This window comes from Pinus tabuliformis, chromosome 2_2 (assembly GCF_031772625.1).
Source record: "Pinus tabuliformis cultivar Carrire ecotype Pingquan chromosome 2_2, CPIR1, whole genome shotgun sequence".
NCBI lineage: Eukaryota > Viridiplantae > Streptophyta > Pinopsida > Pinales > Pinaceae > Pinus > Pinus tabuliformis.
Genome location: NC_142300.1, coordinates 442,880,763 through 443,024,941, shown reverse-complemented (window position 1 = coordinate 443,024,941; position 144,179 = coordinate 442,880,763).

Here is a 144,179-nt window from a genome sequence, read left to right as displayed (position 1 = left end):
TATATATATATATATATATATATATATATATATATATATATATATATATATATATATATATATATATATATATATATATATATGAGAGGTGCCCAAAACACAATTGTGCAACACAATGAGTTGAAAAGTCTAAAGCAATAATCACAGTGTGGGGACAAACAAGTTGCGAAACCTACCATGCAAGTTGGCAGGTGGGAATTCATGGAGGCCTACGAATCAAATCATTAATTCTATCTATATTTTAGTTAATGGAGCACCCCATGTGAACAACACATGGAAATGGAGCACCTAGAGAAAGTAGATTGGTTGCAGTGTCAGGCATACTACCTACCTCACACACCATTATCACGGGAAAGATAATAGCCATGGTAAACATTAGAATATGAATTAATATGATTGTGGGGTGATGTAATACATATATATATATATATATATATATATAGATATAGATATATAGATATATATATCACAAACCAGAAACATCAAAAATGTGGATTTGGGTATAGAGGTTTAGCTCATGAGATGGGTTGTTTCCAAGCCCGTGTGGGGGTTTAAGGGGAATATAATCCATTATATGTAGTGATCAAAACATTACAGTATTCAACCAAATCGAAAGGAACTAATGGGATTACCCATAATTGCATTAAAAACTAAGGAACCCATATTCTTCAGACTAGGTAGACTACCAGTTCCTAAGTAGAAATTCATTTACCGATTTATGGTTTAAGAGAAACTATATAAAGGAGCAAAGCACATGAATGAAAGGAGAATGGAAATAGAGAACGTTTTAATAGAATTATAGAGACAAACACATTTAGTTACAAATTTTGTATCAAATAGCGACGGTGAATTCTACTTTAATTGATATACTAAGAGTGGATTCAGTAGACCAAGTGTTTCTGTTATACTGGCTATAGGTTAACATTAGAAATAAAAAAAATCTATGTTTAGCTAAACGTAGAAGAAAAATAGAGTTGCCATTTCGGGTAACATATGAGAATAAATTTCGAGTTTATAGTAAACATGATAAATACGCAACAAGAATCGAAGGGGCATATGAGGCACACAACATGCACAAAAATGATGAGGTTAATGCATTAAAAATAATATTGATGATTGTACATTACACATAAATAAATATTACATTATTATTATAATTCAGAATACCAGGAGCAACAAAATCGTGGTAGGGGATGCATGCATTCCAGAGTAATAATAACTAACAACCTGTTCTTTAATTCAATTTGTGAATAGGGGCTAAATAAAATCAAATCAAAGAGGTATTGAAATGATCATCACTAACTTTGAAAATATCATGGCGCAGTGAAACATATCAGCTTAATAAAATTACCACACACACACACACAAATATATTGTACATTGAGATGAGCCTCATAAACCTTAAAACTGATTTTATTTACTTCCAAATGGAAATAAAGCAGATAAAGAACACTGATAGAAGTATAATTTGACAAACTAGAGTTTGGGGTAGGCCATGAAGTCTTCATCATCCCTGGGATTAACAGAAAAAGATGACATAAACACTGAAGAGTTCTTAAGTACAACAAAACGCAGAGGTAATTAAGTTAACTGCTTGTAAAGGGGTATTACACCCTTGGAATAAAAGAAAATACACTATAATTATGATGACAAATATTGCATTTCCAATATAATGCAACCACCCTTACAATTGAAAAAGTGTTCTAAAATCCATCGCCAGAACAAAGGAATTGAATTGACCTAGAATAGGTTGAGGAATAGCTAGAAAAAGATCTAGAAGATCATACTAGCCATGCTTGTATGCTCCACAGAATGGAGAAATCGAATTAGTATTGTAATCGAGGGAAACAATTAAATAAGCTACGCATAAGGTACGAGTTTGGAGAAACTCAGGTGGTTACCTTTAAAAATTTAGTTTGAGGAGTTTTCTTTGTGAAGGAACTGGAAGAAATAGAAATAACTCAACGTTATATTACATATATCAAAACGAAAAACCTGTCAGGAAATTATTTTTGTAGATAAGTGAAGGAGAAGAGTATGTCATGGTGAGATGAGATAATATCTGGTAGGGGGCACATGAGAATAAATTGATTTTATCCTTAGCCTTATGGAACTCAAGATGGGAATTGTCAGGTTGAGAATTTTCCCTACACTCACAACATTGGGGAATAAAAGAAAACTTAAAACTTTGTTGGCTTGGTCATCCATATTATCACAATAAATTGACCAGATAAATAGAACTAAGACTTTACCAGTTAAGATCGTTGTGTAGTGTCGCTAGATTAATGGATCCCGTGAAATCCCAAGCAACATTTTGGAGCTAGGACCAAGATAGCTCCTGGGCTGCCAACAAGGTTCAATAAAGCATACTCAAAGGATTTTACCTGGTAGAAATTCAAGGAAGAACCTGCTCATAGAAAAATAGGAAACCTTTGAGTTTGGAGGGTAGCAATTCAACTACCATAAATTGTTGGAATGTTATAGAAGTAACCAGACACATAATGAATAACATAAATAGATGGCTAGAGTTAACAATTTACCATCGAGAAGTCATGGGGAGTCTGTGAAATGCCTACAAGAGAGAAGAGGGTTAGACACTAGGAGCCTTATGTTCATTCCTATCAAGACTCCATTCCTAATTTTGACACCAAGAACATAGAGCATCACCAGTTGCAGGAATTTGATGAAAGGAATTTGACAAATTTCGTATGCGGAAACTCAGTTATTGTCTAAAGCAACCTCCTTCCAAGAAATGATAGGTAGAGTAAAAAGAACACCACCTCTCCATGACCGGGAGAAATGATAATAAGGGTTAGGGATTTTTAGGCAAATATCAACTTTTGGATTGCCCCAGACCCGCTGAACTGTCCACCAGAAATTGAGGCGAGTAGTTCATTAAAAACCCCATGTGAACAATGCATGGAAAAGGAGCACCTAGAGAAAGTAGATTGGTTGCAGTGTCAAGCATACTGCCTACCTCACACACCACAGTGGATACAATAGGCCATGAGGATCATACCAAGGAGTAAGTAAATTAAGAGAAACCTTAGAGTTGTAGTTAAGTCAATCAAGGAAATCAATTAATGGTCATACCCATGGACCATGAAGGTATTTAATGCAAAACAAGGGTTTAATTAGTAGGGGGTATGCCATAGATGGGGATATGGAAAAGAAACAATGAAATACATGAAAGGCATATGATGTCATAGGACCAACGAGACCCTTTTTATAATAGAGGAATGTGTAACCCTATGCATATTATCCAATTGAAACAGATAACAAAGTAAAATTTATATTTGAAAGTATACACACATATCAAATGTATGCGAAATATGAAATTGGTACAACCCTCGGTACCATCAACAAAAATGGTATAAATGGACAATATAAGTCATTAAATTGAGGACACTCACACCAAGTCATCACACCTTCTGTAAATACAAATGTGAAGGTATCATGACTAAAATTGAAATCATAAGTGGGGTTAAGAATAAATGTACAAAGACATAATGTATAAGAGTTAATCCAAAGTGAACCCATTGTTACAGCATCAAGAGGTGTAAACAAACACATACGCACACACACACACATATATATAAGGGACTTAATGTAGTCACAACCAACTAGTAGCATATATTCTAGTGAGACTACCTTACTTGACGTTCATAGGGAGTTGAGAGTTAGTATAAGCTCTCTATAGGTAATCAAGGAGAAGATGACTTTCTCTAAATGAATAAATTCAGTTGTAAGGCTATGTCATACAAAGCTAAGATGATATGTTGATAATTATAAAAGAGAAAGTAGAGTAATGGAAGAAAAGAAATATGGGTGCATTATATAACATTTGGTGTTGGGTAATTAAAAAAAATGGTGTTAAAATAGGTACATGACAAGTGGTATCAGAGCGTAGGTTTAATATTGGAGCCTATGGTGAACTCGTGACCATTCATATGGGTTCTTAGATGCATTCCTATGATGCCTGTTAGAATGATGAGAAGAAGAAGAAGAAGAATTGTCACTGGAAGATGGATAGGGAGGGGGCTCTTCTCCTCCACCTCCATGGTTTACTGAGGCATGATCATTTAGCTCTTTCTTCTCAAGCTTGATTGTCTTCTCATATTCTACAAACAATTTTGTCAACTTTCTTTGCCATGGTGAAGAAAATATTGCGATAATTTCGCTCTTCCTTTATTCAAGATTCCTCATCTGCCATTTTCCATCTTCATGTTGCACACCCCACTTCGGGATCAAAGGATTTGAGTTTTCCTTCACCTTTTTGGAGTTTGTTCCTGGTTAGCATTCACTCATGTAACTCACATCAAGAAGACCTACTCTGATACCAAACTTGATTCACATATTTTACTTCAAATATGCATACAGAATTGAATTTTAAAAGAGAATTTAACCCAGTGACATAAACACATAAAATAAGTGGAAATAAAATGAAACCACAAGATCAAAGGCACACAAACAACTTGATAACAAAGTTTACCCAATGTGGGCTACATCTCAAGGCCCTGCTCAATGTGGGTAGGCCCCTTTCCTTAATTGGCAGTGAAATAAAATTACAAGCAATTAAAAAATGGCATCTTATACCTCCACTTCGAGATGGCATAAAAATGTAGACCTCTACTGAAGAAATAGATTACACGGTTGGATTCCTAGTGAAAAATAGTTAAAAATGACTATAAGGATGACCTTGTTCTGTGTTGGTGGCCTCTAGAAGTCTAGGTAATCTTTTAGATTCCCTGCAAGATTCCCTGAAGAAATATTCCTCAAGATTCTCTAAGAATCTATCTCGAAAAACATGCCTAGGAGGGGAACCAATTCGGCTCTAGTTTGCACACTTCTAAAATCAAGCTTCACGTTCCACAAGTCCGCTCTCCCTTTGGTGTTGAGTTGAAGTGGTTTAAGTAATGCCTGGTTAGCATTTTAATTAACATTGGTCCATTTGGCTCAATGGTGATCGACCCTTGATAAGTCTTCTGGGAGACAGGAGGTCAAGGTTCAAACCCCACGACCTACCCACTATTGTCTTATTATATGAAATAATGTTAACATTATGATGGACCGGGACCACCACTAACCGTTGACATATATATATATATATATATATATATATATATATATATATATATATATATATACTGGCCCGATTGGTCGAGTTTGACTGCTAGCCAACTGGCTGGTAATATTTTTTTTATATTTGAATTTAGCCCATAACAGGCATTTTTCCTACCGATGGATTTGGAGGCCAGTGGAAATATTAAGTAGGCAACAAATCCACCGCCATTGACCACCGAACCAATCTAAATTATCACCTCCTTAGTAAAATTTGGTGATTTTGACTGGGTTTCCATGTGTCGTGTCTTGATTGGTCCATATAGATGACTACCCGAATGACCAGGCTTCTAACAACATGCTGACATCAGCTGCCACATGTCGCATTTTGGTTGGCTCTCCCTTGTCCATACTAGCACATCACCTACTGTCATCAGCATCCATACAACTCACGTTCACATATGTACTGCTAATGTCAGCATCCCCAGTGTCCCTGTGGGTCGTGCCTACAAAATTTTTAGTTGTTTCAAAAAAACTTCAACGGGAAATAAATTCTTCATACGATGTCATATTGAAGTGTCGTTCATGTCATTGGATTTAGAATGATGATCTCTTTGATTTGAGACTAGTTTCACTGCATTTTGAAGATTTTGAAAATTTGGCCTTTTGGGATCCTTCTAGATCACTAGGGGATTAATTCTAAACCACAAGGTATTATAAACCCAAGGGAATAATATTAAACCCTAGCAATTAATATTATAAACCCAAGGTATATAAACCCTAAGGTAAAGATTATAAACCTAAAATAAACATGGTTGACATTGGCTGACCATGGTTCATTTTCTTATTGAGCCAATATTTGTCACAATGCGATGTTGGACCATGGTTGAGAATGATTGATTTTTATATTGAGATAAACCCAAGGGATTAATAAAAAAACACCAAGGGTTTATAAACCCAAGGGAGTAATATTAAACCGAAGGGATTATTATTATAAACCCTAGGTATATAAACCCCAAGATAAATACTATAAACCCTAAAATAAACATGGCTGGCAGTGGTTGACCATGTTTCATTTTCATATTGAAACAATATTTGTTACAAAGCGATGTTGGACCATGGTTGATCATGGTTGATCATGATTTATTTTCATATCAAGACAATCTTTGTCACATTGTGACGTTGGAACATGGTTGAATTTCATATTGAGAAAATCTTTTTCATAATGTGATGTTGGGCCATGGTTGATGATGATTATAAACATTAGTGATTTATATTAAACTCAAGGATTTATATTATAAACCCTATGAATAATATTACACCCTAGGAATATGAACCCATGGATTAATAAATCCAAAGAATTAATATTATAAACTGAATGGAATAATACACCCAAGGGATTAATACTAATAATCGAAGGGATTATAAACCCAAGGGAGTAATATTAAAACCAAAGGATTAATATTATAAGTCCTAGGTATATAAACCCTAAGATAAATACTATAAACCCCAAAATAAATATGGTTGACCATGTTTTGCCATGGTTGATTTTCATATTGAGACAATCTTTGTCATAATGAGATGTTTGACCATAGTTGACCGTGGTTGATTTTCATATTGAGATAATATTTTTCATAATGTGCAATTGGACCATGGTTGCACATGGATGACCATGATTATAAACCATAGGGATTTATATTAAACCCTAGGATTAATGTTATAAACATTATGAATAATATTATACCTTAGGAATATGAACTCTTAGATTGATAAAACCAAGGGCACTAAAATCCCAAGGTATTATAAACCCAAGGGAATAATATTAAACCCAAGGCATTAATATTATAAACCCAAGGTATATAAACCCTAAGATAAATATTAGAAACCCTAAAATAAACATGGTTGACCTTGGTTGACCATGACCCACTTTCATATTGAGACAATATTTATCACAATGTGATGTTGGACCATGGTTGATCATGGTTGAGCATGATAGATTTTCATATTGAGACAATCTTTGTCACATTGTGACATTGGACCATGATTAATTTGGATATTGAGAAAATCTTTTTCACAATGTGACATTGGACCATGGTCGACCATGAATATAAACCTAAGGGATTTATATTACACCTAAGGATTTATATTATAAACACTATGAATAATATTACACCCTAGGAATATGATCCCTTAGATAAATAAACCCAACATATTAATATTATAAACCCAAGGGAATAAAGTACCCAAGGGATTAATATTATAAACCCTAGGTATGTAAACCCTAAGATAAATACTATAAACCTTAAAATAAACATGGTTGACCATGTTTTACCATGGCTAATTTTCATATTGAGACAATCTTTGTCATAATGCAGCGTTTGGGAATGGTTGACCATGGTAGATTTTCATATTAAGGTAGTCCTTGCCATAATGTGACATTAGACCATGGTTGCACTTGGTTGACCATGATTATAAACCCAAGGGATTTATTTTAAACCCTTGGATTAATATTATAAACCATAAGAATAATATTATACCCTATGAATATGAACCCTTAGATTGATAAACCCAAATGATTGATATTATAAACACAAAGGATTAATTATAAAACCCCAAGGTATTATAAACCCAAGAGAATAATATTAAACCCATGGGGTTAGTATTATAAACCCTAAAATAAACATGGTTGACTTTGGTTGACCATGGTTCATTTTCATATTGAGACAATATTTGTCACAATACGACGTTGGACAATGGTTAACCATTGTTGAGCATGCTTGATTCATATTAAGACAATATTTGACACAATGTGATGTTGAACTATGGTTGATTTTCATATTGAAAAAATCTTTGGCAGCACAAATATATAAAATAAATGGATGGTAAACGTCGACATCTATCCATATTAAGAATTAAGAAACTTACTTTATAATACATCTCACATTTATAAAATTAAAAAAATCATAAAAACTAACTAAATCACAACTTAATTTTAAATATCATTAGCAATAAAATATTAAATCAAAACCTTTACATTCTACGTTTTAATGCCCAAATTTATCCTATATGAAAATATAAAAAATCTAGCCCACAAGGAACACCTCGATTGGCCTTTTCCATGAATTAAGACATTATGTAAGCATTGATATTAAATATTTAAATCCCCATAACTCCATTGAACCCAAAAAAATAAGGAAAATAAAAAGAATTATATGAGTATTTTCTAAGAGAAAAGGATTTCTTTTAACGTGTGCCTTAAACTATTTGCATATGGATAAACTTTTTTCCAAATACTTCCAACGCCTTTATGTGCCCTTTCTCTTTACATTCTGGATTTAATATTACGTGGCATGTCAATAGGATTGACGTAGAATCATGTTCTATGAGGTTGATATTCTTGCATTCCCTAATCACTCGAGGCTTATATCTCGATTTATGGGAAATATCATTGGACGTCGTAAGTAGTTATGACAATTTCTTGAATTTTCTACACCATCATTCCTTTCCCCACCTCCAATGACCTACACTACACTTCTTTTGGTTTCTTTCTCTCACATTCAAAGTTGCATGTGCTTTCTTGTAGGGAGAAATATGTTAACAAATCCCATTACAAATCGATATAATTGACTGGAAAAAAAATGTATATCCAAAATGATTATTATATCTAAATACCCTTTCTATTCAATTGAGATTTAAAAATTTTATTGCCATTAAAACTCAAACTTCTCACCTTAAACATGGAATGTAAATGCTAGAATGTAACCTGTATGCAAGAGCCATTTGTTGGAACTTCGTGTTGGAACTTTACACTAATGTTCTGAATTCCCTCTTCATAATTGTTGGTAAATGTTTTTTGATAAGTAATATTTAATGTAAGTTTGTGGAAATATCTAAGCACATAATCCTTATTTTCTCTAAATGGTAAATGGTTCGTTAAGAAAAAACATGATTATTATTTCACCAAAACTAATTTAAATCAAAGAGCTTGCCCTTTAGGATATGTTTTCTTCCACTTTTTAAGTAAGTTCTATAAGATACATCTGTGTTGATAAAGTTTGTAATGTTGTTAGCACTTCATAATTCATCTAGGCTAAGGAGAGGAACCCAAAGGTAACCACAAACCATTTTAAAACTAGAATCTAGCCCTTCCAGTTTCATAGAGGGCTCTCTCTATATGAATCTTCAGTATTAGATCTTAGACTAGGTATTAAGATTAGAGAGGAATAGATTTAACTGTTTGATGACAAGGAAGAAGGGAAAACCATTTGCACGAAGTGATATTAAGCTAATGATTTTAGTGAGAGGATGAAAAATGAGGAATATTTACGCAGGGGCAAGGTAGGAAATCCTTCTGGTGTTTATTATCAAATTTCGTTGTAGAAGGGTGAGAAGAGCAATAGTGGAATTGGTAATATATAAAGCATCTAACCGAGGATGAATTCTATATATCTCAATGGAAGAAAAACACTAAAATATTCAATAAACGATAACATAGCACTTAAAAAATGAATTTTGAAACAACTTATGGTTAATTAAACATGACATAAAATTTCAAGCACGATTGTAATAAGAGAAAAACTCACATACAAAGGAGAAAATATCACGATTAGAAATTAACACATGAATCCCTAAAAAAACACACCTTGACCTTCATCATTCAATAAAAACTTTTTAAAATAGAAAAGTACAATACAAAGTGTTTTCTTTTTCTAACCCTGATCAACCAACCTTTTGCACACTAAAATTCATGAAATATATACAATAGAAATATATATTTTGGGGTTTAATGGCGTAGTATTTATACCTCATCCAATATATCTCAATTTACTTCTCATATTCGTTAATCACGATAGCCCCATCTGAATTGTAGAGTTATTGTTTCAACTGTTAAAGTGCTATTTGTACTTTTCGCATGTACTTGACCTATATTTTTCTCCACTCATTAATGACTAGAATCAATAGTACTAGTTACACGTGAAAGGCAATATAGTTTTTTTGGTTTATTAGAAGTTGGAATTAACACATCAATAAATGCCTTAACTTCCATTAGCGATTATGAGTATTATAAGTCAAAGATGCTGTGAGTTTTAGTCAAGACGCTGTTTATTGGGTCGTTTTGGACTATGTTGTTCAATGGGAAGTTTTGGACAAATATATGTGGAACTTTTTCGTGTATTACTCCTGGCATGTGTCCGGGGTAAAAAATCTTATAGATTTCTTCCCTCCATAATCATGAGGAGTTGATATTTTATCAATGTTGAAATTGATATTTTGTCAATATTTATATCAAAAAATTTACTATTTTCGGTCTAAAATAGTCAAAAGACACGAATAAAAAAATATACGCTTTGCAATCCATTAACTATAATTTCAAATCGGGTTCTCCCTCTTTTGTTACAAAACTGAAATTAATCAATACATTATGGTACTCCTTTAGCAACTAAGAGTATTATAACTCAAAGGACCGACATGTTATCATAATGTATAGAAAGACCCGCGTTTCGTGCACCTAAATTTCAATTTCAATTTTGTTCAGAAATATATTTGCCAAGGAATGTTTCCACGTGAGATATTCAACATCTTAATTGAACCATTCATAAAAGAGCATGACATATTTCTCTAGCATTTATACACTCTGTGACATAGTAGTTTCGTGCACCTAAATTTCAATTTCAATTTTGTTCAGAAATATATTTGCCCAGGAATGTTTCGACGTGAGATATTCAACGTCTTAATTGAAGCATTCATAAAAGAGCACGTGAGATATTCAACATCTTAATTGAAGCATTCATAAAAGAGCATAACATATAAATTAGTTAAATTTAAATGTTCAAGAGTGATCTATTTTTTTTAATATTGGTCGTACTCTAAGGTAAGGTGGACGTTATATTATGATTCACTTTGGATATTGGTATTCGACCAACCCAATTTCTGGTTACAATGAAGAGTGATTACATTGATAAGGCACTTTTATTAAATTATCACTGATTGGTACCGCTGCATATAGAAGAGAGTTCCTCTACAATGTTTGTGAATTATTAATTCGTCACTATATTGGTTAGCTCAGTGACTGGAGTTACCCAAAGCGTCTGCGATTGCTAATAATCTATTTCTAAATTAAAGGTAATTATGTGGGAACTGAATGAGTATTGATACTTGTATCCGGGATCTTGGAAGAATAACAGGGAAAGATTAAGCATTCTACATATAATATTAATGTTTTATTTGCAAAGAATGCCCCTAAGAATTTTTCAGTCTTTACGCCAACATGCCAACTGTTCTCCTTGCAGCAGCTTGTAGATGGCCATCACTGCCAAAATAGCGTTCCGCCTAATGTAAGGATGGTGATGCTCCAAATTAGCCAAAACAGAGGGTATTAGGGGTTCAATGGAAGTCATGGAAAATGAAACCACAGAGACATGGAAGTCAAAACCACGGACATTGTCCTGGCACATAACACAAATCTTAGTGGTAAATAATGCTTCAAATGAAGCATATTAGCAACACATTAAATCTTGCATTGATTAAAAAAGTCAAACATGACTTATCCACTGGAAGTTTCTATATAGGCCTTTTGTGAATTATCCATTGGATTTTGTATTAGATAAATAATATTCTCACATTATCAAATTTGGTAAGATTAGAGATTCCCACAACTTCAATTTTGCTTCCTACAACCTCTGCCTTTCTCTCTTCCTCCACTCTATTATCTGTATCCTTTGCTTCCTCTTTGCTTCTGCTTGCAAAGCTTCTTTCACGATAATAATACAACCTTGTTCTCCCTCTTGGATGTCAGCGATATTCCTCTTCCCCTTATCCTGCACGAGATTTCTACCTTTTGTTGTTGTTTCTTCTAGGATTGCTACCATTTGTGGACAAACTTGTGAAGTCGCTACTAAGCTGACCAGCTCACAGAGTCTAGAGGCATTGTATTAGTACCTTTATCGATCATCCTCTCGCCAATGGAATGCCCTGTTGATCCATACAAATACCATGGGGATGATACAGATTAAATTCCCTAGTACCAAATTCAAACCTCACTATCTCCTTTTGTTGGCTTGATGGGGCTTGACCCAGATTCAACTTTCACTATGCCAAGCAACAAAACCCTAATTACTAGCCATTTCGACAATAGCCTACATAGCGCAGGCTGCAATCTCACCCGAAGTAGTATTGGGGGATGCTAGAACCAGGTTTCTACATCCAAAGGCCTGTGTGATGGTTTCTTGAGGTTCTTAGGGCTTAGATCTACCTTCACGCAACCTTATCCCTTCTGAACAGATAACTACTGCAACTCTATGTAGACGGACTTTAGATCTTCGCAAAGGTACTTAATTGTACTTATTATGCATAAAGATTACAAATCTACTAGTTTCGTGCAGTAACACACATTGATTCATATAAAACGTATCACAAAGTGAGGATACATAAACTTTAGTAGAAGTAAATAACAAGGCACAGATGCATCATAATTGTCCCAAAACAATCTTTATTAAGTATAAACGTTCAATTACAGACTTCTTATCCCTGCGCACTCAGCTACAGGGGCCTGCACACTCAGCCTACAAACTTACCAAGGTCTCCGCGCACTCAGCTACAGGAGCCTTCCCCTTTCGCCTAAGTATAGGAAACAAACCTTTCCTACCTTAGCACATTTCCCTTACAATGACTCTTCACTAAAAGTTAACTTCTAAGACTCACTATGACTCAACTTTATATAACATTTTTTTTACAATACCATGGTCTGTGCACCATGGGCGGGTCTCAAAACAACTCTATCACCTACCCAACTAAGGGTTTAAAGCCCCTTTGACTTCTACTAGCTTCGTGCTCTGCTTTCCACATTTCGCGAAGACTTTACATTCGTTACAAAAAGAAACTACAAAATTTATCCAAAATTGACTCAATTTACCCCAGGGACCCCTTCTCAACACCTTTCCCTCAACATCCACAAATTTTAAGTTCTTTATCTTGTAAAATCCAATTTCCAAAGGAAGAGTGGGCCATGGTCCTTTCTTCTTATTATGCAATGCTACTGACAACCTTGTGGCGAGATGGTATGATACTTCTTGCATGACAAGCTTGTCAGTGGCATAACTTGGTAAAACATGCAAAGGCTTCTTTCCACCAAACAATCTAAGGAAGGTGGCACCTGGTAAGACCTACCAATCTACAATGTTTGTTATTGGCTCCATTACTTCTCGTGACATGCAAGGTGGATCTTATTCAAAGATGAGATTGCACAGTGGGATGATGAAGTGGTTAGTTAGCTATGCCATTACTCCTCGATAACTGAAATCTGAAAGAAACTTGCAATAGATATGTATAGAAGGATCACGTGTTGTCCATGTCCAGTTCATGCCAACGGACTATTTTTGTCCACAGATTGCATCCAGTAAATATGAAAACATATCAAATCTTGTTCGCTCACCCTTGGGAGAACTTCGAGCCTGTACGACATGGGCCTTCAACTATCGAGCCAACGTATCTGAATATTTGAACAACTTCCTATCATTCACCACCTAGTCCAATAAGACTTCCCACCCTTCAGGAAAGTTTTCCATGCTATACTAACCATGGATCCTGCAAGCTAAGATAACCAAGAGCTAGTAGGCCTTCCTGAGGGACTTGGTCTTGTACACATGGTTAGGTGTCTGCCAAAACTTCGATGGCACTTTCACCCAACCTTTAACAATGTCTAATGTGTTCACATAGTTGTGTGTGGCATAGACAAGTGATTCCATGCACTTTACTAGCTTGGGCAAGTGATACATGCACTGGTAGTCTTCTGCCTAGAAGGTGGCAAGCTTCTGTCCAATGGAACTTCTCAATGCCATCATCTTCTTATCAATGTGTGAGACAACCCAACTGATGACATTTTCATGTGGGAATGCTACATACCTGCATGAAACCTTGTATTGTCCTTACTACTGGATGCTTGGATACACTTGTTGGTCCTCTACGTCTGCCTCAAAGTTTGTTAAACATATACATGGCAGCAACAGAGTATGAATGCTAAACATGAGAGTACTTCTATTATTGACATGATATACATTTAAAATACATATGAGTGACCCTTGGTTTCATATTTCAGGTGGTCCCTTGGACTCCCTTTAGCTGATGAGCTTCCACACCAACCCTTAAAGGATTAGGTGTCCAACATTCCCCCCCTTAATCTGAAGGGTTATGTATGAGTCCAAGAAGAGAGTTGTAATACAAAATGTGCAAAAATGCATGGCAGAAATAGGCTCAATGTGCTCTATGAAATGTTGGTATCAAGGGAGGTGGTTTAAGGATGACCACCAACACTGGAATGCTTAGTGCAATTCCTAAAACTCTTCCAAGTCTAGCAAGATGTTGAGGTCTTCTGCTAGAGGAAGTGCACGTGATGTCTTGAAGTGGGAAACCTTCAACCTTGAAAGGGAGGTCTCACCCTGCATAAAAATGGAGAACCTCAACATGAAAAGGAAGGTCTAAACCTGTGATGGTTTAAGGATTACCACCAACTCTAGAATGCTTAATTCACTTCCTAGAACTCTTCCAAAACTGGAAAGAGGTTGAAGTCTTCTACTAGAGGAAGTGTCACCAATTCTTTGAGGATGCATCACCAACTGAAGGCATGCTCAAGGGTATCTTTGTCTCTGGCTATAACTCTAACTCTTAATCTGGTATGGTAGGTTGTGTCTCAGGATCTCTTGATGTGGCTTTGAAGCTTGTAGATGACCATCATTTCCCCCCCTGTTAGATACAATGTGAGATGATAGAGAAAACTCAATTGCGAGATTGTTCAATACTCTAGAACAAGTTCGGACATATGACTAAAATGTCTTCTTGTCTGTTGATGCCTATTGCCAAGAAGCGATCCATCCAAGACGAATCTTTGTTCTTGTAGGAGGCTTGTTTTTGAAGCACTTGTTTGAACAATGACAGGATTTATGACAATGCTTACATGGATGAAGACCAAAACAGTAATCTTTCATATGGCCAACTCAGTCACAGTGTTGGCATTTCACAATCTATTGTTGTTGCTGTGGAAGAAGAGCAGAATATGGAACAGCTGAAGGTGAACTGTCATGAAGGAATCCAACACTCTGAAACTAGATGGGCTTTGAGTAGTCTCGAATATGAAAGGACACACCCTTTTCATATCTAAGACTAGTTCTGTCCTTGTTGTGGACAAGCTCTTCCCAAGGTCTGATGACTGTCTTGGGAAGTGCAGATTATACTTTTGTATCTACTTGCAAATCTGATTTTGAAATGAGCACTTGATTTGAATCAACATTATTGACTTGATGACTTGCTGGCTACTGGTAGGATCCTGTTTCAAAGTCAGATAGGGGATTTTTCTAAACAAAAACAAGTTCAGAATGATGCCTTTTCTGTTGTAACTCATCTTGCTGAAGTTGAGATTCAAGCTGCAAAAATTCCATGTTTTCTTGTGCATTATGCAGACATGTCTGAATGTCAAAGAGAGTTCTCTTGTTGATGTTTACCTTCTCATCTACTGTGGAATGTATTAAAGTATTCAATAATTTTGATATATTATCCATTCGATCCATTTCACAGCAAATGCAACAACATCATCCAATGTGCAATAATTCTTAAAGGAATTCAATACAAAATTCTTCTCATAAAGGTCTTCTTTTATATAAAGTGTAGAGAATTCTGGTGATATTGAGTCTCTAGCTAGAAGTTTTGTGGCATCCTCTGTATTTTATCGATCCTGAAAGCCTGCACTATGTCCATAAATAAGAATTTTACCACACAAAATATTGGCTGCACCAATCCTTTCCTCATCTAGCCCAATTTGTCATAGTTATGTTGAGCAACAATCACAGGATTTTAAGAGACAAATTTCTTAATATATAAAACCTGATAAAAATAGAAAAGGAACAATGGTTTGAACTTTGGATTCAAAACCTCTATCGATTCCATTCCTTCATCGGGAAGGGATGCATTGAAAACTAGTTTTCGTGGCCCACATGGAATGAAAAGTTGTTGTCACATTACTTGCAGTCGTGGAATATAGTTAATACCAAAGTAATGGAAATGGGCAAAGCGACATTTGTGATTTCTTTGATCTCTATTCGAATCATCACCATATTCACACCATACACTGTCATACCATAAGCAACCTCCTTGAATGCATCATACGCAGTGCATACACCAAATGTAGTTACACCAAACATACCAAGAGTTTGGACCAGCATACATTGATACCACACGATCTTCAAAATAACTTAATGCACAAGATGCATACAATACTAGCGGGTGAGCAAGCTAATACGATGGATACATGAGGATAGAATGACCCTTTCAATGTAGCAACCAACCGGTTCTGAGCCACGACACCATTACACTGTGCAACGCACTACAACTATATTGTTCACGACCAACAACAGCCTTCGACAGGTTCAACAAAAACTTGAAGTTTGATACCTTGGATAGCCTCCCATTGTATACTGAAATAATCCCCCTATCTCAAGACATGGTTATGTTTTCATTGAGAAGTCTGTATGCAAGACTCTCCATTTGCTATCAGAGTCTAGATATATCTCTATAGGTGCCAGAATATGTTTTATGAATTTTTGTGATTCCGGGTGGAGATGAAAGTGGTGAGAGCGAAAGTCGAGCCACCATCCATGACGAGCTGTATTACATGGTTGTTCAAAAGGCAGAGGGTGGATTATACCTAAGAAAGATATATTTCTATAATGAGAGGACGAGAATGGTGGAAGTCGGGGAATGGGTTGATTTTGCAGAGAATTGGCATGATGAACTGCAGAACCATAAACAACTTAGCGCGACAACCATCAAAATTTTCTAGGGGTGGTATCCATATAAAAATACTAAATATGCTAAACTTACAGTGGGCCATCGAGCGATTAAACCAAAAACTCGATCCTCTTCCTCTCCGAACGACACAGAAATTTATCATGAATTTATTCACACGGGTATATTCACGATAAGATTATGTGGCTAGTTGTGTTGAAGGACTAGTGGTTTGCTTCTTGTCTCTAAAAGAGAGGGCGAAAACTATTGCATGGTTGACATTTAACTCAATGGGGAGAACTGATTGTGGAAAATATACAAATACAAGATGTCAGAATGAGGAGCTTGCATTGCATATGAAGATGATTGCAATTTTTCTAATTCTGTTAACAAGTGCTTGTGGAGTAGAATTGAAAACTCGAAAAAAAAGCGATTAAGGCTGATTTTAAATACGAGAAGGGAAAACTGTAATGCAAGTTGTCTCCAGTCAAGGGTCGAATCTCATAGAGGTGAATGTGGAATAGAATTTAACAAAATCACATATATCACACAGAGCCATATACTGGAGTGGACTGAGTATTAACCAGTGAGCCGACTATGGAGGAGAAAACTAGTCACTCCAATAGAGAACGAAGATAATTCAATACACAGTCAATTTAAAACTTCAACGCACATGATTTTTAGTTATTTTAACACAAAAATGTCATACCATTCGACAGAGCCATCATCCAACGATGTACCATAGTTCATTCTTGCGTGGAGGCACCAACTCATAATCATAAATCGACAAAATTGAGGAGAGCGCTTAACCCAGAGAATCTGCAATGTTGGTGGACACAAAAACGTTAAATTAAGTAGATTTCAGAATACAAAGAAATGTTGAAAATTGTTCAGTGTTGCAGAACTACAGAAGGACAGTTCTGATGGATTGGAAATGGCAGACAACAGATATGTAAAATTAGGCTAACAATAATTATGCGGGGCAGGAATATGTTTGCAGCTCTGAGACCATGTTAACATATACATGGCAGCAATAGAGTATGAATGATAAACATGAGAGTACTTCTATTATTGACATGATATAAATTTATAATATGTAGGAGTGACCCTTTGTTTCATATTCCAAGTGGTCTCTTGGACCACCTTTGGCTATTCATCTTCCACACCAACCCTCAAAGGATAAGGTGTCCAACAAAGTCCTTTTAAAAAGAATCTTTAACCAGTTTGCATGGAAGTGATGATCCCTTTTCTATAAACAGTTGAGTGTCTGCATACACTAGAAAGTCTACTTGTGCTTGCTCAACTGCCTCCCTAGTACTCATTTTAGTGGTTTCTTTTGAAGCAACTCTCTTAGATGCCATGGTAACATTGACTATTGGAGAGGTGCTCAACAACTATTGTACATGTGGGATAAAAAAGACACTCATGGAAAGCAAATATCAGTCTTAAGAAAATCTACTTACAAGGCATGATCAATAAAAAATGTGGGCATCTAATGGGGAGGATTGTGCAATTCTCATTGATAAGAGGGACTATATTCCCATGGGAACTATGCACTGCACAGTCTCAACAACAATGGTTGAAGCTTGTGGCTTGAAACTGAGCAATGCGCAATTTAACCTCGACAATGGTCTAGGAGAGACTGTGCATTGCATAGTCTTAGTGGCCAAGATGAAAAGATGGCTCCTGGAACTACACAATGCATAGTTGGATCCACCTTACTATGGACTACACAATTCCAAAGGCCAATATTATGGCTTGAGCCTTACAATTGCATAGGGCCTAGCTGGGTAAAGTGAAAATCGACCAAGGAAAGTGGAGATTTTCCCAAGGGAAGTGTAAAAAATGAGAATATCTAAGAGATAGTGTGAAATTGAGTGAAGATATGAGTAAGTATGAGTAAATCAATGCATATCAAGTGCAAAAATTACTCAAATAACAAAAAATCAAGTATGTGAGGTGAGTTGCAGCAACGATGACCAATGGTGCAAAAATAGGAAAATTAATGCGACACCTGCGAAAGGAATCTAAAACAAAAAAAAAACTTATACAAGTTAAAATAAGTTGAAATTCCATCAACCATGAAGATAATTAAGTGAAATAGCACTCAGACAAGCAAGATGACAAAAAAAAGTGGTAAAATAGGACAAAATCAAAACTCACCCGGAAAAGAGACGACGATCACACAGAAGGTTCCTTGATCTCCTCAGAAATGCTAGATCTCCAAGATCAAATGTGCAAGTGAGATATAGAAGCATCGATTAAATAGATTTGAGCGAATTAGGGGTTATGTTGTGCATGCCTAAAATCAAGGAAAATTTGACACTTCATAGAAATTTTTAAAATAGCGAAAGTGCCTCCTTTGGGATACTAAAAATACATCCCTATTTTTTAGGGATGTTTTTTTGCTTTTTACCTTTTTCCTTTTCTCGAGGAAACTTGCCATGCACACTGCCAAGAAAGACTGCGTAGTTCTAGGTAACTGGGAAACTTTTCGGCTCAATGCACTGTGCATTTTCTGAGCTTAGTGAGGGATTGCATAGTTTCTAGTATTGGTGCTAGGGTTTCCTTCCATGACTGTGCAATTTCTAATCTCAAGGCCTACTGCTAGTCAGGACTGTGTAATTCCTATCATCAAGGCTACTTTCCCTCAAGGATTGCACAATTTTTGGAGGCAAGCCCATAACTGTTGTGATACCAAGTTGGGAGATTAGATTCAGACTTAGAAGAATCAACTAAGTGTGAAGAAAAGAAAGCACAAGCACAAATTAAAAACCGAAGTCTTAGTCAAAGCATGGATACCTGGATCAGTGCAAGATGAGCTCTTGTGTATAAGAAGGAAGGCTCCAAAATCGAAGCATAGGAAATTTTTTTGAGGGTGGTTGTAGCCGCTACAACACAACCATTATACCAATTGTTAGAAACCAAGATAATACTGGGAGGGGGGTGAATTTGTATTATATCCAATTTTAATAATTACAAACAATAAGTAGTATTTTAAGTAGTATTTCATGTTATTCATAATCAATCAAATAAGAAACACATATAAACTCATAAAGGCACTAGATGTACATGGAAACCAATAAATCAAGAAAACCACAAAATTTGTATCTAATATTATTGTTACACCAAATTTTCTAGCTCCAACTAGAGGGAGACACCCATCCCTTGAATTCACAATCACCTACTTGAAGGAATCATCAATTCCCTGATCTTTACATGCTCTAACCTAAATCAAGCACCAACTCCATGATCTTTACATGCTCTAAACTAAAGGAAGAACCAACTCCTTGATGTTTTATAGGCTCCAACCTATTCTACCCAACAAATCCTTATTTCATAAAATTTTCAAACCCAAATGCACAGTTGTGATTATACAACTTTGTCTTGTACAACTAGCATATTCTATGATTCAATTCTTGTTCCAAGTCCTCTGCTCATCTTCACAAAAAATATTTGAATTTTTTTTTTTTACATGTATTCAACAAAATTCATTTCACTACTTTAGTTTATTCCTTCATGCCACAAAATACTGCAGATAATTCTTTTCACAAACTTCATATATGATCTAGGATTTATTCCCCAACCTTAACTACCAATATTTGTGGTTTATTTATACTCCTCTATATTGATCAAATATAACATGGTTGATGTTCAATCGACGTTATTTTATTTTTTCTTTATTGTAAATATGATCTAGATGACTTGGAGATAACTTGATTCCTTGGATCTTTGGGGCTTAAATTGAATTGAATGAAACCATATAATGTGACCATATTCTTGAAATTTTGGATTCTCAATGACTTGTATTATACACTTTAGCCCCAAAAGACTCTTTCTTTATTACATAGGATCACAAGGTGTGACCCAAGGCTACTTCTATATTGACGTGCCACTTCACCAATCATCAACATTTTTTCATGTCCTTTATGCTCCAACTGTCAATTGATCAGAAGCTCCTTGGTGCTTCCTTATTTAGTGCCTACAAAAAAGAGTAATGGCCAAGCTTTATTTCTTGTCATTCACATCTTTCTACTTGTTACTTCTTGTTTTTAACAACACTTTACTAGTCAGGTAGTGACAGATAGAATGGTTTATCATTCAAAAGTGTTTCCATTTGATGGGAAAACCTTTTCCCAACGATTCTCCACTTGACACTTTACCATTTATCAGTGTTCACCAATTCTTATTCCGTTACCTTTGGAAAATGGTTGGTGGTTGATGGCGCAACCTTCGTAATCATATAAAAAACCTTCAACAATAAAAACCTTTGCAAAATTTGTCCATGGCACAAACTTCAAGGTTTTGCCACATCCCATGCGATGTGTTAATCCAGATCAACCAATTATATCATTCCACATCATCATTACTACCATATTTCATTACATATCACTACCACATGTAACCCTATAAAAGGTCCACTTGGCCGCCCAAAAAGGCTAAAATTACGTGCCACATGCTATGACCACATATTTCCACATGCCACTTTGTACATGTGACTACCACATATCATTTTTTTAGTTGGCCATGTCATTTACCTACCACCTATCTAGCTACATGACATCATGAAAGTTGTGCCAAGGCCTGATTCCTGTCACCTCAATGATTTGTTCATTATGTGCACTTTACATGGTACGAGTGATCCAATAATTAGCTTGGTACCAAACCCAAGTGCCCTATCACATAGACATTTCCACCCTAGATGCCCTTGCTGTTGTCTGTGCATTAACAAGACCGAGTGGTTTTAAAATCACCTAAGCACTTTATCCTAGCACCTTGTGGTCATGGGTATGGATATGTAGCCTATCACTCCTATACTTGATACCCATTTCTGAGTTTCTAAATAAATTTCCTATCACATTTTGGTGTAACAACAATCCTGCTAGAAGCATGAGGCTTTTGGAACCTTTCCTTAAACTTCCAAATTTCAATCTTATTTTCCATGATATTCCTTTGGAGTTAGATCAAGTTCCATATTCCATTGGAAAGGTCTCTAGGAGGACTATTTAGTTGCAGACAAATTTCCTTGAAAGATATAAATTTCATCCTTTTCCTTGAGTTAGGAAACAATACATTAATGATAACAGACTTACTAGGATCCCTCTGAACTTGACACTTGACATCAACTACAACAATTTTTCAACATATATGGAACTTTATTTACTAAAATTACTGAAGAAAGTAGAGAAAGTCGCATTGGCCCATCATATGAAAGAGAAACACCTACCCATGTTGAACTACTTATTAATGAAACTGATACTTTGATAGGGAAAAATAAAGAAAGAGGTATAAAGACTACAAATGCCCCTACAGCTTTGACATCACAAGATTGATATATTTCATTATTTAATCAATAAAATGTGGCTCGAGGAAAAAATAATGATAGGAAATATGGTGGAGAAGATGGATAGGAGCCACCCCTCAATGTGGTCTTCGCAAGATCACACATTATTGAATTATCCAAGATGAAAATATCTAAAAACTCTCAACCTAAATTAAATAAATTAGATGTGGAAGTGATAGCAAAACACTACCTAATTGGGTTACATCCTGCATGGGTGATACCCAATGTGTGATTCAAGAGATAACATACGAGCTTTACATCTTGGATACCATCCACAAGCCATGTAGGATGCACATTATGATTGAGGTAATAAGAAACTAAGAATTAAAAGAGTAAAAATAAAAAATAAAAAGGTCATTATGCAACCAAAATAAAAGTGGACGTTTCTAAAATAAGAGAAAATTCACTCTTGAAATTACACTAGACCACTAGTGAATCTCCAACCCAGTTTCTTACAGAATAATAACTAACAATCTAAGTCTAAAAAGGAGAATAAATGAACTTGAATAGGCTCTTACTACAGTGCCCCTATTCATGATCCCCTTAGTTATAAAAGCACCAAAATCTACAACAAAAACACCTAGAACACCCCGTTGGGTAGAGAAAATGGAACACCTGCTCACAAGAAATCTCAGAAATCTCTTTTTAGTTGTGGAATTTAATGTAGAGAATTCATTTATTTTATTATTATTTAAAAAAAGTGATTTGGAAAATGTTAAAAAATTCATTGACAATGAATTTTCAACCTTTATTAACAAGATCAACTTAGTGAATTCCAAACAATAAAGCAGAGCCTCCCAAGGCCTAAAAGACTAAAGGAGATCAAAGTTGGTTGGTCTTCTAGATTCACAATGATAGAGGGGGGTCATTATTGATTATGAAAACATTGAAACTAAAAGGAGAAATTCCCTTTTCAAGGCCATTCTGGTTGTTGATGACCAAAATGGCCCCCACATAATGAGAGACTCTATTCCCATCTCTAAAGATATTTTACATGAATAGTTAGAGATTATTAAGATTTCAATGGGTTCCAAATTCAAAAACTTAAGTGAGTTCCTGAAAGATAAGATTAAAAAGTGGTTACTTGCATTTGTAAATTATAAATAAGACTCATCAGCTAAAATTTCATAATTGCAAGAAGATGCCCGAAGTATTGAGGATGAGATATTTGACTTATTTGTCAAGAAAGACATAATAGTTCCTCCAATGAAAGAATATATTGAAGAATGGCTAAAGAAATCACTGCAAGGTATTATTAATCTCTAATAATTGTAAAATAGATAGATTAATGGCATACTTCAAGCCATATAATGGAGCATCTTTTTCAACACAAAATAAATTCCTTCCACATAATTTTTGTGAGTAGCAAAATCTTTCGAAGCATTTCCATTCTTTCTTCCCAATCATTGGTCTTCAATCTTTCTTGATTGTTTCTTCACATCATTTAAGGTGATCCTTGACTACAACTCTATATTTCTTTAAAGTATTTAAAATATTTATTGGTCCACTAGATCCCAATTCCAATCCCCTTTTGGGATGAATCCATTTACTTTTACATAATAACCCTCCAAAATTTTGTGCTTCATTTTGGAGCCTCCTCTCTAAATCACAATAGCTTATCTTGCACTGGCCCAGGTATTTGTGCTTTGATTAAGATTTATCTTTTCCATTTTGGCTTGTATTTTCTTACTTTATTTACTTACTAACCCACAAGTTGATCTCTTGACTTAGTTTCAACTCGGTTCCAGGCTTGCCTTAGTGAACTGCACAAATCTTGAGGGAAATCAGCCTTGATCTTAGGAATTATGCAGTGAAAACTGACAGGTAGCCTTCAGCTCCAAAATTTTGTAGATCTAGCTGAAACCTAGCTTTTAGCTCAAAAACTACACAGAGCATGAGAGGCAGCCCATAGCCACTCAACCCAAAAATTGCGTAGAAGTATTCTTCTCAGAAATTGCTCAGTGCATGAATCAAAGAGTTGCCTAGTTCTTTCCATAACTACACAATCTTTCTGGGCAATGACGATAATTCCCCCCTGGAAAGGAAATAAAGCTAAAGGGGAAAATCATCGCTAGGAAGTAGGGATCTATTATTAATTTCCCAAAATTGAAACATTACTATCTTTAGAAGTTTTTGCCAAGTGTTTTTGTTGTCCTTGATCTCAGATATCCAGGGCTCGAGAGCATTGGTTCCAACCAAGGCTTCCATGACTAGTAACTCAACTCACAGTTATTATCAGGCTCTAGAGAATTTGTCCAACCAAGGCTCGAGGACTAGTAAATCAGCCCACTAAGCGCACTAGAGAGTTTTTCCAGCCAAGGCTCTAGGACTAGTAACTCAACCCACCAAGCGCACTGGAGAGTTTTTCTAGCCAAGGCTCTAAGACTAGTAACTCAACCCAAGCTATTATAGGGATTTCAGAGCATTTTGCTAACCAAGGCTTCAGGAATTAATAACTCCACCCACAACCAAAGGAATATGAGAACCAACTAGAAAACAAGAGTAAAACCCACAACATTGTGGTTATCTAGGAAATGAAAGGGCTAGGAAAAACCACTGTTAATCTAGGAAATCCTCCATTTCAATGACATATCATAAGATGAAAAGACTTCTTCATCTCTGGTGAAATCCTTGGTATAATATCCCTACTAATAATACACAAGGATGTATGTAAAAATTGATCCACAAAATGGTTGAATGAATAATCTTGTGAATTCCTTCTTAACAAAGATGCTTAGTGGACTTCCCTAATCATCCATTTTTGTAACTGGAACTTGAACCTGTCTTCTTCATAAAATAAAATAAAATGAAATACACAAGGACTAACTGGTTCTTGAATGCACCTTCAACTTTAAATTTCAGAAATTGCTCATGAATAACATCTGACAAGTATTGACTATAATTGAAAATGAGTGATGGCTTATGACCAACTGAAAATACTGACAAGAAACCTAACACTACTTCAACTACCCATTGGTTTGTGGGATAACCTAATAGACAAGTAACCATGGAAATAACTTGTCTTGACATCTTAGGGAAAATAGAAATAGAATATGGGGTATTTTTTCTAGGAAATTCAAAATTTTTAGGCAGAAAAAATTCGAAAATATGGGCTCACTGGGGGAAGGTAAGCTTTTTGTATATTTTCATGAGTGCATAAGTAGAAAATGGGTGTAAAGAAGTTTGATAATTAATGTGAAGGTCTTGACAAAGAACTTTTGGGGTAATCGAGAATATGATCTCATTTTTTTGAGCAATTACCGCTTTCTGACTGTGGAGGTACCTAAGATGACACCAGGTAGAGAATTCTAGGAAAATATGAGTATGGGGAAAGGTAAATTGAGGTAGAAATGATTCCCAGATGCTTAAATAATCACTATTATCTAAATACTCCTATTTCTCTCAATTAGGAAGCTCATACAAATCAAATTTACATTGAGTTTCTACTATATTATATTGTGTGTCAACTAAAGGCATCTCTATACAATTGGGAACAGAGGGTAAGACTGGAATCTCAACCACCATTTTCACTATTACCTTATGTGGCAGAATTTTTAGATTATAGATAGGCCCAAAGGAAATTACCCAATTTGTGTTAGATTGGTACTTAAGGAAGATGTCAATTGTAGAGGGCACTGGTGCACTAAACAATCTCTGAGCCAAGGAAACTTTTAGGGGCTAATATTCACAGGTGGGCTAATATTCCATGCCTTTTCCAAAAAAAGTCGACAATTTCCATTTTTCTAAAAATGAATTCGCTCAAATCTTATAGAATAAAATTATTTTACCTTAAAAATAGCCAATATTATATATTGTCTAATATAAAATAATTAGAAATCTAAACATTTTTACAAAATCCTCATCAAACATTTTAAAATTTGGATATTGAGGACTAGTAAGATTCGCTAAGGTTTCTAAAACTTTAGGATAAATTTCCATCCTTAAAATTTTCCCTACCTTGAGCATGAACCTCCACTAATACAATGAAATGGAAAAGGAAGAAATGCTAGGAAGTTCAGGATTTTTGGAGTGGAAATGGAAAGAATTTCAACGGTAAAATTATCATTTTTGTAGCGTTGCAATTAATAGTTTTAAATGTTGGCGGGAGTTAATGACCAACATGTACATGACAGTTGGCGGGAGATTTGGCCAATGATCATGTGATGTAAGTGAGGGAGGTGACATGGAAAATGGGATGACGTGGATGGATGCAATGGGGTGGTGGATGTGTTGGCATGGTGGATTTGTTGGTGTGATATGAGTGGAGAGAGAGCCAATGGGAGAGGGCGAAAATAGAAAGAGGAAAAAGTTTTTTTGGGGGGGGGGGGTCAGACGGTAAGAGTTAAGGGAGGAGAGGCCCCTGAAATGTTTGTGGAGTCACCATGTGGTCAAAGTTGGTTTAAAAAATACCACTTTTCAGATCCCCCTCCACAATAAACTTCGGGAGGTCGGGGGGGAGGGGCAAACATCGTTCCATGTCGTTGATTTTGGTGAGGACGATTTCATTCATCCAAAAGTGCCAGAACCATATTGGTAAGCGACAAAACATCCTGTCGGTGTTTATTCATCATTTCAGAACATACTTTTGCTAATTTAATCAAGCTTTAAGGATAAACAAAACAACTTAGGCTACATTTTGGTTGGCGTGCCCTTTGGGGATTTATTTTTTATTTTTTATTTTTCTTTTTCCCATTTATTTTTATTTATTTTTCTTTCTATTTTTCTTTTCTTTTATTTTTATTTTTCTTTTCAAAGACTAGAAAATTTAAAATGAAAAATAATTTACAACATCCCACTAGGATAAATGGCTATATAATCATACCTTGATCACTATATTTATGGGACCCTAACATTGGCTCCAATGGGGATGGCATCCTCCTTGTGAGGTGCCAACAACACTGTAGACTATTAGCCTTCTCCATGGGCATTTATTTAATCCTTAAACAACTGAAATTGTCTAGATTAATTGAAAAATCATTACATCTGGTAGAAATTTCATTTGAAACTTAGGGCCTTCACTCTGGGCTTCATTTTTTTATGATAGACACCCAAACATGCAGTACTTGAAACAATAAAATGGTATATACAATGATGTTGTTTTAAACCAAATGAATTCTGGTAAAGTAATGTTTGAGTAACCTGCCATTGATAGGCCCTCCAACAAGTGATTCTCCTGTTAGATCCTTTAATAGAAATGCATTAGTCCCACGAAAAGCTTCAATTTTATAAGGCCCCTTCCACAAACTGTCAAATTTTCCATGTTTCCCTTTTTCCTCATTTCTAGCATCCCACTTTAACACAAGATCGTCAAGCTAAAAATCATTAGCTTTCACTCTCTTATCATGAATCCTTTTGATCTTTTCCTGAATTATCTGTGTGTTTTTGTAGACTTCTTCTCTGGTTTGCTGCAATTTCACCATTTTATTTATCCTTCTCTGGACATCATTTGATTCAACCTCTAATTCCTATAATATTTTCAACTCTATAATTTCAAGGGAGGTGGGGAAAACTGCATCAACTCCATAAACCAATTGGAAAGGAGATGTTCCAATTGATTTCTTAGTGCTCACCCTATAATCCCATAGAGGATTTATCAACTTTATGTGTCAAGACTTCTTATTCTCCTGTAACAACCTTTTTACTATGTTGACCAAGCTCTTATTAGAAGATTATGCTAACCCATTTCCTTGAGGATAATAGGCAGTAGAATTTCATAGAATTATATGATATTTATTGCAGAAATCTACCATATTTTTAGATTTAAAAGCAACAACATTATCAATGATGATTTTACCTTCCATGAATTGGATAATTACTAAGTTTGTGGCCTGCCTAGTGTGAACTTATTTTATCCATTTGGTGAAGTAATTTGTAGTTGTTAGAATCCATTTGTGTTGAGCTGAAGAACTTGGACGAATTTCCCCAATAATATCCAAACCCTAATGTTGGAAAGGTACTTATATTGAAATAGGCTTCAAAGGCAAAGGTAAGATTTTTTTTTTTTCCCTTCAAAAATCTTACACAAATGACAAGTAGAAACCCTTTTGTGCACATCAACAAACAATGTAGGCTAATAAAAACCATCTCTCAATATTTTTGTTGTTGTAGTTTTCTATAAAATATTCCCTCCATAGTCACCTTTATGAAAATATTCCATCATCACATCAGTTTCATCATCTAACAAACAATTCAATAAGATTCCTCCATCATCCTTCCAATATAAATCTTGATCTAGAATGCAGAATTTGACAGCCTTTAATTTCAGAAATCTTGCTGTAGACTTGGTCATACCTGTTGGAGCTTGTAATTTCTATAAAACATAAAAGAATGTTTGTATTTTAGGGGGAATTGACAAAGCTTTCTGATACCTATAGGATAATCTCCTCTTCAAAATCTAGAGTAGCAATAAAGTTGATGTCCCATGCATGCAAATTTGATTCTGCCATCAATTTGGCCAATCCATAACCCTTTATAAGATTTGTGGGCTTAATATCAATATCATATTCTAAAATAACAACTATCCACTTACCTCTCTTTCCTTCTGGATCATTTTAAGTAAGGATGTCCTTTACTACTACATTGGGAACAAAAGAAATTATATGAGAATGCAAAATATACACTCTGAAATCTTTCAAGGCTTTTACCAAGGAAAAATATTACTTTTCCATAATATTTTATTTCAAAGAATCATCTCTTCACCCCGTACTGAAAAAATCTATGGGTTGTAGATATCCCTCCTTGTTTTTCTACATTAGTACTGCTACAATAGTATGCTCTAAAGCAAAGGAAAAAATAATGAAATCTTTAGTATAATCAGGACGGGATAAAATAGGAGCATGAGTCAAGCTTGACTTTACCTCAATGAATGACTTTTTTGCTTCTACATTCAATTTTATTTCAATGTCCTTTCTCAACATGTTGGCGATAGCTCTTAAGGTTTCAGCTAAATTTTGGATAAACCTCCTCAAAAAATTAATTCTACCAATGAAAGATTGTACTTCCTTTTTGTTTCTCGGGGGATCAATTTTCATGATAGCCTCAATTCTGCTTGGGTCAATTCAGATACCATCTTTTTAAATTATATGACCCAGTAGTTTACCTTCTTCCAGACCAAAAAACGACTTTTTAGGATTCCAGGAAATATCATATTTTCTACATTTCTCAAAGACAATTTTTAAATGAAACAAATATATTCATCAGTTTTAGAAAACATAGTGATGTCATCCAAATATATTACAATAAATCTGTCCTTTTCATCTACAAAATAAATGTCCATTGCTCTCTAAAATGTTTCCCCTACATTCGTAAGCCCAAAAGGCATCTTCACATACATGAAAGTTACCCATGGTGTTTTGAAGGTAGTTTTGTCTTGATCATCTGGATGAACTAAAATCTAGTTGTAACCAGAGAAACCATCAAGCAATGAAATTCTACTAGAGCCAACCACCCTTGGAATTATATGATCCATCTTTGGAAATGGGTAATTATCTTTGATAGAAAACTTTATTAAGGTTTCAAAAATCCACACATAACCTTATTTCTCGAGTCTTTTTCCTCACTAATACTAGATTTGATAACCATTTAGAAAATCTCAAAGGCACAATAATATTAGCACCAAAAATATTCCTTATCTATTTCTCAATTAAAGTTAGCATAACATTGTTCACTCTCTTTAGCTTCTATTTGAAAGGTTTATGATCTTCTACGATAGGAATAGTATGTTGAATAATAATGGTATCATAGGCCTTCAAGTATTCATATCCCCATGCAAAAACATCAGAGTATTCTCTCAATAAATTAATGTATTTATGCTTCTATTCTAGAGCTAAGGAGTTAGAAATGTTCACAATCTTTGGGTTTTCCTTAGTCTGTATGTTACAATCCTCCACTTCCGTTCCAACAACTTGCATTTTGGGATTTTTAGCAACATCATTGAAATCAAATAATTCTTCAAGTGGTACCAACCCTCTTGGTATTACATTATCCTTTAGTTGGATGACTTCAAACTCTACATTATGTTCATCAGGGTTGTCACTAATCTGATTCAAAACAGTTTCTTGTTTATCATCATCAACACCACTTTCTATATCAATATGAAATTTTTCAAACTCCTCCTTTAACTACATAAAATTGTCTAATTGTTCATCATTTTCAAACACTTGCTAATATCTTATGTTATCCAGGACAAAAGGTCTACATTTTACCTCAATCTCATATTTCTTATTTGGGTAAAAAGGAATCTTACATGTACTTGTTGAGGTACTCAATACATCAGCAAACACATTTTGACTTCTAGGAATTAGAGACAACAGATACTCTGGAAAACACTGTAAAAAATCCAAGACAACATTTTTGTATTCCCTCAATCTAGGATTCTTAGTTGGTTACTCACCTTTGATTACATTATGATTAGTTATGAATCTCCATGGATTGAAATTATTTTGGCTCCTGATCTCTTCAGTAACTACAACCCCAAAATAAGTGCCTCATATTCAGCTACATTATTGGTGCATTGGAAAGAAAGCTTGTAGGAATATGTTTTTGATCTACCAGATTTTGTGTCTAAGATCCATAAACCAGCCCTGACTCCTTCTTACTAACTACCCTATCAAAATCCATATGCCAAAGGCCTTCATTATTATCATCTTTTTTTTTAGTATTTAAGTTCACATCTTCTATTTTTTTTAACTGGTTTTCCTTGTCTTGAATTTCTTCTTTTAAACATATATCAATATATAGAATAAAAGAATCCATGTTTGAATTTACATAATAGAGTGGGTAATTATTAGGTTTTTCTTGAATTCTTACCATATATTTCATAAGAGTCTCCCTATATAACCTTCTATGTTGCCCGAAAACTAGAATAGTTGCATATGTCATATCCATCAACAATGTGGCCTGAAACTTTTCTCCTCAAGGTCTTGACAAGAGCATTCCATATTTTGGAGGTATATCAGTAACAACAATTCCATGACTACACCTTTTGTTGGGATTTGGGCAAGGGTTACACATAAATCCTTGATAAAAACTAAGCATATTGCTCTGCTTGAATCAAAAGAGAAAAGGTATTTATATGGTTTGGTTATATCTAATCTGAGTTTCTCCATAATCACTTTGGGCATGAGATTATGTGAAGCACCTGAATCAAGCATGGCATTGTGAAAAATAAAACCATGAATGTGAAGACTAACATAAAATGGTGGCACATTACCATCTTTTGAATTTCCTTCATCTTCAGGTCTAAACAACAATTTAGGTTGGTCATCACTTAGGTTTATAGTATATGTTCCCTCTTCTATCTTTACTTATTTTATAACTCGACTTCTATATACATACTTTTTTATTAATTCAGTCAGAGGAACATAAATTTTAACTTTTGAAAACTTATTTTCAACGTTAAAAGAAGGTTGAGGCCTTTCCTCTTTCACATTTGCATCTTGTTTTGACGGGCTTCCTTTAGAGGATCAATCTTTGTTTGACGTGTAGAAGGTTTATGAATTTGGATATTTCAGTAGGATTTCCTGCAACTTTTTTATTTCTCATATTATATTGTTTGTGCACTTCCATAATGGCATTTTGATAACCCTTTTTGTAATCCTCTAATTATGTAGGTATCACAACTTGTTGTGCTAATAAGAACAAATATTGTTCCTATTTGGTTAAGAAAACATTATCTATTTCTCCTTCACCAAAGAGATTTATCTGATTCTCTTATGGCTCATCTATTGTCTCATTTTCTTCTTCTACATAATTTTCCTGAAAAGGAGGTCTAATTTGTTGTTGATCTACTGGGTTCCTTGGATCTCTTTGTTTAATTTGGGGTTGTTGCCTTCTCCAAATTTGGATTCTTGATTTGAGGATCCCTATGTGGTTCTCTTGGTGCAACCCTATTTGTCAAAGTCATTCTTTCCATCTTTAATTCTAGAGTTTTAACTAAAGTTTCCATCTTTACATCTGATGAAGAAGAATCTTCTTATTTAATTATCACTCTCTTCTCTAACCTCAACTTAGCTTTCTTGGCTAGAAAATTAGCATCTACACTAACAAAATTCATTTGCATCTCTTCTAAAGTGGTTGTATTTCTTTCTCTCAACGGATATGCCATTTTATCATCAAAACCATCCAAATATCGAAGTAAATCCAATCTTGATGAGGGATTTATTTATGTTGGAATAGAATTATAAAGATTGTTGAATCTATCTGAATAATATTGAACTGAGTCTCTTGGATCTCTTCTTAAACTTTCATATTCTACAATAATCTAAAGTGGATTCTTTTTAACCTCCCAACGCAAAAGAAAAACTTGATGAAAATGTTGTAAATTGGAAATGCTTCCCGCTGCTAATTCCCTATACCATTTTCTTGCTTCACTAGTCAAAATTTGAGAAAACAACCTTATTCGAGCATCATCATCAACAACCTATTCTAGATATGAAAAATCATTCATCTTATCAATGTGTTGTTGAACAATAGTGGGCCCAGTGCCATTGAATTGGGGTATACGTTGTGAATAATTAAGTGGCATATCATTTAATAGTCATTGTAGAATCAAAGGGGCATAATAGGCTACCATGATTGGAATTTGAGAGGAAGATGAAATCATAGTTGTACTTGATGTTAGAAGTGGAAAAGTTAATGGGACTGTGATTTGTTGAGTTGTTATATAAGGAGTATGAATGGGATATTTAATGGGCACAATAGAAAAAGAAGGAATCATAGGTGAGGTCAATGACGTAATAGAAGAAGAAATAGCAGTCTGTAGAACTATGGATGGTTCTTGAGCAATCTGATTCAACTGAGTGACTAGATCTTGAAGCTTTTCGAACTAATGTGCAACGTCTTTATCATAATTTGAAAAAATAGTCTTTTCTATTGAATTGTATGGTTTCAAAGTGGATTCATCAAATAATGTTTCTGGAACAAAACTTTATTACTTAGTTCTAAAAATATTAAGCTCAAAGGATAGATTAGAATTAATATCCTCAACTGTTTGAAATTTTTCAGGGAGTGAGTGAGACTTAAGTAGAGGGCTATTTCTTGCTTGAAGTTCTTGAAGGTTATTTTTCTTAATCAGTTTCCTAGGATCATTCTCAACTTTGGGAGGATCAAGATCTAGATTTGATCTTGTATAAATATTTTTAGGAGCCATATTTCCAAAGGAACTTATCACAGTTGGATAAAAACACAAATTATGGGTGAATATTTCTGCCTAAAAGGTTTCTAACTCACTGTCACCCACAAGAAATAGATTTTCTCTTTTGAAATTAAACTTTACCAGGTAAAGTTCCCCAATATAGTCCCCAGAATGTTAGCACTTCGTAGCTTTCCCAAGCAGAAAAGGAAACTGCAGAGCTAAACACAAAACACTTTTAAAGCTAGGATCTAACCCTTCTAGTTTGAGAGAGGGCTCTCTTTTTATGATTTTTAATCTTAGTATTTAGATTTTAGGCTAGGTATGGAAGGTCAAGATATATTTTTTAAAGTTTTGGCTGTCAAATGGAAGAAACGTCCATTGGGAATGCAAACATAAATTCTTCAATAATCAATTAAAATAAATAGAGGTGAAGAAATAAGGCGAGGTAGGAAAACTCATGGATCTTGTAGAGTTGTTGTAGTGAGAATGAGATGAACAAGAATTAGGATCAATTAAATATAGAGCATACAGAGATGAATTTTATACTTAATATCATAAAGAAAACATTAAGATTACTTAACAAGCCAGAGTAGAGTACTACAAGTAAATTAAGTTCTTAATCTTCTTGTAAACAATTTATGAGGGAACATTCATGTGAAACTTGAAAGAAAAATAGATTTAAAAAGAGGGAAACATCACCATTTTATTGACATGAGAATCCTGAAACCAAAATGCCTCTGTATTACTGAATTGATTACTTCAAAATATATTTCACTGCTTAGAATCACAAAAAAATATTTTCTTCTTGCATAATCCAACCCTTTCTAAATCTTCTTACAAAATATTTATAGAGTTTGTCTTGAATTAATTCAAACTTCAAAATAAAATTTATTACAAAATAATATCTACTGAAAACATGTAGATATTTCAAAAATAGAAATAAGTAATAGGAAATCTAGACTATCTCTAATGTTTTGTTCAAACTTTGAGGAGAATTGTTGCTGATTGTAGCTACTTTTGTGCGGATTCTTATTTCATACTCCCTAATTTGTAGGATTCTTATTTTCCCTTATTCAACGAACTCCAACAATTTATCCCACCGCTCTTCACTAGGAATGCAGAAGTTTACCATGCTCCAAAATTTCTCATTTACTTGTATATGTCTGAAAAGTTGGCTGATTGAGAAATATATGGTGTACTTCATGCTAAATGTAGAGGTCATGTTGTAGTCCTTCTAGGAAATATTCTCCAGTTATTGTTCCTCTGACCATGGTGAATTTGGAAGAATCTACAGCTATGTTGCATAACTGGTATTTATAGTTCTCTAATGGAATCAATTTTCGATTAGAGGATTTTAGAGTTAGAAGTCCCTTTTCCTACAATATATTAAAAATTATGTTAAATAGTTTCACTTGTAACTCCAACTCCTTGAATTTTTTCTTTAGCTATATCATGAGTTTCTTTGTCACAACTCTCTTCACTTCCATAATTGTGTCTGTTATGTATTGAATTTGGACTTCCTCTAACTCATCTCTAGTTTTGGAGTTCAACATCTTAATAATTTTGTGTGCTTCCCCTAGTCTGTGCTTAATGCCAGTTTTAGTTTTCTCAAATACTGCTTTGACTCTTGTACCAGCTCCTCCTACTAAAAAATAATTTGAAATGATGGTCACAATTCTGTAACATTGGCATTGATGTTATGCCATATGTTCTTCTTGGCCTCTGCCAACATTTGAGTTGTCAAAGATTGATTCTCATATTTTTCAATTTGTTGAGTCAATTTGAAATTCCTTTGTACCTATGCTAGATATGGATTATCAGCTTTGATTTTTTTTTTTCCTCCATCTATGTTATTTTTTTCATTAACCTCTCTTTCTCTGTGTTTTTTATTGATAGTTCTCCCAAAGCTTTGACTAGATTTTCATAAGAATATGCAGTGGATGTTTCTAGTGTTTGGTGTACTTCCTCCTGTGTTGATGTACCTGTGGTTGCTAATTATTCCTTCTCCTTTAACAGTGCCTCCATGTTTGCCCCCATTTTATGAATTTGAGTGTTCTATTCAACTATTAGTTTGAACAACTTTCCCTTTTCCATCTCTAGGTTAGTTACTTCTTTGGCTTGAGGATGCTCTGTGGTTGGAAGCTTGAGTTCTTTCCTTAGAGCTTGAATATTTGCATCTTTATTTTTAATTATCTCCTCAGCTGCTTTGATGTTACTAGGATCACACCCTAGTTTAATTACTAAATATTCCAAAGCTTTGGTTCTATTGTCTTCGGCCAAAGATGACATTCGCTCTATATTTAGCAACAAATGCATATTATTCAAGGAGTCCTGCAATTTTGAGGCAACCACGGATGAACTTGTCAGTTTTGAATATATCATTTCACTCCCCTGTTTATGTAAATCAATTTTATCTATTGCATGAAACTTCTTAGTAACAAAAGAAAATATTGAGTTTTTGTAGTCCTCGTCACTTTTGGGAACTGGAACTGTAGGTTTCAAAAAGGCTATTTGGAACTACCCCTTTTCTATGTCAAGTGCAGACAACAACCTATGTTGGGTAATAGCAGTTTTATTCCAAAAATCTGAATATATTGAAGCCTTCAATGCTTCATTTTTCATATTGATCTCCCTGTATCTGGAAAAAATGTTCTGTTGTGTTGGAATTTGAGATGTAGAAGATGTAGCTGACTCAGTTGTCTCCTCAACATATGGGATGGGAGTGGTGGAAATACCTGTCAAAATCATTGTATTTTTCTCCTGTGAATCCTTTTATTCTAAGGACTCTTCTTGAATATTTATTATCTGAGAATCACTTTTAATATCAGCCTTAGTGTTGGTCTTCATATCCTTATTTCTCCTCTTGAAAACACGAAATTCTATAGCTTGAGCTTCTAAATATGTAGGTGACATACTTTCTCTTGGTATCTTTATTTCTTTGTTTTTTGGAATAGGAGATTGTAGAGATGATTGACTGACATTTGTCTCTTCAACCTCCTGTAGTGTGTTCTCTATCCACTGCTCCTAATTGGCATATTGCTCTATCTATTTCCTAAGTGTATGTGCATATGGTGTGGTCTTATGCTCGACCCTTGATCTAGAAACTATCCCTAATGGATCATAAGACCTTGTAAATATCAGCTTAAATCTCATCTGCTTTAGTATTTCATCCACTTCCTTTTTTGTTGCTCTAGTATTTATAATATAAGGCCCAACATGTGCATTCAATTAAATTGTGCTTTTTTTTTACTTAATACAAAATGTAGTTAATCCATGTTTAACATCTGTCTAATTTATTCCAAAGAAAAAATCCTTACTAGTACAAATACTGGTGATCTATAGGGAGCAATCTCACACCAATAGATCAAAATATATGTATATTTTTGGTAGAGATACCAGTGTCCAGATTAACCTTGTTTTGTAAGATGCAAAACCTTCTTAATCTATAGTGAAATCCTTGGTGTAATATCACTGCTAAGAAGACACAAGGATGTATGTAAAAACTGATCAACAAAATGGATGAATGAATAATCTTCTAAATTCCTTCTCAACAAAGAAGTCTAGTGAATGACTGATAGTGGAATTTCCTAATCATCCATCTTCTGTAACTGGAACTTGAACCTATCTTCTTGATAGAATAACATTAAATACACAAGGACTAGATGGTGTTTGAATGCACCTTTAGCTTTAAATTTCAAAAATTGCTCATGAATAACATCTGACAAGTATTGACTGTAATTGAAAATGAGTGATGGCTTCTAACCAACTGAAAATAATGGTGAGATACCTAGCACTACTTCATATATACAATGGTCTATCCGATAAACTAATAGACGAGTAACCATGGAAATAACTTATATTAACATCTTAAGCAAAATAGAAGCAGAATATGGGGTATTTTTTCTAGGAAATTTGGAATTTTCAGGGAGAAAACATTCAACAATATGGGCTCGCTGGGGAAGGTAAGATTTTTGTATATTTCCATGAGTGCATCAGTGGAAAATGGGTGCAAATAAGTTTGAGAATTAATATGAAGGGCTTGACAAATATCTTCTGGGGTAATTGAGAATAGGATCTCATTCTTTTGAGCAATTACCGCTTTCTGATTGGGGAGGTACCTGAGATGACACCAGGTAGAGACTTCTAGGAAAATATGAGTCTCGGGAAAGATAAATTGAGGTAGACATGATTCCCAGATGCTTAAAGCATCACTAATATCTAAATACTTTTTATTTCACCCAATTATGAAGCTCATACAAATAAAATTGACATTGAGTTTATGCTATCTTATATTGTGTGTCAACTAAATGAATCTCATTAAAATAGGATACAGAGGGTAATACTAGACTCTTGACCACCATTTTCATGTTTTCCTTATGTGATGAAATTTTAATATTACGGAGAGGCCCAAATGAAATTACCAAATTTGTACTAGATTGGTAATGAAAGAAGATGGTGATTGTAGAGGGCACTGGTGAACTGAATGATCTCTGAGCATGAACCTACATTGATACAATGAAATGGAAAACGGATAAATGTTGGGTAATGTGGGTTTTTAAAGAGGAAAGGGAAAGAAGATCAATGGTAAAATTACCGTTATTAAAGCATCACAATTATTAGTTTTAAACGTGGGCGAGAGATAATGACGAACATCTACATGACTATTGGCGGGAGATTTGGCGAATGGTCATGTGACGTAAGGGAGGGAGGTGATTTAGAATATGGGATGATGTGTATGGATGCAGTGGGGTGGCGGATGTGTTGGCGTGTTATGAGTGGAGCGAAAACCAATAGGAGCGGGGGAAAATAGAAACAAGAAATGCTTTTTTGGGTGGGGTCGGACAGTAAGCAGTAAGGAAGGAGAGGCCCCCGAAATGTTTCTGGAGTTTCCACATGGTCAAATTTGGTCTGCAATAAACCACTTTTTGGACCCCCCCCCTCCATATTAACCTTCGGGAAGTCGGGGTGGGGGGGGGGGGGGGGACATCGTTCGCTTCCATTGATTTTGGTGGGGACAATCTCATTCATCCAAAAGCACCATAACCTTATTGGTAAATGAAAAAACATCTTGTCAGTGTTTATTCAGCATTTCAAATCATATTTTTACTAATTTAATCAAGCTTTAAGGATAAATAAAAAAACTTAGGCGACATTTTGTTTGGCGCACCCTTTGGGGATTTATTTTTTATCAATTTATTTTTATTTTCCTCCTTTATTTTTATTTATTTTTCTTTCTATTTTTCCAAATATATAAATATATATATTCTTTTTGTTTTATTTTTCTTTTCAAAGACTAGACAATTTAAAATGAAAAATAATTTACAACATCCCACTTGGATAGATGGATAAATAATCATACATTGATCTCTATATTTATAGGACCCTAACAAAGATGAAACACATGTAAATCCTAGAGGGGAAGTGATGGATGGAAATGTATATGGTTAAAGATGGAAATTTTGTAGGAAGGTGTTGAAGTAAGGGAAATTCTACCTTCTTATAATTAATAACTTTGTTCATCAGCTTGGTTTCAATTTTGGCTATATTAGGAACCCAAGTAATTTAAATATTTGAAGACTTTATTAAGGTCTATGGTATGAGGGATGGTATTGAGAATGTTCATAGTTATAATTGTATTATTCTCCATCCAAGAGGAGTTGGGGAACCTTGTGGAAATGGCATTCTTTTTACCTAATGTTTGAGTGCCACTTGTAGCATTGTAGAACATTCTGGATAGAATAAGAAAATCTCTAGACTGGGAATTTGAGGGATTGGTCCAATTTCTAGGTGTTGGGGGTGGTAGTGAACTAGATAAAGATCATAATTATGCTCGAAGAGGACCTCGAGCTATCCTAATTTTCGCATTGTTCACACTCTCAAAAGGTGAATGCATGGCATTCTTCTGCTACAATGATTATCTCTCTATTCTTGTGACTTGTCTTATCTTCCCTTGTGGCAGACAATGTAATGAAATTTGTATTTAGTTTCAAAATTTGATTATTTGACTTAGGAAACATAGAGATATTGGGTTGGTAATCAAGACAATTAATCCTAGGGGGATAGAACACCAATGTTGGGGTGAAGAAGAATTTGAAATATCTCTGTACTAAGGATCAACTCTCCTCCTCTAGTTCGAATTGATATTGAGAGATATTTAGAGTAGTAACACTAGCCCCTCTCTATTTATTGGGCCTTTAGTTGAAACACACATAGAAGATACACTATATCACAATTATTTCAATAAAGTAAAAGGTAATGTGCATAGATATTTTATGATTTTTAGAGTATTCAGTTTTCATATTTGTTGTTTCTCTGCTACCTGTAGGATTAGACAATACCTGATGGAGTCACTTCAGGATAAAAAAACATTTCTTTGTTTCTAGTGAGCCTGGACAATATCCTAGTGAAGTCCCTTGCTTCACCTTCCTATGCAGGAAGCCTTTCTCTTCTTTCACCCTTTATTTACCTATTTTAATAGAACTATGCACTGCCGCTTATTATTTTCAATAGGAAGAAGAGGGATCCCGACTTATTGAGAGCAGAGGAGGTTTCCCTTTAGAGAATTATTTTAAGACCTATGATACTTGTTTACTTGCTTCATATTTCCCCTTATCCATTCTCTACTATATTAGACAAGCATTAACACATGAGTAGACTTACACCAAGTTGAGAAGTACATATAATAGCATATGTATGGATCTTATAGGTTCCCTCAAGGTTCTCCTATTGGAATCATATTTTCCATTTGGCCTTCGCTCAACCTATGGAATTTCCAAAATGAAGAAGGAGAACAACAAAAATCTAAGTGTTGTGGTTGTCACAATTCTCTTTTATTACACTACAAAGCCTCTTTAGCCATGCATTTTACACAAGGGTATTATTAATGTACACTTACCTAATAATAAGTTGCAATAGGACATGAATACACAACAAACAAATGAAAAAATAAATAAAAGGAAGCAAAGAAACTATATAGGAAGCATAACTTGTAAACTACTATTGGAAATAATATTTTAAATCTTGACCATTTTTAGAAATGGGGTCTATTCTCCAATCTAATGATTTTAACTTAAAGGAATTATCGATGATATTTTCATCAACAACAGATGGTCCAATCCACAGAGGCTAGAACATTGCATGTTTACCTTTGTCTTCATGGGGTTTATCTCATTTCAGAACTAGGTCGCCCACATCAAAGCTCTTTTCCCCTGAATAATTTCTATGAACCCAACACTTTACATAGTTTTGATGTACAAAAAAATGTTCTTTGGCCTTGTGCCTTTCTTCCTTAAGTTTAAATGGCTTATCCATCTTGTTTTGAACCAGAAGGAAAAGTTTACCATGTGACTCTTGAGAGAGTTGCAAGGTTGAATGATATAGGTTTAGATGAAAGATAAATTGTTTACTGTAAACCAGGAATTAGGGAAATGTTTTTAGGAAGGTTATGAGGTAACACAGTCAACCCAAAGAGCATTGGTCAAAGCCTTATGCCAATTCCTTTGTTTCGATAAAATTATCTTCTTGATTATACATACAAGATTCTTATTTGTTGATTCAGCTAGACCATTTCCCTGGGGATAATAATTATATGCATGCTTTAAAAAAATCCCATTCTTGAATGAAAATTCATAAAATTTTAAGGATGAAAAATATGTTTCATTATCAAAGTCAAGTAATGTAGGAATGCTAAACCTAATTATGATGTCCTGTTGTAAATTTTGGATGACTTCCATGTCATATACTTGTCTGAGAGGAATTTCTTCTGACCACCAGGTGAAGTAATATGTTGTTGTTAGGATATATTGGTGCTGCTTCGATGAATGAGGACAAATTTTTCCGATCACATCAGAGCCCCACTATTGGAATGTTTCTTCAACTGCTACTAGTAACAATGGGGCAACTGACCTCTGATCGCAGTTGATGCATCTCTGACATGCTTGTAGACATAAGAATGAACATATTTAAATAAAGTGGTCCAATAATAACCATCCCTCATAAAATTATGCATTGTACTGTCGTTCGCATAGTGATCACCTGTCGGTCCATCATGTAAATATGTTAAGACCTTTTCTATATCCTGCAGCTCAAGGCATCTCAGCAGGACACCATTGTAGTGCTTGTGAAAAAGTACCCCATGAACCAATTGGTAAGATAATGATTTTAAACATATTTCCCTTTTTTGGTTATTCGATAAGTGTGATGGAAATGTCCCATGCTCAAAGAACTATTGTTGATATGCATATCAAAGCACTGTATATGTCGATTGAGCAGCATATTCAATGTTATACATTTCGATCTCCTGCTCCCACCCTAAAATATCTTTTTCGGGAGAATCTCTTGCTTTGGTGGCTAAATGTCATGACCGTTTATGGTATGCACAGGTTTAAATTTAGGTCATATTCTTCAATAGAGGTCATCTAGTTAGCCCTCTTCTCACTCTACTCTTCTTGCATGAACAATGTTCTTACTGCTGGATGAGGTAAAAATATGATTGTGTGAGATTTCAATATGTAGGGCCTAAAATACCTAACTTCCTTCTATATTGCATACACTTGTTTATAGAGAAGGGTAGTTCAATTTGAGCCCTTGTAGGCTAGCACTCATAAAAGAGATATGCTTCTCATTTCCTTCATTACCTTTCTGAGTAAACACAACCATAATTGAAAAATTCAAAGTAAATGTAGAGAGAAGGAAATCGTTGCCATAACCCAGACTGAAAAGCATGGGTGTATTGGAAATAACCTACTTGATCTTAGCAAAAGCATCTTTCTCCTATTTTTTGCACTTGTATATTGCATCTTTCTTAATCATATCTTGTATAGGCTTGACTATCTAAGCATAATCAGAGATGAATTCTCTTAGGAAATTGATTTTCCCTAAGAAATACTGCATGGATTTCGTAGTCACTAGAAATGGGATCTGTGTGATAGCCTTGACCATCTTGGGATAAATTTTAATTCCACTCTTTGCTATGATGTGCCCTAGTAAAATCCCTTCAGTCATAAAAAAGATGTTATTCTTGGGATTGAGAAAAATCCTATACTTTCAGCACCATTTGAATATATGCTTAAGATGACATATGTGATCTAGTCATTTCTTGGAAAACATGGTAACATCATCTAAATAAACAACAATTCTTTGACCTATAAGGCCATGAAAGTAAATGTTCATCGCTCCTTGGAAAGTTTCACTGACATTTATTAGTCCAAATTCATCTTCCTGAAAGAGAATGTTCCCCGTTTAGTCCAAAAGGTAGTCACTAATCAGTCAAGTTTTGCTACTATCACTTGATATAACTTGAAGATCGAGCTAGTTGTGAGAAAATTTCAAACCCAGATACTATCTATAGTATCTACTCCATGGATGGAACTTGATAGTTATCTTTATCATAACTTCTGTTGAGATTATGAAAATCAACACATAGATGTATTTCACCATACTTCTTTCTAACTGGGACCAAGTTGGAAACCCGTGTGGAATGTCTAACTTTCAATATGATTAAAGCATCTAGTAGCTTTCTCAATTCCTTCTGAATAATGGGTTCCAATTTTTAATGAAATTTTCATAACTTCTGCTCAAAAGGATTTACCCCTTATTTTATGGGAATGAGGTGTTGGATAATACAAGTATCATATGTCTTTAAATAATTGTATGTCCATGAAAATACATCATGGTATTGTTTGAATAAGTGGATAAATTCTTGTCATTCCTGTGGAGAACAACATGTACCAAGATTCACATATTTTGGATCTTGTGGGATTCCTAGGCTGACTTTTTCAGATGCTAAATTTGAACTCTTAGTCTTTTTATTGGTTGGTCCTCTAAAATGGTTCTCCAAAACATATAATTTCTCCAGGGACACCACACCTTTTTTCATAGTGTTTCCTTTTATTTCATTGGATACTTCTTACAAAACCTAATTGTGGTCATCCTCCTCTATGGTAGTGTCTTTGAATATATCAGCATTAGCCATAAAATGTAGTATCCATTGGTCATCATTGAAAACATGTAAATTGGTAACATTGTCTAGTATAGATGGTTTATATAAAATTTCAATAGAAAAAGCATTTTTCAATGGAAGCATCCTAGTAGCTGCATTTTCTAATGCATCTACTGCCGCATTTCTAACTCTAAGAACATAGTCGATATTGGAAGCTTTAAAATGATTTATAAAATACCATATCTCCTACTGGTAGTTTTTGAGATGCGGTGAAACATAATGTATAGTATCTCATACATGACGAGTGACCACCTCTGAGTCACCGATTACCCTTAAAAGCTCTACCTTTATGTCAATATTTTTCTTTGATCAAAGTACGGGTGCTTCATATTTTGAAGTGTTATTGGTTCACTCGAAATCTAGATGACATGCAAGGATATGCTTCTAATTGCTTGGATCTACAAGAACACAACTTGCTCTGGAACCGTCCTGTGTCATTGAACCATCCAAATATAAAGACCAAATATTATGAGCTACCAAGCTACTTCCTATAAACATATTATTACTATTAATACTAATATGTACATCTATATTACAGGTTTTATTTTCACCATCTAGAGAACAAGGAAGGACTTATAGCTATGTATCTGGTGGAATGGGTGATGGGATAATAATTATATGCATGCTTTAAAAAAATCCCATTCTTGAATGAAAACTCATAAAATTTTAAGGATGAAAAATATGTTTCATTATCAAAGTCAAGTAATGTAGGAATGCTAAACCTAATTATGATGTCCTGTTGTAAATTTTGGATGACTTCCATGTCATATACTTGTCTGAGAGGAATTTCTTCTGACCACCGGGTGAAGTAATATGTTGTTGTTAGGATATACTGGTGCTGCTTCGATGAATGAGGACAAATTTTTCCGATCACATCAGAGCCCCACTATTGGAATGTTTCTTCAACTGCTACTAGTAACAGTGGGGCAACTGACCTCTGATCGCAGTTGATGCATCTCTGACATGCTTGTAGACATAAGAATGAACATATTTAAATAAAGTGGTCCAATAATAACCATCCCTCATAAAATTATGCATTGTACTATCGTTCGCATAGTGATCACCTGTCGGTCCATCATGTAAATATGTTAAGACCTTTTCTATATCCTGCAGCTCAAGGCATCTCAGCAGGACACCATTGTAGTGCTTGTGAAAAAGTATCCCATGAACCAATTGGTAAGATAATGATTTTAAACATATTTCCCTTTTTTGGTTATTCGATAAGTGTGATGGAAATGTTCCATGCTCAAAGAACTATTGTTGATATGCATATCAAAGCACTGTATATGTCGATTGAGCAGCATATTCAATATTATACATTTCGATCTCCTGCTCCCAACCTAAAATATCTTTTTCGGGAGAATCTCTTGCTTTGGTGGCTAACTTACAAATGTCATGACCGTTTATGGTATGCATAGGTTTAAATTTAGGTCATATTCTTCAATAGAGGTCATCTAGTTAGCCCTCTTCTCACTCGACTCTTCTTGCATGAACAATGTTCTTACTGCTGGATGAGGTAAAAATATGACTGTGTGAGATTTCAATATGTAGGGCCTAAAATACCTAACTTCCTTCTATATTGCATACACTTGTTTATAGAGAAGGGTAGTTCAATTTGAGCCCTTGTAGGCTAGCACTCATAAAAGAGATAGGCTTCTCATTTCCTTCATTACCTTTCTGAGTAAACACAACCATAATTGTAAATGTAGAGAGAAGGAAATCGTTGCCATAACCCAGACTGAAAAGCATGGGTGTATTGGAAATAACCTACTTGATCTTAGCAAAAGCATCTTTCTCCTATTTTTTGCACTTGTATATTGCATCTTTCTTAATCATATCTTGTATAGTCTTGACTATCTAAGCATAATCAGAGATGAATTCTCTTAGGAAATTGATTTTCCCTAAGAAATACTGCATGGATTTCGTAGTCACTAGAAATGGGATCTGTGTGATAGCCTTGACCATCTTGGGATAAATTTTAATTCCACTCTTCGCTATGATGTGCCCTAGTAAAATCCCTTCAGTCATAAAAAAGATGTTATTCTTGGGATTGAGAAAAATCCTATACTTTCAGCACCATTTGAATATATGCTTAAGATGACATATGTGATCTAGTCATTTCTTGGAAAACATGGTAACATCATCTAAATAAACAACAATTCTTTGACCTATAAGGCCATGAAAGTAAATGTTCATCGCTCCTTGGAAAGTTTCACTGACATTTATTAGTCCAAATTCATCTTCCTGAAAGAGAATGTTCCCCGTTTAGTCCAAAAGGTAGTCACTAATCAGTCAAGTTTTGCTACTATCACTTGATATAACTTGAAGATCGAGCTAGTTGTGAGAAAATTTCAAACCCAGATACTATCTAGAGTATCTACTCCATGGATGGAACTTGATAGTTATCTTTATCATAACCTCTGTTGAGATTATGAAAATCAACACATAGATGTATTTCACCATACTTCTTTCTAACTGGGACCAAGTTGGAAACCCGTGTGGAATGTCTAACTTTCAATATGATTAAAGCATCTAGTAGCTTTCTCAATTCCTTCTGAATAATGGGTTCCAATTTTTAATGAAATTTTCATAACTTCTGCTCGAAAGGATTTACCCCTTATTTTATGGGAATGAGGTGTTGGATAATACAAGTATCATATGTCTTTAAATAATTGTATGTCCATGAAAATACATCATGGTATTGTTTGAATAAGTGGATAAATTCTTGTCATTCCTGTGGAGAACAACATGTACCAAGATTCACATATTTTGGATCTTGTGGGATTCCTAGGTTGACTTTTTCAGATGCTAAATTTGAACTCTTAGTCTTTTTATTGGTTGGTCCTCTAAAATGGTTCTCCAGAACATATAATTTCTCCAGGGACACCACACATTTTTTCATAGTGTTTCCTTTTATTTCATTGGATACTTCTTACAAAACCTAATTGTGGTCATCCTCCTCTATGGTAGTGTATTTGAATATATCAGCATTAGCCATAAAATGTAGTATCCATTGGCCATCATTGAAAACATGTAAATTGGTAACATTGTCTAGTATAGATGGTTTATATAAAATTTCAATAGAAAAAACATTTTTCAATGGAAGCATCCTAGTAGCTGCATTTTCTAATGCATCTACTGCCGCATTTCTAACTCTAAGAACATAGTCGATATTGAAAGCTTTAAAATGATTTATAAAAGACCATATCTCCTACTGGTAGTTTTTGAGATGCGGTGAAACATAATGTATAGTATCTCATACATGACGAGTGACCACCTCTGAGTCACCGATTACCCTTAAAAGCTCTACCTTTATGTCAATATTTTTCTTTGATCAAAGTACGGGTGCTTCATATTTTGAAGTGTTATTGGTTCACTCGAAATCTAGATGACATGCAAGGATATGCTTCTAATTTCTTGGGTCTACAAGAACACAACTTGCTCTGGAACCGTCCTGTGTCTTTGAACCATCCAAATATAAAGACCAAATATTATGATCTACCAAGCTACTTCCTATAAACATATTATTACTATTAATACTAATATGTACATCTATATTACAGGTTTTATTTTCACCATCTAGAGAACAAGGAAGGATTTCTAGCTATGTATCTGGTGGAATGGGTGATGGTTGCACCTAATAACACCCAAGGTCAGCTTTGAGAAAGAAATTACCAAAATTAAAATCAGAAAAAGTGAGAGCCTTGTTCTGTCCCTTGAGTGGTGTCACGATGTGTTTCATGTACAACTCAATGTTCATTTGAATATTATTATTCCAGCCCTTATATGGAAGCCACAAATGTGACCAATCTGTTGCAAAATATTACTATAATTTGTTAGGTTGATCTCTACTAAGTAATACACCATAGGAATTTAGTATGTACACAAATACAATATTTATACATTGGTGAAGTTGAGGATCTTTCAATAATTTGATAAGCACATTCTCAAGATCGCCAATAGCTTGGACAAGAGACCTGTCCAACTGGACAATTTGTGCATAGGTTTTCTCCCATTTTACATTTATTTTCATTGTTACTATATGTTTTGTATTAATCTGGAAAATAAAGATGAAATTACAATGCTTGTTCTCACTAGAACAATCCCAGCACTTAGCAAATTAAATCTCCAACTCATAAGCAAGCTCAAGGCCAAAGCTTAGTCTCTTCACAAGCTCTTGAAGTCTCTATTCCAAAGTGTAATTCCTATGGAGAATAGCTTTTATTTAAATGGAAATAAAGCCTCTAAAAATTATGCAATCCCACAAGGATCAGTTCTTGAATGCATGCACTATTAGTGAAACTCAGAAAAATCTAAAATGAATAGTACACTATCCCTGCACTCTAGTCTCAACTCGTTCTTTCTCAGAATCGACATGCATGAGTTTCTGAGAGTAAATATTGACTTAACTAGAGTAGCACTAGTGGAGTTCATTAGTGACACCACTGACTATTAACTCACTATTAGTTCTCTCAATTAGTTTGAGAGCTAATTTAACTGAACTGACTCATGGAACTAATTCTTCTATTTTACAACTCACAACTAAATCATAGTGGACTCCTACAAATTAGGGAGAACACACACATGACAACAAAAATACATCCAACTCGAATTTCCTAAGTTAAATAAGTTTAATAAACTTAATTTAACTATTTTAAGTTGCTATGAGAATAGAATTAGAATTTAATTCACAGTTTAATTCAAGGACAAATTAAACTGGAATTTCTTGTTGCCATTTCTTAACACTCCCTCTCAACAAGAAAGGGATTATCAACTACCCTGATCATGTCTCTGTGAAACTCGAATTTACATCTTGACAATGCCTTTGACAAGATGTCAACATCTTGCTCCTCCATCAGAATGTAATCTAACATAATGATCCACCTCAATACACAATCTTTGAGATGAAGATACCAGATATCAATATGCTTAGATTGATCATGATAAACTGGATTTTCAGAGAGTTTGATACAACTTTGATTATCACAATAAATCACTGTAGGATTCATTTTTTGACCAAACAAACTAACCAAGATCTTCCTCATCCAAATAGCCTCACATGATGCCTAACTTGTATACATGTACTCTGCCTTTGCCAAACTGGGTGCAATCGATCTTTGTTTCTTGTTGTACCAAGAAACTACTACTGACCCAATACTAAAGATCCCTCCTAGTGTGATCTTCCTGTTGGATGGACTCCTTGCCCACTTTGCATCAGTGAAGCCTTGAAGCTTCACTCCCTCTGTCTATATGTACCATAACCCAAACTGAGCAGTCCCTCTGAGGCATCTCAATACATGCTTTGCCACCTTCCAATACAGCTTGGTAGGACTAACCATTGCTTGAATAAGCTAGTTAACTACATAGCACATATCCGGTCATGTGTTCACCAAGTACATGAGTGAACCCACAAGCTACCTGTAAACAGTAGCTTCCATGACTTCCCCTGAAGTAGCATCCTCCTTTCTCCAGTTACTAGCTAGAGGAATCTCCATCGGTTTACTGCTCTCCATGTGGAATCTCCTGAGTATCTCATTGGCATACTTTCCCTCAAATAAAAAAACTCCCCATCTCTCTGCCATGCCTCCATGCATAGAAAGTAATGCATGAGCCCCATGTCCTTCATCTCAAACTCTCTTGCAAGGTAATCCTTACAAGATTTGATGAGATTCTCATCACCTGTCAGTATGAGATCATATACATAAAGTACAATGATCAGAAACTTACCTTCCACCACTATGTGATATAGGTTCTCATCCACTTCACTCTTCGTGAAGCCCAAGCCAGTGAAGTAGTTATCTATTCTGGTGTACCGAGAATGGGGTGCTTGCTTCAACCCATACAATGCTTTCTTGAGTCGGCACACATGTGACTCACGGTCCAAGGTTTCAAAACCTTCAGGCTGCTCTATGTACAACTCTTCCTCAATCATGCCATTGAGGAAGGAAGTCCTCACATCCATCTAATGGATCTTCCAACCCATTTGTGCTGATAGTGCCAAAATAGATCTGATTAACAAGTACCTTACAACAGGAGCAAAGGTCTCATCGTAGTCAATCCCCTCTACCTATGAAAATCCACTGGCCACAAATCTGGCCTTATGGTTCTCCACACTACCATCTGCAGCTTGCTTCACCTTGTAAAGCCAACAGGATCTCACAACTTCCTTGTCCTCTGGTCTCGGACCACATCCCAAACACTGTTTCAAACTATGAAGTCATACTCCTCCACCATATAATCAACACAAACCGACTGCTGCATTGCTTCCTGAAAGGAATATGTCTTTGTCATAACACATGCACCCATAAGTTCCATGTATCTAGTGTACCTCTTTGGTGACCTCCTCTATCTATGCTGAGAAGAGGGTGCTCCCACATTCGCCCGTGCATCATTCAACAATTTGTCAACCTCTCTAGTGTGATTTCTTCCCTCTTTGAAAGATTTTGCTTGAGTGGATGTCTCCACTCTTTGAACCTCTGGATGTGGCTGCTCCACATCAATCTGGGGCCCCTCAACCTTAGGAGCTAAAATCTCCTCATCTACATGTAGCTCAAGATCCCTCTCAAGGGATACTCGCATGGCCTTCTCCTCATCGAACCTGATATCCCTACGAACTACTATCATCCGATTGGTCAGCATGTACATCCAATAGTTGTGCAGTGTATCATTGTACCCAAAAAATATCCCCAACTCTACTATTGGCTCAAGCTTCTTCCATTCATCTTTGGTCACTTGGAAATAAACCAATGACCCAAAAATCCTGAAGTGACCAACATCTGGCCTTTTTATCAAAATAAGCCTCCTCTGGTGTCTTCATCTCAAGTATCCAATGTGGGCTACAATTTTGAACATAAACGATTGTGTTGCATGCCTCAACCCACAAGTGTAGTAGTAGGCTCTGATAATGCAACATTGCCCTTGTTTGCACTCCTATTCTCATGTTCTCCCTCCAAACAACCCCTTTCCGTTGAGGGTTATGGGGTGCTGTCAACTCTCATTTAATCCCTTCCACTACACAGAATTTCTTAAACTCATTGGAGACATACTCACCACTGTTATCACTCCGTAGAGCTTTAACCTTCTTGCTAGAATCTTTCTCTACCAATTCTTTGAACTCATAAAACTTTGTGAAAGTTTGATCCTTTTTCTGCATAAAAAATACCCAACATTTATGAGAATAGTCATCAAAAAATATAACATAATACCTATGTTTGGTCATGGATGTTGTCGAGAATGGTCCACACACATCTGAATAGACTCTCTCTAGGATAGACTCTACTCGACTGTCTCTGTTTCCAAAGGAAGAATTGGTGTATTTTCCCAAAGTACAACCCTTTCATGTATCAACTTGCTCAAGTGTACCTTTGGGAATACTGGTAGAGATGTGCTGTAATATCTTCAAATCCCCATAATTCAAGTGGCCCAATCGCTCATGCCACAAATCGCTGATGTCTCGGCTCAACATATTTTCCACTTTTGAACTCAAAGCATCACAATCCTCTATATTCTTGAATCCCTATATTCTTTACTTGACCCATGGCTGTGTGTCGAAGGAACACCTTTCCTTTTGAAAAGATCACATCATAGCCTCTTTCCTCAAGCATGGAAATGGATGCCAAGTTCTTCGTTAGTCCGGGTACATGCATAAAATTCTTCAAGGTGAGTGGAGCCACATTCTCCCTCTGAAAAGTAATAGTGCCCACACCAGTAACACTATACTTACCGTCATCGCCCATATCAATATGCATCTTGACATCTTTCTCCTCCAATTCACTAAATAACTCTTTGTTGCTAGTCATGTGGAAAGAATCTCCACTATCTAAGTACCAGACACTTCTTATCATTGAAGACACCATGCATGCAATGAGGGACAAGTCCAATTCGAATTGTGAGGCCAAATCCTCACCCGCTGCTCCTCCTGAGGACTTCTCCTTGGACTTCTTCAATGGGAATTTTGTAGCAAAGTGACCCATCTTCTGACAATGAAAGCATTTAACTTTTGTCATGTCCTTCTTCTTACCTCCATGATAAGAATATGAATTGGAATGGGAAATTTGACCTTTCCCCTTCCCCACCTTGATCGCTAAGGCACAGTTCTCTTCATCATCAGTCTTTGATGAAGAGCTATCCCTGGTGTTCCTGCTGATCTCATCCTACATCAAATCTAACCATAGCCGTTCCTAATCTGGCAGCTTCTCCTGACCATTGACAAAGTCCTGATAACTATGCCAACTCTTTGGGAGTCTAGGAAGAGCAAGGCTCACCAAATTTTCCTCAGCAACCGTGATTCCAACACTTCCAAGTTCATCCCAACATTGATTGAACTTGGTCAAGTACTTTGGAATCATCTCGCCTTTGTCCATCTTGATTTTACGAAGTTTATCCTTCAGCGCCAACCTCCTTTGATCACTGCTATTTTGATACATGTCTGTAAATGTTTTCCACATAGTATGTGGGGTTTCCTTTCCATCGAGACTCGGGAAAATATGATATCAAACTCCCTTAAGAATTATCTGCCTTTCCTTTGCCACAGACTTCTTCCACTCGGCCAAGTTATGTGTATCAGTAGTCCGTGGCTTAGGAATTGCTTGTTCAACAAATTCCTTCAAGCCATTGTCCTCTAGCACAACCTCAATCCTGTCCCTCTAGGCTATGAAATTTGAGCTACATTCCAAGGCATACTCAAGCCTCAACCCATGGAATTCCATCTACCGATCCTGAAGTATGTATTGCAAATTCGACTTTCACCTGTAACCTAGAAACTCAAAACTTCGAAATCTCCTCTAGAGAGTTGATCTTAAAGCAATGATATCTCCCTCATCCAAGCTCTAGTTCAGCCGATTTCTTTATTGAATTTGAGTATCTTTTCCCAAGGAATCCAAATCTGCAATTTTTTTCTGAAATTTTTACACAAAAATTCTCATATCTTCTTTGCAAACTCTCGTCCCAAAAAACAATATTGCTCTAATACCATGTAGAAAATCCCATAGATTCATAAGCTAATGGAATTTTCTAAAGCAAGAGACAAGAATCTACTTCTACTCTTTAAAATGGAAGACCATAAACATCAAGCAAACAATAATCAATAGAGGAAGAGAATCAACGTCACATAACACAATAAATATCCAGGGAAAGCCACGGCTCAAAACCCCACTATCTGTTTTGTATTAATCTGGAAAATCAAGATGAAATTACAATTCTTGTTCTCTCTAGAACAATCCCAGCACTCGGAAAATTCAATCTCCAAATCATAAGGAAGCTCAAGGCCAAATATTAGCCTCTTCACAAGCTCTCCAATTATCTATTCCAATGTGTAATTCCTATGGAGAATAGCTTGTATTTAAAGGGTAATAAAGCCTTTAAAAACTATGCAGTCCCTCAAGGATCAGTTCCTGAATGCATGCGCTATCAATGCAACTCAGAAAATAAAAAAACAAGTAGTACACTATCCCTACACTCTAGTCTCAACTAGGTCTTTCTCATAATCAACATGCATGAGTTTTTGATGAGTAAATATTCAGTTAACTAGAGTAGCACTGGTGGAATTCATTAGTGATGCCACTGACTGTTAACTCACTATTAGTTCTCTCAATTAGTTTTAGAACTAATTTAACTGAACTAACTCATGAAACTGAGACTTCTATTTTACAACTCACAATTACATCATACTAGACTCCTACAAAGTAGGAAGAACATACACATGATGACAGAAAGACTTCCAACTCAAATTTCCTAAGTTAAGTAAGTTTAATAAACTTAATTTAACTATTATAAGTTGCTATGAGAATAGAATTCGAATTTAATTCACAGTTTAATTCAAGGACAAATTAAACTGGAATTTCTTGTTGCCATTTCTCAACAGAGCGTTAGAGCCACTAGTTGCTACCCAAATGTACTAACTTTGTCTCTCTAATACCTTGTAGGAGAAACCAAGGTTAAAAGTCCTTTAAATGAAAAATGAAGATCTATATATATCTTGAGGAATGACATTTGATATACTCATGACTCTTGACTTTATAACATCTTGTGGCCTTTGGACTTCTACAACCTTTTGGATTCCAAATTACATTTGGAATTACATATAACTTTTGATATTACATTTCTTTTGGAATTCTACGACTCTTTAGTTCATACATGACTCTTGGAGTTCCAATTATTTTTCATTTACAATTATTACAGCAATATATCATGACTTCCACATCATTATGTAATGAGACTTGACATGTCATCATTTTGATGACTAGTGCTAATAGTGACTGATTACATGGAATTGCTTCAATGGTGACAAGGTTGTTGTATGTGTCTTCATTCTTTATTATTCTTTTGATCATGGCTCTTTCACCCTCCAAAGGGTCTTCAATCATGAAGTCTTTAGAGTGCTTCGATCATCAAGATTTAAGTGTGTTATTTATTCTTTCCATGCTTCCTTTGCTTGTTCTCCTTGCCCAATATTCCTCTTGTTTGCTAGTTGTGGTGTTTTTGGAATACCTATATCTGCAACCACTCATCACGAGGAATTATCAACCTGAAAATCTCTTATTCTACAATGATCCATGCATATTTTATGTTGAGTTCTCTCGGGTGTGCTCAAAGAGAGTCAAAAGGGCTATAGGGTGCAAGGAAACACTTTGAAAGGATAAAGGGCTGAAGACGAGAGGCTTTGGGGCTTTTACATGTGATCATGCTCCCAAAAGAAGAAGTTAGTCAAGTCAGGGTCTAAGGCGCAAGTCTGAAGGATGAAGGGAAGGCTTCAAGATTCCTAAGTGCATTGTGCACTCAAGGGAGAGAGTGAGGGCATAGGGAACACTCATGAAGGCTGAAGGTTGAGGCTTCATGCCTTTGGGGTCTGCTCATGTGCTCAAGAGGCCTCAAGAAGGGTGCAGGGCGCACTCTTGAAGGCTAAAGGTTGGGGCTTCATGCCTTCAGAGTGTGCCAGTGTGCTCAATAAGTTTAGGAGGGTGCATGGCACATTAGGGAAGGTTGAAGGATTGAGCTTCAAGTATTCAAGGTGTGTCAATGTGCCCAAGGAGGGAATAGTTCTTTGAGTTGAAGGAGTGTGCTCAAGGAAGACTTAGTCATTTTTAGAGGGTGCAGATTGGAACAAGTAAGGGGAATTGGGCTTGAGGAGTGAGCTCTACACTCTTGGAGGGCTCAAGGTGCACCGTTGAAAAATGAAAGGTTTCCCATCAAGGCTTTAAAGTGTGCTTGTGTGCTCTTGATCTTTATGGGTTCACATCGAAACCAAAATTTGTCTAAGTTTTGATAATAGGGAAAGAGGTGGGCAAGATGAGTTATAGTCATAAAACCATGTGCAACACATACCAAATCATTGAGAAAATTTATACAACCTTGATCAACACTGAATATACATCAACAATCCACTTTATACACATTCCCCAAGTATTACCAGTCAAGTGTGTGCGACTGTGACCTAAAAGTGTCGTTTTACCACAACAAAGATGTTATGACCATAAAATGAATCTATAGATGTTATAATCAATGTTATGACACTTGAGAACATTCAATAAACTTAAACATATAGAGCAACATGAAATGACACTTGACGAATGAGGTGACCCTTGATACGGCAATGAAATAGGCTCCAGAATTTGAATGTAGTCAAATTTTGGAAGTGTTCAAATATAGCACAATAGTAATAACAATAATTACCTTATATCACCCATGGAGAAATGTCACCACCTACCATTTAATTTTGATTTTTATTATTATATTAAGAATTTGTTCTTTTAGTGTAGAGTTAATTAGGCACACCATGGTTTGTTTTTTGTGTAGGTAGTTGTCTCAATAGATAACATGTTTGAGGTAGTCCTTGACGATTCTCTAAGGGTAGAGTTAGATGGGACCAACTAGATTGCACATAAGTTTAGTCAATTTGAATATGAGCTTCCAAATGAGTGATGGAGGAGGTAGTAATTTGCAATGGCATTATGAAAAAACTTTAGCTAGATGCAAATATTTTTCACATAGTTATCCAAAAGTATGTTTTACATATCCTTACCGTAAATATTAATTATATGTGTGGATTAATTTTGCATAGCAATTGTGATCTCTCTAAATGTATTTGTATGAACAATGTTGAGTTTAAGATGTGGTTAAAATTAGTTTATAATATTTAAAGATAAACTAATAACACATAACATTTGGGGCATTGAGACATTATTAAAGTGGTTTTATTTATATTTAAAAAAAAATTTAAAATATGATTATATATACTATTTTTTATGAGAAGTTACTAAATCAAAAAGACAAGGCAGTGGAATTAATGTTATTTCTTTTAAAATAAAATGAAGATGACTCTAGTTCTTTAAAAAAATGTACAACCTTTTAAAGTGATTGCAAATATTTTTTAAGTGATGGTGAAATGTTTATGACAAAAAAAGGTGATGGAATCTATATGAACATATACCTATTTTAGTAATAACGGCATTTCCATATTGTTTTCAAATTTTTTGTAACGTTTTTAAAAGTAATTGTAAAGAAATTATAGGTTATGTTGAAAACTTTCAAAGTGATTGCAAAGACTATACAATTCATGATGAAATGTCTATGAAAAATACATGACAATGACATCCTTATGAAGGTATACATACCTTACTTTATTGGTAATGACACTGACACAATCCTTTCAAATTTTTTGTATAATTACACAAAGTGATTCCAAATACTTTCTAAGACAGTTAAAATTCTAGAATCATTGCAAAGAATCTCTAAGTAATGATGAGATGTTAATTTAAAAGTAAATACAATGGCGTCTATATGAACATATACCAACTTTGTTAATAATGGCATTGACACATTGTTAAAAAAATTGTACAATCCCTGAAAGTGATTACGAATATGTTCTCAGTCATGATGGAATTTTCAAGGTGATTACAAATATTATTTAAATAATGATGAATTTTAATGAAAAATAAAAGACAATAGCATGCACATGACAATATGCCTACTTTATTTCATTTAAATTTCGAAGGATATTTTGAATTTTTTTGTATAATTCCTCAAAGCGATCACAAATACTTTCATGGTCATGATGAAATTTTCAAAGTAACTGAAAATATTACCTAAACAATTATAAAATAATTATGAGAAATACAAGACAATGGAATCGATATCAACATATACCTACTTTATTGATAATGGCATTGACACATTATTTTCAAAACTTATATATAATTCCTCAAAGTGATTGTAAAGACTTTCCAAGTCATGATGAAATTTTCAAGTAATTGTAAAGAATCACCAATTCATGATGAAATTATTATGAAAAAAAAGAATACAATCACATCCACATGAAAATATACATATTTTATTGATAATGGGATTGACACATTGTTTTCAAAAAATTTGTACAATTCCTCATAGTGATTGCAATGGCTTTCTAAGTCATGATGAAATTTTCCAAGTCTTTGCAAAGACTATCTAACTCATGATGATATTTTCAAAGTTATTGCAAAGAATTTCTAAGTCATGACGCAATAGTTATGGAAAAAATAAGGCAGCAACATCCATATGAAAACATAACTATTTTATTGATAATGAAATTAACACATTGTTTTCAAAATTTTTGTATATTTCCTCATAGTGATTGCAATGACTTTCTAAGTCATGATGAAATTTTCAAAGTCTTTGCAAAGACTATCTAAGTCATGATTATATTTTCAAATCAATTACAAAGAATCTCTAAGTCATGACGAAATGGTTATGGAAAAATCAAGACAACAACATCCATATGAAAATATACCTATTTTATTGATAACGGAATTAACACATTGTTTTCAAAAAAATTGTATATTTCTTCAAAGTGATTGCAAAGCATTCCTTAGTCATGATAAAATATTTATGAAATAGACAAGACAAGGCCATCCATATGAACATATGCCTATTTATTGGCAGTGGCATTTATGTCATTGTTTTAAAAAAAATCACAGTTCCTCAAAATTATTACGAAGGCTCTCTAAGTCATGATTTAATGTTTATGAAAATCACGATATAATGGAATCCATATGAGCATATACCTTTTTATTGATAATGGAATGACACATTGTTTTTAAAAAGTTTGTGTATTTCTTCAAAGCGATTGCAAATACTTCCTAAGTCATGATGAAATGTTCATGAAAAAGACAAGACAATGGCATCCATATGAACATATACATATTCATTGACAATGGCATTGATGTCATTGTTTTCAATTTTTTTTTCACAATAAAATTATTACGAATACTCTCTAAGTCATGATTTAATGTTTATGAAAATGACTCTATAATGGCATCCATATGAAAATATACCTACTTTATTAACAGTGACATTGATGTCATTACTCTTCGGAATTTTCTACAATTCCTAAAAGTTGTTGCAAAGACTCTTGAAGTCATGATGAAATATTTATGAAAAGGAAAAATTAATGGCATCCATATGAACATATACCTACTTTATTCACAATGTTATTGACACCATTGTTTTTAAAAGAAATTCTACAATTCCTAAAATTTATTGCATAGACTTTCTAAGTCGTAATTAAATGCTTACGAAAATGAAAAGACAATGGCATCGATATGAACATATATGTACTTTATTGGCAATGGCATTGACACAATTGTCTTATAAGGAAAAAATAAAAGTGTCTCTTATCATTTTAAGAATTTCTCCCAATATCCTCGAATGTGATTACAAAGACAATGGATAAGAAGATAAATCCTAGCATATCATGGATGAAAACATATAATATTGTTCCCATTGTTTTCAATTTTTTTGTACAATTCTTTGAAGTGGTTGCAAATAATCTCTAAATCATGATGAAATATTTATGAAAAGTATAGTACAATTGCATCCATACAGACATATACCTAATTTATTGGCATTGGAATTGATGCCATTGCTTTAAAAAAATTATACAATATCTCAAAGTGATTGCAAAGACAATGGATGAGAACAATATAAATACTTTTGTATCATTGATGAGAACATATGATATTGATGCCATATTTTTCAAAAAATCTCTATAATTCCTCAAGGTGATTGTAAAGACTTTGTAAGTAATTATGAATAGTTTATTAAATATATAAGATATTTCCATCCATATGAACATATATCTACTTTATTGACAATTAAATTGACACCATTGTCTTATAAGGAAAAAAATAAATGTCCCTTATCATTTTAAGGATTTATCCTAGTTTCCTTGAAGGTGATTTCAAATACAATGGTTGAGAACATAAATACTAGTGTGTCATGGATGAGAACATATTGTATTGGTACCTTTTTTTTTCAAAATATTTTTACAATTCCTCAATTTTATTGTGAAGGTACTCTAAGTCATGAAGAAATGTTTATGAAAAGGAAAATATAATGGCGTCCATATGAACATATACCTACTTTATTGACAATGGCATTGACTCCATTCTTTCCAAAATTTTTCTAAAATTCCTCAAAGTGATTTCAAATAATCTATAAGTCGTGATGAAATGTTTATAAAGAAGGAAGGATATTGGCATCCATATTAACATATAACTCCTTTATTTATAATGGTATGGATGCCAATGTTTTAAGAATATTATTCCTAAAAGTAATTGAAACTCTGAGTCACGATGAAATGTCTATGAGAAAGAGAAGAAAATGGCATCCATATGAACATATATCAACTTTATTGGAAATGACATTGGCATCACTATCTTATAAGGAAAAAGGAAAGAATATCTTATCTTTTTAAGAATTTTTCCAAATTTCTCGAACGTTATTGAAAATACTTTATAAATCATGACAAAATGACACAATAATGAACATAATACAATGACACAAATCCATTACATTATAAGAAAAATATAGTAGAGGACAATTTAATACCATCAATCCCAATGAAAAAAAAGGAAATATTGGTAATATGAGTACCCTATTTATGATTATGGTAAAAAAAATCACTTTTACATTAAGATCTCAACTTTCATTTAATTTTAGTTTGTTAGTGTTATGTTATACATGTCATCCATATTTTGTTGTAAATTTTATCTCTTCTCTTAGTAACATAGTGTAAATCCATCTTAACCCTATATCCATCAAGCATTGAAGGAGATAAACAATAAAAAGAGGCAAAATATGGATCTATGTGAATTCATTTTATTATTATTATTATTATTATTATTGTGGTGGCGGTTTTTTGTATTATTTTTTTTATTAAGAGGAGGGAGGAGATAATATAGGGGATTCATAATATAACTCAAAGTAACATGAAAACAACATTGAAAAAAAATTGAGATTTATATAATTAAAAAAGTGAGAGAGAGAGAGAGAGAACCAACACAAACATATATTCACCTTAATCTACGAAGTGTTGATAGTTTTTTATATTTTGGACACCAAAATCAGTGTCCACACACACATAGGCACACACACACACAGAGAGAGAGAGAGAGAGACAAACATACACACAAATGTACACATGCACACACAGACACACACACACAATATATATAGTAACAAATTCCTATTAGCTTTACACATCAAATGAGCTAAAATACACTAATATGTCTAAGTAGAACTAAATTTGGTTTAAAGGTGTTGGCTTGGTTTGGGCTGACCCAGGTTCAATCTATATTGCTCACCAAATAAAACCCTCAATTACTGGCCCTTTTAGCAACAACCTGCAAGCCGATTGCAATCTCACCCAAAGTGACTATGGGAGGATGTAGAACCAGGTTTCTGCAGCCTTGAGGGACTGGGAGATGTGGTATTATTATGTTATCTTATTCTTAGTACCTATAAATCACTTCGTCGCAGTATATTAATCACTTAAACATGCCATATATACCATCATTGTGCTAAAGTAAAATGCAACTGTAATAACTACTACTCTACAATAGATAATAAGCAAATATACACATCAAAACACCAATTTAACATGGGCTATGTCCACAAGAACTGTTAATTAATATAATAAATCTTTGAACAACATACAGTTCTTGGCTTCTGCACTAAGATATAGGTTGTCTATGCACTCAGTTGCAGACTTAGGCCTCTATGCACTCAACTGCAGAATCTTTCCTTCTCTACCAAATTACATATCACAATAACTTTCCCATAACAATGATCAATTCGATGATAGTCCTCTTGTTATTTTACCCTCTATATACTATTACATTGTAGGGTTACATCATCAAAATACCATGGACTCCCTAAAACAATCAAATATGGTCCCAAAACCCTTGACCCCTTATAAAATCATGCACTTTTAGAAAAAGGATGGGCTTCGACCCACCCCGAAGCCCTTATGATGCCGCACAGTATATTTAATACCTTAAAATGCACTCCACTGCGTGCTCCACCCCACAAAATGTGGAATCTCTACCAAAATGTAGGCCAAGTTCGGGTCCATCCAAAAGGTCCCCAACACTCATATGTTACTTGTTTGAGTCACTCAGCTGATTTTCCTCTGAAGTAAAATGAAATTATAATAACTGCTACTCTACAGTAGATAATAAGGAAATATACACATCAAAACCCCAATTTACCATGGTTCACCCTAGTGTAGGGATACATCCACAAGAACTATTGCTTAATAAAATAAATATTTAAACAATAGATAGTTCTTGGCCAACACACTAAGTTTCAAATTGTCTACACACTCAGCTGCAGAGCCTCGCATTCTCTACCAAATTACAGATCACAATAATTTTCCCATAACACTGATTTGGATCAATTCGATGATTCTCTTCTTGTTATTTTACCCTATTTACTATTACATTATAAGGCTACATCATCAAAATGCCATGGTTCAAATACTATGGACTCCCTAAAGAAACCAAATACGGTCCCAAAACCATTGATCCCTTACAAAATTGTATTATTTTACAAAAAGGAGGGGCTTCGACCCACCCCAAAGCCCTTATGACACCATGTGGTATACTTAATTCCCCGAAATTTGCTCCGCTTCTCCATTGTGCACTCCGCCCCACAAAATTTGAAGTCTTTTCTAAAATATAGGTCATGTTGGGTTGAGCCCAATAAGAGGAACTTATAAAACCAATAATTAGATCATGCATAATAAGCAAAAAAATTAAGCCCAATTCACAATTCTTAGTAGTCCTTCATCAAGAATCAAGGGCTCTTGTACAAGGGAGAATGTCCCTTGAGGAAATTGCATATACAACAATTCCCTTGGGTCTAATCTAGTAGATCAAGCCCTAGATCTATCCTTGATCTGGATCTCCTTTTCTGCTTTGTTCTCTTTCTTTGGACTTTTCATAAATAAGTATCTCACTCATAGAAATCTTGTAATATTTCTCATGCAAATAGCTTTCTTACTTGATAGAAAATATCTCTCAGTGTCTCGTGCCACAACATGTCTCAATTATCTTGCCTAGGCCCTCTCGGATAGGTCCACAGACCTTCTTAGCCCTCTCACCCTACAAAATACCTCTCACCCCCCTCGACCTTTCACATGCCCTCTCAAAAATTTACAATCCCTCTCTTCCCTCTTGCCCTTCTGTAGGTCCTTGTTGATCTTTTTCTTTGGTTAAGAAAGAAAGTCAACCTCGTATGGTCAAGAAATAAGCTCCTCTTTAGTTTTTGAGAGATAGTGGTCATCTTTTCATCACACTCAAATTTCTAATATATGTATAAATAAAGAAATAATATACATTCAAATCATATGCATGTGAGTGGAATAGGAATTGTAACCAAAACATATAGCAAAAGTATAAATAAAAAGAAAATATAACCAATCATGTTTATTCCATTCAACATTCGTGAGCTAACCAACATTGAAGCAAGATAATAGATAAATACAAAATAATAATGGTCCAGACATTCGGAGAGCTATAGAATATTTTGATTCATGGAAATCATAAAAGGCATAGGGAAACATTAAAAAGTTTTATATTTCTTTAAATAAGTCTGAGAATCACAAATGAATAGCTTTCTTGAAAGGGATTTATTTGCAAGAATAAAAAAAATATAATTTTAAAGTCTTAGTGATTTAGGCTTCTAAAGCACTCTTAAAAATCCTAACACCTAATCTTGTAAAAGCAATTTCATTCATCCCATAAGGGGACTAGTATTGGGCTCCTATTGACCAGTAAATATTTAAGATTCCTAAAGAAAAAGAAAGATCTATAGTTCAGGATAAGCTTAAATGATGTGAAGAAACAATAAACAAATTTGGATGAAAAAATAATGGGAAGAAAGAGGGTAAATGCTTCAAAGGATTTTGCTGCTCACAAAAATGATTTCAAGGGACTTTATTTTGTGTTGAAGAAGATGCTCCATTATATGTCTTGAGATATTTTTTTAATCTAACTATTTGAAATTTTTTGTAAACTAACAATATCTTTTAGTTATTTCTTTGGCCATTCTTAAATATATTCTATCGTTTGAGGAACTGTTATGTCCTGCTTGACATGTAAGTCGAATATTTCCTTGTCAATACTCCAAATATATTCTTGCAGCTGTGTTGTTGTATTTAACTAGTTTTAATTATAATTTACAAATGTAACTAACCACTATTTAATGAATCTTCTGATAAATTGGTCAGATTGTCTAATTTCTAACCCAATGAAGTTTTTATAATCTATATCTATTCATGTAAAATATATTTAGAGATAAGAATAAAGTTTATAATCATGTGAGGGCCATTAATGTCATCAACAACTTGAATGGCTTTGAAAAAGGCATTTCTCTTTTTGCTATCAACATTTGTGCAATCAACAATAGTCTCCTCTAACATATTAAATCTAGGAGACAATCTAGCTTTGATATGAATTAGTCTTTTATGCCCTAGGAGGCTATGTTGTGTCCTTTGGAACTCACTAAGTAAGATAATATTTTTCACAAAGGTTGGAAATTCATTATCAATGAATTTTCATTCATTTTCTACATCTTTCTTAATATAATAAAAAAATGAACAAATTCTTTTCCCTAGATTCCTAAAATGGAGATCAATTTCCCATAGTTCTTTAGTGATTTCCATTCTACCTTTAATTTGTATTGCAATGTAGAAATTGATTCCTAGGATAGTAAATCTAAAAGGTGCATCTTTATTTGGTAGAAGGATGGCTTAAAAGGTTATAAGCTTTGGAACCCAAAAACAAGGAAGGTTGCGTACAACTGAGATGTGATATTTAGATAGGTGAAAGATGTTATTAAACATGAAGGCCTACCAATGGAACCTGAGAAGATATAGTTTGAACTAAAGGAGGAAGAATCAGACTCTACATCAGAATAGGAATTCGAAGATGAAGAGCCACAAACACTAGCTATGAGAAGATCAGTTCGAGAAGGAAGGTAGCCAGAAAGGTATATTCCATCTGCTTTCTATTAAAAAATTTCTTTATCTATTACTGATGATGATCCCAGAACTATCTGGGAGGCATTAGATTCAAAGGATGAAAAAATCTAGAAAGAGGCCATGGTTGATGAAATGGCATCTTTGGACAAAAATGAGGCTTGGGATCTGGTGGAGTTGTCGACTAGAAGGAAACCCATTGGAAGAAAATGGGTATTTAGGAAGAATATGAATGTAGAAGGAAAGGTGGAGAAAAACAAAGCTCAATTGGTAGAAAAAGGTTATTCCCAGGTGCTAGGAATTGATTTTGGTGATATTTTTTCTCTTGTTGCCAAGGTAGCTTCTATTAGATTACTTTTATCTGTTGTTGTTTCTTTTGATTTTGAGGTAGAGTAGATGGATTTTAACACAACATTTCTTCACAGGGATTTGGAATAAGAGATTTACATGAAGCAACTTGAAGGCTTTGTGATGAAGGGTAAGAAAGAACTAGTATGGGTTAAAATAGTCACTAAGGATGTGGTATCAAAAATTTGATACATATATTTGGGGACTTGACTTCACCAGAAGCAAAGCAAATCACTGTGTGTTTTTTAAATTAATTGGTGACCGTGTTATTTATTTTGTCTTGTATGTGGATGATATGTTGTTAATTAGAAGTGAAAAATAAATTATCCAAGATTTGAAGACCCAATTGTCCTCTAAATTTGACATGAAGGATCTTGTTGTTGTAAACTCTATTTTGGGCATGGAAATTAAATGAGACCAGCAAAGAAGGAAGCTCTGGTTAAAACAGAGGGAGTATGTCGAGACAATATTATAGAGATTTAATATGCAAGATAGTAAATTGATGAAGGTTCCTACTCTTGTATGTGTAAATTTATCTATCAAACAGTGTCCAAAGACATAAAAAGAGGAAGAGGACATGTCTCATGTTCCATATGAAAGTGCAGTCAGTAGCCTAATGTATGCAACAGTTTGTACTAGACCAGGCATTACACATGGAGTGGGAGTATTGAGCAGGTTTATTTCAAAACCAGGGAAGGAGCATTGGACAACAGTGAAGCAGGTTTTCAAGTATTTGTGTGTCACTAGTGATTATGGTATGTGCTACCAAGGAAGACCAGGATTGGACAAAGTTTTAGACATCCGTGGCTTTCTTGATGCAAACTGGGTTGGAGATCCAAATTAGAGAAGATCTACAAGTGGATATGTGTTTAACCTATTTGGAGGTGCAATCAGTTGGATGAGCAAGAGAGAGTTTGTAGTGGCACTTTCAACTACAAAGGTGGAATGCATGGAAACCACTCATGCAAGCAAGGAAGCAGTTTGGTTGTAGAGATTGTGTTCAATTATGGGGTTAATACAACAAGCTATAAGGATAGATTGTGACAACCAAAGTGAAATTTTATTGACAAAGAACTCTCCTTATCATTAAAAGACAAAGCATATTGATGTTCAGTATCACTTTGTGATAGATATGGTTGAGGACAAAAAGGTGTTCTTGGTAAAGGTGGACACTTTGAATAATGTTGCAGATGCATTGACAAAGTCTGTCAGCAATGAGAAGTTTTGTTTGTGTAGATAAAAAATGGGTGTTATAGAGTTGGACCAATGACTAAGCTCTCATGTGACCCCCTATGTGGAAAAGAAAACAACAAGTGGGAGAATGTTGGTTGTGTGTTATATTCTTTCCACAACTAGTTGCACACATGAGGGCGGGGGGGGTTTCATGGGAGCAGTAGCCCCCTTGTACAAGGTTTGGGGCAATGCCTCAGGAATTTTCTTTGGACGTTATATTAGGTGTGCGGATCTACCTATGGTTTTGTGCATGTGTTTTGCACACATTTTTGGGAATGATGGTTTTATTCCCATGGTATTTGGTAGATCCAATCAAGGACACTACGATTATGTTCTAATCCAGGGTTAATGGATTGGGGTATATGAATGCTTCAACATTTATATATATGTATTATAACATTGAAAGGAACATAATGAAAAAACAATTTGGTAGTCCCGGTTTTGGGATCTAGGGGAAAGTATCTGTGTATGTCTATTTATGTTTTATGTTTCCACCATTGTTTCCTTTTTTTTTTTTTAGAATTCGTATCCAGGTAATTTTTGTATAGCGTTAAAACCTACATTTACATGAAAATACTGACGTATAAGTAATGTGGATGAGATCAGGTCCGTATGAACAAAGAACGAAGACAATACTCTTCGTGAAAATAGTAAACTGAAATCATTGTTCAACAACCTTGATAATACTTATTGGGGAATAATTAATACTATGAATTTTGAGGGTGTAAAAGAGTTTAAGAGTTTAATACTTATTGTTTCAAATGTTAAGTGTTATTTATATTTTTCCCATGTGTAATATATCAAATGAAAAAATAACTTAGATAACAAAAGCAATGAACTAGCTGCAACAACTAAATTCATAAATGCACAACCATACACATTTGAACACGAAAATATGGGAAAAAACTTTGATTTGTTGTATTAATTCTGATAAATATGAGTACAATAAATGAGATCAGAGGAACCTAGTCTTACTATAGCAAGCTAGGCGAAACCCAGGTTGGTATTGTGATGCCCAAGTGTTGGAATGACTCCACCAAAAACCTTTGCAGTAACCTAGAAAATTAGTACCAATGCTAATGTAGGTGAACTGAGATTTCAACCCTCAAATCTACTCCAAAAATTCTGCAAAATTAAATGTAGGCTCTCCACACCAGCTCCAATAAAACCCACAAATATCTCATGGACCCAAGTGGTGTAAATGATCCCAGGATAAATTGCACCCTCCTCTAACAATTTATGTTGTTGGCTACTGAATGGAACTAGGAGTTTTTCCCTCAGAAGTGCTAATAAATTATGTAAAATTAATATTAGCCTCCTCCCACCAAACCCACAAAAACTCAGAAAGGGTTTGGGTTGAATCCACCGACCCCTGGTGACCCCGAATAAGTGTGAATTTCTCAATCTGGATAGGAAACACCCCACAGTTTTACTACTATTGAATTATTCCAAAATCTATCATGAGAAATTTCTCCCAAGTCTGACTAAATTTTCCAGTAAGAAATACATCCTTTGTCCAACCCTTATCTCCACCAACTTCACTTCGCTAAACCCTTGCAAAAAATTTGGTCAATAACGTCTATGCCCTTGCTAAAAGATAGAAAAATTGACCCAGCTAATAGCCTCCAATCCATCTTGGCAAATCATTGTCCAAACTTCAGTCTAACAATAAAAAAAATCCTTACGAAATCTCAGAACCTCTAACCTATGCTTGCTCCCACAATTTTTTCCACAAAATACCTCCACACCCAAGAAAAATGCACTATTTGAATAAAATCCTTCAATGATGTCCAATGGAAGCTTTGAATTGAGCTCCCCTAATTGCCTCATTAGGGAGACACTGAAAGTTCTCTGAAATGAGGGTGGAATTCCACTTGGAATGTTTGGTGTTAAACAATACTCTAGCCCTTGTGCTAAACAACTCCAAGAGAAGATGAAATATGAAGTCTAATAGCCAAAAGATAAACCACAAAGTAAGTCAATCCTCCTTTTATAATTTCTCCTCATGCATCTAGACTCCTTTTTAATATTATTTTATTAGTGGGGGGCATTTTCTACTAAGTTACTTTTGTCGACATTTAATAAAATAATAATTTGTTGTTATTCTTCAATAAAATAATACTAGCCACCTTTCTCCAATAATATTTTCCCCTTTTTAATTAATATTATTAAAATTGGGAAAAATTCCTTAGTGACTCCCTTCCTCACAAAATTGGGGATATTACAGTCCTCCCTGCCAAAAATTTCTTGTCCTCAAGCAATGCTCGAACAAGCGCTGTCTCTCTCTTCTGACCCAAATTGTCACTGCAAACAATTTCGGGGTCCCAAATGTGCTACTGAGTCACCTTGAAACACCATCCTATCGTAAATTGTTAAAATTGGAAACTTGGGAAAAACTCCATGTGGGTCTACTTATTCATGGCAACTGAAATTTTTCTTGGATTCCTCTCGTTGAGAGGTTTAGGATTGATCTAAATATCATCCGATTCTAACATGTATTCATGGAGATACGAATTTAATTATGTTATGTGACAATTCGTTAAGGTTGGCCAGCAATCAAATTACCCCCACTTATCCTCATCGTTGTACTATAAATAGAAGAGGTTTGCAAGTCATTTGGAATACACACTCATAGCTCTTGTGATCTCTTCTTCTCCACTCATTTGGGTTTGGGTGGAAGAAGAAGTCATGAAGAGTATACGCTGCCCTAAAAAGGAGATGCCCTGGTGCTAATGAAAACATGGAAGCTAACCTAACGTTGTAATAGAAAGAGACCTAACCACAGTTATGTTTGTGCCCTAGTCACAGTTCAGATATGCCCTAACTGTTGGCCTTATTCCACACTAGAAGTTGCCCTACATTCGCAATTAAAGAAGGCCCTTATACGCTGGGAAGAAGAGGTCTCTTCTGCAGTCAAATGAGGGTTTTATGTAGCAAGAGGAGGATCCCTTCATGCTATCCTAAAGGATACCTTTATACGTAGCAAGGAGAAGCCTATATATGCTGCCAATGGATGCTCCAAAAGGAGCCCTAGTTGTAGTCTCTCACACAGTTAGACGCAGTCCAAAAGAGAGAATATACCCTAGCCGCAGATAATAATGAGAGCTCTTCGTTGTCAATGAAGGAGCTCTATGAACATTGTCCTAATGAAGGATGATCATCACATTGACAAGGAGGCTCCTACACAGTCATAGGAGAAGCTTTATCACAAGTATGGAGATGACCTAGGAGCAGTCACAAACTCAGATGTATGGAACAGGTCTGGATACATTCTTGAAGCATGACAAGGAGCAGTATCCTATCTCGGTATATGTATAGACAACATACCTGTAGGTGTTGTCTTCACAATCAAATGGATGGAGCAGAAGACCTTAAGACCTGTAACAAGAAGTAGAACAGTCTCGGCATAGCTACAGTCTTGGGTGTAGGATCCCGGTGACTAGGTGCAGTCATAGAAGGAGCCTAGACAGCATGGGATCTGATAGTGGTGCAGCCTCAAAGTGAAGGTCAAACAAGTCTATTGGGATGGGGTCCCCTATGTCAGTTTTGGGGGAAAATCCCAAGTTGTGGGGCAAAAGCCCAAGCTTTGGGACAAAATCCCAAGTTTGATGTAAAAATATGTAAAGTCTCCACAAATTGTGGTCACGGAGCGAGTAGCTAGTTAAGAGACAAAAAGGGTTTTACCCTCCTTTATGTAAGCTTGAGTTGGATTTTTGAAGGTCTACCCATGGTCCGTGCACCATGGGATTTTATAAATAGGTGTGTCTTAGAGAGTCTAAGGCAAGAGAGATCTAAGTTTGTCTATGGGTACGAAGGAAGGAGTCTAGAGAGTTAGCACAGGAAAGTAAGAGGAAAGGCTCTACAACTAAGTGCGTAGAGGCCTAGAGTAGTGTCCGCAAATGAGTGCACGGACCCCTACAACTCAGTGTGTAGGGACGTTTTGAGTCTGTAAACCTTTACTAAAGATCAATAAAGAATATTGTTGCAGAAATTCCTATGTTTTATCTCTTTACTTCTGTTATGTATGAATTCGATATATGCTGTGATGAATAATGCCTTTATGAAATAATGATGTATTGATGTGTGAGCTAACTTGATCCATCTGATTATCTGAACACAATTAATTTTAAGTGATTATGTGAAGATCATAACACTTTATGTTAAATTTATTGAAAACTTAAGTAGATTTGAGTAAATACCGATCTAAGGGTAGCCTAAGGTGTGCGTAATCAACTAATCGGTCTATGCAGGGTCCACAAAAGCTAGTCGTAGACCTTTGTGGAGGTCTAGAGGCCGATTGGGGGAAGTTACAACAATAAGCCATAAGGGCTTAGAGATTTGCACGAAGGCAGATCTAGGTCACAAAGAGACATCAAACTGATCTCTGGGTGCAGAAACTTGGTTCCAATATCCCCCCATACTACTTCAGGTGAGGCTTCAGTCTGCAAACCGTGGATTGATGTCGAAAGGGCCAGTAGTGTATGGATTGTTTGGCACAACTAACTTTGAACTTGGGTCAGTACCTCCTAAGCCAGCAAATGGTTATGTTTCCAGGATCGGGGTCTGCATAAAGAGATGTGTGATGTCGCATCACTGGAATCCGACCAAAAAGGAAATTGAGAAGTGGTTGGATAGGAATATCCATGAATTATGGGCGCAGGAGAACAGGAATCTACATCTGTCAAAGGAATAGTGATTGGATAGATATTTGTACACTGAGATACACAAAATTTTCTTCTACACCTTCCCGATAGAGCTGTACGAGTGGATAGCTAAATTGGCAGACGACCAAGGAAGGTGGAGGCTTGATGGTCCAATAGTGTGGACCCCGGAGCTAGTGCAGAGGTTGGAAGCTTTTGAAGATAATATCGCACACTGTTGATCACTTGCTTGATCGAGTCATAGGAGGATTTGTAACATAATTCATAGTTGATACCTCAGTCAGTTACAGTGAAGCAGAGCGATGCTTCTTCAAGGGACCGCAAGATAAGTATTTGAGATCTTTGAATACTTGGATTAAGATGCTCTTGTGTGAAAAGCGGGTTATGTCATTGCATTGATGTTTGGATCTACACGAAGTGGACAAAATTTTAGAAATAAAGAAAAAATAGATCTTGAATATAGTCCATTGATCAGGCCTCCTTCGAGTGACGATGAGGGAGCGGTACAAGCCTCACCATGGAGTGTTGTCTAGTTAATAAGACAGGGTTTTCCATGAATACATCATCTGTCCACACCACCTCCACCTTCACCTCCACAACCTACACCTTCGCCTACACCATCACCACCATCGCCATCGTTCAACATGTCGAATACAATGAAGTTGCCAGTTTTTAAGGGCTTAGGAAGTGAGGATCCAGATCACTTTTGTTTTTTTGCAAAGATTGTGTGGACAACACAACAGATTATGGATGATAATATCAAGAAGATGCAATTGGTTACCACTCTACAGGATCGCATGTTGACATGGTAAATAAAGTATTGCACCGATAATCCGTTGGCGTCGTTAGTGGACGCATAGACCACATTGAACAAAGAATTCAGTAAGAATCAATAGTTGGATTCAAGGAAATCATGATGAGGGTCAGAAAAACACCCTGGGATTTAGATCAAAGATTGAAGTTCCAGATCCATGAAGCTAATATGAATCTCATAGATAGTCAACACCGCAAATGGTTTGTAGCCTCACTCCTGCCACACCTAAGGATTGCTTTGTCACAGCAAAAGATAGGAACTTAAGCAGAAGCTATGGAGATTGCGATGAGATTGCATGAAATGCCTATTTAGGATTCTTTTTCAGTAGTTCAACAAATTCACCCGAAGTTGTAGAACCTTTGCCTGGAATTGCAGAGCTTGAAAAAATAAAAACTGGCTCAGTCGGAGGTGTGTGAGGAAGGCTAGTGCCTCAAATGTAAGAGCCAGGATCATGACAAGGATCACTGCACTAGGAAGCTCTAGAAGGACCCTGTATGAGGCCCGTGCTATGGTGCGCTATTTGTCAGGTGGCTGGAAAGCATGTAACAGATAATTTTCATTTGCTACAAATGTTTGTGTAGAAACCACAACAATTGTTTTGAAATTTTTGTAAATCGGTGGGCCATGATGAACACCATTGTCATAGCTATGATTTGATGATGGAAAGGACACTTATGTAGGAAGCTCTAGAAGGACCATGTATGGGGCCCGTGCTATGGTGCGCTATTTGTCAGGTGGCTGGAAAGCATGTAACAAATAATTGTCATTTGCTACAAATGATTGTGTAGAAACCACAACAAATGTTTTGAAAATTTTGTAAATCGGTGGGCCATGGTGAACACCATTGTCATAGCTATGATTTGATGATGGAAAGGACACTTACGTATTGAATGTAAGCAGAAACTCAGCCTCTGAATCAGGGCGCTGGAGGAGCGCACGGAGGATATCAAGGGCGCAAATGAGGCCAAGGAGGAGTAGGACCTGGTTGAGGTCGTGGATAGGTCATTTGCTACAATTTCATAATGCGAGGGCACTACGCGTGGGACTGTACAAGCTAGACATGCCTGTCATGTCAATACTGCACTCAGTTTGACCACACAATAGAAGAATGCCCTGTGTTGATAGCTAAGATGCAGGAGAAGAAGGCACAACCTCAACATCCTACCTAGAACTTACAGATGATGAGGGTTGAGCCCCGCGAAGAAGATCCAAATGTGAATATCGTGCTATGAAGCGGAATGACAACTAGTGATGATAAAGGAAAACAATCTGAAGGAAGTGGGTGGGTCCACAAGGCCCCAGAAAAGGAGGTTGGGTTTGATTTAGAGCACACGAAGGAAACATTTATGGAAGAGAAGAAAAGATTTTTTGAGGCCTCTACCTTAGGAAGTCAGGACAAACTGCCGAAAATGGGCGTGCCTACAGAGGTTGACCCCTATCTGCTTACCACCTTCTTTGAGACTTGTATGAAACTATTGCATGATAGCAACGCTATGAAAGTGATACAAGAATTGATAAACAAGTGTACTGGTAAGGAGAATTCTCCTGACAGACACCACACAGTTAGGAAAATTGGTAAACATAAGGTGAGAACAAAGTGCAAGATGAGGCTCACCACGCAAATAGGAGACTATGAGATGGACTAGGCTATTTTGGAACTGGGATCTAATGCAAATGTTTTGCCTAAACAGACATGGGAGAGAATGGGGAGGCCTGCACTACAGTGGTCTCCGATTCAATTGAGGATGTCAAACCAACAAAAGATTATCCCTATGGGACAATTGCATGGAGTGACCATAGATATAGAAGGTGCAAGTGCGCTGGCTGATTTTGTAGTGATAGAAATTATTGATGACAACAATCCATACCTCGCGCTCCTGGGAATTGATTGGGCTCTCTACATGAATGGGTTCATTAGTTTGAAGAAGCGGACAATGTCATCTGAAAGGAAATTGCTCTGCATTGTAGTACCATTGGTCCCTGCAAAAGGACCGCACTATACTGAACCAGTCCATGACTATGAGGAAAGTGATGATGATTTGGATAAGATATATAAAATAATAGTGTGAGACCAATACTGGGTTAATCCAATAGATGATGGATGGATTGAATGGGACCATGAAAGCTCATGTACCTCAGACTCAGATGAATAATTGGAGCATTGGCAAAATAGGTTGCACGAAGTATCTACACTGCACTGCAATATGATGACTAAATCATTGCGTTATGTGTCATCGCAGGTAAGAAAATTACCTTATTATGATGGTTTAACTGATGTGGAAAATTTTTGGATTCTTTTGAAAGAGAAGTCCTAGAGGATCATCGCTTTTAAGAATTGGATTTGGCATTGTGTGCTATGCCCGCATAGTGGTGGGGAATACACCAAGACAACTTTGATGAATGGCGTGGGTATAGGAGAATGGTGAGGTTGCGATTTGGCTGACCAAAGGTTCAACTAACTAAGAAATATGATGGGAGGAATGATACGTGTGATCATTTATCAAAATGGACTAAAGTTTATGGAACAGAGCCGCAACTAGAATGGGTGCATTTATTCTGTCACACTCTGGATATAATCCCTATGAATTGGTACTTGGAAATGGAGCTCTGCCATGGCACCGCAGAGTGGGATATCTTAAGGGAAGGATTTTTTATGACCTTCAGTTTTGAGTATGGATTGGAAAGAATTGATGAAGCCCTGCGGGAGGTTAAGGAAACAATCTTCAGAATTCCACAGGATCCTTTGGAATTAGTTCAACCAGATTGGAGCACCTAGCTACGCCATGTACTAGAATGCTATACTATGACTCTTGAAGGAGAGGATAAAGATCCAAGTAATATTAATATCCCAGAAGCAGAAGGTCACCACAAGGTTGAAGGTCCACAGATAGAGAACCCAAACATCACCGTGCCATTGAAGACTAGGCAAGTGAACATTGGCACTGAAGTAGAGCCCAAATTTGTGAAGATCAGGGATTATTGGGGTGATGCCATGGTAGATACGGTTGCTGAGTTGCTCCACAAGTACCAAGATTTGTTTCCTACAAATTATTCTAACCTAAAGGGTATGATAGGAGATTTGGGTGTGACGAAAATTACCTTGAAGGAAAACACGAAGCCGATTAATCAGAGGCCATATCGCCTTAGTCCCAAATATAAAGAAAAGGTCTGCTTGGAGTTGGTTAAGATGCTTGAGGCAAGCATTATCGAACCAATGGAGGAATATGATTGGGTGAGCCCAATGGTAATCCAAGAAAATAAGTAGAAGGGAGAAATACAGATTTGCATAGATCTTAGGAAGCTTAACGATGCCTGTGTCCATGACCCCTTTCTGACACCGTTTAAAGATGAGGTGTTGGATAATGTTGGAGGGCAAGAGGCCTACTCATTCACTGATGGGTTCTCTGGATACCATCATATTAATATCACGCCAGAGGACAGGAGCAAGACAACACTCATGATGGAATGGGGTTGTTTCCAGTATACAATAATGTCGTTTGGACTCAGGAATGCATTGGCGATATTCGCGCGCATAGTCATTGCGAAATTCAAAGAATTTATTCACAAATTTTTGGAGGTTTATTTTGATGACTAGACAGTGTTCGGGTTAGTCAAGCGCCATGTAGTTAGTCTACGCTTGATGTTGGATATGTGTCAAAGGTATCAGATCGCGATGAACCTGAAGAAGTGCTTATTCTGTGTCCCCTTTTGAATTTTGCTAGGTAATGTGGTCTGCAAGTAAGGACTACTGGTGGACCATGCCAAGATCACGGTAATAGTCAATTTAGAGGCCCCGCGGAGTGTCAAATAGCTGCACAACACTGGGCCATACCAGGTACTATCGAAAATTCATCAAGGTTTATGCTTAGATTACCACGGCTATGGAGAAGTTATTAAAGAAGGACACTACATTTTGTTGGGATGAAGAATGTTAGCGCACTTTGGATGTATTGAAAGAAAATATGGTCAATGCGTCGATCCTGGTCATCTTGGATTGGAAGAAGGAATTCCATGTACACGTTGATGCCTCGTGTATTGTGTTGGGAGCATTACTAACATAGGCTAGGGAAGGAGAGATGGATCATCCTGTAGCACTTGCGAGCAGAAAGTTGTCAAAGGCTGAGAAGAATTACTCAACAATAGAGCATGAAGGATTGGCCATGGGGTATGCGCTCCAAAAGTTCAAACACTATCTATTGGGCGTACATTTCAAGATCTACATAGACCATTCTGAATTGAAGTATCTAGTCAATAAGCTTATGTTGGGGGGGAAATATGCAGATGGTTGTTGTTGTTTCAAGAGTATGATTTTGAGGTAATTATGAAGCCAGGAAGGCTGAATGTAGGTCTTGACCATTTGTCGCGCATTGAGACAGGAGAAGAGCCTACTAATTTGGAGGAAGGTATTCCTAACGCACAGATCTTCACGATACGCGTAGCATATAACTATTTTGTGGATATTATCCACTTTTTGACCATAGGGATGGCTCTAGAAGGTTACACCAACCAGTTGAAGAAGGAGTTGGTAGTGCGTGTGATGGACTTCCCAGTAATTTCAGGACATTTATATAAGATGGGTTTGGACGAGATTCTCCGACGAAATGTGCCTGATTTTGAATGAAATAGAATCCTCGCTAAAGCTCATGGAGGAGCTGCGGGAGGGCATTATGTAGGAAAAGCAACAACGCAGAAGGTTTTGCATGCTAGGTTGTGGTGGCCTACGCTGCATAAAGATTCTAAAGAATATTGTAGGGCATGCAATGCATTTCAGAGAATGGGTAGACCAATGCGAAGGGATGAGCCTCCACTGAATCTGCAGGTGTCATTACAGCCATTTGAGAAATTGGCAATTGACTTTGTAGGACCGATTCAGCCTCCAGGAAAGAAAATAGGAGCACATTATATCATCCCCGTGACAGAATATTTGATGAGATGGGAAGAGGTACAACTAGTGAAGGATTGTAAAGGGGCTATGATAGCAAAATTCTCGTCTGAATATGTGTTAACCAGGTTCAGTTGCCCGAAGGTGTTGATGAGTGATCGCGGTATGCACTTCCTCAATGAAATGATCAGCGTGCTGACAAAAGTGTTTCAGGTGTATCATCAAAAAAGTACACCATTTCATCCTCAAGCTAATGGAACAATGGGGGCCTTCAAAAATATTTTGGAGAACACGCTGACAAAGATTTGCAACAGGCAATGGAATAATTTGGACGTGCATGTACCGATAGTTTTATGGGCATACAAGACTACTTGAAAAAAACGAATAGGTCTATGGTGTAGAAGCTGTGATGCCCATGGAGTATATCCTACCTAGTCTATGCATAGCAACTTTCACAGGAATGGAAGACCACGAAGCATTGCAAGAGCAGCTGGTGCATCTAGAAGAACTTGAAGAAGATAGATTCTTGACTGGATTACATCAGTAGGTTCAGAAGGGACGTGAAAACGCCTGGCACGATCACCACATCAAGTTGCACAGCTTCAAGGTAAATGATTTGGTGTTATTATATGATAGTAAGTTCACTAAATTTCCAGGAAGGTTTCAGATGCATTGGTTGGGGCCATATGTTATCAAAGAAATTATAGATGGCGGTGCAGTTCATCTCGCAAAGCTAAATGAAGAACCTTTTCTAGGAAAGGTGAATGGAAGCATATTGAAGCTGTATAGAGGAGATCCATCTCAATGACTATATTACAGAAGGGCAGTCTTAGTGCTCTAGGCAGCTGCAAGGGAGTGTGGGACTATAAACTACATTGCCCATTTTGTGGAACTACACGATAGAGGGGCTGCGTGGAAAAGGGTGATGTCATAGTACCAGAAGCGACACAAAGGCAGATGCGCTATGAAGGGAGATATCACGTAGTACAACCAAAAAAAGACCGTTAAAGTCACTATTCATGATTTGACAGCCAGGATATGGTTAAGAGGAGCGGGGGCTGACATTTAAGGATGAAATATTTGGAGATCTGCTGTCAAATAAACATTTATGGACTGATTTTTGGGTAGAGGGTTGGATTTGAATTCAAATTCCCCTATAAATTACGTGTGTTGATCAAGTAGAGAACACTTTGCATCCTTAGAATTTTTGAGTTGTGTTGTCTATCACTTATGAATCCTCAGTTTTTCAAAGATTTGGTCACGAGCTCTGTGTTTGATGCTCTACCTAAGGAGACCCAGCAATTCATTTGCAACACTATGTCAAGATTAGGTGAGACTGCAAGCATCAAAGGAACTGCTTCCTCCAAAGGAGTGGCCCCAGAAGTTGTGAGCATGGAGGCTTCGACTCTTGTGCCTACTGCGCCGAGGTCACCTAGGCTGAAGCCTACACCAATGTGCGAGACCCAAAAACTAAAGAAATACAAGCAGAAGAGGCCAATGCCAGTGTGCCAATCGACGAGAAAGCAGTCTGCTACCCAGGCAAAGAAGAAGGACAGCAGCCTGAGAAGGTTGTAGATTTAGAGGCTGAAGAGTGCGCTGAAGATATCGATGCTAAGGGCGCGGAGCCCATATCCAAGTTTCCAAAGTATATCCCTCTGTGTAAAGGAATGGTGAAGGTCACCAAGGACCCAGACGCGCAAAAATTCGTCATTAATACACCCTTGTTGCTGAAAGATATCATATTTAAAGGTCCGCGCCTGGTGCTGGTTCCCCTCATAAAAATGGAAGATTTGGATTTGGTTGACGATGAGAGGTTCCCCCACCTCGCAGGGAAGAACTACATGAAACATGTGTATTACAAAGAATCTGGTGTCATTGCGTTAGAGCCAGTTGAGTGGATCCATAGAGTAAAAAAATCGGGGTTGTTGAACCTGCTTTGGGTGCCCCACTGCCACTGCTCCAATATCAATACCATGTGTATAAGGAAACTACTCACTCTATTTCACGATGTGTGCTTATGTCTTGGTACGCCTATCCCCATCACAGACATGCTCGTCCATAGGATCACACTCCTACCACATTCAGGCTTGAATCCAGCCAAGGAGTTCGGCGGAAAAACAAGTGAGCGGGACTTGGCAGAGAAGATGAAGAAGAAATTTGAGCTTCTCAAGAAGTTGCGCGGGTACTCCATAACATCCATCACCGACCCTGCGATGAAAATTTCCACGTAGATATTGGCTGGTAAGGTCATGAGGAAATGTTGCACAGACAAGGTTCCAACGCCCATGATCTCGTTAGCTGCATAGTGCACGGAGGGCATGTAGTTTAACTGGTCGTGCTATCTATGTAGTGAGTTCCTTACAAATTGTCGTGAGGCTCAAGATGAGAAAAAAGACCTTCCATTATGTGTGGTTGCTGCTCTCCATTGTGTTGGTTACTTGGGAGTTGCTGCGGGATAGTTAGTTTCCTCCCTTGGAGAAAGGATTGCAGGAGGCTGCACAGTTTTCCTCCCTTTGGGCCATGAAGGACCCACGTGGGTCACTGAGATGAAAATTTTATGGGTTTTTATGGAAGCCAGCATTCGCATGGCCATCAACTAGTGGCCATGATTTTGTGCGACCGTGTATAAGTAGTTGTCTGAGTATGCAGAATTCAAAGAAGACTTCAACCGCGTGTATATCAAGGTGTAGAAGGATCCACAGCAGAAGTGGTTTGATCTGCCATACCTTGCCATGGATGATGCGATTCAAGAACTTATCAACCACTGTCCAATAGATTGGCACTCTCCGTCTGACCTAGCTGCAGGGACAATCAAGGGCACGAGGACTTCAACAAATAAAAAGAAGAAGGATGCAACAAAGAAGGTGGTCCAGAAGTTGGCTGTGCAGTGAAGGAAGGAGGCTGAGGAGAAGGCCCGACTAGAAAAGGAGCACACTACAAGCAGTAGGCTGAACAAGAGTAGTGCGACTCCAAGCGAAGCGATAAATCACCTTCACCCCAAACCAAGGAAGAAGAGTAGTCAGCACAGGGCGGTGGCATCGAAGAGGAGAAGAGCACCCCATTCCAGGTAAAATGGTATAGAGAATAACAGAAGGAGGGGCCCGAGAAGAAGTGAAAGACAACTAAGCCACCACTGGATCCCATTACGCTAACAGAGAACAATCTCGATGAGATCAGGGAGAAAGTGTGTGATACCACTACTGAACTATTGCAGCAATTCGAGCAACAACACCTACAGTCATTAGGAAATAATTATAAGGGTCTGCATGAACTACAGTTCTAGAACAGTAGGATACAGGTGAGCACAGGTTAAGTGAGCACCACATAGACAAGCCTAGCACGAGGGACAAGTCAGGCTGCAGAAATTGTCAGGTCAGTGGACCTCAAGACAGTCGCGCTACCAGAAAGGTCCCTGAGCGTCAAATCGGCCGATGAAAATATCAATGTCAACACTCTGAATAACATCAACCTCAACATTATTGCACTCCCCAATGAATATCTTCACGCATTGCAGACTAGTGTGACAGTGGAATTGAGAGTGCAAGAGCAACGTGCCCTCAGCTTAATAAGTGAGTATAGGGTGAACAATGAACAAATATTCACCAAGAAGATTGAAGCCCTGAAGGCAAAGGAAACGATCTAGGTGCAGAGTGCCCAGCTAGCAGTCACGGTTGCAGAGGCATGCAGGACAGTGCTGGAGTTGCACATACCTAAGGAGGCACCGCTCGAAGCCAAGATCCAGAAACTTGTTGCAGGCGTCCGTAATGCTAAGACAGAGGTGGCTAGAGTTACGTTCAAACTCAATATGAAAATCATGGAGCTGGAACTCAAGTCACAACCTTCCACTCCGCCCGAATTTATGGAATAGCATGAAGCTTCCATCACGGAAGGGATGGCTACTGTGGATGCCACACTCATCGACTACACAATGATGTTTGAACAGGACATGGAACTGGTGACAACCCTGCAGGAAAATCCCAACCTGTGAATATAAAAAACATAGATATGTGAGCTTCAGTGATAGTACGTAGTGAGGGTGACAGCATGCTCAGTGGCTACAGTGTAGCGCCTCGCCAAGTTGCAGGAGGGGAAGCAACTTCTTACACACGTGGAAGCAGCACAGGAGAGGGAAGCAGTAGTTAAGGCCAGGTTGGATCCTTGGTTGGAAAAATCCTACCAAGTCTCCACCAACATACAACACAAGTTGATGAACTTGCATCTCACGTAGCAGAAGATCAAGCAGGACAGTGAAGGACCAGCCACCGAGCAGCTGGTCGAATAGGCGAATCAGGCAGCCACACAAAGTGCAGTTGAAGTAGTAGTTGTGCAAGTGGAGCTTAGGTATCTTCATAGCAAGATCACCACACCAGCCGAGTGACTCGAGGGCAAGTCACGACCTTTGTGTTGGGGGCCTATTGGGATGGGGTCCCCTAGGTCAAAAGATGTAAAGTCTTCACAAATTGTGGTCGCATAGCGTGTAGCTAGTTAAGAGTCAAAAAGGGTTTTACCCTCCTTTATGTAAGTTTGAGTCATATTTTTGAAGATCTACGCATGGTCTGAGAACCATGGAATTTTATAAATAGTGTGTCTTAGAGAGTCTAAGGTAAGAGAGATCTAATTTTGTCTATGGGTACGATGGAAGGAGTCTAGAGAGTTAGCACAAGAAAGTAAGAGGAAAGGCTCTGTAGCTGAGTGCGTAGAAGCCTAGAGTTATTCCCGTAGCTAAATGTGCGAACCCTTTCAGCTGAGTGCACAAGGAGGTTTTGAGTATGTAAACCTTTGCTAAAGCTCAATAAAGAAGATTGTTGCATTAATTCCTGTGTTTTATCTCTTTACTTCTGTTATGTATGAATGCAATATATGTTGTGATAAAGAATGCCTTTATGAAATAATGATGTATTGATGCATGAATTCTTGAGCCGTCTAATTATCTTAACACAATTGATGTTAAGTGATTATGCGAAGATCATAAAACTTTCTGTTAAAGTTATTGAACATTTAAGTAGATATGAGTAAATACTGATCTAAGGGTAGTCTAAGGTGCACGTAAGTAGCTAATCAGCATGTCTAGGGTCCGCAAAAGATAGTCGTAGACCTTCACAAAGGTCTAGAGACCGATTGGGGGAAGTTACAATGATAAGCCATAAGGGCTTAGAGATCTGCGGGAAGGAAGATCTAGGTCAAAAAGAGACATCACACTAATTTTTGGGTGTGAAAACTTGGTTCCAACATCCCACCATACTGCTACGGGTGAGACTTCAGTCCGCGCAGTATGGATTGATGCCAAAAGGGCCAGTAGTGTAGGGATTTTTTTGGCCCAACTAACTTTGAACCTTGGTCAGGACCCCCTAAGCCAGCAAAGTCTGTATAGGATGAGTTTTTCAAGGGTCAAGTTAGTTGTGTGTAGACTTTGGGTGGTTTTGGGCTAGGGCGCAGGCCATGATTAGTAGCAAAGAATATTAAGGGTTGCACAAATCAGTGTGGCAGTGCTGGAACCTCTCTTGGATCACCACAACCTTTGAAGGCCTACTGTTGATTGTATTAAGGATGGACTGAAGTTTGATACAACATGATGTAGGTGATAGCATGATGGGTGCAACATAGTGAGAAGTGTAGCATGAAAGTGAAGCATGGTGCAACATAGTGATGATGAAGTGCAGCATGATGGGTGTAGCATAGTGATGATGGATGCAGTATGATGAGTGCAACGTAGTGATGATGAACTAAAGCACAGTGATGGGTGCAGCACAGTGATGGGTACATCATGGTGATGGAATCACCTATGTTTAGATTTTCTACCTCATGTGTCATCTTCTTGGAGAAGATCTCTGCTCTTATTTTGTCAAGTCAAAATGTTGACTTCTAAAGTATATGTATTGTCTCTCTTTGTGCTAAACTATTGAATAACATAAGAAGAATTGGTCAAGGGTTTCCCCACATTGGGGTTTGTGCCTGGTTGGCACCACATCTTGTGTCCTCTTTCCTTGGCTTGTCTTCTGTGATTTATGTTTATGTTCTATCTGCATTTTACAATCATGCTAAATGTGATTACTAATCTGAGCTAAAATGGAAAATTGAAGTAAATTTTCTCTCAGCATAGAACATACCTAAAATTAACATGGTATTAGAGTGGAGGTGAAGACAAATCCCAAGCACAAGTGAAAGAGTAATCACTGAAGACATTTGGACAAGGTCAAAAGACTCAATGGGTTCCTCATCCCACTTCAAATTCACCAAGGGTGAAGTCAAATCAGAGAAGATTATTATAGTGGGTTTCCCCACAATTGGGGTTTGTCCCTGGCTAGTGCCACATCTTGTGTCCTCTTTCCTTGGCTTGTCTTCTGTGATTTATGTTTATGTTCTATCTGCATTTTGCAATCATGCTAAATGTGATTACTAATCTGAGCTAACATGGAAAATTGAAGTAAATTTGATCTTAGCATACAACATACCTAAAATTAACATGGTATTAGAGTGGAGGTGAAGACAAAGCCCAAGCAAAAGTGAAAGAGCAATCACCGAAGACATTTGGACAAGGTCAAAAGACTCAATGGGTTCCTCATCCCACTTCAAATTCACCAAGGGTGAAGTCGAATCAAAGAAGATTATTACAGTGGCACAGAGGAAGCATCTAGTGGCCTACCTAAAGGTCACTTCAATGAGAAGTTCAGATCTAATGATAGAAGGAATGAGAGGTATAATGGCAAAGGAAAAAGGAATGCAGGTCATCAAGGAAATGGTCGACTCTTCAAAGAAAGCAAGGAACTCCATGTATGAAGAATCAAATGTTGTTTCTAATAAGCGAAAGGAGTATTATCTTATATTGGGTCTCTCCACTACTTCTCCTCCAGAATCTTTGGGAATATGGCTTATTGATAGTAGTTCTTCAAGGCACTTCATCAGATAGAAGGAAGCTCTCTCTAATTTGATAGAGAAGGAAACAATCGTGGAGATTATACTTGGAGTCAATGCCACCTATCCCCGAAAGGATGTAGGGAATGTTACCCCTCAATTGAATGAAGGTAACACAATTCATTTACAATAATTTCTTTATGTTCCTGATCTCAAGAAGAACCTAGTGTCCATTACGGCAATGGATGTCAAAGGTTTCAAGGTGGAATTCATCGATGCAAAGGTATGTGTTTGAAAAAAGGAATTTTCAAGATGCTTTTACTCATGGGTTCAGGGTTGGAAATTTGTATCAAGTTGCAAGAAGTCCATTGGGGACCATGTAAATCGACACATCTCTTCTATAGCACTGGAGGTCTACCCATGTTCATTGTGGGGCCCTACCCAATGTGAGACGGATGGTGACAAGGATGCATGAATTCAACAAGAGCATGGAGGTACATGCCCAAGATGTACTAAAGCAAATATTACAAAGGGGACCATTCCCCTCATATAATAGCAAGACCTCATATTTGGAACAACCCGAGGGGTTTGAGATTCATGATCGGGTATCTCATGTATGCAGGTGGAAGAAAGCCATCTATGGCTTGAAGCAAGCACCCCAGGCTTGGTATGAAAGGATAAAAAACTATCTGATGACGCTGAGATTCACTAGGAGTGAATCCGATCCAAACCATTTCTTGAAGGTTGTCGATGATAAACCTCTCGTACTAGAACCTTATGAGGATGACCTCTTTCTAACAGGTTCAGACCCTCTCATTTACAAAATTAAGAGGGAATTGGATTCTAGATTTGGAATGGTGAATTACAAGCCCGTGACTACCTCGATGAAGCCTAACTTTAAGAAGTTATGTGATACTGATGTTGGACCTGATTTGGGAAATGCCTCTGAGTTTCATAAACTCATACTAGCATTGATGTTCTTGGTGAAATTCTGTCTAGATATATGTTTTGCAATTAAAATGTTGAGCTCATATATGGTTGAGCCTCACTGGATTGGTTTCAAGAATATTTTGAGATATCTTCAGGGCATAGTATCTCATGGATTGAGATACACAGACATAAATATGAAGCTGCATGATTATTCAAATGTTGACTGGGCAAGCAATGTGGAGGATCACAAGAGCACTTCTAGGTGTTGGTTCTCTTTGGGTTCTGCTTCAATATCCTGGATGAGCAAGAAGCAGAAGTCGATTGCTTTGAGCACCAATGAGGCTGAATACATAGCTGCAAGTATGACCTCATGTGAAGCTGTCTGGTTGTGGAATCTCTTTAGTGAGCTGTTTTGACACATGTTGGATATCATCGTAATCGTCTATGACAACCAGAGGGGGGTTCGATTGTTGAGGAATCTCATGTTCTGTGATCGCTCCAAGCATATAGACATCAGGGACCACATTATATGGGATATGGTACAATGGGGAGCAAGAAGGCTCCATCACTCTGGGACTGATATGCTAGTCGTCGTTATTCTGATGAAGCCCCTAGGAAAGGTGAAATTCTTGACTTTCCGAGAATGACTAGGAGTTGTGGAGAGACTATCTCCAAAAGGTCCAATATAATATGGACATTGAGCTTTGGGAGCTCTGGGGGGCTTCGGGGTACTTCTTGGAGCGATGAGCAACCATAGGATGAATGGTTCAGCCTTCCCCTAATGGTCTTCTATGTAGGCAGGATGAGTGGTTCATCCTTCTCCTACTGAGATACAGTCATAGGGTGAGTGGTCCAGCCTTCTTGATCCAGGTGGATATTAGTGGCCACCAGCCAATTCCACTTGGACCCCCACCATTTCTTCTTTCAGTTTTTCAGTTTCCTAAATTGTAGCACAATTTACTATTTTTAGTAGTTTTTCAGGTCGTAAACTTCCATAGCCGTTTTGAGGCCCTAAACGACATTTTTTTGGAAATCTACCATTAGGGATTTTCTATCTAAAATCGTCTTTACTGCTATATTCCTCAGAGAGATCTTTCCAATGGGTTATCATACATGTCAAACTGAGATAATATGACCAAGTCACGACCCCAGGAAGTTGGTTGTCCAACTCACCCCAACAGGGCCCATAAACTCTTGGCGTTACATCTCCTCGGGTTAGGGTTTTGGTTGTTTAGGGTTTGCTCTTATTGTTCAATAATAAAAATCCCTTGAGCCTCATTGTAAGGCAATTCAGAGGTATGTAGCTACCACATCTCTTCTCAGAGATAAGCTACCATTGCCCTAGCTAGTTTATTTCCATTTCTGCTTGTAAGCATATTTCATTATTTTACATTAATGAAATGAAGTATTATTTCCACTGCATCTCTGTTTTTATGGTTATCTCTATAATTTGTTGCGTTCTTGTTTAAATCTGGATCAATGGCATCAGAGAGGTCTACTTTTTTTCTCTATTTTTCTTTGCATGTGCCCAATGAGGTCGGGATATAAGGAGTTAGGGCTTGAACTAGTCGAACCTTTGCAAGACCAGCCTCATAAATCCCAATGGCCTCCCATGGTGGATGAAAAGAAAGATGAGGGGGTAGGAGATCCTATCAAAATATTTCTCGAAGAAGCCCTCAAGAGACAAAGGAATGTGATCATGGACATCTTTGCCTAGATCCTTCAGCGGCTACCCAGGGGTGACGCATCAGCTTCCAACAGCTACTCTGGAAACTCCACACCGTTTAAGGTAGAAGTTAATTTTGAAATCCCCATATTCGAGGGTCAGATAGATGTATATGCCATCAATAAATGGTTAAATCCGCTAGAGGGTTATTTTTTGTTCATGATTTTTCCAGTCGGGAAAAGATTATTTTCGCTCTTCTCAAAGTAGCCTGACACGTCAAGGACTGGTGGGAAACCTACTGCGAGCAGAAGGATGAAAGTACAGGCTCACTATCTTCAGTCGTACCCACTTGGAATTCATTCTGGGATGCCATCAAGGAGCAGTACTACCTTGTCAGAAGCTATGAGGATCAATACATAAAGTGGACCACGCTATGGCAGGGAAGGGACCAAGACGTGCCGAAGTTTACCACTATTTTCCATACCCTTCGCACAAAGTTGGGTATCAAGGATTTGGAGCAACATTTGGTACTCAAATACCATGTCTACTTGCACAAGTATATCTAGGAAGAAATAAAATTCCTGAACATCTCCTCGCTCGGCATGGAATACCGATATGCCATCAAGGTCGAGCAAAATTTTAAACAGAAGAAGCAAGACTTTGGATCTATGAATCTGAAGCAAGGGAAAGGTGCCCCCAAACCATAGAAAAAATGAAAAAGACAAGGCAGGGAAACTCAAGACAACCCTCCAAAGCTGCAAGCAATGAACAACGCCACGAAGCTGAAAAAGGACACGAGAAAGTGGTATCAGTTCCATAAGAGCTCCACTCACAACAAAAGTGAGTGTTGGGCCAAGCAGTCACTGGTGGCCAAGTTAAAGGTTTCAGAATTAGATGCATGTTCCAACTCTAAGTGAGAACTTGACAAGGGCAATGACAAAGGGAAGCAGATTATCGATGCAGAGCCCAACACCACCATTTCCACCATGAAGATCTAGAAGGAGGAACCCGAAGATCCAGAGGAGGAGGAGCGTCTCTTCCACTCCCAGATATGGGTAAAGGTCTCCATGCTATATTTCATTGTCAACAGCAGGAGCCAAAAGAACCTCATTTCGGTAGAGGTCATGAAGCAGTTGGGCTTAGCGAACACAGCACATCCACAACCATACACCATAGGGTGGCTTCACCAAGGACGGGATCTTCATGTGAGCCAGCAGTGTCGCCTTCCATACAACATCAAGCCCTTCACGGATGAGGTATTATGTGACATTTATCCCCTTCAATTTGTGATGTATTATTAGGACAACCATACTTGTGGAAGCGACACATTGTGTATGAATCAAGGCCTCGTGTTGTTATTGCTACGTTGCGAAATAAGTTGTACAGGATACCGGAGGTAGCACCGCCTACCACCCTCTCTTCGGTTACTGCAAAACAATGCAATAAGCTCATTTCCAAAACCGGGAAATTTGTTTTCCTGATGATACGCCCTCAAGGAAAGAAGAAGATGGTGGCCACAATCTCTAGATAGGGCCCCTCCGCATGACAACTGTAGATGAACAAGGTCGGGGAGGAGTACGAGGACATCTTCACCTCCCCTGCAGGGGTTCCTCTTCACTATCAGGTCAAGCACTCCATCAATCTGACCCCAAATGCGTCGTTTCCCAATGGACTAATCTATTGGCACTTTGCTATGGAGAACGATGAAATCAAGTGGCAGATTCAGGAGCTGTTACAGAAAGGTCACATCCGTCTGAGTTCATTGCCCTGTGGGAGCCCGATCATGCTGGTACAGAAGAAGTATGGGACTTGGAGACTCTGTATTGACTATCGGGCATCGAACAAGATCAATGTCCATAAGAGGTACCCGATCCCACAGATCGATGACCTTCTGGACCAACTGAAGGGGGCAAAATATTTTAGCAAGATCTATTTGAAGTTAGGATATCACTAGGTACCAATCAAACCCTCTAATGTGTGGAATATGTCCTTCAAAGACAAGGAGGGCCTTTCCAAATGGTTGGTTATGCCTTTCGGGTTGATGAATGCCCTTGCAACCTTCATGAGGCTAATGGATGACATCTTTTAGCCATTCATCAACTCATTTGTAGTGGTATACTTGGACCAGAGTTGGGAAGAGCAACTCCACCACATCCGACAAGTTCTCCAAACACTGCGGTAACACAAGTTATGTGCCAATTTGGAGATATGCACTTTTGGCATGACCCGGGTTCATTATCTGGGATACGTTATTGATGAACAGGGGGTGCATGTGGATCCAGCCAAGATCCAAGTCATTCAGGATTGGCCATTTCCAACCACTTTCACATAGCTCCGCAGCTTTCTAGGTCTTGCCAACTTCTACCACCGGTTCGTGTTGGGATTTTCTCATATCACTTGGCCCTTGACTCAAGTCACCAAGGGAGGAGTGAAAGAAAAATTCTTTTGGTCAGAATCTCAACAGAAGGCATTCACAGAGTCGAAAGATCACCTCTACTCAGCACCAGTGCTCACATTACCAGACTTGCAACAACCATTTGAGGTTGAGATATATGCCTCTGACTATGCCATTGGGGTAGTCCTTACTCAACACAAACATCCAATCGAATATCACAGTGAGACACTTTTAGAAACAGTCTGGAAGTATCCCACTTATGACAAAGAGATGTATTCCATTGTGCAGGCCTACCAACAATGGAGGCATTACATCTTAGGGAAGGAAATGGTCATCCACACAGACCACCATCCCATACAATTCATACAGACCCAATGGAAATTGTAGAATGATCACCATCAGAAGTTGTCGACATACCTTCAACAATTCCATTTGAATATCAAGTATAAGAAGGGAAACACCAATAATGTTGCAGATTGCCTTAGTCGACCACCGATCATGGCGTTAACCATTGTGCTCAACTCTTGTGGGCACGAGACTTCTGATTGGCCACTTCTCTATAAAAGAAACCTAGAATTCAGCCACACATACCAGACACTCTTGGAGGGTCAGCATGTACCATATTTTTACCTCCAGGATGCCCTGTTCTGCCACTTGGGTCACCTTTGTGTTCCTTCAAGCAAGCATGCCAAGATGATTTCTAAAGCACAATACAGTCGGGATGTTGGGCATTTCGGGGTCGAGAAAATGGTGGCAGTACTACATAAGTATTTACATTGGCTGAATCTTCGACAGGATGTCAGGAAGTACATCAGATCATGCACTGCCTGCGCCATTGCCAAATTGACCATCAAGAAGCAAGGCCTCTATACCCCATTGCCTACCCCTAGTCGACCTTGGGAATCCATCCCCATGGATTACATGACAAGAATTCCATCCACTAAGCATGGAAACGACTGTGTTTTTGTGGTCATCGATAGGTTCTCAAAGATGGCCATTATGGCGGCCTACAAGAAGAATATCACAGCTGAAGCCACTGCTAAACTCTTCTTTGAATGAGTGTGGGTACACTTTAGGATCCCACAGTCTATCATCTCAAATCGGGACAACAGGTTCCTTAGTACATTTTGGTCCAGTCTCTGGTCGATGCTAGACACCAAACTCACTAAGTCCACATCCTTCCATCCTCAAACTGATGGCCAGACAGAGATTGTCAACATGATGATCGTACACATTCTGCGCATGTACAACTCAAAGCATCCACTCACATGGGACGAGAGCTTCCCCTATGTTTAGCAAAGCTACAGTCGGGCTCTCCATAGCTCGACTGGCCACAACCCTTTTCAGGTGGGAATGGGATTCCAGCCATTATGTCCCATTGATGTGGTCATGCCATCTGCAGCTACTCACACAGATTTAGCTCATGTCTAGTCTGAAAAATATAAGGGAAACAACTTCATTGAGCACATCCAACATATTTGCCAGCATGTCCATGACATTTTGGAGAAATCAAATGCCAAGTACAAGCAATGACATGATCAACATCGGGTGCCACACAAGTTTTAGGTGGGCGACAAAGTCTGGTTGCATTTGCAAAAGGAATGCCTTACCTGAGCCTATCAGAAACTCAGACCACTCCTATATGGTCCTTACACCATTACCAAGGTTGTGGGAGACAATGCATTTGAGCTCAGCACTCCCCCATTCCTTGGCTTGCACCCAGTGTTCAATGTGGACCGCCTTCGGCCATACTTTCCACCATTCCTAGACACATCCGACATTGTAGAACAGCTCACACCCACAAATTTAATTCCATATTGCATGGAACAAGATGCAACTAATCAGATCATAGACATACAGATCAAACACACTTGCCAACAGAATATCCAACTATATTGAGTTGTCAAAGCAGGCCAACTCCTTCACCAGGGCAAGTGGCTCACCAGGGACCAAGTTCAGCAGAAGTTTCCTCATCTCATGGAGGAACTCAACGCAATGGGGACCATTTCTTCCTAAGAGGGGAGGAATGATCCAGGTGGATATTGGTGGCCACCCACCAATTCCACTTGGACCCCCACCCTTGCTTCTTTTAGTTTTTCAGTTTCCTTAATTGTAGCATAATTTACTATTTTTAGCAGTTTTTTTGGGTCCTAAACTTCTAGAGCCATTTTGAGGCCCTAAACGACGTTTTTTTTGGAAACCTACCACTAGTGAATATTTGCCTAAAATTGTTTTTTTAAATCTTAGTCATCAGAGAGATCTTTCCAATAGGTTATCATGCACGTCAAATGGAGATAATATGACCAAGTCATGACCATGGGAAGTTGGTTGTCCAACTCACCGCAACGGGGCCCATAAACCCTTGGCGTTACATCTCCTTGGGTTAGGGTTTTGGTTGTTTAGGGTTTGCTCTTATTGTTCAATAATAAAAAGGCCCTTGAGCCTAATTGTAAGGCAGTTTAGATGCATGTAGCCCCCACATCTCTTCTTAGAGATAAGCTAGTTTATTTCCATTTATGTTTGTAAGCATATTTCAGTATTTTACATTAATGAAATGAAGTATTATTTCTGTTGCATCTTCGTGTTTATGGTTATCTCTGTAATTTGCTGCAATCCTGTTTAAATCTCGATCACTTCCCCTAGTGATTTGTTGTGTACAGGGTGAGTGGTTTAGCCTTCCCCTCGAATACCACATGGTGACATGTAGGCAGAATGAGTGGTTCATCCTGCTCCTGTTGACACATCCTACCCATGCAGTCTGGGACTCATGAGAAGTACCTCTCATCTAGCCAATGAGTAGGGAAATGAGGATAGGGACCATAGTAGTACCGATGGATGCATCATGTAAATATCGTACTCCCTATTCTAGGATGATATTGATTTAGGATCAACTGGAATTGACTTTGGGTCAGTAAGAGTGATATAACTAACTCTCTTTATTTGGAAATGATTTTGGACCAGTAAGAGTGGTGTGATACACTCTCTTTATTTGGAACTTATTTCGTATCAGTAAGAGTGGTATGATACACTCTTTTTATTTGGAACTGATTTTGGATCAGTAAGAGTGGTATGATACACTCTCTTTATTTGGAATTTATTTTGGATCAGTAAGAATGGTATGACACACTCTCTTTATTGGAACTGACTTCAAGTCAGTAAGAGTGGTACGAGACACTCTCTTTTATATGGGCCTGACTTTGGGTCAGTAGAGAATGGTATGATACATTCTCGATCACTTCTTCTTTTTCATGGTTCGACAGAGCACAGCAGATCAGTGCAGGGAACTGATGGCAGAGATAGTACCAACTGGCAGATGGATTAGCAAATGGAGTTCTCCCTAGTTGAGAGGGAGTGTTAAAATTGGAAACTAGGGACAAAATCCATGTGGGTCTACTTATTCATGGTAGCCGATATGTTTCTTGGATTCCTCTCATTGAGAGGTGTAGGATTGAACTAAAGATCATCCGATTCCGACATGTATTCATGGAGATATGAATTTAATTGTGTTATGTGACAATTCGTCAAGGTCGGCCAACAGTCAAATTACCCCCACTTATCCTCATTGTTGCCCTATAAATATGTTGGGTGCAAGATCCCCCAAGGGAAGTTTTGGGGCTCAGAGCCCAAATTTTGGTTAATTTTGTAATTCCAATGTAAAGACTCCGCATTTTGTGGGCGCGAAGCTCATAGTTCATTAAAGAGTCATAGGGTTGTCCACCCTTAATTTTGTTATTGTAATGTCAGTTGTAGAGATCTACCCATGGTCTGCAGACCATGGGATTGTATAAATAGAGCGAGGCTCTAAGTAGTAAAAGAACCTAATCTAAGAAGAAGCAATGATGAAGGATTGAGTCATATCTATGGAGTAAAGTCTAGTTTTGGGTCATAGAGTAGGAGAAGGCTCTGTAGCTGAGTGCACAAAGGCCTAGTAGTCTGCAGCTGAGTGCGCAGACCCCTGCAGCTGAGTGCATAGGGCAAGTCGAGTCTGTAACAGTTGGAAGTATTAATAAAGAGAAGTTTCCTATAAATTATGTGTACTTATTTCCTGTTTTATGCATCTTTTATATTGGGTATGAGTTTCACTTCTAATGTTGATATGATGCGCGAATATGTATAATTGTGTTGATTAAGTGATAGCAAGATAGAATATTTGTTTACGCGAAGTTAACAAAGATCTGTTAAGAAGATAAGTAAGATATTCAGTCTAAGTTGGGAAATAGTGCAGTTCGCTGCCGTAATAGCACAAAAGGACTTCAGCCCCTAGTTAGGGCTGTGTGAAAGGCGTTTGTGACAATTCACAAAGTTACTAAAGGTTAGAACTGTGCGCATAGCGACTTGCGCGAAGGTAGGTCTAGTTGGACTAAACTGACATCACAGATATCTCAAGGGTGTAGAAACTTGGTTCCAACATCCCCTCATACTGCTTCGGGTGACACTTCAGTCTGTGCTCTGCAGGATGATGCCGAAAGGGCCAGTAGTGTAGGGATTTATTTGGCTAAATAAATCTGAACCTGGGTCAAACCCCCATAATCCAACAAATGGTTCCGTTGCCAGGACCAGAATCTGCATGAGAGATGTGTGATGTTGTATCATTGGAATCCAACTAAGAAATAAATTGAAGGCTGGTTGGACAGAAGAATTCACGAGTTCATGGTGCTGGGGAACAGAAACCCGCAACTATCAAAAGAAGAGTTGCTAGACAGCTACCTGTATATAGAGATCCATGAAATCTTTTTCGCGTCCTTCCCTACTGAGCTATACGAGTGGATCACAAAGCTAGCAGATATCCAAGGAAGGTGGAAACATGATGGTCCTATTGTGTGGACCCTAGAACTGGTGTGGAGATTGGAAGCATCAGAGGATAAGATTGCACACACTATTGATCATTGGCTTGATCGTATTATAGGACGATTCATTACTGAGTTCACGGTTGACACCTCAATCAGCTACAGCGAGGCAGAGTGACACTTTCTCAAAGGACTGCGAGGTAAGTACATAAGGTATTTGAATACTTGGATTAAATTATGTTGTACGAAAGGTGGGTTATGCAGTTACCTTGATGTTTGGGGCTACGCGAAGTGGAAGGGTTTACAAGGACGGAGGAAATAAGGGCCCAAAAAATAGCCCCTTGATTTCACCTCCGCGAGGAAATGAGGAAGAGCTCACGAATGTCTCTCTGCAAAGTGTTATTCATCTGATGAGAAAAAGAATCCCACAAATACCACCACCGGCTTCATCGCCATCACCTCAATCTTCACCCATACCAACTCGACCACCACTGCGATTCAATATAGCAAGCACAGTGAAGTTTCCTATGATCAAAGGTTTGGGAAATGAGGATCCTAACCAATTCTGGTTTGTTGTAAGGGCTATATGGGAAGTGCAAGGTGTTACAGATGACCATATAAATAAGGCGATGTTGTTAATGCCCTGTAGGATCACACGCTAGCCTGGTAAATTAAGTACTCCAACAATAACCTGAATGCGAGAGTCGTGGATATCCAAGGAGCGCTAAATAGAGAATTTAGCAGGCCTAAATTTGAAGTGCAATCAATCATTGGATTTAAAGAGATTATGATGCTACTAGGCGAGACGCATTAGGAGATGGATCATAGGTTGAAATGTATGATTCGTGAAGCAAATATGAATATGAGAGATGGACAACATCGCGAGTGGTTTGTAGCTTCGCTACTACCACATTTAAGAAGTGCGCTATCGCAGCAGAAGATAACAAATCAGGAAGAGGCCTTAGAGATCGCTATGAGGCTACATGAGACCCTAATGTAAGATTGTAATTTGGGAGATTAGTAGATCCATGCACAGTTGAAGAATATGTGCCTTGAGATGCAAAGTTTGAAACAGGATAGGATGGTTCGACTGGAAATCCAGAAATAAGTGTGGTGCGTAAAATGCAAGAGCCAGGGTCATGACAAAGACCACTGCCCGGTTTTTATATATTACATCACAGGAGGAGGACCGATGCCTTTAAGGCCGGAAGCTCAAGCATGAAATATTGTGGTGCCTGCTTTGTGGTGCGCAAGCTGTTAAATAGCCAGAAAACATGCCACAGACAATTGTCACTTGTTACAGAAGTATACGCAAAATTCGCAACAGTTGTTCTGCAACTTTTGTAGGTTGGTAGGACATGACGAGCGCACTTGCAGAAGCTATGAGTTGATGATGGATAGAACTCCCACCTATAGTGTTCAAGCCAAGACATAGCCCCTTGACCAGAATGCAGGAATGGCATGAATAGCATTTCAGGGGCGCGGACGAGGCCGAGGTGGAGGAGGACCTGGAAGACGTCGCGGACAATTGATTTGCGACAATTGAGGACGGCCAGGACACTATGCCCGTGATTGCACCAATCCAACGAGACCATCATGCAAGTATTGCATGTTGTTCGATCATGAGACAAAATATTGTCCTACGCTGATAGCTAGGATACGTGACAAAGGAGCACTACCGCCTCCCCTGACTCAAAACCTGCAATGATGAGGTCTGAGCCGTGCGAGGAAGACTCGAATGTAAACATTGTGCTCCGAAGTGGAATTGTGATGAGAGATGACAATGAAAAACAACCAGAAGATAGTACTCGGGTTCGCAAAGCTCTGACGAATGAAGCAGAGTTTGATTTGGATCACGCTCGAGAAACCTTCAAGGAAGCCAAGAAGAGCTTCGATGATTCCTACACTTTAGGAAGTAAAGATAAACTAGAGCTAGAAATGGACCCATCCATGTTGACAACTTTCCTTGAAACATGTATGAAGTTACTATGTGATAGTAGGGATGTGAAAGGGCTACAAGAACTTATCAATAGATGTGCTGGGACCGTGCTAGGAGAACCACGCGTAATTTGGAAGATCGGAAAGCATAAGAAAAGGATAGGCCATGAAATGAGACTCACCCCGCAGATCATACAATATGAGATGGATCAAGTCATTCTGGATTTGGGATTAGATGCGAATGTTCTACCGAAGAAGACATGGGAGCGAATGGGAAGACTCGCATTGCAATGATCTCTGATTCAGCTGAGAATGGGAAATCAGTGGAGAATAATACTTATGGGGCGACTGCAGGGAATAATTGTGGATATTGAGGGAGTGAGCACGCTGGAAGATTTTAACATAAGAGAGATTGTTGATGAAAGCAATCCCTACCCCGTGCTCCTAGGAATTGACTAGGCCACTGACATGAATGGGGTAATTAATCTAAAGAAGTGAAAAATGATCTTTGAAAAGAAATCACTATGTGAATTATACCCCTGGACCATGCTGAAGGATCGCGCTATACAGAATCGGTCCACGACTATGAAAGTGATGATTATCTGGATTGCATCTACAAGATAACAACATGAGACCAAGACTAGGTGAATCCCACTGCAGATGGGTGGATTACATGGGAGTACGACAGTTCCTACACTTCGGATTCCAACGAAGAAGTAGAGCCATGGCAGAATTCGTTACACGAAGTAACTACGTTGAACGGCAATATGATGACAAGGTCGTTACGCACATGTCGACAGAAGTAAGATATTTGCCTACTTATGATGGTCTAAATGACGTAGATACCTTATTGGATGCATTTGAAAGGGAGGTGCCAAAAAGGAAATTCTTCCAGGCCTTGGATTGGGTACTGCGCGCTACGTCTACGAGATGGTGGGGTATGCACAAAGGGAGCTTTGATGATTGGCGTGAATGCAAGAGAAGGATGAGAGCATGCTTTAGAAAGCCTAAGATGCGATTGGCAAACAAGTATGATGAACAGGATGATCCATGCGCACATCTGGCCAAGTGGACACAGGAATATGGAAAAGAGCACAAACCTACATGGATGCACACGTACTCCACGGTGAAAGACTTAATCAATAAGAATGTGTTTGGGGGGCGAGCTCGTAGATGGCTCTTAATGTTGGGAAGACATTATGTAGGAAGAGTAATTGTGCGGAAGATTCTACGGATAGAAGCATTCAACAAGGTATGCAATGCGCTGAACAAGGTATGCAACACACAACGAAGTGATTGGGACCTACGCATACCTGTAGTGTTAAAGGCTTATCAGACGACATGTATGAAACTGACGGGACAGACACCTTTTCGACTTGTATATGGAATGAAAGCAGTAATACCTATGGAATATATAGGGCATAGTCTATGCATAGCAGTGCTCATAGGTATGACGAATTGCGGAGCCCTTGAGGAGAGGCTCACTGTTGTTGGGAAAAGTATCCAATTCGGAATGCCCCTATCCCACTCTAAGAGGTGATAGTGCCTTAGCAACAAACAAGGAAACTTATTCGAGTATTCTTCTTTATGGAATGTAAATGAGGAAGCAGGATCTAACTAACATGTGTCTTTCGCAAGTTTGTTGATCCAATCGCTCCTCCCTTCAGTAGCTCCCAGCTCCCAGCTCTCTCACTGGCCCAGCTTCACAGAATTCCTGCAAGATCACAAGAGAGGGAAACTACAAGAAGATACAGATATACATTCATAAAAAGCTCAAGATCAGATTAAGCTAAACATGTAAGCATAACAAAACATCATTGGTATACAGCATGTAGGAGAAACTCAAATAGTTTATTGATAGAGTAATAAAGTCCAAGAGGAGATACAACCAAGTGAGGCCCGATCCAGCATCTACCTCCCAGCAAAGGAGTCCCTTCCTCTCCTCCAACAAAGCATAAATCACCCAATGTACTAATCTCAATCTCAAACCAACAACAATTCTCTGCAAATACCAAATTCCAGCCTCCTGAACCTCTGGGTGAGAGATCCATATATAGATGTAAGCAGAGAGGATGAGTCAGCTTATGTTTTGACTTGTGGCTTCCCTCTGTCAGTTCTTGCTTCCACTTGGAGGTTGAGAACCTCTTACTCATCACTAGTCGAATTCATTGAGGCAAGTGTCATTGAGGAAGATTCTGGAAGCTTCCAGGGTCTTTCCACCTCGTTGAATGAGCTTGCCATTTGTCACTTCCCGCTCAGCGCACCCTGGTAGTGCTTCTACCTGCGTTGCAGTGCAACTAGCCAGTGTAGACTCTGCATTTCAACGCAGGCAGCTAGTGGAGCCTCTGAATTGATCCTGAATTGACTGTTTCTGAGTGGTTTTTGGTGGAGAACTTCTGGGAGAAGCTGTCATTGGTTGACCTTGTTCCTTTAGGAGCTGTAACAACATCTTTAGGGACTTTGGATCCCTTGAATTATGGACATTTCATGCTTATAGCTATAAGGCACAAAAATGTCTATAACACTCACACAGCTAGAGGAGCTCAAAGAAGAATGATATTTGGCTAGATTTCACCAACAGGTCCAAAAGTAGCGCGAAAAGGCATGGCACAATCGACATATTAGGCTGTGTGCCTTTAAGGTGAATGATTTGGTGTTGTTCTATGATAGTTTTGATAAATTCCCGGGGAAATTTAGAATGCATTGGTTAGGGCCGTATGTTATTAAGGAGATTACAGATGCAGGCACAGTACAGTTGGTCAAGTTAAATGGAGAGCCCTTCCTAGGAAAAGTGAATGGCAATCGTTTGAAGCCATACACAGGTGGCCTAGCCACTTGAATAGCCAATTGAAGCACAGTCCTAATGCTCCAGGCAACTAAAAGGAGGCACGGGACTATAAACTACTCTACCCAGGGACTACGCGTAGTAGTGAAGTGTCACAGGGTCCGGGACATCGCGAGTGTAACTGCGCTAGCACGTGAGTTAGCCAAAAAGTGACTGTTAAAGTCACTATTCATGATGTGATGCTTGGTTTGAGACCAAATGTTGCAGGCAGCAGGCATTTAAGGCAAACTTTATGGGTTAGATTCTTGAAAATCTGCCACCAATCTAGCATTAATGGACCGAATGTGGGGGGAACAGTTGAATTCAAATTCAAAAGGTGATATAAATTACAAAGGGTTGTCCAGCAAAAAACACTTGGAAATTTGAGAAATGAGTTGTTGCACACTCAGATATTCATGAACCGAGATTTTTTCAATCTTCTAAAAGCAAATTCGTTGCTTAAGAAATTGCCAGAGACACTCAGAGAACTATGGAATCACACTATGGCAGCACCCAAAGAAGCCATGGATACCAGAGCAATGACCGCCGAGGAAGCCACACAGGCAATTATAGAAGTGGAAGCCCCAGAGAGGACCGGGATAGTCATTGAGATCCATAAATCACCGCACACACTGAGACTTAAGAAGGACAAGCAGGCCGTGATACCAGTGTGCATCTCACCTAGAAAATCTAATGAGGGCCAAGCTCATAATGAAAGAAAAGGGGAAAGCCATTAATTTGGAGGCCAATGAGGAGGAAGAGTTTGAAGAAATCTTGGTTGAGGAGGAGGATGTAGGCATGGAAGTCGAACCCTAGGGTGTAGACCCTCCCACTAGGTTACCTGCATATGTTCCTTCACGGAAGGGTAAAGCCGAGGTGCCCAAGGATATAGATGAGAGCAAGAGCTCTCTACAAACTCCACTGCTCCCTAATGACATTATTTTTGAAGGAGCGTGTTAGAGTCGGTCTGGTTAGTCCTCCGTTAGAGATCGAAACTCTTTATGCATTTCATTTTTAGGTGTCCCGCTCCATTCACTCAGCTGCATTCCACTAGGGGCATGCCATGATCTAACGGAGAAGGTCAGGTTAGTCAGTTTCCCTCATGTCTGGCTCCTGCTGGCTTATCTCTTTGTATCAAATAATCAAAAAGTCCATAACAATCAAGGTCTGGTCCTTCAATGGACAAAGGTCATTTTTGGTCATTAGGTCTAGGGATTGATCAGTTTGGTCTTTAAATATGTCCAGCAAAGCCATGCAGACCAGAGGGAGACCTTATACAGTTATGGTTCCGAAAGCTTCATCATCACTTGAAAAGACATCGACTCTTCTTCAAAACTCTGTTTTGAAGAAAAGTCAAACAAGGTCATTTGTGACAAAATTTTCCAAAAAATCGCCAGCTGACTTTTTCAGATGCAGTCATGGTTTCCATGGCAAAATGCTGAGTCACACAGTCCCCGCAAAGAAATGCCGAAAATTCCATCATGTGAGCCAAAATTTTAAAGAAAAAATGAAAATCAGGGTGTTTTAAAGTCAATAAAAAAGGTGCAAACACAAACATTAGAAAGTGGGTTTTCAAAGAAGAAAAAATCAAACCCATCTCTCCCAAGCCTACATATACTTGTTGTGGCCCAAAGCAAAACCATTTGTGCTCTTGCAACCTTGGAGAGAAATTCCAAAGGTGAGAGAGCGAAATAGTGAAGAGTTTGAGTGAGTGAGAGGTGGTGTTGGAAGGCGTGGCGCATACACCAGGGCGCGCGGCGCATATAGAGGGCGCGACGCACTGGCAACCAGCCCACAGTACAAAATCAACAAGAGTGCGGCGCACTCAGGGCGCGACGTACACAGCCAAGGAGCTCAAAACACTTGCAAATTTGTTTTATATCCCAGTTGAAGGCTAGCAAGCAAGAGGTAGGCTCGAATGAAACCTCTTCTCTGTCAATTTGGTCAATGGTTTGGTGTTTCTATGTTGGGTCCCTATAATACTAGTGATTACCCCATTACTATTATAGTTATACCCCTTATTTATATTTTTGTGCCCCTATTACCCCCATATTGTTATTTCTGTGCCCCATAGAGTCCCTCTATTGTTATTTTTGTGGCTTTATATTATTATTGTTAGGTCGACTGGATTATATTGTGACTCCTTAGACTCCTATATATAGAAAGGAGGTTTTGTCATTTGTATCATCCAAGAATTGTTCATTTATGTAATGTAAACGAGGTTGCCCCCTCGAAGAGGCTGAATTCTAAGGCGTTGATCTATCTTTTCTATCTTTTCTTGAGCTGGTTTCATAACATTTGGTATCAGAGCTTTGGATTCTAGGGTTTCGCTGCTCCAAACATGTCATTGTGGTATTTTCGCTATAACTTTTTTTCTGTGACGTTTCAGAAGTCGTAAACAAAACCCATTTTAGAAGAAATCGCACTGAACCTTGGGTCCAAATTTCCGAGCTTTTCGCACTATATTTACGGAGATATGATCTGAGGAAGTTGGTCTTTTTGCAGACTCCTGAATTACATTCAAAACAGGTGACCTGGGGAAAATCGTCATAACTTTCTCTCCGGAGATCGGATTGAAATTTCATAAGAAGTTGTAGAAAGAGGACGGACTGTAGTTTCTTGTGTGTAAGTTTCAGATTCAAAGGTTGAAACAGTGACTCATGGCACGTCGTACAAGTTCGCTCTACTGAACCAGTCTAAAAGCAAGTCACTGTGGGAGATTTCACATAACTCTTCCTTGGAGAATCCAATTTGGCTCAGACTTGTGGCATTGAAAAGAGGACACAGAAGGCTACTACAGGTAGCAATTTTAGAATTGGATGATCCAAAATTACAGAGATACATCAGATTCAATATCAGGCTTTTATAAAGTAAAAAAAGGTGTGTAGTTTTTTTTTAAATTTTTGTGTAAGCTTGGTTTAACGGAATTCAAAGGGCATAGTAAAGCATTATTATCGGTAATTGATGCCCCGAGGAAAGAAAATGCAAACACCTAGTAAGGAACCTGAAAGCTCTAGCATGACTCATGAAGAAGAGGAAGAAATGCTACATGATATATCAAAATTACAAGAACAAGTGCAACAAATGTCACGCTCACAAAAACTAACAGAAGCTAAGATAAGTGGCGTGGAATCTAAGATAAATGGTGTTGAATCTAAGATAAATGGTGTGGAATCTAAGATAAAGGGCATGGAAGATAAGATGGAGGATTCGATGGCAAATTTGAAGATAGATTTGAAGACAGACATGGAAGAATTGAAGAAGTTGCTACAAGAGAGGGTCACTAATGGTGAAAAGGTAGTAAAGGAAACTCATGATGAGAACAAAAGAAATGTTAATCATGATTCCATAGACACTAATGTTGGATCGAAGAATCACCATATTCCAAAAATCGATATGAGGAAGTTTGATGGCAAGGATCCCGCCACATGGATATTACAGATGGAGCAATTCTTTGATCTCAATAATGTGCAAAATGCACAAAAGGTACGTATGGCAACTGTATATTTGGAACCAAATCAGTTTGTATGGTATCAATGGCTTTGCTCTCGTAAACAATTTATCACTTGGGCAATTTTTACGGAAGAATTGATAGCACATTATGAAGATACAAAAAGCAACACTTTTTTTAGCCAATTGATAAGTCTCAAACAAAAGGGTTCAGTAATGGAGCACATTGAGGAGTTCCAAAAATTGAACATAAGGGTAAAAGATATTCCAGAAGAGCATAGGATTGATGTGTTCATAGGGTCTTTAAAGGATAATATCCAACATGATGTTCGCCTTTGGGAACCTGATTCATTAGAGAAGGCATTCAGGTTAGCAAGAAAAATGGAAAGCAAAATTATGGCAACCAGGAAGCATACCACTCACAACTATAAAGACAGAAGTGTTGTTGCCCCTAGTCTTCCACAACCTATAAGGTTGACACCACAACAATTGGAAGAAAAAAGAGCAAAAGGGCTTTGTTACAGTTGTGATAGCAAATACACTAAAGGTCATAAGTGTGCTGAGAAGAAATTATTCTACATAGATTGTGAAGAGGAAGAAGAAAAGGAGCAAGAAAGGTCAAAAGAAGAAGATATACTCCAGGAACAAAGCCTAGATGAAGAACAAATAAATCCGACCATATCTTGTAATGCATTGGCGGGAATTACCACTCCTCAAACCATCAAGATAGAAGGACAAATCAAGAAGAAAAAGGTAATAGTGTTGATTGATTCAGGAAGCACCCACAATTTTATTCATTGTAGGGTAGCAAAAGAATTGAATTGCTTCCTATATCCAGCACCAGAGTGTCAAGTGATGATTGCAAATGGAGGAACAATAAATTGCTCTGGAAAGTGCCATAATATCAAGCTATCCATGGGAGAATATGTATTGACTAGCCCAATGCTTTCCATTCCAATGGGAGGTGCTGATGTTGTACTAGGAGTCCAATGGCTACAATCCTTGGGTACAATAGCTTTTAATTTTCAAGAACTTTTCATCAAATTTTCTACGGAAGGAAAGGAAGTTGAATTAAGGGGTATTGCAGGGAAACCAGGAAAGATAATCAGCTCTAATGGCATGACAAAGCTTCTTAAAAAGGAGCAAAGAGGTGTAATTGCACAATTATGTTCGCTAGATGTTTCCACATTGGAATCATCTATTTCTCCAGATCTCCAAAAAGTCCTTGACAATCATTCCAAGGTATTTGAGACTCCCAAAGGTCTCCCACCTATGCGTGATCATGATCATGCTATTCATCTGATTCCAGGAAGTGTTCCTCCAAACATCAGGCCGTACAGATATCCCTATGTCCAAAAAAGTGAAATTGAACGTATGGTTGCAGAAATGCTAGAGGCTGGTATAATTCAACCAAGTCAAAGTTCTTTCTCAGCTCCAGTAGTATTGGTGCACAAGAAGGATGGATCATGGCGCATGTGTCCGGATTATAGGGAGCTCAACAAGCTCACTATTAAAGATAAGTTCCCCATTCCTGTTATTGATGAATTACTGGATGAATTGCATGGATCAATTTACTTCACCAAGTTGGATCTTCGTTCAGGATATCATCAAATCAGAATGAAGATTGAAGACATTCCAAAAACGGCATTTAGAACTCATGAGGGTCATTATGAATTTTTGGTCATGCCTTTTGGCCTTACCAATGCACCTTCAACATTTCAAGGTTTGATGAATTCAATTTTCAAACCATTCCTTAGAAAATTTGTGTTAGTATTTTTTGATGATATACTAATCTACAGCAAGTCTTGGAAGGATCATGTTGAACATGTTGACAGGGTGCTACAACTATTGGAGGAGAAACAATTATATGCAAAAAGATCCAAATGTTTCTTTGGAGTCCAGGAGGTGGAATATTTGGGTCATATTGTATCTCATGAAGGAGTTAAGGTAGACCCTAGCAAAATTAAAGCCATTAAGGAATGGAAAATCCCCACATCCATAAAGCATCTGCGAGGATTTCTTGGGTTGACAGGGTATTATCGCAAGTTTGTTAAGAATTATGGGAGAATAGCAGCACCTCTAACAACATTATTGAAGAAAGATTCATTTTCATGGACTCCGGAAGCAACAAAGGCCTTTGAACATCTTAAAGAGGCAATGTGCCAAGCACCGGTCTTAGCTACACCGGACTTCACAAAAACCTTTATTGTGGAATGTGATGCTTCAGGAAATGGAATTGGTGCTGTTCTAATGCAAGATGAAAGACCCATTGCTTTTGAAAGTCGTCCAATCAAGGGAAAGTTTTTAAGCAAAGCTATTTATGAGAAGGAAATGTTGGCAATACTCCATGCACTTAAGAAATGGCGACCCTACCTAATGGGAAGACACTTCAAGGTAAAAACGGATCATGATAGCCTTAAATACTTTTTAGAACAAAGATTATCCTCTGAAGAGCAACAAAAGTGGGTCACAAAGATGTTGGGTTATGACTTTGAAATCATCTACAAAAAAGGGAAGCAAAATGTGGTGGCAGATGCACTCTCAAGAAAGGATGAGGATGTGGAAGCATTGTTGTGTGCCATTTCTATTATCCAACCAGATTGGATAAACGAAGCAAGGGAGGAATGGAAGAATGACGAAGAAGTGTGGGCACTTATTCAAAAGCTACAACAAGATTCCAGTACTTCTGATACATTTAGCTGGCAAAATGATTCGTTATGGTACAAAGATCGCTTATACCTCTGTAAGAATTCCCAGCTAAAACAAAAGATTCTTATGGAATTGCACACTTCTCCCTTAGGAGGGCACTCAGGATTTTTAAAAACTTACCACAGGGTTAAGAAGGAATTTTTTTGGGATGGCCTTAAATCAGATATTCAAAAGTTTGTGGCGGAATGTTTGGTTTGCCAGCAAAATAAAGTTGAAACAATTAAGACACCAGGTCTATTACAACCTTTATCCATTCCAAGCCAACGTTGGGAGGAGGTTTCAATGGATTTTATCACAGGTTTACCCAAGTCTGAGGGAAAGAGTGTCATCATGGTGGTAGTTGACAGACTTACCAAGTATGCACACTTTTGTGCATTATCACATCCATTTAAAGCCAGTACAGTTTCTACTGCATTTATGGAAACAGTTCAAAAGCTACATGGAAACCCAAAGATTATTGTAAGTGACAGAGATCCCATTTTCACTGGAAATTTTTGGACAGAATTATTTTCTTGTCTTGGTACTCAGTTAGCTCATAGCTCATCTTATCATCCTCAATCTGATGGGCAAACTGAGATAGTAAACAAATGTTTGGAAGGATATCTTCGTTGCTTTGTATCTGATAAACAGACACAATGGGTCAAATGGTTGCCTCTGGCTGAATGGTGGTATAACACTTCCTTCCATACAGCAACAAAAATGACCCCATTTATGGCACTTTATGGGTATCAACCACCATCCATCACATCATATTTAAGAGAAAATTCTAAGGTTCAGGCAGTGGAACATCACATCGAACATCAACAACAAGTCCTCCAACTCTTAAAGGATAACCTCGTGTTGGCACAAAATAGAATGAAACAACAGGCAGATCAACATCGCAGTGAAAGAAGTTTTGATGTAGGTGATTGGGTATTCCTACGGCTACAACCATATAAGCAAATGTCCCTAAAGCAAGCTAAGAAGGATAATAAATTATCACCAAAGTATTATGGTCCGTACAAGGTGTTGGAAAAGATTGGTACTATGGCATACAAATTGGAGCTTCCTGCAGCTTCTCGATTGCACCCAGTTTTCCATGTTTCATGTTTAAAGAAGGTTATAGGTGACAAGCTCCCAATTCAAACAATATTGCCAGAACTTGACGAGGAAGGAAAAATTATATTGGAACCGGAAGCAGTCACAAAAACAAGAACTCGACAGCTACGAAATCGATCAATTTCAGAGTATCTTATCAAGTGGAAGAACTTATCCGCTGAAGATTCCACATGGGAGGATGAGAATTTTATGCAGAAGTATCCAGAACTACTCAAGCGTTGAGGACAACACTTTTTTGAAGGAGAGGGGCATGTTGGGTCCCTATAATACTAGTGATTACCCCATTACTAGTAGTTATACCCCTTATTTATATTGTTGTGCCCCTATTACCCCCATATTGTTATTTCTGTGCCCCATAGAATCCCTCTATTGTTATTTTTGTGGCTTTATATTATTATTGTTAGGTCGGCTGGATTATATTGTGACTCCTTAGACTCCTATATATAGAAAGGAGGTTTTGTCATTTGTATCATCCAAGAATTGTTCATTTATGTAATGTAAAGGAGGTTGCCCCCTCGAAGAGGCTGAATTCTAAGGCATTGATCTATCTTTTCTATCTTTTCTTGAGCTGGTTTCATAACATTCTAAGATGTTGAATGATATCCAAAGCACACTGGCCATCCATGAAAATAATCATCAAAGCAAAAATGATAAACGGGGTTGCAAATTTGTGAAGACGCCACCAAGCTTTTGATCCCCTCCCCTTGTCCCCTCACTCCTCATCATTTTCACCTCCATTCCACCTTGTCTCCTAAGGAAACCCCCTAGAAATCCCCACTAAGACCCTACCCCCGGTGTTCCAAGAAAACTAGTGTCATTTGACAGCGCGCGGCGCACACACAAGGTGGTGCGGCGGACTCAGGGCGCGTGGCGCACTGGGAGCCCGGCCAAAGTGTTAATATTGCACTGGTGCGGCGCATACCGGCGCACGCCGCACTGGGCAAAGCGCGTGGCGCACAGACTTGTGAGCCTAAAAAAAAAGCACTAAATCGCCTAAATTTTTATAAATGGCTCTCAAAATTGCAAAGGTGGACTTAGATACCTTCACCATTGATCCTTACCTCAAAGAAAAATATGATTTTGGTGATCATGAAATCAAAGGCAATATTTTTATTAAGTAAACCCAAAGAAGACACAAAGAAATCAAGCTCCTAGGGTTTTTGCTACAGTAACAGTGTTGTCAAAATGTTCTCCTACCCTACCCCTATCACCATTTTCCCTACATCATTTTCCCCTTATCACCACCCTAACATCGCTATAATCATATTCCTTTTCCCCCTACTCCTATGGCTCAAAATATTCAAAACCATACCCCATCAACCCTATACCCAAACTACTCCCAAATCCCTGACAAACCTATCCCTTTAAACCCCTACCCCCATTTCATCATTCCCCTCCTAATAATCCCAGTTTTATTGTCCCCTTGGTGACAGATTTGCAAAGAATCTACCAGTTCTATTGGATTCATAGGGCAGCATAAAATTCAGGGTACAAATAACAGTAATGGCATCAGAAGTTTCATCAAAATATGAGGGGGAAACTCATAGTGATACAGCTTCAGGAGAACAGGCTCCCCGGAGACCTAGGAGTGGTAGACATGTCAGAGATGAGCCAAACACCCTCACTGAGTTGCAGGCATGCCCTCTTGCTATGTCATGTTTCCATCACTTAGCATGTTTTGAATTTTGTCAGAGGGTGGCAAATGTCAGAATTCATCATGAGTTGGCCCATCCTTTTGCACTTCACCTACATGGAGGTCAGTCTATCTTGGCAAGGGTCACTTTCACATTGACACCCAAAACCATATCAGTGGCAACAGGCATGCCGAATGTAGGAGAACAATGGCACAAGAAGATGAAGGTGGAGAGGGAACTTTATGAGCCTTACATCAAGGCCAATTGTTTGAGTCAGCTCACGAGAGTTTTCCCATTCAGATTTCTGAGAGATGAGTATGCTTCGCTCATGAGATTGATCATGAAATACTTCAGTTGTGAGGGGAGGTTTTCTCGCCTTTATGCCTATCACATCAGGTTGCTCATGCACTTTACCACGGTGCGTATGATGAACCTCCCATTTTTCATCTACGGAAACATAGAGAGGATGAGAAAGTTCATGCAGCACAAGACCCCTCGGCAGCAGCTCAACAGTGTTTATCACTTTGCTCTTATCCAGATTTTGGTGGATCATCAGTTGGGATTGCAGGGCATTGCTTGGGAGGACTTCATCTCTCGTGACTTCTTCAGCGCTCCACAGGTAGTATCAGACACAAAGCATGAGATAGGTGGTCCTTCTCATCAGCATGAGCGCCATGAGACCACTGTGGTGCCATTTTCCATCACATATCAGAGAGGCTATCCGAAAGGCACCAGGCCTTTGTTTGTAGTGGCAAAGCGAGTGTTATCTCCACCCGGGGTGGAAGGGGCCTCGCTTCCTACATCGACAATACAGGTACAGGACAAGGGAAAGAATCCCAAGCATGATGAGGGGCCTTTAGGTGTGCCACCATGCAAACGAGAGACCAAATTCATTCTCCTTCATGATGATGATGATTCCGACACAGTTCCGCAAAGTGCACAGCTGAAAGAGATCTTCCAGGAGCAAGAGACAGAGATTCAATCCTTGTCACTCAAGTTGGAGATGGCCAAATGGAATATTAGGTATTTGGACGAGAGGAACAAACCGCTGGAAGACCAGCATGTGATCATGGAGCTGTCGAACATCCGTGAGGATCGCCAAACTACCCAACAGAGGAGGATTGAGTTCACTTCCTTTGAGCAACAGGTTAATAATGATTGTGAGTCTGTTCTTGAGAGAGTTAACATGCACCTGGACAACATGTTGAACAAGGCCGATGAAGAAAAGACACTGCTGAGACACATGAATACTCATTACAGGACATGGAACATGAGTTTGAAGGCCCGGATAAGGAGCTTGAAGGCGAAATTGAGGAAAGCCACAAGAAGGGAAAAACGAGCAAAAGAGAAAGATAGGCTTAGAATCTTGGCTAAGGCTTCCTTGGCTCAGCATGGAACCCCATGGAGAACCTCCAGCCCAAATTTCAAGAAATTTGGGACAATTTTGTGTTTTTGGAAATTTTTTGGTCAAAAAACAGGTTTTTCTCCCTGTGTGTCGCACAAGGCGCGCGACGCTAAAATTCTAGAGCTCCAAATGAGGAATGGCTTGAAATTTTGGATTCATCATGGAAAATCATGACTGCTGGTGTCTGGGCAAGAAATTTTGGCAAGGTATGAAGCTTCAAAAGGTCAAAAAACACTCAAAAATGGTCTTTCTACCACTTTTTTGACACACAGAAAGCAGTCTTGGGAGAATGAAGATTTGGAGGGGCAAATGAGCACCAAATTCAGAAATTCTAGTGGGTTTAGAAAGTAGACAGGCCAAGCTTTCCAACAAGCCCACTTGGGCTCATTTTTGACACCTGAAAGTGCCCCAAAACAGGCCCCAAAGTAGCGTGATACACAGAGAAAAGCGTGTGACGCACAGAGGAAAATTTGCCCAGTTTGCTTCCGTTTCACGAAATTTCGGGTCGCGATTTCTCCAAGTGGGCCCGCTCCTCTACACTTCGGTTTTTTGGCACCAAAGGTGGAATTTAAAGAGTTTTTTATCCAGATTGGCTTCTATGAAGACAAACAGTCACCAAAGCCAAATGTCATGTTTGTGGCATTGCACCTGTAGCTAATGGTTGGCTCTCCATCTCCATTTTCTAATGATTCGAGTAACTCCCTACTCCTTGGGCATTCTTGATGTAACATTCTATATATTGTATGAATTTTATTTGCAAAGGGTTGGTTGGCTTGTAACTTCTGGGAGACTGTGGGAAAGAAACTTTGTTTCTGCATTGTATATTTTTACAGAGGATTAATGAAAGGCAGTGGCTCTGTTTCATGAGATTCATGTGGTTGTGAGTGTAGCAAATGTATCTCTTATGTTTCATATGTATCTTGTTACATTTCATATTTCATTTCATATTCATTTCCAGTGAAGTTTTCTAAGTTAGCTAAGGTAGAATTCAATTTTATTGCTCTGCATGTGGAAAAATTTCATGTTCAGTGTTCATTCTTTTGTTGAAAAGGATTCATGTTGTCCATGCCCTTTTCACCCTCTAAATCGATCTCTCCATTACACACTCTCTTAAAAATAAATTGCTAGGCTTTCCACCTATCTTGCCTCACGAAGTAATTCGTGCCTTCATATTACATTCTCTGTTCTTTATTGACCATTGGTCGCATACCATCCCAGAAACATAGTCATTCACAAAAATTCATTTCTCAGTTCCATATTCTTTTACTAGCCTAAAATCAATTTTCATTTATGAGTCATCTCAGACCATCTTGTTTATCTATTTACTGAGCGTGACACGGAGAGAGCCCTCTCCTGTTCTGGTAGGGCTAGCTACCAGACTGAGCGTGGTTTGTGGTTACTCTGAATTTTGCCTTCCTTCAGCCTGAGGCAGATTTAGGTGCTAACATAGTGGCGACTCCGCTGGGGACAACTGAAATCAAATTCCCTTGTTTCATAATAATTCTAAGCTTCCGGATGATGAGCTTAGGATTGGAAAGGCTAAGTAAGTTGGTCGTGTCTTGTGATTTTTCTCAATAGCACATTGGCTTCAAGAAAATATACCAAAGCCAATCCAGACCCGGATCCTCCTCATATCTATGAAAATCCCAATTTGATTCCTAGACTCCTTCGTCAAGAAAGCACCATAACTCCTGTGTTCAAATCCCATTCATGTCCCGACATTTTTGAGTATCTTGAAGAGCTTGAGTTTGACGAATGGTTTGAGATATCATTGTTTGAGTCTAAATCCGAAAGGGCTGTTGATTGTACTATTCCCAATCCTTAATTTCTTGTAGACCTCGAAACAGAAAGATTTAATCGCTTAATTGATAATTATATTGTGGCACAGCCCCAAACTCCAATTGCTAGCCCCTTACAAACTATGCACACTCCTCCAACACCTCCAAGGCCAAATCCACCAAGAGTGATGGCTGCCCGTTTTGCACCCCTTATTCTACCCCAAGTTCTAGATGATATGCCAGCAGATTATCAAAGTAAAATCCCATTTTTTGATGGCACTCCTAACAGCATTACTGCTCAGCAACATGTAGACAAAATGGCAGACTTCTATGAACTTCATGAGATCGATGAGGAGAATGTGGCAATGAGACTTTTTGTGTAGACATTTGCAGTTGAAGTGAGGAAATGGTTCAGAGGTCTACCGGCTGCAAGTATCACTACCTTGGCCGAACTACAAAGACAATTTTTACACCGTTGGGAAGTAAAAAAGAATCCTCTTCAAATTCTGGCTGAATATGAGCAAATCAAGCGAAACGTTGGTGAGTTGGTCCAAGATTATTATGTTAGATTTAACACAGTCTATAACGAAATTCCAGATCATCTAAAGCCACCTATGGGACTAGCTATGATGAAATTTCTGGATGGTTTTGATCCTGACATGGCTTATCAATTAAGAGAAAGAGAACCGGCCACAATGGAAGACATGCAAAAGATAGCAGTCAGCGTGGAAGCAAATATGTTGTCCAAAAGAGCTAGAGCAAAGGCAGAGAAGAAAGTCACCGTAAAAGAAGAATCTTCCTCAATGGATCAGCTACTCTGGAAGGTGGAGCAGATGCTTGAAAGAGTGAAAATTGATAAACCTGAGCCACAAGTTAGAAATCCTAACTTCCGTGGCTAGCAGTAGCAACCACAATATCAAATAAGACAGAGAGATCAGTGAGCCCAAGAGCAGACAGTACAGCAGCCAGTGTAGCCACCTTTGCAGCAAAATTTTGTGCATGGACCGGAATCATATGAGGAAGGGAACATAATAGGTGAAGAAAACCATCTCTTTACTCCAGATGGGCTACCTACTTACATTACCGAAGAGGAAGAGTATGCGGAAAGTTCAGCTGTACATAAAGATGCAGATTTCATTCTAGCTAGTGACACTGTTTTGGAGGAAGAATCAGAGGAGTACCAAAGAGGCTATATGAATGCTCTATCCACCCAACAACAGTGATATTCAATGAGGAATAGAGATGTGTCGGTCAAACCAATTCAGAAAAAGAAGGATGGTGAGACATCAAAGAATGATTCAGCGGTTGAACAAAGGAAAGGAAAGGAGACGGTTGATCTAGAGAGCAGCAAATCAAAGTCAGTAGAACAATCACAGAAGCAAGCTACAACAAAAGAAAAGGAAAAGAAAGAGACTCCAGTCAAAGAGGTAGAAAAGACTCCCACTTTTAGCTTAGAGAATGAGATTTCTAAGTTAAAGGTATCAATCCCCTTGACTGAAATAATGAAGAATAGCAGTTATAGAGAACAAATATCTAAGATGTTGAATTTGGACCCAATGTCTGACATGGTGAATGTTGAAGACGATCAGCCTGAAATGATTTTTGGGCCAGCATCAAATGGTGAGTCTCCTGACAGCGATGTGCCACCCTTTTACATCAGTTTAAGATTGCATGATTTCGTGTTACATAATGCCATGTTCGATTCCGGAGCTTCTCACAATCTCATGCCCAAGTCTATCATGGATAACCTCGGTCTGGACATCACTCGGCGATACCACGATCTCTATTGATTTGATTCCAGCAAAGTGAGATGCATTGGACTCATCAAAGACATGTTTGTGAGTTTGGATCAGCTTCCCATGAAAAATGTCTTAATGGATGTGGTTGTAGCAGATATTCTTCCAAGGTTCGGCATGCTTCTTTCTAGGTCTTGGGCAGCGAAATTGAAAGGGACACTACAACTTGATTTCTCCTATGCAACAATTCCGGTGTTTGGACAAATGAGGAAATTGTATCGGGAACAAAAAATGAAATATATGATCACAAGCAAGGAGAAACCCATAAATCATCCTATTAACTATGTACATACAGATTTAGAGTCTTTCGTTTTGTTTTCAGATAGTTTGAATGATGTAGATAGTCAGATAGTAGAAGCAGATGATATTCCGGAAATAACAGAAAATTTCAGAGAAATTTTGAAGAAAGAAGGACAAGAAAAGCAGGAAAATGTTGGGCAATCAGCTGAAAGTATTGGACAACAAGCAGACAAGACACAACAAATAGATTTCCAACACTTACAAGAGGAGGAAGAAGGCTTGTGGACCATGGATTTTGATGGAGCAGTAGGAAATGATGGTGTTGGAATTGGAATTTGGGTACACAGTCCTTTCTCCGCCCCAAACAAAGTGCCTAGCAGCATGAGGGTATGTTCTTACCAGCTAGCTTTTGATTGTTCGAATAATGAAGCTGAGTATGAAGCTCTGATTGCGGGCCTGAAGATTCTTGGAAAGCTGAATGCTAAAAAGATTGCAGTATATGGCGACTCCGAATTGGTAATAAAGCAAGTCAGAGGTGAGTATCAAGCAAAGCATCCTAGGATGTGGGCCTATCGTAATGCAGTTTTAGACATCTTAAAGTTATTTTCATAATACACCTTCACATGTGTGCCTCGTATACAAAATAGTATTGTTGATGCTCTTGCTAAGGCAGCAAGTAGTTTGAAGATCCCAATGAATTCCAGCAATAAATTTGAAATCCATGTCAAGCATCGTCCAACCATTCCAGACAATTAGAAATATTGGCAAGTGTTTCAAGATGATGAGGAGATTGATGATTTTCTGCAAAACAAAGGCAAGTTCAAAGAGACCTCAATTGATGAAGAAAATGATGATGGTAAATAGAATGGTACAGATAAAGTGCAGATCAATCAAATGGACGTGTTGCAGCTGAAAAATAACATTATTCCTAAAGGCTTGATACCTCTAGAAGAACTTTTTGATCAGGATGATGTAGCCCGCAAGCCAACATTGCAGCCAACAGAGAAGGGTGTAGAAGAGGTCAACATTGGAACACTTGCCAATCCTAAGTTGGTAAAATTATCCAAAGCATTGCCACCAAAGATCAAGGACAAATATATCAGTTTCATGGCTTCATTTGTAGAAGTCTTTGCCTGGGACTATTCTAATTTAAAGACCTTGTTGGGCCGCCAAATTAACCTCAATTTTCACTCCATTTTCACCTTTATCCTCATTTTGTCACCTCATTTCATCATATTATCATTACATAACCCTATATTTCCATTACCATATGAGTTTATATTTTCATTTTCCAAAGTTATTAATTTCATGTATTTAGAGTGAATTTATGATTAAAAGTTAGAGAAATAACATGTATTTTCTTATACCTAAAAGTGGCTTGAGTTTGATGACATGTGTAGATCATTTGAAAGTTTCCAAGGCACCCTTATGTGGCCTCCCAAGATCAAATTCGAATTTCAACTCAAGAGGTGGACCATATTCCAAGGAGAAAGATCATGGAGATTTTGATGTGTCATGGGATTTGTATCTAGTATTTAGGGATAAGTTGAGACAAGTATGGGTCTAGTAGATATTTAAGGGATCTACATTTATTGAGTAGATATCCCTAATTCATGTATAAATAAGAAGAACATCCTCCAAATCATGTTATGATTAGGAAGGAGGGAGAGAAAACAATTATCAGTTATTCATTAGCACCAAATTTATGATTGTTCATTCAACATGAATAATATCATTTTCTCCAAAGCATGAGTTATGAGTGTTGTTTTATTCTTAAGGTGTGATAGTTGTTCATGTGTGCTCACTGAGGAATGGAAGGATCCCCATACTGAGATAAGTACACTTTGTTGTAAAGTAATGTTGTGCATATACTAATTTTAATTATGATGTTCAACTTATTTCTTTGTTGTAAATACTTGTAGATAATTTCAATATGAATTCATTTTATGGTCATGTTTTGTTGTGTGAAGGTTGATCTCCTTTCAGTAGCTAGTTTTGATGTGAGAAGGAAAACCAGGAACTCCTAAGTTAGGAGTCTATTCTCCATGAGCTAGATTAAATTGAAATAATATTTACTTTCTCATATGCTTTCCTAGATTACATTTATGTGAATATTGATTCCCTTTCAGTATCTAGAGAAATTAAGTTCTCCTAAGTTAGGAGACTCTTCTCCATGAGCTAAGAATTTAATTCAAAACAATATTTACTTTCTTTCATTTACATGCTTTCTTTCTTGCTTTCTTAGGTGTTTGGTAATGTTATTATAGGAAGATTGTAGAAGGACAACCAGGACTCTTGAACAAGAGACTCTTCTCTATCTTCTAAAGTAAAATAATTCCATTGATCAAACATTTTTTATGATTTCATAAAATAGATCTGATAGTTTAGATTTGTAATATGCATTTCCATTCTAAACAAACTTCTTACACCTGTTTCATCTACGGTCCCATATATTTTGGTTTGCTTCTAAGTTTACGATTCCCCGGATTGATAAATTAAATGATAGGGATTTAGCAGACAACTAAATCGCCCAACATTTTGGCGCCGTTGCCGGGGAAGCAAACTTAGATGTAAGCTAGTTAGGAAGATTGTTTAGGAAGAATTTGTATTTAGGATCATTTAGGGTTTGTTGCATTTAGGAATTTTCATTTAAGTTTATTCTCATATAGAAAACATATAAATACAACAGAAATCAAAAAAACCCCCCATTCACTAAAAAAAACAAAAACACAATAAAAACGATGAGTATAAGTTTGGAACAACTCGCTCAGATCCTAGCAAGTGTTAGGATCTCCTCTTCTTGCGAAGAAGAGATCTTGACAGCAGCCAAAAGCTTAACTACTCCTCTAGAAGAAAATAATGAATTAACATTTGAAGAATCTTGTATATCTGACGATGAACAATTATTTGAACAGGAAATTGAGGAGGACAAAGAGAAGTTGCAGCATGATCTGAATGAGAATGGAAATCACACCTATGAAAGCTTTATCGAAAGGTGGTTTTGATGGTTTCAAACAAGTACAAGGTTAGATCGATTTTGTTTTTATTTCATTAGATCATACTCACAAAAACTAGAGTCGATCATCCTTGTATATTTTCATTTTAAAATTGCGAAATTAAAAATGAATATATTTTTACTACTATTGCGTGAATGGTTACATTGGAAATTTAATTACACGTAATAGTTTGTAATTTTCAATTAGCATAGAGTAGGTAGGATCATATTTTCAGTTTGAATAAGTATGCTCTCCTCCTGCGTCTTTGTACGATCTTGAGGATCAGAAAGTAGAATGTTTATAAATGTTTTCAGGGTTTGCAACATAGTTGTCTCCATTTGCTAAAAACAAATCATCTTAAATCAATAAAAGATCGTAGGTTGTTTTAGGATTAGAATAAAATTTAAATTCTTTTTAAAAAAAATGATTTTAAAACAATATAAAAAAATTAAAAAATTAGAAGAAAACAAGATTTTGAATTAATTTTTTATTTATTTATTTATTTATTTAACATAAACAAATTAGGAATAGAATCTATTTTTTTTTTTTTGTTTTTTTAGTTAAAAAAAAAAAAATTAACTTACTAATTTTATTTTTTTTTAAGTTAGAAAAAAACATTAGGAAATAAATCAAGTTAAAAAAAATCATTTTCTTAATAATAAATCAAATTAAATTTCTTTTTAGAGATTTTAATTTAAAAAAAAAAAAAAATAGAAATTAAGTATACGATTTATTTTTTTTTTAACAACAAAACAATTTTAATTTAGTTTAAAAAAATTAATGTAACATAAAAATTAAAAAAAAATTATTTTAGAATAAAATTTAATTTTTTTTTTTTTTTAGTTTTTAACCCAACAACATAAATAAAAAAGATAAAAAAATATATAATAATAATAATAATTTAGGATTAAATTCGTTTAGTTTTTTTTACCATAAAAAATAAAACATTTTTGTTTTTCAATTAAAAAATAAAAAATAAAAATAATTTTTTTTTTATAATAATAATAATACCGAGCCAGGAATCACTGTGAACAGCAACCAGTGATAGCCAATCTTTTTCTTGCATCCCATCTCTTGCAAAGCTTATTCCCAAAGCTGGCTCGGGAAGTTCAGGAGGCACCTCTTCTGCAGTGAGGGCTTTGATTAAGCCAGCTCGACATGCTTTGAAATCTTTAAAAACGTCGTCGACAGTGCGCCGAACGAAACCACCGCCTTCCATTTTTCTTGTCGATACTATGCAAACACTAACGAGGCGTTTCTGGCCCTAAATTTCTTCTGCAAGAAAATAAGAGAATGATACACAAGCAGTCCAAGCTTTGAATTGCAAAAACGCATCGTCCGGCAACTACAAGCTGTGAATTCACAGGCGGCAGTAGGAGAACAGATCAATCATGGCCGACAAGAAGAGATAACAATGTTGGCATTATGAGATAAGTGTTGTCCTTGATGGCAAACCACACTGATGACAAATCATAGTGCAGAAGGTCAGCAGCAAGGAATTGATGATCAGTCTACAAGTATGAAGAAAAATATATACACGCTAGTTCACTATATCCCAAGTAGCGTATACAAGCAGGTTCACTATATACCAAGTCGCGTATACGCAGGTTCGATATATACCAAGTCGCGTATACAAGCAGGTTGGCTTCAGCAAAAGAGCGTGTATGTGGAAATCTTATCTTTGGTCCACGGCGGTTATTCCTTGGAAGTTGTGCCTATGGTTTTGGACCTTGGTGTCTCGACGGACGTGTTGATCCCTAGTTTTGAAGTTGATGGTATTGGATCTCTATGGTTTTGGCCCTTGGTATTGAACAAGGCCTAAGGCTATATAAGGAGAAGGAAATCATTAGGCAAGTGTATCTGAAATGTCTTGAATATCTGATGAAGCATTAGATCCAGTATGCAGGGTTATGGGTTGATGATGCATTGCTTGATCTGAGCTAAGGAGAGATCTCACCGGTTGATGGAGAACTAGATCTAAGGAGAGATCGGGATCAAATGGTTTGAAATGAACTATCTTTATGATGCTTATTCTAGATCTACATACTGACGCATGTATTATTCTATAAGTGTTATGAGTATGACTGATGTCTGGTACAGCTGCAAGTTATGAGAAATTATTTTTAGATCTGTACGCGGGTTGTCTCTGTAAAAAGCGCGTATACACGCGGGTTTGATTCATCGAAGTAGCGTATACATTGTAAAGCTTGATATTTGAAGTTGCAGATGGATCTGATGGTTATTACAGAGTTCTGTGTCTGCTCTGTGTTCTGGTGACTGTTGTTAACAGGGTTTCAGTGATTCAGAGTTTGATGATTGTTTTGAGCTTCAATGATAGTTATGGGTCCAGTATGAAAATTGGATGAAAAGTGGCCTTACAGATTATGTGTTGTGCTTCAGTGTATCCAGTCTGAAAATTGATGAAACGTGGTACCTGGAGGAGAGAAGATTGTAGGCAAGCACCTACGTACTAGTATCTAAGCTAGTACAAAAGCTAAAGGAGATCTTTGGAGCATTGTAGCAGGTAGCAGCCTGCGTACTAGTAAATGGATCGGCTAGTACAAGAGCAAAGGGGGTTGTAGCTCCCGTACTGGTATAAGACTGCACCAGTACAAATATTGTAAAAGGATTTTCTTATTAAGAAGAAGATTGAGATGACTTGCAGCAGGTGGTTTTCACCCACATTGGGTTTCCACCTTATATCTTTGTGTTCATGTGTATGGATCTTGTGTGATGTTCTGTTCTGTTATTCTGCACCTGTTTACTGTTAATATGCTTAACAATGATCTGATGCATATACTAAAGATTAAGCTAACTGAATTATAAGATCTCTGGATATACGCGAGTTTCATTAGACACAGTAGCGTGTACACGTGGGTTCACTTAATTGAAGTAGCGTATATGTTTCTGAGTATGAAATTGAAAAAGTTTGATTGATCTGATAATACTGATTCACCCCCCCCCCCCCCCCCCCCCTCTCAGTATTATTTCCAACAAACAAACCCTTTCCCTCACAATCCCTTCTCACACTTATCTCGGACAGAACACAGAGCCACGGAGGGTTTGAAAACTGAAAAAGAATCAATTGATGGAGTGACTGATGATTGATGGCAAATAAATAGAGAAACTTAGTTATGCCTGCATAGACTCACCGAGTCAGAAGCCATGAGCATTAAGATTCTTAAAAAAAATCGCCAGAAATTGTGTGCATTTTCTAAATTTAGAAAGAACAAAATCCTCCAAAATCAATGAGAAGCATCAGGTTTCAGTTAGAAGATCGCGCCAATTCCTCAGTTAGAAGATCGCGCCAATTCTTTATTGTTATAACCGCCAAGAAGAATTATGAATTTCTGAATATCTTGCAAAGACAAGGCTCGCGAGCTTCTTTGGTGCAGATTTTTATCCCAGTAGATCTGAATTTCGCTCAATTTCCTCCAGATTTGGTCTCTTTTTAAGCGCCGGAGCTTCATTGATTTTCACGATTTATGGTGCAATCTGAGGTAAAGAATGTTGTTACCAAGAGACATTGCGCATGTATGTCCTTTCTAGGGCAAAGAGCGCTAGGGTTATAGCTTTGCAACGCTAACACATATGCAATTGAGTATTTGCTCGGTCCTAGAGAGTTACGTTGGTGGTTTTCATCATTTCAATCGAGTTATGTGTGGCGAACTGTGTAAGAATTTTATGGCTAAGATGGGAGACTGCATGCGAAGAGATTGCATTCCAGCCAAGGGACGAATTTGGAAGATAATTTCGTTTGAAATTGGACGCTGCATTTGATTTATCTATGCATTATTAGGAAAGGGTCAAGTATCCTTTGTGACTAGTAATTTGCTCCAGAATAACATCCATTGGGCAACTTGGTTTGCTGTAGAAGACTTATTAACTTAAGGGTGAAATCCACAGTGCCAAAACATCCCTGCAAGGAGGATCAAATTAGTCTTATGGTGGAGATTTTCTTGTACTATTTTCTAGCAATTTATTGTGATATCAGATCGTTGTTAAGCTCATATTTCAGATCAGAACTTCTCTTTTGAGGTCGAATTTATACATGCATGTAGAAACTTCTCTAGAGGCTGTGATCATATGCTTGTAGCAACATTTCTCTCACTGAGGTTGTGTTTATATGACTGTAGTGATGTCTTTTATGAAGCCATACATATGCCTATAGAAGCTTATTTTGAAGGAGCCGAGTTAGTCGAGAGCTGGTGTGAAGGTTGTGATGCCTCTTTCCCTTCATTGGACCGAGTATTACCTCACTAAGGGCTGAGTTCAATACACTGTGGAACAAGTTCAACTCCTAGGGAAGCCAAGAACATTGAAGAGAATAGTGTGAACCATCCAGCGTTAAAGCGCTGACTATGCGTGGACAGAACCTGCCTCAAAGATAATACCATGCCGGATTTTTTTTTTTTTTTTGCTGCTGCCTGGACTTCTGCAACATGGATGTATTGATGAACGAGCGTAGAGAAAGTAGGCATTTAAAAAGACCAGCATTGAGCCACTTCTCCAAAGAATATTTTTAAAGGGGCAACATTTCAAACGAATTCCATGGATCCCTCTGATCGACATAGCCATGGAATAACAGAGACAAAAGCGAAGGTTTGAACCTCACGTGAAGACTTCTGAAGTTGTTGGAGTCTTTTACATATCAGATTTAGCGTGGTAGAAGCGAGAGTTCGAGAGTTCGAATCATAAGTAACTTCTCAAAATACATTTTTTTAAAGTGTGCTTTGACATTTTTAGAGGAGATACGTTCACTTTTAAAGTGACTCCATTCATATATTCACATTTTAAAATAATTTCATAAAATTCTATTAAATGGGAGTTTAAAAGAAATTATAAAAATTTATTAAAGTTTTGGAGTAAAAAAAATAAAAATCAAAGCAATTAAAAAAAATTTCAAATAATTCACAAAAAAAAAAAAAAAAAACAAATCAAAGCCATTAAAAAATATTAGAACAATTCAAAAAAAAAAAAAAACCAATTAAAAAATATTTTTTTTTTCAAAAAAAAAAAAAAAAAAATTGCAAATGGAAATTTCTTAACAGCTGGAAACATTTTATGCTAACTTGTCTTGTTGGAGTTAGGAAATAGCATGCAAAAGCAACAGGTAAAACAATTCATTTCATTTTATATTGGTTGCTAAGCATTCATACCCATTCTTGCATTTTATATCTTTCAAAGAGCTCTTCAAGTTTTCATGCAGGATTTGTACTAAGCTTTTACAGGCACGCGAAGATCCAAGTCCATGAAGATGTGATCTCTCAAAATCACATTCATTATTGAAGCTTGAAGGAGTTAATTACAAATGTCGTGAAATTTGTGGCTACAGAGAAATGTTTTGTTGTCATGATTTGTTTCCCACACTTCTCCTTCAAAGCCTCATCAGTCATCCATGTTAAAGTCCATTGATTCATTGCCTTATCCATCATGACTTCATACATGTCTACTTTTCTGAGTCGCATACATTTTTACCTTCTTTTCAGTTCATCATTTTTTCCTCATGAATAAACCATCCATCTCTCTACATTGCCTTGTTTTCCTTACCATAAAAACTATTTGACCATAACATCTTGTATCTATAGTCCTACCAATCATTTGTACGAACTCACGTTGACTGATGTGGGATTCCTTAAGGCCCACCTTTCAACAAGTCTTGACCCATCGACCTCAGCACCTTATCTGGGATAAAGACTAGAGTCATTATTAGTACCTTGAGGCTTGCATGCCTTAATGGCAAGTCTTCTCGCCAACGAACAATGGGAATACATTAATGTCCCTTGTTTGTTGGATCTTGCAAGTGGCTCAACATCAGCTCATTCATTCGCACTTCGCAAGATGTACTTGGGTACCTTGGCACTCATTGACATTAATGGTGAGTTTGCCTCGCATTGGTTAACGACATTCATCAATGGTCGGTAATCCAATGACTTCTTTCCATGTTCGACATCGACACATTCATTCACATGGAAAGAATTGTGCCACGATATGGGACGAGATGAAGACTATGTGATTCAGGAGTAGATTCAACAGATTCAGTAGTAGTAATAAAGGATCCACATTCGCGAATTCATCCATCATATATGCAACCAAGACACAGATCACATTCTTGTATTCTTCATTCCATGATTCAACAGCAGAAGCTACACTTTTCTACATATACACAGTTTGTCCACTCAAGTAAGTAAAGGTATGTTCTTTTCTAACTTTTTATCATACAATTCCTTTAATACTAAAATTATAATTTTTGGAAATGTTTCACCATGTTCATATTCACATCCATACTCCATTATCACCTTCCATATGTCATATATGTCCTTTCTACACATATCATCCTAAACAACATACTTTTCCCAAACAACTACTATTGCATTATGATTCAAATGTTACATGTTTTGCAAAATAATGATCAAAGAAAGAATGGTTGATTAAATGTTTTCAAAGTCTTTTGATGCAACACAAAAACAATGAAAGTATTGTTACACAAGAACCAATACTAAACAAATTTTGGTTGTCACACAAGAACCAACCAAAATAATATGTTACAAGCAAATGTTTTTAAGAGAGAAGACTTTGCAAAAAGGAACAAGGTTGTCAAAAAGAAAATTATGTGAAGTTTAAAAAAATGATATCAGCCAAAGTTCATGTAAAAGCAAGACAATTCAAAATATCAAATCATGATCAATGTAATAGATTGCATGAGGACATGCAATAACTTAAGTTGGGGGGTATGTTGGGCCGCCAAATTAACCTCAATTTTCACTCCATTTTCACCTTTATCCTCATTTTGTCACCTCATTTCATCATATTATCATTACATAACCCTATATTTCCATTACCATATGAGTTTATATTTTCATTTTCCAAAGTTATTAATTTCATGTGTTTAGAGTGAATTTATGATTAAAAGTTAGAGAAATAACATGTATTTGCTTATACCTAAAAGTGGCTTGAGTTTGATGACATGTGTAGATCATTTGAAAGTTTCCAAGGCACCCTTATGTGGCCTCCCAAGATCAAATTCGAATTTCAACTCAAGAGGTGGACCATATTCCAAGGAGAAAGATCATGGAGATTTTGATGTGTCATGGGATTTGTATCTAGTATTTAGGGATAAGTTGAGACAAGTATGGGTCTAGTAGATATTTAAGGGATCTACATTTATTGAGTAGATATCCCTAATTCATGTATAAATAAGAAGAGCATCCTCCAAATCATGTTATGATTAGGAAGGAGGGAGAGAAAACAATTATCAGTTATTCATTAGCACCAAATTTATGATTGTTCATTCAACATGAATAATATCATTTTCTCCAAAGCATGAGTTATGAGTGTTGTTTGATTCTTAAGGTGTGATAGTTGTTCATGTGTGCTCATTGAGGAATGGAAGGATCCCCATACTGAGATAAGTACACTTTGTTGTAAAGTAATGTTGTGCATATACTAATTTTAATTATGATGTTCATCTTATTTCTTTGTTGTAAATACTTGTAGATAATTTCAATATGAATTCATTTTATGGTCATGTTTTGTTGTGTGAAGGTTGATCTCCTTTCAGTAGCTAGTTTTGATGTGAGAAGGAAAACCAAGAACTCCTAAGTTAGGAGTCTATTCTCCATGAGCTAGATTAAATTGAAATAATATTTACTTTCTCATATGCTTTCCTAGATTACATTTATGTGAATATTGATTCCCTTTCAGTATCTAGAGAAATCAAGTTCTCCTAAGTTAGGAGACTCTTCTCCATGAGCTAAGAATTGAATTCAAAACAATATTTACTTGCTTTCATTTACATGCTTTCTTTCTTGCTTTCTTAGGTGTTTGGTAATGTTATTATAGGAAGATTGTAGAAGGACAACCAAGACTCTTGAACAAGAGACTCTTCTCTATCTTCTAAACTAAAATAATTCCATTGATCAAACATTTTTTATGCTTTCATAAAATAGATCTGATAGTTTAGATTTGTAATATGCATTTCCATTCTAAACAAACTTCTTACACCTGTTTCATCTAAGGTCCCATATATTTTGGTTTGCTTCTAAGTTTACTATTCCCCGGATTGATAAATTAAATGATATGGATTTAGCAGACAACTAAATCGCCCAACAGACCTATGATACAAATATTATTCAGCACACAATACCTATCAAGCCCAATCAAAAACCATTCAGGCAAAAGTTGAGAAGGATAAATCCAAAGTTGCTGCCATCTATTGAAAGGGAGGTAAACAGGTTGTACAAGTTAGGTATCATTGTGCCCATCAGATTTTCAGATTGGATATCTAACTTGGTGCCCGTAAGAAAGAAGACTGGTGAGATCCGTTTGTGCAATGATTTCAGAAATCTCAACAAAGTTTCATTGAAGGACAACTATCCGCTACCCAAAATGGACCATATACGTCAGCGAGTAGTGGGGGCATCTCATATGTCACTGCTTGATGGCTATTCCGGATATAACCAAATTGTTGTCCATGAAGATGACCGGGACAAAACAGTATTCACCACTCCATGGGGAACCTTTCACTATGCCAAAATGCCTTTCGGTTTAAAGAATGAAGGTGCCACATTTCAGCGTGCAATGGACTTGGCTTTTGCAAATGAGAAGGATGTGTTTTTGGTGGTTTACTTGGATGATTTGACAGTTTTTTCTAAATCAGATGAAGAGCACATGCATCATCTAAAAATTGTTTTTCAAAAGTGCAGAAAATATGGTTTATCGCTGAATCCTAAGAAGAGCTTGTTCTCCATGGAGGAAGGAAAATTACTTGGGCACATCATTTCAAAGGATGGAATTTGTATTGACCCAGCACGTGTGCAAGAAATTCAGCAAATCGATCTGCCCCGGAACAAAAAGGAGATACAATCATTCAATGGTAAGATGAATTTTCTGCGTCGCTTTGTGCCTAATCTTGTTGAACACTTAAGAGAGATGACCAACATGCTCAAGAAGGACATCCAAGTGAAATGGACAGAGGAGGCTGTAAAATCTTTCAACTTGGTCAAATTGGCCCTTTCTTCAGCTCCAGTTCTGGTCAGCCCGGACTACACTCAGGATTTCATATTGTTTTCATTTGCTTCGGAGCACACTATGGCAGCAGTACTATTGTAGAAAAGAGATGACCATGAGAGACCCATTGCATTCTTCAGCAGGGCTATAAGAGATGCAGCTTTGAAGTACAACATCATTGAGAAGCAAGCTCTGGCATTGGTGAAGGCATTGAAGGATTTCTGGGTATACATTATACACTCTCACATTCTAGCCTATGTTCCTAACGCTGCTGTAAAAGATGTTTTAGTGCAGACCGATCCGGAAGGAAGAAGAGACAAATGGATTGCAGCCTTGCTGGAATATGACGTGGAGATAAAGCCCACAAAGCTGGTCAAAGGACAGGGATTGGCAAAGCTAATGGCTGAATCAAACTTGCATGCCTCGGACATAAATCTGATCGCTGCTATGTCCGATGAGAATGAAGAATCATCATCAATGCAGGTATCTGAAATGTTTACTCTTTCTCCATGGTATTCAGATATAATTTATGTGCTTAAAAATTTGTCACCACCACCCAGCATGCCAAGAAACAAAGCAAGAACACTCAAATTGAAGGCTGCCAACTTCTGCATTCTAAATTCTGCACTATATCAGAAAGATCCCGGTGGCGTTTTGTTAAATTGTTTGGTGGAAGAGGAGGCAAAGAAAGTCATGGAGGATTTCCATGGAGGAGAGTGTGGTGGTCACCTTTTTTGGAATTCAACAACAAATAAAATTTTGAGAGCAGGGTATTATTGGCCTACATTGTTTTCTAATGTGCATAAGATGGTCAAGCGTTGTCATAAATGTCAGATTTTCTAAGGAAAATAGAAATTACAGCCTTTGCCACTTAAGCCTATTGAAGTGAGCGCTCCCTTTCAGCAGTGAGGGTTGGATTTCATTGGGGAAATTCATCCCGCCTCTTCCGGACAGCATAGATGGATCCTTACAGCGACGGACTATGTCACAAAATGGATTGAGGTAGCCCCTACTAGACAGGCCATAGACACGGTAATCATTTCATTTTTGGAAAATAACATCCTATCTCGCTTTGGTTTTCCAAACAAATTAATCACTGATAATGCTGCAGCTTTCAAATCGAAAAGGATGGTAGAATTTTGTCATAAATATCACATAATTTTGGGTCATTCAACTGTCTATCATCTGTAAGGCAATGGATTGGCGGAATCTTCGAATAAATCTTTGGTCAACATCATCAAGAAGCTGTTGGAAATAAATAAGAAGAGCTGGAACAAGAGGTTGGTCCATGCGCTTTGGGCAGATCAGATCAGTCAGAAAAAGTCTATTGGTATGTCACCGTTTGAGCTTGTTTATGGAGTTGACACAGTATTCCCCGCCACTTTTGCTGCCCTGGTGGTCAGACTTCTTTAGGAGGCCGGAAGCGAAGAAGATCCCATGCAGAGAAGGCTGAATCAAATGATCCACTTGCAGCAAACAAGAGAAGAAGTTTTCAAGAACACATCCAAGTTGCAGTAGAAGATAAAGAAAATCTATGACAGAAAAGCAAAAACAGATAAATTCCAATTGGATGATGTGGTGCTGAAGTGGGATGCAAGGAATGAAGAGAAAGGTAAGCACGGAAAGTTCGAAAATTTTTGGAAAGGTCCTTTCAAAATTGCAGCATATAGGGGTCAGAATGCCTTTCTTTTGAAGGAAATGAACGGGGAAGATTGTCCAGGAGGGTTGATCAATGGTCGGCTGCTCAAGTGGTACCATTTCTGAGTTATTTAAGCTGCTTCCACTGTCATTGTAAATACCATTCTTATTTCAGTTTGGTTTCAGTCTGTCAAGTTAGTATTTGAGTCATTTGAAGGTCAAGTTTGAGTCAATTTCTTGGTCATTTCAGTTTCATAAATAAGTTAGAGTCCTGCGTTGTAGTAGAAATGATGACTCCATAGCCTGTTGAAGCCCCGAAAATTGGGTCGACAACAAGGGGGATACCCACCCGGTCCGAACCTTGGTTGGCAGCTCCTTATCCATTTGGTATAGCGGGTCCGACTGGGGATAATGGGACCAGTTTCCCAATCTAAGGGGGTGTGTGTGTGTGTAGAGTTGGATGATGCTGATCTAGGAGTATTCTAAGCTAATTTAATTCAAACTTCTAAGCTAACTCTATGCTATTGTAATCTAGTTGAGAAACAACACATCTAATCTACGCTAACCCGGGGTGTATTTCTTCTATTATGCGATCTAAAGAGATTTCAAACAATAACTGGTAATAAAGATTGTTCAGCTATCATAAGAATATAAATCAATTAAGATAAACCATTCTACATAAAATGTTAAGCAAAACAGTTGTGAACAGCATATCGCATAATAAGTTATTCATATATCAAGCACAAATAAATGACTCCACCGTACAGAAGTGCCAAATGGTAACCCACACATTCATGCATTAACAAATAAACAACCGAAAACTGCATATCACTTTAAGAATATAAGCAGAAATTGGTCAAGAGATAAAAGTACCATTTATGACTGGTTCCACTCATAAGCTTCAAGCAATAACGATTTATCTCTACTTGTTCTAACATCTACTAAGAGTACAAAAGTGCAACATCAGTAGCAGACCCTAAATGCAAACATTAATAAATCTTGATCCATCCATTCATCAAAAACCCCCTCCGAGGGTGCAAAAGTGCATGTCTTGAGGACAAGTTTTTTGACAAATTTCCGGACCCTTCTCCAAATGCCTGAGAAGGGTTTAAATACTGCTAACTAATTAATCTTAATTACATAAATTTAGGACATGGTTTCAAATGACTGCCGTTCTACTAAAGCAAATTTATTTCGAAAAATTGAATCTAATTTCTAACCGTTTCTGTATTTGCTCCTTAGTGCTGTAAGCAATGCAACATTCGCCTGGGAAGAGTCAGCTGGTTGTCTTCTCCTTTTGCTTGAGCTACGAAAATAGAAATAACAAGAGCTGGCACCGTTTTCTGACAAACTAGAAGATATTTTCCTCTGGCCTGGTGTATTCACTGTGTGTATACTTGGTAATAACCCAAATTCCTCTCAAACTGATTGTGCTATTGCTATTTCGGTTTCCGGCCTTGCGAATGACTGAATAAGTTAGGGACTTTGCTCTCTGAACAATGTTTTGTATTGAAAACTGCTTCCGTTCTTTGTTCCAGGCTTTTCTGGTGCGTTTTCCCTCTTTAGCGTTTTTCTTTTTGCTTTACCCAGTCTAAGCTTCAGGATCTTTTGTAAACATGCTGCTTTTGTGCACCTTTGACTCTGAGTCTTGGATAGTCTATTGCCATCAGTATCTGTTGAGTGATACTCTGGAATCTGCGGTCCTGCTGCATGCGGCATTCGTTTGTGAAGGCATCTCTTCTCTGTTCTCCGAGTATTGACGCTTTCCCCTTTTCCTTAGATGTTTCTTGCACATTGCTTTATGTTAGTTGCTGTCTTACAGTTTACGCAAAGGAAAAGAGTAATGACGAAAAGATTGACATGAAAGCTTTAAGCTCTAATGAATGCATAATCATGACACTCATAATGAACCGACTCTTCGAAAAACACAACACAATCCTTCTTGGATACTTTGACGTACAATCATTAATTTCTTTTAAGGCGCGCGCCCAATTTTGGTCTACAGACAGCTTTCCTTGAACACTGTGTCGAGGAAATTTTGCGATGAGTGATTTCTGCGACTCACATCGCAGTATCGAGGATTGCGTCGTCAAGATGTGTCATCGCAGGAATTGATGATCGCATTCATTGCAGATCGCAATATCGCAGATCGCACTTTAATCAGTTAATCATTGTGTGCTGCTTATGCGATGTTGCGATGTGCAACGTCGCATATCGGTTGTCGGCGATTCCTTAAGTTTTTCATTTAAGAGCGCTTCACAATATAAGCGATGTGATGAATTTCGCGTCGCTTCTTCGCAGCTTATTATGCGCATAGGAAAACGTCTCACTCTCTTCTCGCGATGCGATACAGCTTTAGGGAGTTAAAATACAAAAATTTTGATAAAATGTTTTTTTTTGGATTTTTTGTTAAGGGTCCCCATTTGCTTGGTGTTATTGCTAATACCAATCAAAGAGGGGGGTTGTTGGTGACCACAACAATGGCGATTCACTGTGAAGAACCAGTTATCTCTGTTTTTCTATTGAATTTTAACTTCCGAAGCAGAAAAATTTTCATATGTCTAAATTTTGTTATGGACAGATAGAGTATATTACGCCTTATCCTATCAATGATACTTTGTCTCAACCTTTTCATACTCCAATTGTTTGTTTCCTTAGGCTTAGTTCTTGTATTCAAACCAGACATTACTTGGTCTTTTAAACATAAAATAAGGTCTTCTCTGCGTGCTGGCTTTTAAAATATGCTCATTTGTCGTAGGTAGAGCCTCTGCTGCCCGCAAGCGTACATAGCCTCGACAGGGTTACCTGTTACCCAGCAATCATCCTTTATCCTGCTTGAGGTTATTTACAACTTTTCAGAGGAAAACCCTTTTTTGACACTTTTTCCTTTTTTATTCTCTAAAGAACAATGTCTTGGTTTGGTGGCCAAATTATGACACAGTCATTCACTTGATTTACACTTTTGCTGAACAAGCTGGCTCGTGATGAAACCCCTTGTCTTTTGATTGCAACAATCTTGAGTCGTTGCCCTGTTTTGGTAGACAGTATTGGCAAAGTCAGCAAGTTATAATATCTATGATCATGATAAGCCGGCTCGTGATGAGACCTCTTATTCTTTGAGATACAGTGTTTTCTCAGATTGTTCCTCTGAACGCTGTGATTTCCTTTAGCAGGGAGGAAGTCATTGTTTTTCCTTAAGAAAGCTCTGGACGACAATAATAGAGTTTGAAAACAGCAGCCTTACAGAGAATATTTATTTTATTATTGATACCTTTCATTGTGCTGATATAAAACAATTTCTTACCAAAGGTTGCTTTCATCAAATTTTTGAAGTTGAAACTAGTATCATGTCTAGGCTAAAGTTAACTCTACCTGTCAATAATAAAGATCAGATTTTTCGAAAATTTTTGCTACTTGTACAAGCGAAAAGCTCAAAATCTGATAGAGAGTTGGTGTCTTTTTCATGAACCCTTTTAGTGACCATCTACAACTGGTTTTATTTATAAGAAAGAGAAAAACAAATAAAAACTAAAATTATCCTACAAAAATAGAAGAGTGATCTTCTATGGAAAATATATTTTAAGAATCTGTCCATTAACAGGCAAAGAATCTCTTCTACCTGCTAAATCCTGCAACACAAATGTCGATGGGCCTATGACTTCTACAATCTGAAAAGGACCAAGCCACAGTTTCTAAAATTTCGTATGTTTGCCCTTTTCTTGATGAGCCTTATCCCATTTCAAAACTAAATCTCCCATCTGAAAATTCTTTCTGGTCATTATGCTTGAGTCAAAAGAGGATTTTATCAGCGCTTGGTGATGAGCATGGGTTTTCTTAGCTTGTTCTCGTCGTTCTTCTAATTTAATTATTTCCATTTGTCTTAGTTGCATGGAGGAGGTAGATACCTCATCGATGTGTTGTACCAAAGACAAAGAGGGGATGACTAAGTGAGTTGGAAGAACCACTTCTTTCCCATAAACTAAATTAAAGGGAGAAGTGCCGATTGAAGCTTTCTTCGTTATTCTATCTGCCCATAAAGCATTTACCAATGCTTTGTGCCAATTCTTTTGGTTTTGGTCGACTGTTCTTTTAATAATCCTGATCAGGTTTTTGTTTGTTGATTCAGCCAATCCATTACCTTGCGGATAGTAGTTGGCCGAATATTTCAGTTTGAACCCTCTTTTAAGTGCAAACTCAGTCATTATATTTCCATAAAAGTATGAAGCATTATCAAACATTAAGGTCGTTGGCAATCCAAACCTAGTGATTATAAATTGATCTATGAATTCAATAATGTTTTCAGAATTAGCTGTCTTGAGAGGAACTGCTTCTACCCATTTAGTAAAATAATCTGTTGCCGTAAGGATGTACCTATGCTGCTTAGAAGAGTGAGGAACGATCTCACCTATTATGTCCAAGCCCCACTGACTGAATGGTTGCTCGATGTTTACCAGCTGTAGTGGCATGGACGGTTTCTTTTGTTTCCCTGCAGCAGTCTGGCAGACTTGGCATTTCCTCACGTAACTGTGTGAGTCTTTGAACAACGTGGGCCAATAATATCCTGCACGTAAGACTTTATGTGCAGTAGTATCTCCAGCATAGTGTCCGCCTGCTGGTCCATCGTGGAGTTCCTGCAAAACCTTTTCGGCTTCAGTTTTCTCAAGACACCTAAGAAGCACAGAATCATAATTCCTTTTAAACAGAACATCATTTATGAGCTGGTATTGTTTAGCTTTCAATCTCAGAGATCTTTTCTTGGTGTGATCCAGGTGTGATGGAGCATACCCATTCTTAAGATAATAAATGGTGTCAGCATATAATGATTCTGCATCGTTTAGGCTTACCTCATACGTATGTACCTCTTCAGACGAATTCTCAGGAATTTGTGATGCTCCAGCCAACATTTTGCAGAAGCCTTGACCTCTTACAATGTTTGTTGGTTTGATCTCAAGATCGCATTCTTGTAAAGTGGTGATCCAATTTGCTCTTTTTTCGCCCACATCCTTCTGTATCATAAGGTTTCTTACCACTGGAAACGGTACTATGACCTTAGTATGGGCTTTAAGTAAGAAAGGTCTGAAATATTTGATCGCTTTGAAAACAGCATATGCCTGTTTCTCCACGTCTGAATAGTTGAGTTCAGCACCTTGTAAATTCGAGCTAAAAAATGCGATTGGAGCTTCCGCTTTCTCTTGATTTGCTTGAGTTAGAATCACGGCATAAGATTTCTCTGAGGCAAACGTGTATAAGATAAAAGATTCTGAAAAATTCGGGGTCGCTAAAGATGGAGCGTTAATGATAGCTTGTTTGATCAAGTTGAATGCTTCATGCTCATCTTGACCCCATTTAAAATTTGAATTCTTTTTAATCATATTTTGCAAACGAGAAACAATACGTGAGAAATCTGGGACAAATATCTTCACAAAATTGATTTGACCAAGGAAAGATTGCATGGCTTTTTTGTTATGAGGCATGGATATTTCAGAAATTTCTTTGATTCTGTCAGGTTCAATGTGAATACTAGATTTTGACACTATGAATCCTAGAAGTTTTCCTTCACTTAATGTGAAAAAAGATTTCTTCGGGTTAAGTGAAATCCCTTACCTTAAACATCGTTGAAAGATTTGTTTCAAGTCTTTGAGATGGTCGCTTCGCTTCTTGGAGTACACTGTTATATCATCCAGGTAAATCACTACAGATTTATTGACTAAACCTTTGAATGCGATGTCCATGGCTCTCTGAAATGTAGCGCCGGCATTGATCAAACCAAATGGCATCTTCCGATATGCGTATGTGCCCCATTTAGTTCGGAATGTGGTTTTTAACTGATCATCGGGATGTACCAGCACTTGATTGTATCCTGAAAATCCATCCAAAAAAGACATTAATTCTGAGCCTGCTAATGCCTGTAATATCTGCTCCATAGGTGGGAGGGGAAGTTGTCTTTTTGATAGGCTTTGTTGAGATTCTGGAAATCGATACAAATTCTAATATCTCTGTTTTTCTTTCTAATGGGTACCATATTGGAGACCCATTTGGAATGTCTGACGGGGAAAATTATTCTGGCTCTCAATAACTTATTTACCTCAGTTTTTATCTGATTTTCTAAATTGGGGTGGATTTTTCTGAGTTTCTGTTGAACAGGTTTTTCATTGTCAATCATAGGGATAGTATGTTGAATGATAGAAGTGTCGTATGTCTTCAGCTCATCGTAATTCCAGGCAAAAACATTTTTGTATTGTCTCAAAAGACAGATATATGCTAATTTTTCATCAGGGGCTAGGTTGTGGCCTAGATTAACGTTTTGTGGTTTCTCATCGGTTCCTAGGTTTACTAATTCGTAGTTCAGAGTCGAACTGTAGAGCTTAGAATTGGTAGACCTTTTAAACCGACTTTTCAAATCATATAAGTCTTCTAACTTAACCACCGATTTAGGTATAGCATTATCAGTGCTATTTTGTTGTATTTGGTGATCATGATGGTCTTCGTCAATTATTTGATTTGAGTAGGATCCTTCAGAAGTGAGGAAATTTACAATGTCTGGATCATCATTGAAAACTCTCTAGTTTGTAATGTTGTTAGGGATGGACGGTCTAAAGGTTAATTCTATTGAGAATCTATCTGGACTAAAATCTTCGGAGGGAATAAGTCTAGAGGCCACATTAGCTAACAGGTCTGCGCTCGCATTTTGGAGTCTTGGGATTGACGAAATATTGAATGCTATGAAATGTGCAGTCAGATCTTGTACTAAAGATTGATAGTGCTTCAAATGACCTGATAGGCAATGTATGGTGTTACGTACCTGTTTGACGACAATCTCAGAGTCTCCGAAGACTTGAAGGTACTTAACGTTCAACCCGATTGCTTTGTATAGGCCTTGCACCAAGGCCTCGTATTCCGCTGTATTGTTTGTGCAATCGAATTCAAGTCTGCACGTAAGCATGGTCTTATTTCCATCTGGGCTAATCAGAACGCATCCTGCTCCTGCTCCCTCGTTAGATTTAGAGCCATCAAAATATAATTTCCAAAACAAAGATGTATTTACAGGTTTATCTAAAAAATTAACACACTTCGAATTATCAGTTTGGGAAAAATTTTCGACTTGGGACAAAATTGAATTTTCTAAGTAAGGTGAGGTATGAGCATTGAAATTGCCGAGGAAAGAATCTACCGAGTAATTGCCTATGATACTGTTGTTGTATGCTATTGCTTCATTTTCTCCCTCCAATTCCGTCACTATGTACTTCTGGTGTAACTCTCGTTCAACCTTTATTTGATTCGGTTTACCATTGTAGGGTAACCACATGTGCAACCAGTCGATTGAGAAGTATCCATGGAGTTTTTCGGACCAATCCATGCTAAGAATTAAGCCATAGAATTCAGGGATATCAGCTACTAGAATGTCAATAACCTGACAGACCTTCGGGTTAGACGACAATCTTATGGTCACTTGATTAAGTTCACCAATCACTTCGACTTGAGATCGATCAAGATGAACTATGCGCACTGTGGATTTTTGCGGTTGAACATTCAACTTGGCACATATTGATCTGGGTAAAATATTCGTTGAAGCACCAGAATCTACCAAACAATTGTGCACGTTTTTGTTGAAAATTTCATAAGTGAGAAGAAAAGGGGGAGTGTGAGACCTTGATCTTCCTCCAATCAAGGCGATGTCATTTGGGTCAACCTTATTGATCGTGTTGGTTGGAGGTTTTCCCGTGTTGTGGGAAGCTACAGCTGTAGGCAAAGATGTAGTAGGCACGGCATGTAATTCTTTCATCATTATCTTATGTTGATGTTTCAATTTGCTCAACTCATAAAGAGTGATATTAGCCCTAGTCTTTTTCATGTCATCAATAATGTTGTACTCCATTTCATCCGACACAATCAGTGTTCTTGATGGAGGTGTTTGATCTGATTGGACTGGGCTAGATTGAGTCGCTTTAGTAGTTGTTTTCTTTGTTGCGACTTTATCTTTTGCTGCAGGGCTTGCGCCCTTCTGCTTAGGGGTAGTTTGGGGAGGATCAAGTTGATTTTTGCTTCGTGTGCTAACCGGAAACGCTTCTTGATCTTCTTCTTGCAGGAGGATGAAATCCCACATTCCTTGTAGTTCCACAACTTCTTCGTCATCGATCTGTCCTTCAGTGGTATTCTCTTCTTCTTCTTCTGCTTTGGGTTTGACGTTTGAGATAGCGTTGGGTGGTTTCACCTCCATTGAAGGATTTCTTTTAAAAGCTCTGTAGGGTTTTTTCGAAGAAGTTTCTGCTACTTGTTTTTTATGTCAATCATCTCATTGGACATGGTTTTTAACACTTTTTGTAATCCTTCCAAATCAAAAGGATCTTTTGATTGTTTCTTCTTGGGGTCTTCCTTGTAGGAGATTTTCTTAGATTTGCGTTCCTCTATCACAGATCTTTTTTCCAGGGCTACTACGCGTTTCTCTACTGCTATCGCCTCTGTCAAGTTTTCAACTAAGGTTGTCTTATTTGCCCTATCCACAAAGATTGCCAAGTTCGATGGTAAGGCCGTAATATACCATTCATATCTCACTTCTTCGCTGGGCTGGGAAGCAGCGGGAATTTTGTTGAGGATTTTATTGAACCGTAAATTGAAATCTTTGATGGGTTCTCTAGCCTCGGCTTTAAGATTGGATAGGTCATTGATTAACGTCGCCGTTGATCTGTCATAACCAAACTTGGTAAGGAATTGACTTTGAAAAATGTCCCAACTTGTGATAGACCCGGAAGGTAATGAAAAGTACCATGACCCGGCTGTTCCTTGCATTGTGTAGGGAAAAAGCCGAACGACAGCATCCTCGTTGGTAACTCCGTTGAGATTAACAGAAAGCATGAAATTATTAATATGCTCTTCAGCTAGCATTCCTGCTTCTGGATTGAATTTGGGTAGCCATTTCTCAGGATGGGCCGGTATTGGGCTCAGGGGTGGAGGCATTAAAACTGCCACAGGATTATTCCATGGAGACTGGGCCATCGTTGAGCTGCTAGTAAATGAAAGTGCAGAGGATGATCCCTGATGCTGGGAAGATGAAGATATTATGATCTTTGATGATTGAAGAGGAGGGGTTGTGGAAGATGGATGAGTGATTTGGAATGAAGATGTGGGTGGCTGACTTCGCGGTGAGGGAGTTGAAATGGACGACGTAGATGAAAGAGTCTCACTGTCAGACTCTGGTGGTGTTTTCCTTGCTCTTTTCCTGGTGGGGAGAGGGAATTCAGTTGGCTGGATGCCAAATTTTTCACTCTTTAATCTAGTCAGGGGATGAGCAGGATTGTACTGCGAAGTCACGCTGCTTTGAGATTTATCAGACTTCTGGGTAAAAATAGAAAATCCCTGGAGTTTGCGAATCAGAGTTTGAACTTCAGGGGGTTCAATGATAAATTGGTCTAAAATATTAGGGTATGTAGCAGCGGTTGATACTCGAGCGACTTCTGACTCTGGATTTAAACGTACTGGGGAAGTCGGGGGAGTTGATGAGGGCGATTTACTCTCAGAATGGTATTTAGATTTTGATTTAGGTGCCATTCATAGTTCGGGCCCTCCTTCTAGCGCCAAATATGTTGAAGCCCCGAAAATCGGGTCGACAACAAGGGGGATACCCACCCGGTCCGGACCTTGGTTGGCAGCTCCTTATCCGTTTGGTATAGCGGGTCCGACTGGGGATAATGGGACCAGTTTCCCAATCTAAGGGGGTGTGTGTGTGTGTGTAGAGTTGGATGATGCTGATCTAGGAGTATTCTAAGCTAATTTAATTCAAACTTCTAAGCTAACTCTATGCTATTGTAATCTAGTTGAGAAACAACACATCTAATCTACGCTAACCCGGGGTGTATTTCTTCTATTATGCGATCTAAAGAGATTTCGAACAATAACTGGTAATAAAGATCATTCAGCTATCATAAGAATAGAAATCAATTAAGATAAACCATTCTGCATAAAAAGTTAAACAAAACAGTTGTGAACAGCATATCGCATAATAAGTTATTCATATATCAAGCACAAATAAATGACTCCACCGTACAGAAGTGCCAAATGGTAACCCACACATTCATGCATTAACATATAAACAACTGAAAACTGCATATCACTTTAAGAATATAAGCAGAAATTGGTCAAGAGATAAAAGTACCATTTATGACTGGTTCCACTCATAAGCTTCAAGCAATAACGATTTATCTCTACTTGTTCTAACATCTACTAAGAGTACAAAAGTGCAACATCAGTAGCAGACATTAAATGCAAACATTAATAAATCTCGATCCATCCATTCATAAAAAACCCCCTCCGAGGGTGCAAAAGTGCATGTTCTGAGGACAAGTTTTTTGACAAATTTCTGGACCCTTCTCCAAATGCCTGAGAAGGGTTTAAATACTGCTAACTAATTAATCTTAATTACATAAATTTAGGACACGGTTTCAAATGACTGCCCTTCTACTAAAGCAAATTTATTTCTAAAAATTGAATCTAATTTCTAACCGTTTCTGTATTTGCTCCTTAGTGCTGTAAGCAATGCAACATTCGCCTGGGAAGAGTCGGCTGGTTGTCTTCTCCTTTCGTTCGAGCTACGAAAATAGAAATAACAAGAGCTGGCACCGCTTTCTGACAAACTAGAAGATATTTTCCTCTGGCCTGGTGTATTCACTGTGTGTATACTTGGTAATAACCCAAATTCCTCTCAAACTGATTGTGTTGTTGCTATTTCGGTTTCCGGCCTTGCAAATGACTGAATAAGTTAGGGACTTTGCTCTCTGAACAATTTTCTGTATTGAAAACTGCTTCCGTTCTTTGTTCCAGGCTTTTCTGGTGCGTTTTCCCTCTTTAGCGTTTTTCTTTTTGCTTTACCCAGTCTAAGCTTCAGGATCTTTTGTAAACATGCTGCTTTTGTGCGCCTTTGACTCTGAGTCTTGGATAGTCTATTGCCATCAGTATCTGTTGAGTGATACTCTGGAATCCGCGGTCCTGCTGCATGCGGCATTCGTTTGCGAAGGCATCTCTTCTCTGTTCTCCGAGTATTGACGCTTTCCCCTTTTCCTTAGATGTTTCTTGCACATTGCTTTATGTTAGTTGCTGTCTTACAGTTTACGCAAAGGAAAAGAGTAATGACGAAAAGATTGACATGAAAGCTTTAAGCTCTAATGAATGCATAATCATGACACTCATAATGAACTGACTCTTCGAAAAACACAACACAATCCTTCTTGGATACTTTGGCGTACAATCATTAATTTCTTTTAAGGCGCTCGCCCAATTTTGGTCTACAGACAGCTTTCCTTGAACACTGTGTCACGGAAATTTTGCGATGAGTGATTTCTGCGACTCGCATCGCAGTATCGAGGATTGCATCGTCAAGATGTGTCATCACAGGAATTTATGATCGTATTCATCGCAGATCGCAATATCGCAGATCGCACTTTAATCAGTTAATCATTGTGTGCTGCTTATGCGATGTTGCGATGTGCGACGTCGCATATCGGCCGTCGGTGATTCCTTAAGTTTTTCATTTAAGAGCGCTTCACAATATAAGCGACGCGATGAATTTCGCGTCGCTTCTTCGCAGCTTATTATGCGCATAGGAAAACATCTCACTCTCTTCTCGCGATGCGATACAGCTTTAGGGAGTTAAAATACAAAAATTTTGATAAAATGTTTTTTTTTGGATTTTTTGTTAAGGGTCCCCATTTGCTTGGTGTTATTGCTAATACCAATCAAAGAGGGGGGTTGTTGGTGACCACAACATAGCCCAATGGACAAAAGGCACTGTCTAGCTCCTCCAGAGATCCGCTGTTCTTGGCACCTCCAAGGAGCTACCATCCCCCATTGGAGCTAATGTTAGAGTCGGTCTGGTCAGTCCTCCATTAGAGATCGAAACTCTTTATGCATTTCATTTTTAGGTGTCCCGCTCCATTCACTCAGCTGCATTCTGCTAAGGGCATGCCATGATCTAACGGAGAAGGTCATGTTAGTCAGTTTCCCTCATGTCTGGCTCCTGCTGGCTTATGTCTTTGTGTCAAATAATCAAAAAATCCATAACAGTCAAGGTCTGGTCCTTCAATGGACAGAGATCATTTTTGGTCATTAGGTCTAGGGATTGATCAGTTTGGTCCTTAAATATGTCCAGCAAAGCCATGCAGACCAGAGGGAGACCCTATACATCTATGGTTCTGAAAGCTTCATCATCACCTGAAAAGACATCGACTCTTCTTCAAAACTCTGTTGTGAATAAAAGTCAAACAAGGTCATTTGTGACAAAATTTTCCAAAAAATTGCCAGCTGACTTTTTCAGATGCAGTCATGGTTTCCATGGCTAGATGCCTAGTCACACAGTCCCCGCAAAGAAATGCTGAAAATTCCATCGAGTGAGCCAAAATTTCAAAGAAAAAATGAAAATCAGGGTGTTTTAAAGTCAATAAAAAAGGTGCAAACACAAACATTAGAAAGTGGGTTTTCAAAGAAGAAAAAATCAAACCCATCTCTCCCAAGCCTATCTATACTTCTTGTGGCCCGAAGCAAAACCATTTGTGCTCTTGCAAGCTTGGAGAGAAATTCCAAAGGTGAGAGAGCGAAATAGTGAAGAGTTTGAGTGAGTGAGAGGTGGTGTTGGAAGGCGCGGCGTATACACCAAGGCGCGCGGCGCACACAGAGGGCGCGACGCACTGGCAACCAGCCCATAGTGCAAAATCAACAAGAGCGAGGTGCACTTAGGGCACACGGTGCACTGGGCTTGGTGTGTGACGCACACAACTAGGGAGCTCAAAACACTTGAAAATTTGTTTTATATCCTGGTTGAAGGCTAGCAAGCAAGAGGTAGGCTCGAATGAAACCTCTTCTCTGTCAATTTGGTCAATGGTTTGGTGTTTCTAAGATGTTGAATGATATCCAAAGCACATTGGCCATCCATGAAAATAATCATCAAAGCAAAAATGATAAACGGGGTTGCAAATTTGTGAAGACGCCACCAAGGTTTTGATCCCCTCCCCTTGTCCCCTCACTCCTCATCATTTTCACCTCCATTCCACCTTGTCTCCTAAGGAAACCCCTTAGAAATCCCCACTAAGACACTACCCCCAGTGTTCCAAGCAAACTAGTGTCATTTGACAGTGCACGGCACACACACAAGGTGGCATGGCGCACTCAGGGGGCGCGGCGCAGTGGGAGCCCAGCCACAGTGTTAATATTGCACTAGTGCGGTGCATACCCAGCGCGCAGCACACTGGGCAAAGCGCGCAGTGCATAGACCTGTGAGCCTAAGAAAAAGCACTGAATCGCCTAAATTTTTATAAATGGCTCTCAAAATTGCAAAGGTGGACCTAGATACCTTCACCATTGATCCTTAACTCAAAGAAAAATATGATTTTGGTGATCATGAAATCAAAGGCAAAATTTTTATTAAGTAAACCCAAAGAAGACATAAAGAAATCAAGCTCCTAGGGTTTTTGCTACATTAACAGTGTTGTCAAAATGTTCTCCTACCCTACCCCTATCACCATTTTCCCTGCATCATTTTCCCCTTATCACCACCCTAACATCACTATAATCATATTCCTTTTCCCCCTCCTCCTATGGCTCAAAATATTCAAAACCATACCCCATCAACCCTATACCCAAACTACTCCCAAATCCCTGACAAACCTCTCCCTTTAAACCCCTACCCCCATTTCATCATTCCCCTCCTAATACTCCCTGTTTTATTGTTCCCTTGGTGACAGATTTGCAAAGCATCTACCAGTTCTATTGGATTCAGAGGGTAGCAGAAAGTTCAGGGTACAAATAGCAGTAATGGCATCATACGTTTCATCAGAATATGAGGGGGAAACTCACAGTGATACAGCTTCAGGAGAACAGGCTCCCCGGAGACCTAGGAGTGGCAGACATGTCAGAGATGAGCCAAACACCCTCACTAAGTTGCAGGCATGCCCTCTTGCTATGTCTTGTTTCCAGCACTTAGCATGTTTTGAATTTTGTCAGAGGGTGGCAAATGTCGGAATTCATCATGAGTTGGCCCGTATTTTTGCACTTCACCTACATGGAGGTCAGTCTATCTTGGCAGAGGTCACTTTCACATTGACACCTAAAACCATATCAGTGGCAACAGGCATACCGATTGTTGGAGAAGAGTGGCACAAGAAGATGAAGGTGGAGAGGGAACTTTATGAGCCTTACATCAAGGCCAGTTGTTTGAGTCAGCTCAAGAGAGTTTTCCCATTCAGATTTCTGAAAGATGAGTATGCTCCACTCATGAGATTGATCATGAAATACTTCAGTTGTGAGGGGAGGTTTTCTCGCCTTTATGCCTATCACATCAGGTTGCTCATGCACTTTACTAGGGTGCGTATGATGAACCTCCCATTTTTCATCTGCGGGAACATAGAGAGGATGAGAAAGTTCATGCAACACAAGACCCCTCGGCAATAGCTCAACAGTGTTTATCACTTTGATCTTATCTAGATTTTGGTGGATCATCAGTTGGGATTGCAGGGCATTGCTTGGGAGGATTTCATCTCTCATGACATCTTCAACACTCCACAGGCAGTATCAGAGGCAAAGCATGAGATAGGTGGTCCGTCTCATCAGCATGAGTGCCATGAGACCACTGTGGTGCCATTTTCCATCACATATCAGAGAGGCTATCCGAAAGGCACCAGGCCTTTGTTTGCAGCGGCAAAGCGAGTGTTATCTCCACCCGGGGTGGAAGGGGCCTCGCTTCCTACATCAGAAATACAGGTACAGGACAAGGGCAAGAAGCCCAAGCATGATGAGGGGCCTTCAGGTGTGCCACCAGGTGAACGAGAGACCGAATTCATTCTCCTTCATGATGATGATGATGCCGACACGGTTCCGCAAAGTGCACAGCTGAAAGAGATCTTCCAGGAGCAAGAGACAGAGATTCAATCCTTGTCACTCAAGTTGGAGATGGCCAAATGGAATATCAGGTATTTGGAGCAGAGGAACAAACAGTTGGAAGACCAGCATGTGATCATGGAGCTGCAGAACATTCGTGAGGATCACCAAACTGACCAACAGAGGAGGATTGAGTTCAATTCCTTGGAGCAATATGTTAATGATGATTGTGAGTCTATTCTTGAGAGAGTTAACATGCACCTGGAAAACATGTTGAACAAGGCCAACGAAGACAACACACTACTGAGACACATGAATACTCATTACAGGACACGGAACATGAGTTTGAAGGCCCAGATAAGGAGCTTGAAGGCAAAATTGAGGAAAGCCACAAGAAGGGAAAAACGAGCAAAAGGGAAAGATAGGCTTAGAATCTTGGCTGAGGCTTCCTTGGCTCAACATGGCACCCAATATAGAACCTCCAGCCCAAATTTCAAGAAATTTGGGACAATTTTGTGTTTTTGGAAATTTTTTGGTCAAAAAACAGGGTTTTTCTCCATGTGCACCGCACAAGGCGCGCGAAGCTAAAATTATAGAGCTCCAAATGAGGAATGGCTTGCAGTTTTGGATTCAATGGAAAATCACGACTACTGGTGTCCGGGCAAGAAATTTTGGCAAGGTATGAAGCTTCAAAAGTTCAAAAAACACTCAAAAATGGCCTTTCTACCACTTTTTTCACACACAGAAAGCAGTCTTGGGAGAATGAAGATTTGGAGGGGAAAATGAGCACCAAATTCAGAAATTCCAGTGGGGTTCTCTAAAGTAGACAGGCCAAGATTTCCAACAAGCCCACTTGGGCTCATTTTGGACACCTGCAAGTGCCCCAAAACAGGCCCCAAAGTAGCACGACGCATAGAGAAAAGTGCGTAGTGCACAGAGGAAAATTTGCCCAGTTTTCTTCTGTTTCGCGAAATTTCGGGTCGCGATTTCTCCAAGTGGGCCCGGTCATCTAAACTTCAGTTTTTTGGCACCAAAGGCGGCATTTAAAGAGTTTTTTCTCCATATTGGCTTCTATCCAAGTGGTGAAGGAAGGCAAACGGTCACCAAAGCGAAATGTCATGTTTGTGGCGCTGCACCTGTAGCTGATGGTTGGCTCTCCATCTCCATTTTCTAATGATTCGAGTAACTCCCCACTCCTTGGGCGTTCTATCTCTTCATGGCACATTCTATATATTGTATGCATTTTATTTGCAAAGGGTTGGTTGGCTTGTAACTTCTGGGAGACTGTGGGAAAGAAACTTTGTTTTTGCATTGTATATTTTTACAGAGGATTAATGAAAGGCAGTGGCTCTATTTCATGAGATTCATGTGGTTGTGAGTGTACCAAATGTATCTCTTATGTTTCATATGTATCTTGTTATGTTTCATAGTTCATTTCATATTCATTTCCAGTGAAGTTTTCTAAGTTAGCTAAGGTAGAATTCAATTTTATTGCTCTGCCTGTGGGAAAATTTCATGTTCAGTGTTCATTCTTCTGTTGAAAAGGATTCATGTTCTCCATGCCCTTTTCACCCTCTAAATCGATCTCTCCATTCCGCACTCTCTTAAAACTAAATTTCTAGGCTTTCTACCTATCTTGCCTCACGAAGTAATCCATGCCTTCATATTACATTCTTTGTTCTTTATTGACCGTTGGTCCCATACCATCCCAGAAACACAGTCATTCACAAAAATTCATTTCTCAGTTCCATATTCTTTTACTAGCCTAAAATCAATTTTCATTTATCAGTCATCTCAGACCATCTTGTTTATCTATTTACTGAGCATGACACGGAGAGAATCCTCTCCTGTTTTGGTAGGACTAGCTACCAGACTGAGCGTCGTTTGTGGTTACCCTGAATTTTGCCTTCCTTCAGCCTGAGGCAGATTTAGGTGCTAACAGAGCGCACTTTGGATGGGTGCCCATACTAAAATTTGAAGATTGGGACCTCGCAGACCATGAAAATTTCCTGCATTTAGTGACCGTGCAGCTAAGTAGGATTGCTAAACCTGCTCTAGGTGCCGTGTTACCAACGTGCCCCAATGACCATTTTTGTCATCAAGCAGCTGCTCTGCTTTGTGCATGATGGGTGCTTGTGGCTGGAGGAGCCCATCCCCATCACAGACCATTTGATTCGCAGGATTACCTAGCTCCCTTGTGCAGGGAAGGACTCAACAAACATCTCAGAGGGAAAGAGTGATGGTTTGGAAATCGCGGATACCATGAAGAAGAAATTTAAGTTGGAAAAGAAGAAGCGAGGGTACGATATTTCCAGCATCAACAACCCTACTTTCAAGGTCGCGACAGAGATATTGGCAGGGAAGGTGAAGCGGAAGTACCACGCGAATGAGGTGCCCATGCTGGTGGTTGCACTAGTAGCGCAATGCATAGAAAGGGTCCAGTTCAACTGAGCAAACTATATATGCGGAGAGTTCCTTGAGAACTGGCGTGAGGCACAGGAGTAGGGAAAAAAATTTCATTATGCATGGCTTATGTTGTGAATAGTACTGGTGGCATGGGAATTTCCCCAAGATAACTAGTTCCCAATGATCGCACAAAACCTTCCAGAGGCAGTGAAGTATGCTTTGTTGTGGGCAACGAGGGATGCACAAAGGATAAGGGAAAGAAAAATATTTAGGGTGCTCATGGAGATGAACATCAGGATGGGGATTAATCGCAAGCTGCGGTTATCACCCACGGTCTACAATAGTCTGCGGAGCTTCGCGGAGTTCAAAGCAGACTTCCACCATGTCTTCATCAAGGTGAGGAAATGACCCCACGAAGACATGGCGCAAGCTACCCTATTTGGTGATCGATGATGTCATCTTCGCAGTCCTTGAGTCTTGGCCGCCGGAGTGGCACGCTCCAGCTGGCTCCGCGGTGGGAGCGGAGAAGTCTACCACACAGCGGAAGAAGGAAGAGGTGAAACTGCAGATGGCATAGCTGGTGGAAAAGCACAAGAAGGAAGAAGCAGCGGCTAAGGCCCAGGCGACGCGCGATGATGCGAAGTTAGCAGAGGAGTAACATAAGACAACAAAAGAAGAGCGTGAAGTACAGAAGTCGCCTTCGCCCGAGCCAGAGACAGACACAGAACAAGGTGGCATAGACCTACACACAGCGTCCACCCAGTTGAAACGTCTACGACCAAGACAGCAGGTAGGGACGCGAAAGAGGACGAAGGCCTCAAAGACTTTGTTCAACCCTATCACCCTTACTAAAGGGGATCTACATGACATTGGCGAGACAGTGAGGGATGTCACCGCGGAGGCCCTCCAGTAGTTTGAGGAGCAACACTAGATGGTATTAAGGGCTCTCTGGACACAAATACAGGAATTTCAAGTGTGCACTCCGTAGACTGGCACTATGTCAACCAGCCTTGCAGTCGACACATTAGCGGCCGAGGAAATGTTGCGCGCCTGAATGACCAAAACAACAGTGCTGCCAGATGGAGCACTCATTACAAAAAAGGAGGCCTATAGGCCTATGGTCAGTAGTTTGAAAGGGATCGAGTTGAACATGGTTGTGCTCCCTCGGGAGATGCTCCATATTTTACAATATGGAGTCACTACAGAACTACGTGCCAGGGAGAGCCATGCACTACAGATAATGAGCGAGCAATGCATCAACATTAAACAGTTGAGCTTGTAGCATAATGAGGTAGTGGTGTAGAACAAACAGATAATGTAGGTGGTGGATGAAGCCTGCCAGATGATCCTAGAGATTGCCATCCAAGCAAAGGAACTGGTGGAGGTGGGCGTCCGAAAGTTAGCAGCAAGGGTGTGCGATGCCAGAGCTAAAATGGCAAGGGTTCAGCTGGAGCTGAACCTTCAAATAACAGAACTACAGTTGAAGGCGTAGCCTTCAACTTCACTGGAGGTTAAGGAATAGCTTGCCACCTCGATCAAAATAGCAATAGCAGCGGTTAACAGTGCAGTCACAGACTGCACGAAGTTGTTTGAGTAGTCGTTTGAGGTCCTCACCACCCTACAGGAGGACCCAAACATAGAGCCCCTAGAGACAGAGGTGCACAAGCTATAGCAAAGATACGATGAAGTAAAAGGGACCATGCAGATGGTTGCCCTTACATAGAGACTAGCAAGGATGCAATAGGCAAAGGCACTCAAGGAACAGGTGGATGTTGCTCGGCATAAAGAAGCAGTTTTGAAGGCACGCCTATAGTTGTGGATTAATGAAGCGTATACCATTACAACCTTCATTGAAGTAAAGCTAACACAGCTGCAAGTAACACAGGAGACGATTCAGGGTAGTAGTTCAACTATAGCAGTCACTGAACAGCGCATAGAGGAAGTACAACAGGCAGTCACGTAGTGCGCTGCCGAACTTGCAGTAATCCAATCAGAGTTGGGAGGTCTTCACGCAAATATCTTTGCACCGATAGAATGACTCGAGGGCAAGTCACGATGTTTGTGTTGGGGGCCTGTTGGGTGCGGGATCCCTCAAGGGAAGTTATGGGGTGTAGAGCCTAGATTTTGGTTAATTTTGTAATTCCAATGTAAAGACTCCACATTTTGTGGGTGCAGAGCACATAGTTTGTTAAAGAGTCATAAGGTTGTCCACCCTTAATTTTGTTAT